Below are 144,179 nucleotides of genomic sequence, written 5' to 3' on the forward strand. Positions count from 1 at the left end.
AAGGGATGGCACTCCGTGCGTCATCGGGGCACCACGTCTGGGTCTTTGGCGGCAATTCGGCAGCGGGCCCTGCAGTCCCTCTCTTCCTCTTCGGCGGCAGCTCAGCCAGGCTTCTTTTTTATTTTTTTTTCCCTTTGCCGCTTGGGGCGGCAAAAAAGCTGGAGCCGGCCCTGCCAGGAACAAGCCTCTATAGTATCAAGTATGCACATCATTTATTTATATACATACACACACTCAAACATAAAAGCTTAGATTCTGTTCTTTCAGAAAAATGACTAACTTTAACAGGATCATACTTCACAGGAGATTTATTCAGAATGTCATTTGATGTTGATTGATAGATTTTTCTAGGGCAGAAGGGATCATTATCATCTAGTCTGATCACCTGCCATAGACCTTCCCCAACTAATTTCTGCATAAAGCCCGTAATGTTCTTTTCAACTTAAAAACTCTGAGTGATAAAGAATCCATCATTGCCAGAGGTAAGTTATTCCCGTGGTTAATTATGCTTACTGTTTTTAAAAAATTGTGACTTAGTTGTAGTCCAAATTTGTTCAGCTTCCAACCATTGCTATGCTGCCTTCTGCAAGATTAAAGATGTGTGTACTGAAAAAAATCCTTTTAGACCATGATCAAGTAATCTCTTAACCTTCTCTTGGATAAACTAAATAGATTGAGTTTCTTAAGTGTCTCACTGTAATGCAGATTTTCCAGACCTTAAATCATTTTTATAGCTCTTGTCTGAAGCCTTTCCAAATTTTCAAAATCCTTTTAAAAGTGTGTACCCCAGAACTGGACACAGTATTCCAATAATGGTCTCACCAATGCCATATGCAGAGGCAAAACCACCCCTCTCCTCCTACGTAATATTCCCCTGGGTATACATCTAAGGATCACATTCACCCTTTTAGCTACAGCATTACACTGGAGGTCATGCTCAGGGGTCTGTGATGGATAATCAGCAAAGTCTTTTTCAATGTCACTGCATTTCAGGATACAGTCCCCCCTCTTGTAAATGTGATTGTCACAGGGTGGGCTGGCTCTTTTAGTGAGTTGAGCTCAGCCTTGTCTGTGTCTAGTTATCTGTCCCCAGGTGATGGGCTTGAGCCAACATTCCACTTGAGCAAGAGGACCCATATCACCAGTTATTAACCTGGCGTGAGACTTATAAGAGGGAACCTTCTTCATCAGTGAAGGGAGACCAGCTTGAGCTATAGACTCGAAGACAACTGGGGTGGCAGTTCTCCACCCTATGCGGATGCAAAGGCCAGGCTGGAGCTAACTTCAGGGAAGGGCAGGAGCAGAATCCTTAAGAAAAATCGGCCAGAGGAAATACAGAGCAGCAGCAGCTGGTTTTTTTGGGACTGAACGTTTATAATTATATAAAGTGTATATATAATTCACTACATATATACATTCTCACACACACACACACACACACACACACACACACTCTTATTCTGATTTAAATTGACGTTTGAACTGAGACGCTGTTTTAATAAACCACATCCCAAGAAGGGATATTATGTGACAAATATGAGAACCTGGGTGCAGTGCCCAAGAAAGGGAATATGAGGTTCTCGTGCCAGATCCAGAAATACCCTGCTACAGTGACCTTTGTTCCTAGATATATGACCTTGCATTTGACTGTATTAAAATATAAATTATTCAAATGAGCCCACCTTACCAAGTGATCCAGATAGGTCTATATAACTGACCTGTCACCATTATTTACTTCTCCATCAATTTCTGTATCTGCAAGTTTTACAAGCAATTTTATATTTTCTCCTAGATAATCAATTAAAATATTTAATAGCATTGGGCCGAGAACAGATCCCTGAAAGAACCCACTAAAAGCACCCCTTAAGAGGATGAGGACTTCGAGATCAGTTCATTTTTTAATTAATTTAATATGGGCTACATTGATTTTTTGCATAGTGCTGATTATTTTATCAGAATCTCATGCAGGACTAAGTCATTTGACTTACAGAAGTCTATATTATGTCAACACAATTGTCTTCATCAATCAAACTTGCGATCTCCAAGGTCTTGTCAAACAAACTTGATATATATCTCTATCTTCCATGTCATTACGTTGAATGGCATTACTTTTGGAACCACCCTTTAATTCTTTACTGATTTCATCCTATGATTTTACCCTGGATCTCAATGTCAGACTAACCAACCTAGAGTCAACCAGGCCATCCTGTTTAACCCTTTTAAATATTGGGGGGGAAAGCTAAGGTTGTGCCAGTCTTCTGGAACTTCCAACTGCCAGAAGCTGGGACTGGATGATAGGGGATGGATCACTCGATAATGGTCCTGTTCTGTTCGTTCTCTCTGACGCATCTGGCAGCAACCACTGTCAGAAGACAGGGTCCTGGACTATATGGACCATTAGTCTAACCCAGCAGGCCATCCTTATGTTTCCCAGTATTCTGAGATTTGTTTAAAAACATGATTTTCCATGGCTGAACATTACATCTTAGTCCTCATCTGATGACTTCCTCTCTAGTAGTAAAGCATTGCAAGGATCACTTCTTTCCAATGCTACAATACTGAAAAATGTCTGATTTTGATAACTAATCATGGATTTGACAGCACTAAATTATACTGGTGCATGGCAGCTAGTTTAGTGTTATGCAGTTTCAGTTAGTTATGTCATGCAGTGTTGAAGTCTTACTGCTCCTATCAACAGAAAATTTAAAAATTCTTTTCTCCCCTTCTATCCAAACTACCAAGACTGTTGTTGAGACCCTTATCTCATGCCTTGACTATTGTAATCTCCTCTCTGGCCTCGATGCCAGCCAACCACATTGCCTCCATCAAGTTCATTCAAAATGCTGCTGCTGGAATCATTTTCCTGGTTTGTCACTCCAATCATATAATCCCTCTTTCTTTGAATCTCCCCTCCCCACCTGGCTTCCCCATTCAAATACAAACTCTTTTTGTCTTTACTTTTAAGGCCCTTTATCATTTATCCCTGCCCTACTTATCAGATCGATGAGCTTATCAAGCCATCAACCCTTGCCAACTCTATCAGGGATGCCAGCCTAAATTGCCTATCTGTCTTCTTCTCTCACAAGCACCTACATACTTATAAATAACCTTTTTTAGAAAAGATATTGTGTTTCAGATATTGCTGCTTTTCTAGTTCAATGTACTTTTGCTTTTAAATATTTTTAATTTCAACTTTGGTTTTAACAAATAAAAGTACATTCTCCTGTGAATGTGTTTATAATTAACATAGAGAGGAAGACTAGAACTCAGGATTAGCAAAATTCACAGGAGAAATCCTAGTCCAGGGATCGGCAACTTTTGGTACGCGGCCCGCCAGGGCAAGCCTGGGCCGAGGGGTGTGCTGGCTGCTGCTTCCCGCAGCCCCCATTGGCCTGGAATGGCGAACCACGGCCAGTGGGAGCTGCGATCAGCCAAACCTGCGGTCGCGGCAAATAAACAAACCAGCCTGGCCCACTAGTGGGCTTACCCTGGTGGGCCATGGGCCAAAGGTTGCCAATCCCTGTCCTAGTCCCACTGCAGTTAAAAAATCTCTCACTGTTTTCAGTAGGGCTAGGATTTCATCATATATGTCCTTGATCATCAGTTTATCAGCCAATTTACATTCTAGCTGAGCTAAAGTCTCTTTGGACAGGGATAGGTTTTCTTTACCCTTTCACGTCTGATCCATTTGAAACTTTTGGACCGCTTCAGAGGTGTGTGCCAATATAATTAACTAACTTTGACTTTATCATAGGCCATAATCTTTGTTCAATTAGATGGTATTGCTGGGTTGACAGTGGGAATGAATCATTATTTGAAATGATTGAGATAACCCAGGTCATGTACAAAAACAAGGCCATGAGAGAGAACTCCTTGGCTTGGTTGCCTCCTGCGACTAAGAAGCCTGCCAGAATGCCTTATTTTTGCCAAGACAATTTCATATTTTTAGGTTTTCCTCTTGTCCTTTCCATTTTCTCTCATGCAGGAAAGACTATTCTCCTCACCTTGAGAATTCAGTTGTAATAATTCTCTAAATAAAATGTGGCCAGAGTAATTATAAGCAGGATTTGGTTTCCAAAACTGCCATGTCTTTTTTGCTTATGAGCTTAGTTTCATCCAGAATTTGCTTTCCAATCAATGCTATTCTGTTTCATCTTAAATATTTTCACAACTGTCTTATTACTTTATATCTACTTGATTCTGATCTTCATTTTGACACATGCATCCTGTTTTTCTCCTGTCATTACATTCTAAATTCTGAAGTCTCCCTTAGTTTGTGTGTCAATACAACTGGGGTCAATCGCTTGACATATCACAGATTAACAGGACAAAATGTTATTCAAGATGTAGGATCAACTCAGTGGAACACCACTTATTTGGCTCAGTTGTGTATAGAATAAATTAGATTTCTAGAACTAGTAACCAGCAAGATGTATTTATCAATTCTAATAGTATTTCCTGTTTGTTTCCTTCCTTCTAGTGGTTTTATTGGATGAATGAAAACAAAAACTATAGAACTTCCTCTCTATTTCTGGAGATCAGAATGTGTCATTACTATTAGTTACTTTTCATTTGGCAAACCACATTGACTTCAGCAGAACTTTAGTGATGTATTAGTATCAGGGTGCTTCTGTGATGGATATTCTTATATTTATAGCTGGTGTCAGCAGCAACATGATCCAGCCAGTAAGCACTATCACCAAAGCAGCCTGCTTGTCCTCCTGAGAACACTTTGGGCCTGATACTGAGTTACACTTAGCCCCCCTGTGGTGGTCTCACCCATCCTTGGAACATGCTTTTGCCTCAGTGTGGGATGTTGCTGCTATCTTTGACTTCAGTGCCTCCTGTTAGCTACCTGCCTCTGGCTCCAGATCTTCTGTGGCTCAGCCCTTCGGCCAAGTCACAACGTTCAAACCACTTCCAGGGTATCCCGAACAAGTCCAAATGAATCTGGATAACTCCCTGCCCCTGGGGCTACTGAAATCCTCTCCTTGAACTGGCACAAACCCTATCTCAGCAATTCCCTCACAGGAGCGTATGCTGCCCCCATAACCCTGGACTTCTGTCAGCCAGAGCGGCCTCTACAGCGTCTCCCTCAACGAAGCTTCTTCAGTCTATTTAGTATGGCCTGGCCCTGCTTGTGTCCCCCCCCCCATCCCCCCCAGCTACTCACGTCTCCAGGTGCAGACATGACTAATTGGGTGTATTCACTAGCCTTGCAGGTGATGGGGTTAAGCCCCATCACACTCCCATATACTCCTCTGATAAGAGTAAAAGGGCCTTAAAATGGATCTTAAAAATCCGATTCAGATCGCTTATTCACAGCTGCTACCCAAATAGAACAGGGAAAAAATGATGCCTTCCACATTTGACCAGCCAGCAGATCATGTCACATCCTGTCAGTTGCAGTCTTGGCCACTGTAATCTAGGAATTTATAACCTTCAAACTAGATTAGATTACTGCAACACTCTGCATTCATTATAGAAACTCAACTAGTGGAGGATGCAGCATCCTGCCTCCTGACACATTCAGGTCAATAACAGTACTGGTGTACTCATTCCAATCACTTAACTGGCTATCCATTGAATGCTGGATCAAGATTAAAGTCCTGGCTTTGATCTTCAGTGCGCTCAATGGGCTGGTTCTGGGGCATCTCAAAGGTTACCTCTCCCTCTGTGATCACCAGACCATCCTGGACAGCAATGATCTTCAGGAACAATGGAACCCGCAATGGTATCTAGAAGGCACTTAGTGACAGATACGTCTTAGTAGCTAGCCAACTTCTGTTAAACTCCCTTCCACCAGTGCCTTCCACAAGAATGACCACAAACCTGACGGTTTTCAAGACAAAATGCAAGATGCTCCTCTTTACCATAGATTTTCCATCCTAATATTAAAAACATGATAATTATATTAATAAATATTAAAAATCTTTTGTTTTTCCTTTTCTTTGACAGAAGGAAAAGAAAGTGAATTCTAGGTCAGTTTGTATGCCACTTGTCTGGATTTATGTAATTTTGAAAAGTGCTTAGATGCAACAGTGAAGAGTGCAATATAATTATCTAGGTAGAAAGATGAAAGAAAATCATACTCTCTTTTCTGAGGGGGAAAAGTAAGTTAAATGTAAAATAGCATGGTGAAAAATATCCTGTAAACTCAAAGACAAGTGTGGGCAGTTCAGGAAGCGTGGTGTTGGTGGGTCTCCATAGACTTGTAAAAAAAAAACAACCAAAGATGTTTAAAAAACTGGAATTCTCTGCTGCAAAATGGACATGATCCTCATCTAATTTGGCAACCGGAAAAGAAAGTATTGTACAAATTGTAGTTTGAGGAAATATGGGTTCAGTCACTTATTCAAGCAGAATGGAGAACAGCTACAAGTGTAAAGGTTTTTGGTTTTTTAGGATGGGAAAGAAGTTGAAAGAGGCATGAGCCTAACATTGCATCTTCTACTTTTTGTATGTACTTAAACTGGGATTTCTCCCAGGAGTCTAAGGAAATTAGGCACTCTAAGCAAATTAATATTTAAGGGGATTTGGTTACCTAACTCCCCTAGGTGCCTTTGAAATCCCCAACCTTATTTGTTGGTCCATTTGTATTTTTGGCATATCCAAAAGTGACGACTGACCATGAGTCCCTCCCATTTTTGTGTGTGTGTCCAACTTCAGACATCTAAAAGGAACCTAATTGTCATAGTGCAAGTGAAGTGCTCAGCATTTTTGAAAAGCAGGCCCCATTAAGGCATCTTAAGTTCACCCACACATCTGTGTAACCCCACAGAATTAAAATTCAGACCATTACTCCCCAAATCATCCATGACCACAAAAACTAACAGAATAATTATACTCTACACTAAACTTCAGGTATTTTACAAGTTATCTAGAGCTGATGTTAAAAGGTGAAACACTAATATGAGAAAGGAAAAGCAGCGAAGACTCCTTTTTTGTTAAGGCACAGATGTTGGAGCCAGGAACCCTGAGTTCTATTTCTGGCCCTGCTACAGCCTTGGACAGGTCACTTAAACCTTTACTCATGTGGCAAATGAGGATAATACCAGCCCACCTTACATGAGGCTTAATTTAATGCTTGTAAAGCACTTGGAGAGCTGCAGACGGAAGGCATCAGAGAAGTGCCAAGTGTCATTTTATGCAGGTGTTCAAATTACCCACTGGCATTTTTTGCACACTCCTTTTCTTACCCTGTGGCATGTTGTACACATGATTTGCTTAATGTATTCTGGATGTGTAGGTATTTAAGGGAAGCCTTTATCGCTCATTAGCAAAGTAAGCTTTGCCATCTACTGCTCAGTATCGCAGGAGATGGGATTGCAGGAAGGCCACAGGCAGAATAATGTGCTCCGCATTGCATGACAAAATATCAGTATATTATGATTTCCAGTATTCTTTGTAAGCCAGATGTATTGTTTAGTTGATTGACTGTTGTTGGATGGTGATGATAAAAAGGTGTAAAACTGTAACCTATTATGAAGCAACACTTTCCACCAGCTCTCCCATGCTGGGGATAGGGAAATACCAAACTTGGCTCACAGTACATACTCTATTTGATTCATAGACACTAAGGTCAGAAGGGACCATTATGATCATCTAATCCGACCTCCTGCACAATGCAGGCCACAGAATTTTACCCACCACTCCTGTGAAAAACCTCTCGCCCATGTCTGAACTATTGAAGTCCTCAAATCATGGCTTAAAGACTTCAAGGAGCAGAGAATCCTCCAGCAAGTGACCCGTGCCCCATGCTACAGAGGAAGACGAAAAACCTCCAGGGCCTCTGCCAATCTGCCCTGGGGGAAAATTCCTTCCCGACCCCAAATATGGCGATCAGCTAAACCCTGAGCATATGGGCAAGATTCACCAGCCAGATACTACAGAAAATTCTTTCCTGGGTGACTCAGATCCCACCCCATCTAATATCCCATCACAGGCCATTGGGCCTATTTACCATGAATATTTAATTACCAAAACCATGTTATCCCATCATACCATCTCCTCCATAAACTTATCGAGTTTAATCTTAAAGCCAGATAGATCTTTTGCCCCCACTGCTTCCCTTGGAAGGCTATTCCAAAACTTCACTCCTCTGATGGTTAGAAACCTTCGTCTAATTTCAAGTCTAAACTTCCTGATGGCCAGTTTATATCCATTTGTTCTTGTGTCCACATTGGTACTGAGCTTAAATAATTCCTCTCCCTCTCCAGTATTTATCCCTCTGATATATTTATAGAGAGCAATCATATCTCCCCTCAACCTTCTTTTAGTTAGGCTAAACAAGCCAAGCTCCTTTCATAAGACAAGTTTTCCATTCCTCGGATCATCCTAGTAGCCCTTCTCTGTACCTGTTCCAGTTTGAATTCATCTTTCTTAAACATGGGAGACCAGAACTGCACACAGTATTCCAGGTGAGGTCTCACCAGTGCCTTGTATAACGGTACTAAAACCTCCTTATCCCTACTGGAAATACCTTTCCTGATGCATCCCAAGACCGCATTAGCTTTTTTCACGGCCATATCACATTGGCGGCTCATAGTCATCCTATGATCAACCAATACTCCAAGGTCCTTTTCCTCCTCCATTACTTCTAATTGATGCGTCCCCAGCTTATAACTAAAATTCTTGTTATTAATCCCTAAATGCATGACCTTACACTTCTCACTATTAAATTTCATCCTATTACTATTACTCCAGTTTACAAGGTCATCCAGATCCTCCTGTAGGATATCCCTGTCCTTCTCTAAATTGGCAATACCTCCCAGCTTTGTATCATCCGCAAACTTTATTAGCACACTCCCACTTTTTGTGCCGAGGTCAGTAATAAAAAGATTGGTCCCAAAACCGATCCTTGAGGAACACCACTGGTAACCTCCCTCCAGCCTGACAGTTCACCTTTCAGTAGGACCCGTTGTAGTCTCCCCTTTAACCAATTCCTTATCCACCTTTCAATTTTCCTATTGATCCCCATCTTATCCAATTTAACTAATAATTCCCCATGTTGCACGGTATCAAATGCCTTACTGAAATCTAGGTAAATTAGATCCACTGCGTTTCTTCTTCTTAGAAAAAATAATGTAGGTCGTGCTACTGGTATTTATTCCCAGGGATCATTGTTTTAATTTAACAAAGAGATGGAAATTCAGGGTGGATTTTTAAAGGCACTAATGGCTGTTAGGCAGGTGCCTGTCATTTCAGCCTCTTAAAATCTGTTAGACAAAATTAAAACAAAATCATTGGCTGAAGCAACACAATGATATTATAGATTTGCTACTGCTTGTGTTTTCAAAGGTAATTTGGTCCAAAAGCATTTAGCACCTATTTCCTCATTGTAGATCCCCATCCACCAGTTTGTTGAAGCATTCCTTGCTTCTTAGCCCTCAGATAACATTTCTTTTACAACATTTACAAATAGAATATATTTTTGATTAAATTTAAAGTCACAATATTTACAGTGAATTTCACAGAAAATTTTAATACTAGTACATATGACAAATTCATTTAAATAATGGATCTAATAATGTACAATTATTCTATTAAATCTGAAGTTAAGGTTTTGCTTATCTAAAAGGAAAGCATGACATTCCACTTTGTTCTGAATACAGGTGCTTCAGTGTCTGCGAAGTAGCTAAGCACGTCAGAGTCAAAAACTAGCTTTAGAATATTAAAAGATGTCCTTTTGCTTTCTGTTATGCATTTACTGAAGAAAAAATAATCTTCAGGCTTTTGCTTTCACTGTCACTCATATGAGTACCTTTTCTCCCTTAAATCTTCCATCCTTTTGTTTTATATGTTGCACCCTGTTCTGATCTGACTTTATTCAGAGTAATTCCACTGAAATCGTATACCATTGTAAATGATCAGAACTTGGTCCACTGAGTACTTACAATAAACTTTCTCACATTAAATATTTAAGGATTATCAAAACTTTTATCACTGACATGCTTGAATTTTGTACAGCTCTATTTGTTCTCACTATGTACCTCTTGGAAAATCCAAGTGAATTACCAAAGGCACTTATTTTATTTAAAATGTGGAGTTCACAGTGACTAATCCTATTGATGAGGTACTGAACGGGAGTCCTGGTGACTTTTAATACTGTGACAATGGCTACTCTTGTACTTGATTATCATGAGTACAATAGCATACACCCCCATGAAATTCAACTGAACAGATGAGATATGAATCTAAAAAGGGTGCTTTTATATATATTCTTCAGAAACAGCACACAAGAGACCATTGAAAACCTCCCACCTTTTATGCAGTTACTTGAACAAAGAGATCCTAGTTTCTCTATATATTCTGATACATCAAAAATCACCACTTAGAAAGGATATAAATTAACCTTTTGTTGTGTAAAATATATACATCTTGCTCTTGTCTCTTGGATTTTGTCATAATAAAATCCAAGAGACGCATTTTTACTGAAAGGTCAGAGACAACCGACAAATTATGTTCCATTTTTATCTTAAACACCAACCACCACCTGTGTCAAAGATGTACAGCTAGACAGGGCTTTCGCCATTGAATACCAAAGGGCCACTTTTAACAAAAATCAGCCTTTTATTGTTGTCTTTCTGGATTTTAGCTCGGACATACAGAACATTTTCAACACAAGGCTTGAAAGCATCTACATTGCCACCATTTGCTTGAAAAATATCTTTTTGTAGTAAAACAAAATACATTCTGTATCATGGGTGATCCCTGAATAATAATAGCATTGTTAAAAGAAAAGGAGTACTTGTGGCACCTTAGAGACTAACAAATCTATTAGAGCATAAGCTTTCGTGAGCTACAGCTCACTTCATCGGATGCATACAGTGGAAAATATAGTGGGGAGATGTTGTAACCCACAAGCATGAGAAACATATATGAATGGTCTCTTCTGTTTACATTGATTGATAAAGGTGCAGATCTGTACAATATCTTGTCTTTCTGGATTTCAGTTGATTTCTTTCCCCTCAAGTGTCAAACTGCTTATTGCTAAAATGATTTGGCTTTCTCAAACAGAAAATTCTTTTCATTTGTACACAATAGCAATTATCCCACAAAGAAATGAGAGGTGTCACCACTTCCATGAGAAATTCATTTAATACAATGCATCAAGCTCATGGATTTGATTTTATTTTTTAAACATTCCCATTCAAAGAAGATTAAGTGCATTTCATAACCCCCTTCATTTCTTCTCAGGCTAAATCTTCATTACTTTTCCTTCCCCAGTCGTGCCTTGGCATATCTGACTACTTCGCTGTGTATTTGATCATAAGTCATGACTCTTTTTTCTTGAGTAATCAGAGTTTCTCCTGTTGTAAGAAAAAATACACAACCCACAATGAATTAGATAGGAAAATGTAACAGCATCCCCTACAGGGCCTGATCCAACTCCCACTGAAATCAACGGAAAGCCTCCTGTTGACCTTGATGGGAACTGGATTAGGCTTATAAAGAATTAGAGCTCTTTCCCAGAAGTTCAGCACAAAACTTGAGGCCCAAGGAGTGGGTGGCTAAGGGTCACCTTTGTGCTTACCCAATTCTGGGCTTCTGTGAGGGCTAAAAAGGTCCTAAGCACAATTTGGACAACCCTAAAGTACAGAAGCCCAAAAACTGCTGAAGCAGCATCTGCTAAAGCCCTCCCCCTGGCCTGCCCCTCTACTCTCTGGTCTTACACTAAGCCCCACTGCCTAGCTTAGGACTTGTGCAGGGGGCCTCATAAGATAACCTGTGGTTGTCCTGTTCAGTTCTTATGAGAGGAGAATTTCCCAGGCACAAAAACTGAGTAAAGGGGCCATAGCAGGATGGAGAATCCATCCCTTGATTTTGCAAAGTGACCTTTATCCACATAACTTCTGCAAAAATAACTTCACACCCAATATTTGTTGACAAAATAATGTCACATTTTATCTTAGCTGCACCATTGTCCCATTAATAATCACTGGGGCCAAATCCTGCTCCCTCCTCTGATGTTGTGGAGAAACTCAATCCAGTGGAACTAGTGCTGTTCTGCTATGGAAAAGGAAGCAGGGGGTCATCAGTCCCTGCCCGTGTCAGAGTTCTGTTCCATGGGGGCTTCCTGCACCCCACCCAGCAGGGATTTTCGGGCTTGACCCTGCAAGTTGCTGAGCTCTCTGGCCCTGATCCAGCAAAGCACTTAATCAGGTGAGTAATTTCCCTGAATTCAGAATCAAGTTCTTTGTGGAGAATGGTAGTGGATCCGTGACTACATAGATCCGCCAGTCATTCTGCCGCACAGAAAGTGTTTCCTCAGCCACTTGGACATTGTGTTGAGATCCAGGATTTGGCACTAATGCGCAAAAAAAAAAAAAACAACAAAAAAAAACCCCACGAGGGCAATGGTAAGGCTGAAAATTAAAAACAGAAATAGCTCAAAATTTCTGAGTTTGGTTTGCATGACAGCCTAAACTCAACTCCCTCCACATGCCAGAGGCCTGAGCAGAGCTCTTTTTCATGTGACTACTCCTACTGACATCAATAGGATTATTCACATCAGCCCAGGCTCCAGGAACAGGCCTTTTAATGGTCAATCATTTCATGAACTCAGGCATTTCAGCACATGAACCCACCCTAGCAAACAGGAAATACATTGAACAAAAGGAGGCCCTTCCTAGAGACCAATAAAGGATAACACAAGAAAAGCAATTTTACAGTGGGGTACAATGCAGAAATAGATTTCAACCAAGTTTACTTCCATTGTTAATTAAAATGAGAAGACATACGCAATTAATTGTAAAAACTAACCAGATAATCATATCCAAGGTCAAAACTAGATATGGAGGAATGAAATAATCAAAAATAGGTTGTTTCATTTATTTATATATATAGTTAAATAAAAATAATAGTCAGGGTCTGCTTTAGCTGAATGCACATGCCTAAGGAAGTTTTCTATTTGATATCTGCTTATATATTGCATAAATCTGAAATGAATACAACTTATAGAACCAAATTTTTGCCCTCAGAGATACACACTCACTGAAGTCAATAGGAGTGACTTCAGACATTGCTGGTTCTGTTGATCTTTATTTGTGGATGTGGGTGAGAGAGAGAGAATTTGGAGTAAGTTATAGATACTCTGTGAAAGAGAGAAAATTTGGAATATCAAAGATACTGTAGATTGACTCTTTTAATTCTAAATTTGATTTATGTTTGAAAGTTAGAAACCCTTATTGGTACTTTCATAGTGTTTGCTGTATTAAATGCCTGTTTATAGCAGTTTTTAAAAAGAGAAATCTAAATCAATGGCTATGTATGAAACAGTCCCGCAATCCATGTGTTGCTGAAAAGGACTCCAATGGTTATTGAATAATGGGATCTGTCAATTCTATGTATACAATCAGTGATCCTTAAATTCTCTCTCATGCTATTTGATTTCCATGACATGTTTAAAGTCCTATCCTATCAGTGTATATATCGGGGCCTCCCAGGTGCATCCCTTAAGAGGGGCAGCAAAGAGCTTGTGTAGGCCCTAGAGAATCAATCCCAACCATACAAGACAAATCGCTCCTCGGGGTAAATTCATGCTAAGGTAAGGTTCTACAGAAAATTCCCAGATATCTTATTAGACTACTAAACCATAGTGACTCTGCCAGGCTTCCATTAAGCATGCTTTAACTAATCAGTCTTCACAAACAAAATCTTGTCTCTAGTGGAGGCAAATCAATCTATTTATCATAGGTAGGTGTGTAGTTATTATCACTGTATTATTTACATGCGTTCTAGGAGAGGATAACTGTTCCCTTGTATGTATCCAGCTCTAAATTTCTATACAGTGTCCAATCACTGTAATACTTAAGAGACTTGGTGGGATAATTCACATGATTGGAACATTGGTATAGAAGGGTACAGCCTGTTCAGGAACAACAGACAGGAAAAAAAGGGAGCAAGTGTTGGCTTCTATATCAAAGACATATAAACATGCACTGAGACAAAAGTGGGAGGCAGACCTGTTGAAAGTGTCTGGGAAAAGATAAAAGGCATAAAAACAAGATTGATGTCATGGTAGGGGTCTACTATAGATCACCTAGCCAGGAAGAAGAGGTGGATAAGGCTTTTTTTAAACTAAAACAAAATCATCCAAAGCACAGGACTTGGTGGTGATAGGACACTTCAAATACGCAGACATCTGTTGGGAATATAATACAGCAGAGAAAAGATTATCCAACAATTTCTTGGAATGCATTCAAGATAACTTTTTATTGCAGAAGGTGGAAAGAGAATCAAGAGAGGAGGCTGTTCAACATTTGAGTCTGACAGATAAGGAGGACCTGGTTGAGAATTTGAAAGTGGAAGGCAGCTTGCGTGAAAGTGATCATGAAATGATAAGCATTCATAATTCTAAGGAGTGGTAGGAGGGAAAGCAGCAGAAAAAAGACAATGGACTTCAAGAAGGTAAACTTTAGCAAACTCAGAGAACTGGTAGGGAAGATCCTTGGGAAGCAAGTCTAAGGGGAAAAAGAGTTCAGGAGAGTTGGCAGTTTTTTAAACAGACATTATTAAGGACGCAAGAGCACACTACCCCAGTGCATAGGAAAGAAAGCAAGTATGTTTAGTGACCACCATGGCTTACCCAGGAGATTGTCAATGATGTGAAACAAAAAAGTGTCCCACAAAAAGTGGAAACTAGGTCAAATTACGAAGGATGAATAGATTTAAAAAAAAAACATAAGCATATAGGGACAAAATTAGAAAGGCCAAGGCACAAAATGAGACTAATTAGAGGCATAAAGACAACAAGAAAACATTTTACAAATACATTAGATGCAAGAAGAAGACCAATGACAAGCTAGGCCCATTACTCAATGACGTGGGAAAAACAATAACAGAAAATGCAGCAATGTCTGAAGTTTTAAATGCCTTTTTTGTTTCAGTTTTCGCCAAAAAGATTAACAGTGATCAGATGACTAACAAAGGGAACATAAGTGTAAATGGGGTAGGATCTGAGGCTAAAATAGGAAAAGAACAAGTTAAGAATTACTTAGACAAGTTAGATGTCTTCAAGTTGGGAGGGCCTGACAAAATATATCCTAGAATACTTAAAGAACTGACTGAAGTACTCTCTGAGCTATTAGCGATTATCTTTGAGAAGTCGTGGAGGACATGGGAGATCCCAGAGGACTGGAAAAGGGCCTATCTATAAAAAGGTGAACAGGATAACCCAGGGAATTATAGACCAGTATAATTAACATTGGTACCCAGAAAGATAATGGAGCAAATATTCAATCAATCAGTTTTTAAGCACCTAGAAGATAATAAGGTTATAAGTAACAGTCAACATGGATTTGTCAAGAACAAATCATGTCAAACCAAACTAATATCCTTCTTTACGGGGTAACAAGCCTTGTGGATAAGGGGGAAGCAGGTATGATATATCAACTTTAGTAAGGCTTTTGATATTGTCTCATGTGACCTTCTCATAAACAAACTAGGGCAATATAGCCTAGACCAGTGTTTCTCAACCTTTTTGATACCAGGAACTAGCTTGTTGCCTTTCTAAACTGTCATGAAGATCTCAGGGAATGGTGCCGGTCCATAGACCAGTCATTGAGAACAACTGGCCTAGACATACCTACTCTAAGGTGGGTGCACAACTGGTTGGAAGTAGTTATCAATGGTTCACAGTCAAGTTGGAAGGGCATATTGACTGGGGTCCTGCAAAGATCTGTCCTGGGTCTATTTAATGTCTTTGTAAATGATTAGATAATGGCCTAGAGATTACACTAATAAAGTGTGCAGACAATACAAAGCTGGGAGCAATTGAAGGTCAGAATTAGAATTCAAAATGATTTTGACAAACTGGAGAAATAGTCTGGAGAAATTCTATGAAATAAATAGGATGAAATTCAATAAGGACAAATACAAATTACTGCACTTAGGAAGGAATCATCAATTGCACAAATGGGAAATGACTGCCTAGGAAGTATTGCTGCAGAAAAGGATCTGGGAGTGCTAGTGGATCACAAACTAAATATGAGTCAACAATGTAATACTGTTGCAAAAAAACCAAACCTCATTCTGGGGTGTATTAGAAGTATAGTAAGCAAGACACAATAAGTAATTCTTCCACTCTACTCAGCATTGAAAATGTCTCCAATGGAGTATTGTGTCCAGTTCTGGGCACTGCACTTCAGGAAAGATGTGGACAAATTGGAGAAAGTCCAGAGGACAGCAACAAAAATGATTAAAGGTCTAGAACACCTGACATAAGAGGAAAGACTGAAAAAATGGGTGTTTTTAGTTTGGAGAAGAGAAGACTGATTGGGGGACATAAAGAGGAGGGTGATAAATTGTTCTTAACCACCAAGGACAGGACAAGTTATAATGGGCTTAAATTGCAACAAAGGAGATGTAGATTAGACATTAGAAAAAAACTTCCTAACAACAAGGGAAGTTAAGCAGTGGAATAAATTAGTTAGGGAGGTTGTGGAATCTCCATCATTAGAGATTTTTAGGCAAACACTTGTCAGGAGTGGTCTAGACAATTCTTAGCCCTGGTCTACACTAGGACTTTAGGTCGAATTTAGCAGCCTTAAGTCAATGTAAACCTGCACCCGTCCACGTGATGAAGCCCTTTTTTGGCCTCCAGGAGCTATCCCAGAGTGCTCCATTGTGACCGCTCTGGACAGCACTCTCAACTCAGATGCACTGGCCAGGTAGACAGGAAAAGAATCGCGAACTTTTGAATCTCATTTCCTCAAGAAAAAAGGCACGAAACGATTGTCTGCTGCTGTTTTCACGGAGGGAGGGAGGGAACGGGGATATGTACCCAGAACCACCCACGACAATGTTTTGGCCCCATCAGGCATTGGGATCTCAACCCAGAATTCCAATGGGCAGCGGAGACTGCGGGAACTGTGGGATAGCTACCCACAGTGCAACACTCTGGAAGTTGACGCTAGCCTCGGTACTGTGGAAGCACTCCGCCGAGTTAATGCATTTAATGCACTTAGAGCATTTTCTGTGGGGACACACACACTCGAATATATAAAACCGATTTCTAAAAAACCGACTTCTATAAATTCGACCTAATTTCGTAGTGTAGACATACCCTTAGTCCTGCCTCAGTGCAGGACTAGATGATCTGTCAAGATCATCTGTCGAGGACTAGACGATCTGTCCCTTCCATTCCTACCTTTCTATGATCTCTATTTAGTCGCCATGTTCTATAAGGCTGAGATATCACAAAATAACTTTTTTCCACAGTATGTGTATCAAGCATCTGTTCTAATTTTGTATGTATTTTTCTTGTGACTGAATGATTCCTATTATTGTATGTGAGTCCTCTTTAAAAATGCTGCTTGGCTCCGTTATACTACTACTGATACCTAGCTCTTATAGAGCCACTTTTCATCTGCAGATCCCAAAGCTCTTTACAAAGGGGATGAGTACCATTATCCCCATTTACAGACAGGGCTAGATTTTTGTGCGTTTTAAGTTACTGAGTCTAGTCATTTGCATTCTGTTAATTCATGACAGACTTTAACACTTGTATGCTTAGAAATAAGAGAACAAGTTTGTTACAGTGGCTTTCTCTTTTATGTAGAAAGAAAAAGTTAAGCATACTGTAAACACAATTTTCTGGAACTAACAAGACCACACATAAGGAAAGCCCACACACCTGCTGTATTAAAAAGAGAGACTTGCTGATTTTTTATTGATTGAGTAGATCTAAAACTAAGAGCAAAATATTTATCCAGTCTGGTATGTCAATAGTTTATAACAGTACAATAGGTTTCCTCTCAGTGGACTCTCTCTCTTCTGGAAACTTAGGTATTTTAATATGTATTTTGGATTCTGGCATTATTTATTCAATTAGAACTATATATAAATCGATCATAAATGATAGACAATTATAATACTAATGAAAAAAGGCATAGGTTCACGAAGTCTTAAAATGTTTCCTACATTGCCTATATATATATATATATATATATATATATATATAAAATCAGCATCCACGAGAAAGCAAATAATCAGACTGCCTTTCATCTACAGTGAAGGCCATCAGTCTGGGGGTTGTGAACATATGCCCTGGGATTGCAAACACTCTGTACTTCCCATACTGCTCACAGTGCGAAAGGGTCCTGGTTATTTGGGAGAAGGGCTGAAGGAGGTCCTGGTTTGAAAAAGGTTGAGAGCTACTGGTCTACCATTATTAAGACCTATAGAAAATGAACATTTGAAAAAAATTATAAACCAATTTCAATACTCATGAGGGGCAATGGCTATTTAGAGAAAAAATAAAGATAACAGCCATAAAGATACTATTAGCATGTACTTATTGTACAAAGACCAAGAGACAAAGAGATTTTCTTTTTAAAGGACGAAAAGAACCTAAGATCTACGGTGAGCTATGATCAGGATCTGCTGATAATTTTTTCCTGTGCTTTCCCTGAGAGAAGTTTCTCTCTTGAGCAGTTTTTCCTGAAAGACAAGAAAAATCAAACAGAAAGTTAAGGTGGTAGCTATGCACAAAATAAATGGCATCATTTTCAAGGTTCCTTGGTATTCTGTGTCCTGCATTTTAGAGTCTTAGTTGAACTATCCCTAAATTTACCTCAACAGTGCTCTAGAGATGCTATGTTGAATAGTAAAAATAGTACAACATTCTTTTATATATACTGAATGCTTGTTATACCACAAAGCTAGAACATGAAAAGGGAGCAAAAGATAAAACTTTGCAGTTTTACAGATTTACTCATAAACACCCTTAACTCAGTAACTGTCTGAAGTACATTTATTTCAGATTATTTGGCACATCTATGGCTCTGTGTGGTATTGGATAATAAAATAATATCTGGATAGGAAGAGAAAATGAGAAATTACTTTTATTTTGATCAAATGAGTATAAAATGATAGACTGATACCTCGCTTTAAACTGTTAAAAATAATTTGAAAAAAAAATTATAATTCTTTTATTTCAAAGGCTCAACAACAGATCTCCACTTTCTGCTATTAATTGAATCCATCGGTTAATCAAAAGCATGGCTAAACAAATAGGTCGTATATTGTGCTCTGACACTCACCAAACCCAGGTTCTGGTGCACTGCTGGAGGTGGAAGGAAATCCAAAAGAGTGGGATCTTGGTGCTTCCCAGTTGACCCTGGCTGAGGTGGGCGTGGTCCTGACTACTTAATGATCCCTAGTTATTGCTAGAGCACTTTAGTAGTTGTCCCAAGTCTTTGGCCATGAGGGACTGTGCCCTAGGCTCAATGTCTGGTTGGGTCTCTGGGGTTAGAGCTACACTACAATGTAAGCCCAGGTTAGTAGAACTTGAGTTAGCAGAGTCTGGGTTTGTAAACCCAGGGCTTGAGTGTCTATGCACATTTGTAACTCTAGGTTAGGAATTGTTGAATCCTGGGTTCCACCCTGGGTCTCCAGTGTCTACACTGCATTATGTGGGCCCGACTCTAACCAGCCATATGCCAGACTTGACTTCCGAGCACCATCCCAAAATGTGGCTGCTGTAGCCTTGTTTGCGGTGCAGTGTGGGAAAACTTGCCTGTCCAGAAGACAAAGAAAGTCAGCCTGTGGGAGTGTGGGACACTTGTGGAGACTCCCAGAGCACAAGTCCAGTGGGGCTGTATCCACAGAGCAAAGCAATAGGGTTTGAACCCTGGGACCTGGCTTGACTGAGGCTTGGACCCTCCACCCCAGGAGATCCTGGGCCTGAGCCAGAGTTAGCACAATTTGTGTGTAGATGGAAGAAGGGTTAGGCTTGAGCCTGAGTTTTAACCCTGGGCTTATATTGCGGTGTAAACATACCCTGTGAGTCCTGAGAAAGTCTAACCATAGAGATCCTGCACAGAGCAGCCCTAATCATAGAGATACAACCTAGATTGACTCCCCTGCTTTCCAAATCAGGACATACAAGCCCCTGTCCATGAGGCAGGAGCCCTGGAGAATGAAGGAGACTGAACAGTTCTGGGAGCAAGGAATTCAGAATTTGTTGCTGGATACAGTAACACATTAATTGCCCATGTGCCTGGGCTCTGGTAATGGGACCTGGAAAACCTGAACCTCAAACAGAATTCTATATAAAGTATCTACATACTCCAACTTTTGAGCTTAAAATGTAGTTCCTGCACACATTCTTGCAAGCAAAACTCACTCGCTGGAATGTAATAGAAAGTAAACACAAAAGAGTGGTGTGAGCACAAACAAAGCACTTTCACTTTCAAATTTAAGTAAATATTTGTGGATAACGATTTCCATTATTTACACAACTCGAGTGTTAACTAAACCGAAACTACGCTAATATGTTGCCTCAAGTAGATATCTAAGTAGATAATTAAGGATATCCTTTCCTCTGGGATTAGACACCTTTTGGCTTTTTCACAAAGCTAGTTAGTTAAAAGCAGTAAAGATAGTGAGAGAGCATTCTCAGGAGAAGCATAACTTTGTTTCAGCCATGATCTTAGCCAAATTCCAAAGCCAAGGACCACATTCTGCTCTGTTACACCAGATACATCTGGTGTAACAGAGACCTTAACCCTTTTGAGATGGGATGCATGGGCCTGCTTGATAAAGTGGCCACACCTCTCTGTAGAGATACTGATTGAGTGCTTATGTGGGTGAAAGGGCTCCTTCTGTCCTTTTTACTTGGTATTTCAGAAGTCTTTCAGCCTTTGTGATTAACAAGGAGCTTTCTAAACACCTCCTGGATCCAGCATGGGTGTGTGGAGAGAATCCCCACACCTGAGGATCAGATTGCTGAAAAACTTAAGACATAATTCTCAGATGTGGGGACATAAAGCTGGATATTAAAGGCTCTTGCAGCTCCCATTGACTTCAGAATATTGATTTAGGTACTTACCTTTAGGCACTCCCCAGTTTAAAAAAAAAAAATTGGCCTTAAAATGTGTTAATCTTAAAACATATGTCTGGGCAGATGGGTGACCTCTGATGTCAAAATTATTCATTTCATGTTAGATATGAAAATTTATTTATGGCAACACCAGCCCCAGTACCATTTGTATATAACATGTCCACAATCTCGGCCAAATTCTGCTCTCAGCACCTGTGCAGCTCCATTCATTTCACCTGGGATGCAAATTAGATCAGTTCATGTGTCTGCCCTCAGATTCATGGGGGTGCCCATGTTGCCTCTAATTTTGTGTGTATGTGTGCAGAACAAAAACTACTAGATCTTAAATTTAAAATCCAGGAGTCCAATCTCTTCAGCTCCCATTTTCTCCCCCAGGCTCTCCCTTTCTATCCATCTTATTTGTCATTCACATATTTTTTCATTTTCCTTCCTGTCCATTTACTAGCTGTCTTTCCTCATATATTTCTCTTATAACTTACGTTCCTTGTAAGCTCCTTGCCCCCTTTCATTTCCCTTTTCCTCTATCCATCCTGTATAACCTCCCTTAACTTTCAGTGTGTGTGTGTGAGTGAGAGATATAATCTGTTTTAGGGTTTTGTACTAATGCTTATCACCACTGTAGAGACATCTCTCTCTCTCTCACACACACACACACGCGCCCTCCCTTCCCCCCGCTATCATACATTACTTTCACTCTTTCCATGGGAGAACGGGGAGCCTTGGGACCCCCTTACCTCAGACAGAAGACAGCAGGTGGAATGGGAGCCCTTAAGCCCCTTCTTCCAGCAGGAAGCAGATGCCTCCTGGCAAATAAAGGTCTCTTGAATGGCTCAAATGTAACTGTGCATGAAACTTGCCAGCAGGGTGCATAGCCATGCACATGAACAAGGTAGTGAGGGAATACAATATTCCCTCTATGTATCTGATAAACATCAGCTATTGCCTACAAGCTTGTGCACTTCCAGTGACTTTACAAACTCTATTCAAGAAGACTGAGACAAATTCTGCATTGGTGTATGTCTCAAGTAACACCACTGAATTCATTTAAAGTTAGTTTAATGTGGTGAATGTTAGAGCAGAATTTAGGCCAGAATTATCTTTAGCATTATAAGATAATTACCTTATTTCTAACTTGTAGTGATGGAGACTACTTTGTAATGAGTATGCTTTCTCCTCAGCAAATATCCAATTATCCTTTTCTAAAAAAAATTGGGAGTTATAAAACTGTGAAATAATAGAAAGGGTTTAATTGGCAATGATACAATATTAGCTATTCCTGAGATTTCTTTTACAAAAGCCCCAAGTTTTCCTTTCTTAAGCTTAAGATTTGCAAAATGTAGGAACACCAATTGGTAAAGTGGTTTTTAATGTTCATTCATATGTGAACACAAAGAGATCAGTGAGAAGAAGGGAATCCTCCAGTGTTAGGTGACTGGATCAGCGGATGGCAAAGGTGACCAGTGTAGACAACTTTAAAATAGTTAACCTGAAAGAAGAGATCAAGATAAGAAATAGGAGCCAAATGGAACAGTCATCCAACACAATGATAAGGAAAGGATCTGGGAGTTATGGGTAAAACTCAACATCTATAGCCTAAGTACACAGCTCTAATAAATAGAGCAAACTACATACTAATGTGTGTTAGCAAGGGACAGAAAGCAAAATGAAACATCTGACACCCTGAGACCATTACTGTACTGTAACTTGTTGAGTATTACGTGGAATATTGTGTGCAGTACTGGTCGTTATTCCACAGAAAGTATATTATTGATAAAAGGCTTGATCCTGCTCCGTGCAAGTCAATTGGAATTTTGCCATTGATTTTGATGAGAGCAGGATCAAGCCCTTAGAGGCTGCTGCGCAGGGCAACAAATGGAACAAATGTCTAAGTTTTTAGGCAAGGTTGAATGCATTACTGAAAAAGAGAGATTTTTTTACAAAACTTAATAATTTTGAAAAAATATTAGGTAATCATGTGAGTAGTGACCAAAATATGATTTCTTAGGTATCAAGTTTTATATTTGATACATAAGAGTGGTTCACAAACCAGCAGATGAGCTCTAGAAAGTAGAAAACTGCGATAAACTCAGACAATTTACTACTATTGTTGAGCAAAGAATATCAATAAGGCCAACAGAACCCTAGATTTGAGTCTGGGAAAGTTTAAGTCTAAATTAGACAAGATGGGCTCAGCTGATAAAATCAGGAGAGTTAGATTAAGCAGAGTCAGGTAAGGGCCAGATTGCCTTTTTCTGGTCTTAAAATAGATTATATACCAGTTTCGTATGTTAAATTAGAGATGTGGGGCGAGATCCACAGCTGGCATAAATCAACATAGCACCATTGAAGCTTCACCAAATTATACCAGCAGATGATCTGGCCCATATAATCAATGTGTATTTTTTCACAGCCATAAATGCTGTCTCATTGGAAGGTGTACAAAAGTGATAGTAAACTTCACTAATGTTCATTCACAGGTAATCAAGTGAATAAAATTATTACATATAAATAATAATAATCCCAAATGATACATTGTTTCCTTTTATAATAGTATAAAGTGGAAAGGGTTGGTTTATGCTAAAATCCCAAATACTCTAGGGCCCAGTCCTTACTACAGCAAAAAACTGTGGCACTTAGTTAATGATTTCATCGGGGCCGTTTCTCTGATTTTCTTTTAATTCTGAAGAGAAAGCAAATGTGTATAAAACTGAATTATTGTAAGAAGGGATAAGTGACCTTACAGCACAAATTCTGACTTTTCTGCAAGCTTCAGAGCCTCGTGCATCCCTGCAGCTGATAGTTTCCGGTTGATATTCCTATATCTGCACTGTAGTAGATTGCGATAGGTTGTCCTCAGGTCCCGATTGAAGAAGGCATATATAAAGGGGTTAATGAGAGAGTTTGCATAACCCAACCATAGAAATGTTCTTTCAACCCAAAACGGGATGCAACTGCATGCTGTACCACAGATAAAGGGTCTGGCAGTTGAAAGGATGAAAAATGGCAACCAGCACACAGTAAAGGCCCCAACAATAATTCCCAGGGTAGTGGCAGCTTTTTGTTCTCTCTTGAAGATGGAAATGTTTTTTCTATCATGTTTAAGGAGTCGTGAAAAATTTGTACATTCTTCTGATTCCTTGTGTAGCTTTATAACTCCATTCAGAGAAACCATGCCTTCATTTTCTTCTGGCCGTGGGAAACCAGCAAATTTGTGTTTAGCAGCACTCCTCTTAGCAGCCTTGTAAATCTGATAGTACATGAAAAGCATCACTGACATCGGGATATAAAACGCAACTGCAGTGGAGTAAATTGTGTAACCGAAGTCTTGACTGATTAAACAAACTTTTTCATCGTTCACATTTTGGGCCCAACCAAAAAGTGGTGGTATGGTGATAGAGGCAGAGAGGAGCCATACACACAGGATCATTTTAGCCATACATTTTCCATTCTGCCTCACAGGATATGTAAGTGGTCTTGTTATTCCAAGGTACCTAGAACAATAAGGAAGAGTTACTACATGGTTCATTGATTTATGGGTAAAACTATTTCATGTAGTCTGCCATAAAGAGATTGAATAATGTTTTATATTTTATTTTACATTCTCTATTCCTGTCTCCTGCACTTTTTCAAACTTGCAGTTAATTCATGTCAACTTAATCACCTTTCGGATAGGCAGAACCTGCTTTCCTGTAGAGATAGTTAGTTAGTTATTCTCCTAGGGTAAAATCCTGGTGCCACTGAAGTCAATGGCAAAACTCCCATTCATTTCAGTTGGGCCAGGATTTCACCCCAGATGTAGAATCTTTCTAATTATGTAAAGACAGAAATCATTTTTTGCTTATAAAAGTTTTTTATAAAAGATTCTGAAAGTTAGGTTTTTACTTAGCTAACTTCTGGAATTTAACCGTTGGTACATTCTATGATCTACAGTTCACGCAAAGAAGTGATTACTCTTTCACATTTTGACTTATAACTGTGCTTACAGCAATATAAGTGATCCTACAAGAGGTATTCTATAAATAAAGTGTATAGATCCATGCCACTAAACTGGATAGGATACATTGTGTTACTCTTACCTTTGTGCTTCCAAGAGAAACAACATAGACTTTGCAATTGTATTCCATGATTTGATCATTTCAGCAGTACATTATAATACATTTTATGATTATATAATTAGAAAGAAATGCCATTTCTTCAACACTCACATCAAGTGTTTATTAATTAAACAAAATAAAAATACATTACAACTTTCAGCTGAACAATGCTTGGGAACAAAGGCATCTAGCTATAACTGATAAAAATTATTACATTTAGGATTACAAAAGACTAAGAAAACAAATTATATAAGTGCTATAGCAACAATAGGGTTTGTCACAGAGTTTATGAATAAAATGAAGTCTATTGCCAGGTTTCCATGCTGTAAATCTTTCTTAAATGTTAGTTGTTGAACTTAGAATACAAATATTTTATTCTAAGAAATTTTTATGACTCGAGTTCTATTTAGATGGTGAGACTACTGTAAAGTGCCACACTGGTGCCCTTATTGCAAGGTAGCAAATTATGGCTAATGCTACTTCTTTAAGTAAGAATCCGGTGGCAACAATCACTCCGCAACATCACTGACGATAAGCATCACTGGCATGGCAGGAGTGTGAAAGGTAGATTTTGGTAACTGTGCCATATCCTTCACAGCCTGGACTGGCCAATTACAGTGAGCTTCTAATCAAATCATGCTGTACTTCTGAAGACTGGGCCAGGAATGGGCTGAGAATGGTTATTATGGTTGTCTGGAATTGTACCTCCATGATAAGTGATCGCATATTGTAACATAGATACTAGTAAAAGCTATAGTATTTTTGTTGTTTTTGTTCTCTCACACCTTTTGCATTAGAATATTATCTCCTGCTAAGTCTTGGAGTCCTGGAGACAAGCTGTAGATGTCCTGGAGAATTCTATTCTGTGAAATCACTGGCTGGAGATTGTGCCACTGTGATGAACAGAAAGTTCCCCAAGGCATTCCAAGATATAGAAAATCAGAGTTCATACTGGAAAGGGCTGGAGTTCAATTGTCATGGGACAGAAAGTGCTGACCAGTGCAAGGTTAACTTCAAAATGGCTATTTATTAGCTGACACATTTTGAGGTTTGTGTTGGCACTATAAATGGGTGAGGTACAACAGCTCACGCTCACAATGAAGCCAATGGGATTACTTAACCCCCAAAGAGTTAAATTACTAGCATGACTGAGCATTAATAAAAAGTCACTTGTAATGCACAGGTTTCAGAGTAACAGCCATGTTAGTCTGTATTCACAAAAAGAAAAGGAGTACTTGTAGCACCTTAGAGACTAACCAATTTATTTGAGCATAAGCTTTCGTGTAGCTCACAAAAGCTTATGCTCAAATAAATTGGTTAGTCTCTAAGGTGCCACAAGTACTCCTTTTCTTTCTGTAATGCAGTTTCACAGTTCAGGGCAACTGCACCTGTATTTCCCTTCAGTGGCCCAGCAGTGGCACCCACACTCAGGATTCCAGCTGTTGCCTTTCTTGTGTGGAGTTCTGACGAGGGTATTTCCAGGCTGGACAGTTCCCCGCCTTCACTGTCTTATTCCCAGCAGAGACAGGCTGCCCAAACATACCTGCTTGCTTTCTCTTCAGAGATGGTTAACAGAATGATTGTCTACAGTTTTAAGTTCCCTTCAGTTCTTTCTAGGCAGGCCTATTTTATTCTTAAACTAAAAACCATTACAGAGAAAGCATATTAAGAAGCTGTATGCATGTTAATAAGCTTGCCAGAGATTAGCCCAACTCTAGCATGGCCTCTGGAAGGAGCAGTCCTTCAATGCCCCACCCAAGGGGTTTCTTTTGTGATGACTAGCTCATAACAGTTTCAGTTCAGAACAAGCATGGTCAGAATATGTTTTGTCCACCCCTTATACAGTTCAGGGGTCTTTGATCTGGAGTTTCCAGGAGCAGGCCACTAGTAGACAATGGGTTTTTCTTCCCCAGGGCGGACCTTGCTTCAAAAGTGTGGATTTGAACAGGGTCATTTGCATTCCCCTTGCCCCACGCACTTTCCGAGGAAATCCACTTCATGGGTATTGTTTAAAAAAAAAAAAAAAAAAAAGCCCTTTGGAGTTCCTAATACCTTCCAGAGAATGTATTAATCTCTTAAAGAAGTTATAAACATGCAATTCCACAATAACACACACAACTGCATTTTAAATAAATGGATGCCAAAGGTATTAAAACTACTTCAACAAGGTTTAACTTAATTCAGTAAAGTTCATTCAGGACATTAGAGGATATTATCAGTCAGACATCGCTTTACAAAAATCAACACCGGGGATACGGAGCTTTGTAACTGAAGGGCATGAGCAATAGCAGCAGACACGTGTTCCTGGGATGCATAATACTATATATGTCCAACTATTTCATACTTTGTTTTCCATGATAATAAGGCTATGATGATGGGGGCCAAGGGTGTATAGCTTGAGGGATTAAACTAAGTTTCAGTGAAAGACAAATTTTGCTTAGACAGGTTGGTTTCAGGAATGCCTAGTGCTGCAATTTAATGCATCCAAATGTAACCACAAAAATTAATGTAAGCAAAAATATATCCATATGAATTAAAATGTATAAGTAAAATCTGGTGTCAGTGTAAAGTTGAGTTCCACAATGTATTCTATTAGAAATTAAAATGAACTAATTTACATAAAAATAAACTGGTTTCCTTTCTACCCTATCTACTTCTGTTAAATGTAATGGGCTGGAAAAACTAAACAGGCATAAATCAAGTAACCTTCACATCTTTTATCTGGGTGCATAAATTCCATTAACTTTGAAAATTTAGATACAACTTTAAAATAACGTGAATCATTGCCACTGTATAATATGCTGGAGATTACAGAATGGTTTAACAAAAACTCATGCCTTTCTGAACTGTTGTGTCTACTATTTCTGAACTACTGAGTAGCAGAAAGTCAGGTACTGACTTTAATACAGTCAGTACCTGAATAATTATTACCTTCCAAAAGTTACTGAGTAGGAAGCAGCGGCACCATTTAGAGAGGGCAGGGGCACCAGCCTCCTACCTCCCCCCGAGTTTTGTACCATGGGCTGAGAGCGACCCCTCCCCCTGTTGCTTGCTCCTCTCCCCTCACCAGCCAGGAGTTGTGCCTCCCCAATCTGAAATGGTGCTCCTGGTAGAAAGCAATTGTTTTCAGATACTGTTTGGACAAAAGCAGCATCCAAGAAGTCTGTAACCTCTTGAGGCCTTGCTGACAAGGAATGAAAGAGGTTGCATTGTCCAACTTCCTGTCTGGTTACTGGTTTCTCAGACTCCTTACTACAAGGAAGAGGAAGGATGATCTTTAAGGTACTGGGCTGGGACTCAGGAGATTGGGGTTCACTTTTTGGCTCTACCAAAGACATCTTATGTGATCTTGGGCAAATCTCTGAGCTTGAAGTTCCAGCTGGAAATATGAGGCTAATAATACTTGTCTACTTAGCTCTTCAGGGAAGGGGCTTACAATCTGTCTCTTGCTATGCATACATACAGTGACAAGCACAATGGAGTTTCAACCTAAACTGCGGCCTCTAACTAAGCAATGTTGTAATATATATATATATATGAACACAAAATCATAGGTATTGATCTCATACCATTATCTTAGTTACTGGTCCCAGTGGGCCAATTTACATTTGAAATTAACACCCTATGCAAGTCCACTAATCACAGGGTCCCAGCAGGCATAAACCCACATTGAATTTGGCCTATTTACATACTGTGAAATATATTCACACGACTAGCAATGGAACATATCAAATAAATGGTATTCTCTTTCTTTTCCAAAACAGATAAGGGCTGTAGAGGTACATAAGGAAGTGAGACAGGCTGAAATTGATAGCAGCCCTGCAGGGTGGCTATGAAAACAAATAATCACAGTAATTTATTATGATGTATACAGCCCCCAAAAGTGTGATGGGGACTAGAATCTGTAGTGAACTAGACCCTACAATGTGGCACCAGACTTTAAAAAAGGCAGATACTTTCTCCACAGGCCTGCTGACAGCAATTCCGGGCCCCGGGGCAGAATAGTTAATGAGCTCCCCATACACGCATAAACTCTCCGGGTTTCTACATACCCGCCCAGTAGGGTTGCCAACTGTCTAATCGCGCAAACCCAAAGACCCTTGCCCTGCCCCCTGCCATGCTCCTTTCCTGAGACCATGCCCATGTCCTGCCCCTTCACCGAGGCCCCGCCCCTTGCTCACTCCATCCCCCCTCCCTCCGTTGCTCGCTCTCCCTGACCCTCACTCACTTTCACCAGGCTGGGGCTGGGGGTTAGGGTGCAGAGTACAGGTTCTGGGAGGGAGTTTGGGGTCAGGTTCTAGGCAGAAGTTTGGGTGCTGGGTTCGGGCTCTGGGCTAGGGCAGGGGGTTGGGAGGGGGTGAGGGATTAGGCTCTGGGAGGGAGTTTGGGCCCGGGGTGAGGGCTCTAGGCTGGGCCACGGGTACAGGAGGAGGTCAGGGGGTCAGCATTTACCTCAGATTGCTCCCGAGAGTGACCGGCACACCCCTCTGGCACCGGCTCCTAGGCGGGGGTCCTGGGGGTCTCCGCGTGCTGCTGCCCTCAGCCACCACCTCTGCAGCTCCTATTGGCCGCAGTTCCCAGCCAATGGGAGCTGCGGAGTTGGCACTCAGGATGGGGGCAGCGCGCGGAGACCCCCTGCGTCCCTCCCAGGGGCCGCAGAAACATCGGCCACTTCTGGAATCTGGATTCAAGTGGAGTGAGGGTGGGCAGAAAGCCTGCCTTAGCCCCGTTGCATTGCCAACGCCATTGGCCGGGGGCTCCCAGACCCTTTTAAATCACCTGGGGCCCTGGGCAATTGTTCTCTTTGACCCCACCCTGTCGGCAGGCCTGCTCCTCCATGAGGAGAAGAGTGATAGTCAGAATTGTAGAAGCTGGCTGCTCTAGATAGTTATTTTCCCTAGACTCTTGGCCTAGAGATTTAAATACTGCATAGTGTCAAGCCACAATGCCCGCAGCAGCAGAAGAATGTATGTTCTGACTCTGATTCTAAACAATACTATAAACATTCACTGTTTCTTCCATTTATGGATGTTTTACTTCTACAAATAAATGACAGACTTGGGGCTGACAGTAAAACTGTTTCAAATGTTATTGCTTTCAGCAAATATAACTAGTGAACTTGAACATTCGGTCACTGCTTTTCACATTTACCCACTAATAAACATCAGGTCTCTACTGAATAACAATAATAGATAAGACACTTACAAAGAAAAGAGACCTTACTCAATACTATTAGTAAAACTCCAGCTCAGTGTGACCTAATATTCTTTCATAATATCTACCGTATTGTGAAGGATATTTATTTTCACTGTGGGTTACAGCTCCTGGGGGACATTCTTTTTTACATTTTGGCTTTTTTGATACACCATTGATGCGCTATAATGACTACAGAAAATGTTTGGTCTATATCCAACAACGCTAATATATTCACTGTACTTTCATATTAACTACAGATCACACAACCACCTCACTTACTACAGTGTGTTAAACTATACAGAAAGCTATAACAAGTGCTTTGGGCTATAACATGCACTGAGAAAGCAGCATGCTCTAGAGGATAGGGCACTGGACAGGCACTCCCAAAAGCAGAGTTCTGGACCTGACCTGGTATGTAAACTTGGGCAAATCAGGTTACTTCTCTGTGCCTCTTTTTCCCCTCCCACCCTTTGTTGGTTTTTGTCTATTTACATTGCAAGTTCTTTGGGCCAAGGACTGTCTCTCTCACTATGTGCTTGTTCAGCAACTAGTGCAACAGGGTCTGGATCTCAACTGGGGTCTCGAGGTGCTACTGTAATACAAATAATAAACTATATAGAGACTGTTGTATGGAGACCTTTGAATCCTTTAAACCATAAAATGGTGCAGAGGCTATTTCATCTACAGTAGTACAGGAGTGAATGCCTGTAGACACCCATCTGTCACAGATGTGGCAGAACTTTCTCATCACATCTCTCTGAATGTCCCTGCGTTTGTGCTTGAAGCATATGACAGTTCCATGTGTGTAACAGAAGCCACTGACTCATCCTCCAACCACAGTTGCCAAGGGTAGGCAAAGTCAGTCTTTGGAGCATTCATGGTAAGCCAACACTAATTTACCTCAGTGTCTATTAAACCCAAGTTTCAGAAACAGTACCTGCTTCCTCCTTTCCTGCGCTTGTTCCCATTTGATTTAGTACTTATCTTTGAGATGCTGGAGAAAAAGGGGAGGGGTCATTGCTATATTTGGAACCTCAAGGTCAGAGAATGAAGTTTTGTTAATAAAGATGACACCATGGCCTCTATGCCAGTGATAACCACAAAGGGAAAGATACAACTGAAGTAGAATAATCAGATATCTCCCACTACAAGAAACCTATTCCCACTGTCTCTTCTGGAACATACAGAAGATATGCTGAGGCAAATTCAGACTAGTTGTAAGCAGGCCCAACTCCATTAACAGCTCATATGACCATTTAGCTATGCATGAACATTTGCTACAGTACCTACTGCCAGCTTAAAAAAAAGACAGTATAGCCTGAAGAAAAGTAGGAGGTAGATTTGTTGCTCAATGTTTGTTGTTTAACTATTTTTTCTTTGCCACAGAATAACTGAATACATAACAGATTACTAATATCTGACAGTTCTCAAGACATTTTCAGGGATCCTGTCCATGGTGTTATTGTCAGCCAGCCACACATATCTCTTTCAAATATACAGGGAAGCATTCCCCCAACACACACGATGTGCCTTAGGATTGGTCTCAATGTATTTCATAAGCACGGGATTCCATTTAATTCATATTTATCTATCATCCTGTATGAAATATTGCACTGGCTTGTCACTCACTGCCACTAATCTGACCTGTTCTCCCAGCATTCTGTCAGAATCAACTTATGTTTTTTCATTGCCTAGCTTTGCTTTCATGAGGATGAATGGATGGGTATGGGAAAAAAATTGAAAAACTGCAGAAGACCAATACTACTTGGAATCCACTTATTTTGTTTAGGTTTCAGAGTAGCAGCCGTGTTAGTCTGTATTCGCAAAAGGAAAAGGAGTACTTGTGGCACCTTAGAGACTAACAAATTTATTTGAGCATAAGCTTTCGTGAGCTACAGCTCACTTCATCGGATGCATTCACTAGTTGTATCCGAATGAAGTGAGCTGTAGCTCACGAAAGCTTATGCTCAAATAAATTTGTTAGTCTCTAAGGTGCCACAAGTACTCCTTTTATTTTGTTTAGTTACTGCTTAAATCTTGAATAGGGTTTGGCTTGGCTTGGCTTGCCATTGTGTTTAATTCCAAGACCTAAGCTTTTGTTATATTTTAAAAGATTAATATAAATGTTTGCCTTTATTTATTTTTAATCTTTTCTAAGAATAACCAAACCTGATATGCTCCCTTTTGTAATGTGTCAGGAGTTAGATATCTCTCTCACCATATTTGGGCCTTTCAACCTGGAGCTGTGGAATCTGGTCTAACTGTTCACCAACCAGAATAAATTATTTTAGAAGAATGAGGCTAATTTAAGGGCTTGGCTGTCTTTAACCTTTTTGCTGCGGATCATCCACCCCATCTGTGGAGCTGCCATAATCTCTTAATAATTCATCATTAATTTTCTATTGAATTCAATGCAGTATTAAGACAAGAACAGGACTAGGACATAACAAAACATAACAGATTCTTAGAGTCTGTCGAGCATTTACAAACTTTCTCCCTACTACGTGAACGATATTTGATATCTAGAACAACTATTTTTGCCTCTTCATTAATGTATTTTATTTAATTGTAATGCTCCACTACTTAAACACCACATAACTAATCATGTAAAAATGACCACGAAATCTATTTAGTATTTCTATTACAGTAGCAACTAAGGGCCACAATTGAAACCTAGGCCTGTTATACTAGATGCTGGTCATGCACATAGTAACAGAGAACTCCATGCCCCAAAGAGCTTATGTTTAGGTAGATGTGAGAGATAAAGGAGGGGAGCAGGGAAGTATTACCCCCATTTTATAGGTGAAGAATTGAGGCAGAAAGAGAGCAAACATGACTTACTCATGTCACACAGGAAATCTGTAGCTGAACCAGGAACTGAACCCACATCTGCTGTATCCTACAAGACCACCCTTTATTTATGAAATGCTAATGCCTTCAAACTTCTTATTTAAAAAATTATAGTATTGTGTACTTACATTGTGCCTTTCATGCAAAGATCCCAAAAGCTTTACAAAAGGTGGGTGAGCATTATTTTACCCATTTTTTTTCAGAAAAGGAAACTGAGGCACAGATGTGTTACTTGCTGAAGCTAACACATGAAGTCAGTGGCAGAACTTGGTAATGAACCTAGATCTTTGGATCTCTGTACCCATGCACAAACCACGGGATCACACTGCATCTTTGATTTGCATTCAATTAGCCACATCGGCTCATTAACAATAATAGCAGTACCATATACTACACAGGCATTTTACCACATTCAGTGCTGACAAATGTACATAAATCAGAATGAATTTGAGGGAGAGGGATAAATAGGCTGATGGGGTATGAAAAGGAATTGGCTTGATTTCTAGTATTACAGTATTGGTTCATAAGTTTCTTTGCAACACTCACTGGCTGAATCTTGAGGCCAGTCTGGCTGTAGCCTAGCAAACCACATAACTACCCTGTCAGCTCATGGTGGAACAGGAAGAGAATAATGTGGATCCAAAGGAAGTAAAGAATGAAATTCTACTCTCCTTCCTAGAAGGGGGGCCATTTTGCTGGTTAAATTGCAGGTACTGCATGACTTTAAAAACTCAGACTAAATATTGGTACATTTTTGCAATGCCAGGCTAGTAAGGTTGGTTCTTTAGCCAAAATCAGAGTACTGTACTCATTGGTAAAGATAAAACTTTCTAATTTCATGTTCCCTGTAGTTAAACAATCTTTGTTATGTAGTGAATTAGGTGATAGTCTGTGAAAATCCCGAACTCTACAATGCTGGCCTACTTCCATACCCTAATTACATTACTTCACCTAATCCTTTAATTTTTCTTCCTGCTAAATGTCAGGTGTCATGAAAGTGCTTAGTTTTACTATAAAAAGTGTTATAGCACATTATTCACCATGTATAACAGTTTAGACGTTATATATTGTGCACTTTATGTATAAGTCTTTACTAGTCTCATACTAAAATATTAAGTGATAATTTTTCATTATGAAGCATGGGGAAAATTAAATATTTGTGAACTGTGATTCCCTGTACCAAGGTGAACATTTTCAGTTATTATTCTAGATTGCAAATGGAGCCTAAGCATCTTTCCTTTTGAAAACAAAGGGGAGTTTATGCCCAGAAAAGTAGCTCACTCCCAGTGCCAGAAGTGGGGATTGTTACTAATATGCAAGCACCAAAACTAAGAGAGACTAACAAAGTTCCGACTCTTTGTTCCCAGCATCCAATCTAGAGGTTCTGGTTAGTTCTGACTGAATCCAAAGAAATGTAAACCTTTACTGATAGAAACATTTTTTTAAAAAAATAAATCAATACATATAAATATTTTATGTTAATACTAAATAAAATTTCTTTTCACATATTTACAGCTTCCTTATGGTTCTTTCCCTCTTCCATTTCCCAGTTTTTCTGTGTTATTCTTTGTTTGTCTTCTTTTTTCTAGTCCTCCTTCTATTCTTTTCTGAAAGCGGTTACTGCTTTATATTTTTTGCTTTGTATGTTCTGTATATACTTCACTTTAACTCTTTTTCATTCTTCCTTTATCTCTTCCATTCCATTTTCATTTCAGTCTCCTGCTGTTGCTGTATTTCTATTTCTTCTTTTTTATCTCTGTATGTTTCCCTCTTCATTTCTGTCTGCAGACCTACCGTTCCACTTCCTTTAGAGACATGCATTCTGCTTTCATTCTAAGGCAATTTATAATCATCTGGGAATAAAGGTACTTGCAGTGTGTTTCCATTTGATTTTTATTATCTCACACATAATTTCTGAAATCTCATTCATTTTTACTCCAATCTTGGCAGATGTGCTTTCCCACTCCAGCTCACTTTTGCCTTGATTGTCCCTTTACCTGTCAGCCCAATTTGCCTGTCACCCCTCCCTGCTCAATTCTTAGCCTCCAGACACAACACTTCAGCATCCTGGGGGAGTTCATTGCACTGAACCCCCCCCCCCAAAAAATTCTGTCTCCTGCACAGATGACCTTTACCCTGATGATAGAGTTCCATCATGCCTGAGAAGAACAGTTGTCAGCCTTGGTCTTCATCCCATAGCTTTAGGTGACCTTTTAGATAGCGAGGCCAAGGCCACTGAGTAACTTAAAGATAAGGACAGAGACCTTGACTCGATATTCAATGGAAGCCTGTGTAGGGAGCAGAGGACAAGTCTGATGTGTTCCTGAGATGTGCTGCAGCTTTCTGTACTAGTTGGAATTTCCTAAAGGCTGATGCAGCTGGTTGGAACTGGTTCCTGCTTCTGCTGCTCTGTCCCTGCTGGGAGAAGGAGGGACAGGATGGCTTGGGGAGCAAAGACCTGGCCCCCTTCCAGGGTGCTCAGGGTCCCCTGTCAATTCTGGTGGGGCTGGTGGTATGAAGAGCTGACTGGAGCTGGTTCCTGCTGCTGCTGTGTCCCTGTTGCCTGGAGGAGGGGAAAAATGCCTCACTAACCTATTAAAAAGATTTGACCATGTCATCAAAACAGCAGATACAGGGAAACCAGCTGACATAACTTACTTGGGCTTGCAAAAAGCCTTTGACAAAGTCCCTCCCAAGAGACTATTCAGAAAACTACGTAGTCATGAAGAAAGAGGCAAAGTTTTGTTGTGGATCTGAAACAGAAACAAGGGGCTTGATTCTCCTTTTCACTGCAGCAACTTTATGCCACATGGCAGTCTAAAATGGTCATCTAGGGGACAAAACTGGATCTGGGATGAGCAGAGTATCCTGGGTGGACAAGGTGGGCCTAGCACAGGACTTCTGGTGTCATCAAGTAGGTTTCTGTGATACAAACTACATCAGATTCTTCATCACTGAGAGCATCATGTATTGTTTGATGGCAACAGGTCTTTCTTGATCAGCATCTGTTTTAGTTCAGGTAGCTTTGTGCCACCTTTTTTGGGCCCTTACCTTGGTAATGGTCCTGTGTAATGGACAGGTAGTAGATGTCTGGTAGTCAGTTTCTTATGTGTACTCTGCTGTCTCCTTGGACAGTTCCTCCCTATTTGAACTGTGATAGGTGAAGTAGTGGGTTGTGTCATGGGATGCTCTGAATAGAGGAAAGGGTGTCTGGTTCGCCAAATTCCATGAGCAAGACGTATCTGCTGGACCCCATTTGGCAAAATGACCTAGCTGAGTCCCAGGGATGGAAAGAGCTGGAATAGTCTGTTCCTGTAGTCGTGGATGTGCTAGCAGCATTGTGGCATAACAATGGAAATAATTATAATAGTAACAATAATACTAGGTAGGGTTGAGTACAAGAAAACAGGGGTATCAATGGCATCAGGCAGCTGTGTGTGTGTTCCCTTTCCTGCTTTGGGGGAGAGGCAGGCAATAGTATTTACTAATGAGTAGTGTGTGAGAGTTACAGCTGTAAAATGTCCACTTGAACAGAAGATGGCAGTGAAGGCTGGAAGAGCATGGTTGAGGCTCCTCCCCTATAAGAGAGGCAAAGTCTTTGAGAGCCTCATTTCCACTAGTGGTTCCTGTTCAAAGGTTGTCCACTCCGGTACATAGACTCCCCCCCGCCCCCGCACGATCCAGAGAGACACACAGCTCATGCGTACAATCAAACCATGGCCAACCTGAACTTACCAATTCATGAGGACTTCCAGAAGGTTCTAAAGACACATCTGAAATCTCGCAAGTCTCTTTGGGATCAGACTAAGGCTCTTAAATTGTCCTCATTCAATCCTGGGGCATGCTCGAAAGTACTCTGGGATAATGCAAATGTCCCAGACAAACACCTGATCAATGAACTTCCAGGCTTCAACCTACCCAGGAAACACTGGCATACACTGAATCGTTTTAGAACACTGCATGACAGATGCTGTCATCTCTTACACCTTTGGAAGATGAGACAATGGACCTTGTCAATGTGGACATTAGTTGCAAACTGTGGACCACATTATAAATCCATGTCCACTTCAGTCATTTGCCAGTGGCATCTCCAAATCACTCCTGAAGCTACCCACTGGCTCACTAATCTGGACTTGGTTCTTCAAATGTTGCTAATCATCTCCCTTGCCACACAAAGGAAGTAGTAGTTCCTGGGCTGCGGAGAGGGGAGCTGGGACATGAGTCACAGCCTCATTTTCAAAATTAGAAAATCTCTCTTCCTTCAAAAGTGAACGATGGCCCCTCCCTGGCTGTGGGAAGGAGGGGAAGATGGCGGCAGTGATAGGGTATAACTGTTTCCATACCTTTGTTTTAAAGGTGTTGTTATTAACTGAATTACAGGAGCAGGTAGAAGCACCGAGGCTGAAGCCCCGCTGTACAGTTGTGGTAGCAGAGGCAGCGGCAAGTGGCAATACAGGCTGGCCACCCCAAGAATGTATTCATAGGGTCCGGACAGGTATGCACTTGGGGCAGCTATCCTGTGCTCACTGTGTCCATGCTCCTGCAGCTACACTATTATTGTTCGTGTGCTAGCTCAAAGCAAGGTAGTGCGAGTATGTCTGTGCAAGCTGGGAATCACACCCCTAGCTCATAGACACAGCCGTGGTCCCCACCCAAGAAAGTGCACTAGCTCTATATGTCTCCTGGAGCTGGAAATCACACCTCCACCTTGAAGTGTGGATGTATACTTTGACCAAAGCCATATTCTGATTGGGTTTGTCAGAGTGCAGAGGACAGAAGCTCTGTTTCATGACGGATTTTCAAAATTTGGCTTTGTTCCAAATATGAGCAAAACCTGAAAATTTCCCATAGAAAATTCAAACAAATTTTGCTTCAGGTTGATTTAAAATGTTTCATTTCAATTTTGACTTGTTATATTAAAATTTAAAAATTACATTGTCTTTTCAAAACAAGAAGCTGAAATATTTCATTCTGAAAAAGTCGAAACATGTCCAAGTGAAATGTGGCTCAGCTGAAGTTTCTCTGATTACCTCAACGCCTTTTTGACTGTTACAACTGTGAGTCAGCTCCCAACCCAACCAAGACCAATCACTGAAATACAACAGCAATAACAAATCCTGACATGTTATAATAAACCAATGGAGAGGGGGAATATTAATCTGAGGAAGAAATAACAAAGAGCAATATGGGGGAGGAAAAGTGACAGTTTTAAGATGGCAGGCTGCCTGTGCAGCAGCAATTTAAGACCTTCCAACCAGTATTTACCTACAGAACTTTCTATTGTAAAATCCTTCACCAGGAACTGATGAGAAGATTATAAACCATCTCCTCCTCCTCTGTAGCTCAGTTAAGCAACTTTTTTTTCCATTTACAGGATCTTATTTTATTTATTCTCCCACTGATATTTTGATGATGGTAGGGGAGGAGGCAAGGAGATCCTCTTTCATGCTGCAGATGTGGTGCAGAATGCTGCAAAGGTAAGGTCAGACTCAATCAGATAATTTTCAGTACCAACATAAGCATGTACCTACCACCTCCATGGCATCTCTGAAGCAAATCTCACTTTGTTTCCCTAGCATTTGTTACTTTTTCACAGCTGTTTACTTGCAATATGCTTACACTTAGTTCTCCCTTCACATACACCTATATAACCTAAATGACTTCAGTGTGTAGCCCTTTTCCTGGGTACGGTTAATAGTAGGAAGGGCCACATTCAATGTAGTCTAGGGCTATATCTACACTACAGCCAGTCGGCAAAACTTATATGTGTGAATATTCTACCCCCATGAGCGACAAAAGTTACACTGGAATAAGCATTCGTGTGCACAATGCTATGGTGACAGGAGAGCTTCTCCCACTGATATAGTTTATGCTGCTCATGGAGGTGATTTTTTATGCCAACAGGAGAGCTCTCTCCCGTTGGCATAGAGCGGCTTCACCACATGAGCTCCAGCAGGTCAGCTGCGCCGCTGCAGCACTGTACATATTGACATACCCTAGGAGTTCTATTTAAAATAAATGAAATGAGCGGATCAAGTTGTCATATGAAACCTTTTCTGCTCCCAGCTTTTAGCAACTTCACATTTGATCCTGCCTGGTCACCTTTACAGGTGTTTCTTTCCTGCTTGCAAGCACACAGGAATCCTTAGGCAACTCCTTTTATTTGGAAAAAACAAGATAAACATCTAATGACATAAGCAAACCCCAAGCACTGTGTTTGGGGGTACAGCCAACCCCACAGTTCCAGTTATTAATTGCCCAGATTGTTAGAGCCCAGAATGCTTATTCACAAAACAATCCCCCCACCCATTTACATCTCACTCACAAATCCATTTAGATTCAGCATGGTCAAGTAAGCACCTTGAGACATCTCTTCTTAGCCCATCTGCTGCAGGCAAGGGAAGTACGCATCGCTAGGCCTGCCACTGCCAGGTCACGTTCTACCAAGTGAGCGCCACACAAGCTGCAAATCTGGGGAGGAAACCCAAAGGAAAAGCAAGACCCTGGTCAGGGTCTCTGCTCTCTCCAGCAGTCTCTGGTCTCTGACAAAGTCTCTGCTTCTCTTGTTGAACTTGGTCTCCTATACAGTTGGAGTCCACTACCTGACAGCTCAGGGTGAACTCCTTTCCCCAGGCCATTTCTCTCCCCTCTCATATGGGAGCAGAGAGCTGCTTTTGGCTTTAAATCTTCTAAGTCTGGGGCTTGCACTTGGGAGGATAGGTTTTGGCCCCATGTTGTGACTCCAGTTGTCCAAAATGATAATTTAGACTACTACTGAACTGTATTTAGGCCAGCTCCATGGAACAGAGGTAGCTGGGCTCTAGGCCATCCATGCTCTTGGCCACAAACACACTGAGTGTAAGCAGGGGTGCTATACAGCCACTGACTTCTTTCCTTAGGCTGCATCTGGGAATCTTCCCTACCCCAGCTGAGGGCCCTGAGGAATGACGTCCGTATGAGAAAAGGTAGGGACAGGTTTCCACTGACTGAGTGAGCACCCAGGAAGAGAAGGCGGGATGGGCTGCACAAGTGACACAGCAAGCTGACAGTTCTAAAATTGAGCTGTCATTTGCAAGAGGAAAGGCCTTTTAGGGCCATAATACTTCCAAGATAGTTGTGTGAACAACTGAAGATAGAGACTCTGCCCTAGAATGTCCTCAAAGATAACTGGGATTTTAAGGGCCCAGAATCCCAGTTCTCCCATCTCTTCTCTTACCTGCCTTGTGAGGGTTACTGCTGCAGCAACCTTCATGGGTGCAAGAGGGGTAGATAGAGGATCGGCAGAAGGCTGCCCATCTTCCCCCCACCACAGGCGGTACCGTATCACACTGATAAGCAGTGGGTATGGGTCCTCTCTCTTCCTATTCTGGGCTGGCAACCTTCAGGAGCTGTTGGCCCTTGATGGCACTGGCTATGCAGGAGTAAAAGGCAACTGTACATTCAGTTCTCAATAGTTCTCATAGTTCTAGGACAGAAGTTCAAAACTGGGTATCATACGTTATGCTCCTAAATTCATATTTAGGCCCTCATGTGGCCTGACATTCGTAACAGCTGAGCACCCACAAATCTAATTGCATTCAATGGGAGCTGCAGGTGCTCAACATCTTTTGACAACTAAGCCACTTTTATTTAGGTGTCTAACTATGAGCTTGGGAGCCTAGCATTAAGTACCCAGGCTTTGAAATGTTGGCCCTAGTTCTTATGTTTTCTTGTTTGTAGAAGAATATTCTGATGTCTTCTTAATTTGCTTCGAAAATTTCATAATCTCTGAAGAAATGAAGCTTGTTTTGTGCTAGTGACCAAACTAATGTAGCAAATAATAAAGGACAATGTCATTTTGAAATATTGCACTTTAGCACAAGTGGCTTTAGCAACAAGGCTAAAAATGGGTTTCTCCATTTCTCCAACTGCAAAGACAATTTTTAAAATGAAACCTAATGTACACAAAAAGTGCATCTTTACAACCGCAGGAGCCATATTGTTTGTAATATCAAAACAACACTTTAACAGGTCACTAAAAAAGTGCTGAGCATCAAAATAACACCACCAGCTGTTCCTGGTTCAGGCATACGTATTTTCATGTAATTCCCTGCACAGATGAACATCTGATCATGGATCATCTATTTTCTCTGCACTGTTCTCCATTTCTCAAAGCATTTAATTGTCTAGTTCTACTACAAACAAACAAGCCATTAAAAATTACTTAGAAACCCACACAAAGGAGGACTGTTGTTTTTGGGGAATCCTGCTGGCACATGTTGCTGCCAGATACACAGTATTTAGCAACAGTCACACCATGATTTGAAGGTTTACATTTTTAATATGGTGACAGCATGTTGCAAGTTTCATTATAAATTGAAATATAACAGCATGCACTTCTGTTCATTGTGCAAACTTCCTTTTCAAGCACATGGCATTAGACAATTAATTATATGAATTTCAGCTGTCTTAAAGGAATATACAGTATAGTGTACTTTCAATAGCTTTTAAAATCAGTTGAAAAATGAGGACAAAGATCATTTAGGGGGGAATTTCTTCCATTGATATGTGGATGATTTTCATGCATAACCCAATTGTTGTAATGAAGAAAGCTCGGCGACAGATTTCTTCCATGCCATAGCTCTAGCCACGGTCTTTTCAACACGGTGGACCAAATGGTGGCCTGGCTTACACAATGGAGTAAGTGGGGGAAAGCAGTGCTTAATTTGTAATAAAAGAGAGGCGGAAGCTCAAGCAATATTTTACTTTCATAACAGACACTGCAAGCCCAGAGATGCCGGGGCTGTGAATTGCCAAGCCCTGAGGCACTGGGGTTCAGCTCTGGCAAGTCCTGGCACAAATTAAGCACTGGGTGTAAGTCACCTCCTGACTCCCTTGTGATAACTCTTTGTTCCACAGGTACACAAAGAGGAGAGTAGGCTCTGCAGACCTGGTACATTCCCCTGCTCCCTGAAGATGGGTGGGAGTGGTTTGGGACAGAGCAGAGCCTTGGCTTTGCCTTGCACAATGTGCTAGCTTGCAGAATTACACTAAGGGAAGTAGGCTGCGCTAGGTTTAGGCCTAGGGCTGGGCACTTCCCCCTAGGAGCAGGGGAGACCAGTAGGAAGGCAGAATATGACTCAAGAACAATCTGCCTCCCAGTCTGCTCCAAGAGACAACAGAATGATGCATCACCCCTTGCTTGTGGCTTATAGTTCATTATTCAACCCAAAGGTAGTTATTTGCAATTTTTTCTAAGTCAAATGCTAGTAATTATTATTGTTTGAGTACTCATCTCTTCAGTTGTAAAACTGTTTTATTCAGTTAAATTGCAATATATCAGTGCATAACTGTAATAGTTTCATGAATCTTATCCCTCTGCTCCAGGGCAGTTTGATTGTCTACATGCAGCAGTTTCTTGTGATTACATCCACTGATTTATCTTTCCTTAAAATGCTCTTAAGATGCGGTAGTGCTAATATACAGAACTGACAGCTATTAGCACTTTCAGTCTTGCTTGTACACCAGCCAAGGAGCGTGGGTTATTGCTGATGTCATAAATATAAAGGGAAGGGTAACAACCTTCCTGTATACAGTACTATAAAATCCCTCCTGGCCAGAAGCACAATATCCTTTTACCTGTAAAGGGTTAAGAAGCTTAGGTAACCTGGCTGGCACCTGACCAAAAGGACCAATAAGGGGACAAGATACTTTCAAATCTAGGGTGGGAGGAAAGGCTTTTGTATGTCTGTTCTGTGTGCTTGCCGGAGAGAGAGAGATCAAGAAAGCAGGCAATCCAACTCCATTAGAAGTAGTAAGTACTAGCAAGGAAATGCGTTTGTTTACTTTTGTTTTGGCTTGTGATTTTCTCTGTGCTGAGAGGAAGGTGTACTCCTGGTTTTCTTTTTGTAACTTTAAAGTTTTTGCCCAGAGGGAATCCTCTAATTTTTAAATCTGATTGCCCTGTGAGATTAGCTTCCCTTCTAATTTTAGAGAGGTGCTTCTTTTACCTTTTTTCTTTCTAATAAAGTTCTGTTTCTTTTAAGAGCCTGACTGATTTCTCTATGGTCCTAAGATGCAGGGGTTTGGGTCTGTGATCACTTTGTACCAATTGGCTAGGATATTATTCACATGTCTCCCCAGGAAAGGGGGTGTAAAGGCTTGGGGGAATATTTTGGGGGCATAGGAACTCCAAGTGGTCCTTCCCCTGATTCTTTGTTAAATCACTCGGTAGTGGCAGCAGACCCTCCAAGGGCAAAAAGTTTGTGCCTTGGGGAAGTTTTACCCAAAGCTGGTAGAAATAAGCTTAGGGGCTCTTTCATGTGGGTCCCCACATCTATACCCTAGAGTTCAGAGTGGGGAGGGAACCTTGACAGCTGAGATATCACTCACATTCTGATTTCTCTTTCTATTTTAATATTTCTGCAACTGCTTGTAATTTTATCTCTATGGATTCCTCACAAAGGGAACTTTTTAGTGGTGGAAATGATTAATTATCTTTGCACGTACAGATACAAAGAGTATCAGACAATTGATGCACTGTATGAAATTTTCTGAAAAAACAACCAAAGCATATTTTAAAGTATATTAACTTTAAGAAACCAGACAGAGCCAAATTCTTCCCTCAGATATGTGCCTGCAGCTCCCACTGAAGTCAACAGGAGTTGTGTGTGTTAAGGTGAAATTTGACAATTTAATTGTTAGTGATAATCAGCTGCAAGTGATCTTGTAACTTTACTGCTCTAACTGTTTAATTTTTCACTCAGGGCTTTATGATGATACTAGTTTTATGTACAAAGGGAGACTTTTAATTTTGGCAAAATCGTTTCAAATGGTTGAATAGTTTTCATTTTCTACCATTTCAAAACTCAAAGGTTGACTTTTTAGCAGTATGTATCAGCCTACAGACTGCTTTCACAAGAGTCCTCAGAATTACAGAGACAAGTAAAACATAGGTGCCTAATCCCTTCTGCCCATCTCTGGTGACTGAAATTCTCTTTTTACTAAATCTAGCTTTCCCTGCAGCACGCAGAAGGGAAATTAGATGTTCTGCATTATCTCTGTTATTGTCCTGGAGAGCAAATATTCACGAGGTTTGTGATCTAGCTCCAAGTCTCAGGGATTGAATTAAGATGGTATAGCCAATATGCCCTATTGCCACTTCTTGCTGACCTGATGTTCGAGCTCCATTAGAACTATGTCAGACTCTCCCTTCCCCCTCTGTCTCTGGTCCAACTCTGGCTCCACCCCCTCTCTGCCTCCTTCCAATGAGCACAGTTTGTACTTGTGCTGGGCCTAAATGCACATCCAGAAGCCTCCTCTCTATTCAGATCTGCAACATTGCTATAAAGGATTAAGCATTACCATGGGATCACGCAGGCCTGGACTGGGACACTGAGAACTTGCCAAATAGGCAGCCATTCTCTTGGATGTGCCAACTGTGGACTGGCAAGTAGAATGATCAGAATTACTATTTATTCTGCTGACTGCTTAGCAGCGCGAGACGTTTATGGAAGAGGAGAGTGAATAAGAATCTTGGTGTAACTCTTTCTCCTCTGGGAAGAAAAGTCCCCATTTTCCCTTCCCTGAGGAGATGCAACGAAATGGACAGTTCCTATGGCCTTGACAACCAGCTCCAAAATCTTTGTGCAATTTTCTTTTTTTTTTTTATTTGGAAAAATATTCCTCTTTTTAACAGCAAAGTAATTTCTGGTCACTGAGCAACAGTTGGAATCTTCCCTTCTCTCAGACTGGTAAAAGAACTGGGGAATAAACCATGGGTTTTTTTGGTTGGTTGGTTGGTTTTTTTAAATGCATAAGCTTAAATTTAAAAAATGACAAGGTAATTTTGTGTGCTCAGCTTCAGCCACTTTAAAAGGAGCCTGATTGTCACAAATGCACAGTGTCCAGGTGCTGAACACCAGGCCCTTTTTGAAGTGGGCACCCAAAAATTGGGCACCTGATATCACTAATCACTTGTTAAAATTTAAGCCACAATATATATCCATGTAGGAGCAAGCATCAGCAGTTAATTTCCGTTGGAAAATGCAACAAGCTGATTTCAATGAAGAGCAGAGTTGTAAAATGTATGTAGTTGAAAATATCCATTAGCAATTGATCCAATAATCCCACCTACTTTGCAGCATTCAAGCCTTCCCAATAATCTTTTGACTCTAATGCAGGAAAATTTGCAGCTTTTCCTATTCTGAGTAGTCTGTTTTCATAATAGTAACTAATGTACTTAAACGTAGCTACCTAAGCATCCCTAATCCCTAACTTTTTTCTCATCTTCCCCCATGCAATCACAAGATACAGATTATGCTTTAGGGCCCAGTGCTGCTCCCAAAGGAGTCACTGACTAAACTTCTGGGGGCTTCAGTAGGAGTAGGATCTCAACCTCATTCCTGAAGTGTCATTGTAACATATATGACAAACACAGGCATATCTTTGAGAATAAGGTTATCTGCATATTTGTGAGGGACTGTATGATGGCTGTCTAGGGATTGTTACTAAGCCCCATTCAGGAACTCAAATCAGTGAGGCGGGAGAATTTATTGCAAACCTGGGAACCAGTAAACAAATCCAGAGAAGTACGACCTGCTGGGGTGAATTGCATATACTGGTGCCATTCTGTGAGGTGGTGCAGTTACCCCAGAAGTATGAAAGGCATCATTCACAAAACTGGAATCTTCATGGGGCTGGTGGTGGAAGAATGATGCTTGACTTCCCCAGTTCCACCCTACACCACCTCTGACTCAGACACCCCATCCTATAGGCAGATACCTATTCCCAAAGAAGGGCTCCCACAAGATATAGGGGGGATGCCACAGAGGTGGCACTGCCCACTTTTGCACTCCCTGATGAGGATCTGTGGGGTTTTCATCCTGTGAAGGTAGAAGAGATCATATGGGCTGCAAAAAGCCTAAAATTCCAATGTTTGATATTGTCACGGATATTACCTTAGATTCTCCATTAAGTTCAGTCCTGTATAGATACTCACCAGAATGTGCCTTTTCTAATTTGGCTGAGTCCCTGTGGAGCCTGTAAAGTGTCAGTGATCACTATACTAACATTTTAATAAGTGCTTTGCACAGTCTTAATGTAGCATTCATTAATACAACAAAGAGCACAAATATTTACCAGCTGTTTTATTCAGATACTTCAGACAACGTCTGGGTTTCACTTTAGATCCTCAGTAACTGCATGTATCTGAATTCTAAAAGCAGCACTTAGGGAAATAAATACCCATTTTATGTGCTCATGTGTCAATTTGAGTAACCAGGGCGAGCATGGACATCCTATTCAGAAACTTATATTTGAAAAGTGGGCCCAGAGAGTGAAAAAACAAATTGCATACTATATCTTACGTTGGATACAGTCCTTGCATATCTTTAGTAAGACAGGCAAATTGCCTATCACTGAAGTGCATATAGGTCTATTATTCCATCACCTTTTCAGTTTTAGCCTTCTATTTGGTATGCATCAAAATTCTCCTTCAACAAACTGTCTCTGAATATCAGTAAAGTATTATGCAAATACATTGAGCTGTTCCGCTCTCTCAGGTACATACAGTACTGCACATATTTTATGTATTATAAAATGCCATCACTTGAAACGCATTGTGGTCCTGTGGAATGAACACTTCAGGATTTTGCAGGGTGCTGCAGACCACCACACACAGAGGGTATATCTTGATAGGCAAAAAGGGTGTGTTTTTCAACTGAGTTAGCTTAACAGATTGAAAAGAGGCATTACGATGCAGACTAACCACTTTGAAGCCATGTTAGCTGGCCCTGGTGTAGGCTTTGCACTAGACTACAACAGGACTTTAAAAGTGTTAGACTGCATCTCGCAGGGCTTTTGCTTAACACGATTTAAAATGAGGCCTGAGCACACAAGGGCTTTCAGATTTAAGTGGTACAGAAGATTGTGCTGGCCCTCTGTGTGGGAGTGAATTTCACACACATACTGCAACCCCTGTCCCCTGGGTCTCACTGAATGCATCCGATGAAATGAGCTGTAGCTCACGAAAGCTTATGCTCAAATAAATTTGTTAGTCTCTAAGGTGCCACAAGTACTCCTTTTCTTTTTGCGAATACAGACTAACACGGCTGCTACTCTGAAAACTGAAAAGGATGGCTTGTTTGAAACTGTGGTTTTTAGTTTCATTACATACTTAAGTTTTTTCAAGATTTTCCTTGGACTGATAGTGATTCTCATCTCTGGGAAAGATGACTTGCTGCAGGAAGAGCTATTTCTGCTTAGAGTTCTAACAATGAAAAGCAAAAATGGTATGCCCAACAGGTTAGTTTTGTCTCCAAACCCTGCTTCTTGCTTTTCCCACAAGGGGGAGGCTAATTGGATTACTGTATATGCTCCCTACACTGTTCCACAGAGCAGGTTTTTGGGGTAGGATGGACTCTCTCCCCTCCCAGAGGCTTTTTTTCCTCTAAAGTAAGATCAAATATACAGGCACTTCCATCAAATCCATTGTTCTTTGTGAAATTTTTTGGACTCTCTTAAATAATGCATACCATGTGATTTGCAAGTTGCCACCTTACACATAGAGTTTTACTCAGTGATATGCACCTCTCACCCATAAATGAAATGCTTTCTACTTACACAAAAGGGTAATTCTACTGTAAATGAGATAGCATGAGATCAGTGCTATCTGGGTGATAGTTTGTTGCTCAGATTAAATTTTGGTCCTTTCTAGTTGCTGAAAATATTCTATGCATCTTCACATCTCCAAAAAGTCACTAATATATATCATGGTTACCTTGAAAAACCCTGCACCTGATTCACCATTGGTAATTCACTTCTATGCCAGTGTAACCCCATTAAAAATAATTACTCTTCTAGCTCATCTCTTTATTTCTCTTTTCTTAGTTGTTACTAAACATTTACTAAGATTTCACTAAGGATTTATCTGCAGCTATTCCTTACCTGACATCAGCCTTAATCTGCAGCATCACAACTCATGGTTGTATAATAGATTTGAAGTAAACAGAGGTTAAGGCATCAGGCTTCACAGAGAATTATTATTTTAAGTTGGAAATAAGCAGCAGGAGAGTATGAACTCTTTAAGAATCAAAAGAACCTGCTTTAATACAAGTATTTGTTCAGTAATATACAAAACAAGGAATAAGCAAAGTGAAAAATGAGAGAATATTTTCATTGTTTTTGTCCATTAAAAATCAATCATTTTGTAATTCCAGTTCCAGATTCTGTCTTAAAAGGATATATTATCTCCTTGTTACATGTGTATAACTTCTATCATTGGTTTAACTAGTTTAACACTTATCACTAGGGTAACTATAACAACTCAGGCAAAAGAACGGAGCATCTCAATGAAGACCTCTGCCCAATGCCCAGCGCTGGCCAGAAATAGCAAACAAAAATGTTAGGATGTGTAAGAAACAGAATAAATAATAATACTGAAAATATTACAGTGCAATTATGTAAATCAATGGTACAGCCTCACTTGGCATGTGAGGTTCAGAGATGGGCAACAAGAATTATTAGAGTCATGAAAAAACTTAAAAATTGGGACTTTTTGCCACAGAAATGGATAAAAGGGTATACAAACTAATGAATAGTTAAAAAAAAAAAAGGTGGGGGTGGGGGGGTGAGTCAGTCACTGCTGTTCACCTTTCTCATAACACAAGAATTTAATTTAAAGGTGGCAAATTTAAAAGTGATGAAAGGAAATACTTTTTTGTTCAACATTAAATTAGTATGTGGAACTCATTTCTACAAAATATAATTGAATTCAAGAGCTTATTAGAATTCTACTAAGGATTGGTTAATACAGAGTTAGCAAGAATATACACAATTGTAGCAGCAAATATTAATAAACAAGAGTTTTGAAGGGGATATAAACCTTCATGCTTCAGGTCATAAGATAACCTCTGATTGTTAGAGATCAGGAGGAAAACTTTCCTGAGGGAAGGTTATCCAAACATGTCTTTTGCAAGATTCTTGCACTTTCCTCTGAAACAGCTGGTACACTGTCAGACAGGAGTAGGCCTGCCGACAGGAATTCTGGGCCCCAGGGCCAGGACTGTCCTTAGGGGCGCCGGGCCCAGGGTGGAAGCGATGAATTTGTCACCTCTGAGGATCTATCACCAAAATGATGACTCTGTCACCAAAGCGCTGGGCCTGGCCCCAGAGCAGTTTGCACATGCCTAGGAGCCCTGCGGCCTGCTCAGGCAATTTTAAAAGGGCCCCCAGGCCCTTTTAAATCGCCCGGGCCCATGGGTAATTGTCCCCTTTGCCCACCCCCTGTCGGCAGGCCTGGACAGGACACAGTAATAAATGGTCCATTTCTCTGTTCCAAAAAGGCAGTTCCTATGGTCCTATCAATGCCAGCAATTATTACTGATATATATTGATTAATAAAATCCACTTGCTGTTTAATTCAAGGTTTCAAATTGCTATGTTTTTGTTGACCATAGAAGCAAAATTCCCAATAGTTTAAATAAAATTATGAAATATCTTTGGGCCAGATCCTCTCCTTTTCTCTAACCCCTTTGCACCACTCAGGTAGCACAAGGGCTGTAAATGGTCACTGGCAAAACCACTGGGTGGAGAGGAAATCCCAGCTGGTATAAAGCTGATGGAATCAGCTGCTGCCTCATACAGGCAGCATACTGAGGGAGGGAGTTTGGTGGGGGTGAGGCAGAGCACTGGCCCTATTGTGTCAATCCTCCATAGGCATAAATTACAACAGCCTATAGCCTGCTGTAACTTATATCCAGTGTGAAATCAGGGAGTCACAGCAGGCTCCCTGAAGCTTCCTCTCCCTCAGCTTTAGGGGTGACTCGAACCCATCAACTCGATTTAAACATTGGAAACAAATTACTAGTAAGCTGTCCTGCAGTCAGTACACACACTCCCCCCATTCCGTTTTAGTGTCCACATTTTTCACATGTATTTGCCTGTGTGTAGGTTAGCAACAATAGGCTGCGGGTGTAAAACAGGTTAGTCTACGATTGAATTGATTTTTTCTTTTTAAAAATGCCATCCATTTTTCCTCTGAGAATATCTGTTGTTATTTCCCAAGGAAAAATAAGCAAGCAAAAGAGACCCCTGGTGGAATTGCCATACACCGTATTTGCCAGCTGCAGTCAGCATTCAAGATTCTTCTCTGCTAACTTATCAACCTAAATAACTTTGAGCCATTTTGCAGTAGTAGGTTGTTTCTACTCTATTTTTTCTCCTAGCCATTGTACTGTTCAAAGGGGGGCAGTCACTCAGTTTGCTTGTCTCAGCTCCAGCCAAAGAGAGAGACACAGCTACACACGCAGCACAAGTACACAGGAGATGTTGGTATCTCGGCTTTTGCACTCACCTGTCAATACTTATCACACACAAAGTCATAATGGAAGCAGTGCAACACATCACATCCATAGCAATGAAGACATTACAGAAAACGTGGCCAAAGATCCACTCTCCTCCAATGAGGTCCGTTACGCTGACAAAGGGCATGACGGCCACCGCTACCGAGAGATCAGCCAAAGCCAGGGAGACAATGAGATAGTTGGAGGGCTGCCGGAGTTTCTTCACAAAGCACACGGAGATCACCACCAGGCAATTGCCCGCGATGGTCAGCAGAGTGATGAGCGAGAGGATGGCCCCGATCACAACTTTCTCCATGTTGCCGTAGCTGAGGATCTGCTCCCCGCAGCCGGTGTCATTTTCGGGCGCCAGGCTGGAAGCGGGGCTGGGGCTGGCGGTGACATCCTGGATGATCTTCAGCCAGCGGGGGTTCAGGGAGCCAGCCACCATCCCACTGCCGCTCAGCTCGCGGGGAGCCTCCAGGGCGAAGGCGCGGAGGTGGCCGGACACGTGACTGCTGTTGCTGTCCATAACCATCCTGACGGGTGCTGCCCATGAAGCCGCCGGCTCCCAACACGCTGGGTCCTGGGGAGGGTCCCCGAGCCCGCTCAGCCCCCAGCTGCCCGGGGCTCGCCCCCCCCCCGACCCGGGCCAGGGCTCGGCCGTCTGCGGGAGAAGCGCCTCAGCCCGGTTAGCTGATCATTGCCACCACAGGTGGAGCGGGTACCTCGACTTCCCCGTGCCCCGCTGGGCTCCCCGGCTCCGCGCCGCTGACCGGGCTCCGCGGGGGCGGGAATCGCGCCATGGCGTCCGCGTGCGCTGAGCGCTGCCCGTCGGGGAGGCCGCGCCCCCCAGCGGCCGCCGCTCTCTCCTGACCCGTGCGGCTGGCGGGAGGCTGGCTGACTGCGCTTCGCCCGCAGCTGCCGCCGCGGCAGCCGCCGCCCAGCCCAGCTACCTGCGGCGGCGAAGGAAGTTTGAGTCTCCCTGGCTGCTCCGCCCCTCGCCCGCCTGCAGCCGGGCTTCAGTAGCCTGCCCCTCTGGAGCGGGGCGTGCGGCGGTGAAGGGCAAGGGGAAAGTATTCAGTAGATTAATGCTTAATGGACTTCAATGTGCTTTGCTGCAGAACTAAAATAGAACTGCAAACACAGTGCTACTTCTGAGTTTAAGCAAACAGGATATCTCTAACCCACAAATAAAACTTTTCCTTTGAATAAACAGCTTACTGTGGTAGACTTGTAAATATTGGTAGTTATTGGTAGTAAATAGTTCAATTTAATAATTGGGCAACACCATTTGCAGCGCATATACGCAACTTCATCCTTTTCTCCCATTTTGGAGGTCTTTTTAGAGCTTTTTAATACTTCCTTGTGTTCTGAAATGTATTCTGGGAGAGATTTTTGTTTTCTTCCCATTTTAGTGTGTCAGATCTTTAAACCGTTATCTGCTAACCGCTTGAAATGTGTACATGATGTGTGTGAGATTCATCAGTATGTTCAGATGTGCATGTGATTCAGAGCTTGCCTGCCTGTTTGTGTGTATCTTCTAGACTAATAGGATAAGCCTTACATCAACAGGCAGCTTTGTATATACACGCAGACTAATGTATTAGCATGACACATTTCTCATGCAATGTATTGTATTTTCCTAATAAAATAAGTTATTTTTATATATTTGAATGATACAAAAGTAGGGTGAAAATCAGAAAAAAATGAATAATACTTTTTGTAAAAAACAGGATTTTTTCAGTTAAAAAATGGTTTAAACTGAAAACGAAGGGGCTTATATATAAAGGATGAAGCCTCTCCAATCTGCTGCTGTTCTGCTGCTTAACATTGGATAACTTTGTACACATTTTGGCCTTTTTAACAACAGCTGTGGGGACCCTTGTAGATCATGTGAGGGGGAGGGCGGGCAATGTCCCGTTTCCCCCTCAGTCGTGCCAGGCCTGACGCAACTATGAGATTATGAAACAGAGATCTGAAGGAATTAAATAAGTTAAAGACAATAAAATGTGGAGGAAAGAGGAACTCTCTGCCAGTGAAAAGTCACTAGAGGAGATTCCATTGCATCTGCACTAGCTGCCCTGACCCTCAGTGTAAGGAGAAGGAAGGGGTATGTCAGGTGCAGGAGATAGATGGAAAGGGGCGTGGTGGGACAGAGTTCTGCCACAGCTGATCCGCTGCTGGTGTAAGGTCCCTGAGGATCTTACACCAACAATGTATGTTGCTGCCCCGTCTTGTGCTAGGGTTGGGTGTCTATGAATCAGGCTCCCTGTGGCCCCCTACTCTCCACTCCATCCAATGAGAATCAAAGCTGTTGTCTTTTCTGCATTTACTTGACAACTAAAGAATACAGAGGAGCCAGCAGGATTCATATTGTTATGATGGAAGATGTTAATGGCTGCCATCAAGAGGCTCTTTAAGCAGTAAACAATCATATACCTAATTAAAGCTGATGGGTGGGCTAACCACCTTTTTTTTCAGGCTAAGTGGAAGAAGCAATTAAACCCCTTTATGGAGTGAGATAACTAGAAACAATAGGAAGCTACCACCCAAGGCACTGGGCCACATGGAAAAACCTGAGCATAGTGAAGCCACATTGGCCAAGAAGTTTCCTGGGAACGATTGCAATGCAGAGGCTGAGGGAATGACTGATTGCAGCTGCAAGTGACTATGTTTGAGAGGCAGAAAGCTAGAGACACAGGGTGTGAGTGGCCTTGAGAGCAAGCAGAGTTCCTTGGGGAACAAGACTGGCTGAAAAGGCAGGTTTGGAATTTGTGAGAAAGGAAACTGACAGCTGTTCTTTGTAAATAAACAGTTTTGCACCAAAGAAATACCTGATGCATATCGTAAATTTCTCCTTCTAATGGAAACAACCCAATAAGGCCTTGAATACTGGCTAACCACTTGAAGCAAAGGGGCAACCAAATTGACAAAAATGCACAAAATAACCACCATCCCTCCCTTTTCCCCCCGAAACTTAAATACGGGATGGTGTCAGGAATGTACAAAATAAATAAAGAAGTATGATTAACAGAAAATTCTTTTGCTTTTTCCCTTCTATTTCTTTATCCCTTTTTTCCTTTCCTTCCAAGTCTGATGCATATTGTCCGTCTTCATGTCATGTTGTTTACCTATTCTTTTCTCTTTTTATTCTTTCCTTTCAACTCTTTCTCCTTTGAAAATCAGCATCTCCTTTCCGTTGGTGCCCATAAAGGCAGTGATGAGCTGGAGCCGGTTTGCTCGAACCGGTTGTTAAATTTAGAAGCCCTTTTAGAACCGGTTGTTCCGCGAGGGACAACCGGTTCTAAAAGGGCTTCTAAATTTAACCGGCCAAAAGTGGCACCTTAGGTGCCAACTCCATGGGTGCTCCAGCCCTGGAGTACCCAAGGGGAAAATTTGGTGGGTGCAGAGCACCCACCGGCAGCTCCCAGCCCCACTCCCGGCCCCACCTCACCTCCGCTCCGCCTCCTCCTCTGAACGCGCTGCCCCGCTCTGCTTCTCCGCCCCCCCAGGCATCCCGCAAATCAGCTGTTCACACGGGAAGCTGGGGCAGGCTGAGAAGCAGGCCACGGCTTCCCGCTCAGGCCCAGGGATGCGGAGATGAGCTGGGGTCAGGGGGGCGCAAGGAGGGCCACCCACGCCGCAGCAGGTAACCTGGGCCGGGGGGGGCGGGGGCGCCACAGGGGAACCACTCCTCACCCCAGCTCACCTCCGCCACCCTTGGCCTGAGTGTGAAGCCGCCGCCTGCTTCTCAGCCCTCCCAGGCTTCCCGACAAACAGCTGATTCGTGGGAAGCCGGGGGAGGGGGCGGAGAAGCAGAGCTGGGCAGCGTGTTCAGCGGTGGAGGCAGAGCAGAGGTGAGGTGATCTGGGGCCGGGCACGGGGTGGGGAGCTGCCGGTGGGTGCTCTGCACCCACCAAATTTTCCCCGTGGGTGCTCCGGCCCCAGAGCACCCAGGGAATCGGTGCCTAAGGCGCCACTTTTGATGTGATCAGTGGGGGAGCAGCCGCTCCCCCTGCTCCCCCCCAGCTACGCTCCCCCGCCCCTAAGAGCCAGAGGGACCTGCCGGATGCTTCCTGGGAGTTGCCCCAGATAAGCACCTCCGGGACTCCCCACCTCGCCCCCCGGCAGGTGCCTCTGGCTCTTAGGGGTGGGGTGGGCACCCACTACGGTGGCCCACGAGACCCTCCTGCCCGGTTCTGGGGGCAGTTGGGGACAGGGGTGGATGGGGCAGGGGTCCTGGGTCGGGGTCAAGGAACACGGGGGGGTTGGATGGGACAGGAGTCCCGGGGGGCGGGGGTTGGCAACGACCCCCTCGTGGGGTGAGGAGGGAACCCATTGTTAAGATTTTAGCAGCTCATGACTGCATAAAGGTCTGGTAAGTTATTGCTGCTCTGAGCATTAACATGCTGGAAATAATAAATAAGATATAGGTAAATGTCCCTCCAGCCTGTGGAGGATATGTTGTCAACATGTTGAACATATTTTACCATCTCTGAATTACATTCTGAAACTATTATTTGAACCTTGATTTCTATTCCCAGCATGTAGTATTTAGCAAATCATGTTTCTGTTTGACTTGTAGCAGAGATGGTGCAGCTGCAGTTTTCTTTACTGCCTTTTCTTGGCTTTGTGAAAATAAATCATCATTTTGTGGTAGTAAAACAGAGTGGTAAACATTCATTTCTTTGGTGTTTCTTTTCTTCTTGTCAAAATAAACGTTAGTATCTGCACAACTTAAACAAATGTGAAATTAATTTTTCACTTTTTTGATGCCAACATATACTGACTGCAGCAGGCAGCACAGCTGTGACAGATACCGCATCCCCATGCAATATCTTTGGGGGTCATTGTATTTAATTTATGAATGGTTTATATATGAGTATGATTGTGTTTTTCTCCATGGAAGAGGGTAACCATAGGTCCTCCAGGAACTAAAAATAATGTTTGTGTCAGGGAGGGGGGTTATTAAAGCAAGTCACAAACTAAACAGCTGGTTCAAGCTGGGTTTTCTAGAGACTAAGAGACAAAGAAAGGTCTTTTGGTATAAAAGGATGAGCTTGAATTGTCACAAGATCTTTTCTACTCCAGCAAATAGACAGGACCTTCTGTCCTAGAGGGGCCCCACCCATTGTGGAAGGGTTGGAACATCTTTGGCCTACTACGGCCCCCTAAGAATGATGGGTGACTCCTGGTATCTTTAATGTATGTTTAAATCTGTTTATTGTTTTCAGATGTTTTCTCTGTTATACTTTTACCTTAAGACTAAATGGGCTTGCTTCAGGGTGGATTTGATTTAAATCAAATTGATTTAAATCACTAGACAGGAAGACTGGATTTAATCATGGATTTCTACATAAAAGTGCATTCTTGTTGGTTGTTATAACCTTAATACATATTCTTCACAACTCAGAGATAGATGTAGGTTTCATTTTTAGAAAGTACACACTATACATTTTTAAAGTGATTTATTTTGAAAACTTTTCAGATTAGTTTTACAGCTATATCAGAAAATGAATGATTTCTTATTTCATTTACCAAAGGTAATTGAAGCAGATAGTTCACCTCCCAATGACTTCATAAATATCTCCAATTCAACAGGTTAATCATTAATATTTGGAGGATTTTCTTGCCATGCTGTATTAGGAGGAGAACATCACCAGACAGACATTTAAATTGTTTTATTTAACTAAAACAACAACGTTATATATTCTGGATTTTTTCTTCAACAGCAAATGTAATATTTTAACAAAATAAGCATATAAACTTTTGAATGTAGCTAAACATTCAAGTTTTTTTAAATCAGATTTGTTTTTGTTAAAATTGTTTAACTAAAATAGTTAAATGAAATATTTTTAAAAAAATAAAAATTTAATCAACTATGTCAGCCTTAAAGACGAAACTTAAAATATTGGCTTCTGCAGCTAACTCTGTCATTTTCACCTTCATTTTCCTGTTTGTTCATAATCTGGAAAGAAAAACAAGGTTTCCTGCTTTTTCAGGTCCCAAACAATTTCTCAATTTGGAATGAATTAGTCCAAAGGAAGAAAATATTCTTTCTACACCGGCAGAAGAAGCTACTGCTGTTAAAAGTGAGATTATCACTTCAACAGTCTCTGAATCCAAGTGGTTAAGTGACATCCACCAGTTCACTGGTGTGACTTTCTTTAAAACATAATCAGCAAACATATATTTCTTGAATGGTTCACCCTTAGCTCTGAAGTTTATTATAGTAGGAATTATGGAGGGATGATTGCTGGATGTTCATGTCATAGCCAACTCCTCTTCTCCAGCAGTTAAGGTTTGATCCTGGTACCGAGTATTGAGAATATTTGCAAGAAAATGAGCTGGAGATTGTGCTTGTCCCGTTCGTTTTTTTTAATGCTTGTAATTTAACTCTGTCGTTGCATATTTCTCTTTTTAAGATCTCACTCAGTTCCTTCCAAATTCCAACAACTTCAGCAATAAAACAGCTATTTCCCTGCATTTTGTTCAAGGCTACAGAAATAGGTTTCAGGGTACTTGGCATGTGTTCAACATTTCTCTTAAGCCCAATGTTGAGAACTTTGGCTGTGACAGTGCCATCTATTTTTTCACGATTTTGTTCACAAACTGTCATCAGATTAGGCCAGTTCTTGCTATAGAGCTCAAAACAGTTCACTACTGAGTTCCATCGCGCATCTTGTGGGAGAGTTAGCTTAGTTCCTCCCACTTTTTTCAGAGCAGCTGCTGCAAAGTGGTTGTTACAGAAGTATTTTGCAATTTCAACAACATTAGCCTTTATTTCTGGAACACTAGAGTTGCATCAAATGAGCACTGCAACTGTATGTTATTAGCTTGGGACTCTCTTCACTCTCTTCTCATCCTGAATACATTTTTAGCATTGTCTGTGACCAAGCTGCATACTAGGCATTTGAATTTTTTTTCACAGTTTGTTACAGATCTTACTGATACTTCTTGTAAGTATTCTGCTGTGTGTGCATTTCCTGATGTATCAATTGTTTCTGTAAGGAAGACATTCCCTTCTTCTATTGTCACACAGGAACATATAACAGAATCATTCTGGACTTTGCTCCATCAAGACTCAGGTTAACAATTTCAACCTCTACACCTTTTGCACACTGCTCAATTTCTCTCTCATACACTTTATCCAGCAATTTGCCTGTGACATCTGCTCTGTTGGGTGGACTGTATCCTGGTCGTAATGACTGAACCATGTTAATGAAATGTGGGTTCTCAATCATACAGAAAAGAGAGTTTGTTGCATAAACAAACTGGGCAATTTTTTCATCAGTTACCTCTTTTTGTAATTTGCTGGTTCTTATCACAAATTTATCTATGGTTGTTTCTGGATGTTGGAGGGTTTTTTTCTTTCTTTCTTTTTTCCTACAGGTGATATACTGTGGCTATGTGACATACATGATGTGACTGAAACACTATCATTGGCAGATAACTCTGAAATTATAGAAAATGATGGTGATCCTGAAGGTGGATAGTCTTCAGAATCCTGTATGTGGAGGATGGATTCTGCTAAACAAAATAAGTCAATGCAGTTATTTAATTATTATTACCATACTGCTCATTTAGTATTACTAATTCATTCACTGACACTCAGTACTACTTTAAAGGTGAAATTGTAAAAGGAGGATCTACCTATTTCAGCTATTTATTTTTTATCACAACTGCATCTAAAATGATAGTACCATAGAGTAACAACTATAGTTTTTGCTCAAACATGAGAATTCAAAAATAGTCCAGAAGGAAGACAGGCAGTCCTTAAGAAAGAAGTATGAAATAAAAAAGTTTTCCAACCTTAAGATCCTGCATGTTCAGACATGTTCCTTTCATCATCTTCAATGCAGCTTCCTCCTGAGAAGGAAAACTTTTCATGATGTTGTTTCATTTGGGCAGCCAGGCCTTGCGTTTCTTTGCACTCTTTGCATTTTGCACGCCTGCCACAGGTAGAGGAACTTCATTAAAATATTCCCAAACTGGGTTTCTTTTACGGCCTGCTTCCATTATAGGTTTTCCCTTCTAGTGAGAGAATGGTATGGTAGATCTCAAATCAATGAAGGCTACACTCAGAAAGACCTCAAGACTTCTGGAATATGCTGCTCAAACAGTTTCACTTTTGTTTCTACTGCCTGTCTCTCCCTTCTCACATTTATCTGCAGACTTCTCCTTGTCCAGGAGAAGAAGTCTATTCTTCTATTCCGCCCCAACAATCTTCTATTCATTGAACTTTTTGAAACTTTGCACTTTTAGAGAGAGGTAAGGATTGACTATGTGTACACAAATTTGCAGGGGGACAATAGGGTTGAGGTCTGTTATTTCTCACCTCTATATATTATTTATTTATTTTAAAACATTTTTGCTGTTAACAAGCATGTTATCTCTGGTGACAGAAATCCACAGTTTGAGAACTGCAAAACTAATCATCTCTGATGGTATCTTCTAGACTGAGCACTGAGTCCCATTGGGTAGATAGAAGGATTAACCTAAATAATCTATACAGAACCCCCTGGAACCCCATAAAATTGGGTCCCTAATCCATGAACTATTGGAACTAATTTACATAATTTTTCTTAAATGTTACATGAATATATTGTCTCATACTATAGAATTAGAATTTATAATCCCTATTCCATGGTGAGATATCTTTAAGCTATAATGTATCTATTTTAAAAGGGGTTTTTTCCTCAAAAAGCATTTTATCAAAAAAATCCGATTTTAAATTAAAAAAATCAGATTTTTTTATTTATTGATTTTTATCCACCCTGGCTTGCTTAGAAAGAGCTGCATGGTAACTTGTGACTGCTGCAATACACCGGTCATCGCCCTTGGAGAGAAAGCAAAGCACAGGCGGTAGCCTTTAGGCAGACTGGTTTGCGAGGAATATCACAGTGTAAGGCACAGAGCAGTGCAGCCTTAAAACCATCTGGTCAGAAGGGAGTGGGACAAGGGTTCCTGCCCAGAGACAGATAAGAGTCGGAGACCTGAAACTTGACTGGGAACCCCTGAAGTAAACTACAGGGTGGGGATGGGAGAATACAGGTGCAGTTACCCGGAAACTGTTATGGAGGCATCTCACCTGAAAATAAGACATGGCAAAACTTATAGTGAAGATGCTATGTCCCTGGGAGACAAGTTCTACCACCATGAAAAATTCATCCTGCACCAACAAAAACAAGCAAGGGCACTGCTCTGGTGAACAGAAGCATGAAATTAATCTGATGAGGTTCAACAAAGACAAGTGCAGAGTCCTGCCCTTAGGATGGAAGAATCCCATGCACCGCTACAGACTAGGGACTGAATGGCTAGGGAGCAGTTCTGCAGAAAAGGACCTAGGGGTTACAGTGGACAAGTGGATATGAGTCAACAGTGTGCCATTGTTGCCAAGAAGGCCAATGGCATTTTGGGATGTATAAGTAGGGGCATTGACAGCAGATCGAGGGACGTGATCGTTCCCCTCTATTCAACATTGGTGAAGCCTCATCTGGAGTACTGTGTCCAGTTTTGGGCCCCACACTACAAGAAGGATGTGGAAAAATTGGAAAACGTCCAGCGGAGGGCAACAAAAATGATTAGGGGACTGGAACACATGACTTATGAGGAGAGGCTGAGGGAACTGGGATTGTTTAGTCTGCAGAAGAGAAGAATGAGGGGGGATTTGATAGCTGCTTTCAACTACCTGAAAGGGGGTTCCAAGGAGGATGGATCTAGACTGTTCTCAGTGGTAGCTGATGACAGAACAAGGAGTAATGGTCTCAAGTTGCAGTGGGGGAGGTTTAGGTTGGATATTAGGAAAAACTTTTTCACTAGGAGGGTGGTGAAACACTGGAATGTGTTTCCTAGGGAGGTGGTGGAATCTCCTTCCTCTGAGGTTTTTAAGGTCAGGCTTGACAAAGCCCTGGCTGGAATGATTTAGTTGGGGATTGGTCCTGCTTTGAGCAGGGGGTTGGACTAGATGACCTCCTGAGGTCCCTTCCAACCCTGATATTCTATGATTCTATGATTCGTGAATTACTGAGATAGGAGTACTTAATAAGAAATACTCTGCCAGACGGGTTAAACTCAAAGCTATGGCAAAAGAGTCTGACACTAGCTGCCATGAGCTGTGTGTTGAAAGTGCACGAAACTGACTATTCTTATTCCTTTTAGAGTCATGATGGGCAGCTGCTTCCCCTCTCCAACAGTTGTGATGCATGAATTCCTTCTGTTATTGCTGCTTCTATTTAACACCTGTGTATTACCATTACAGGACATTGTAAAACTGACACCGGCTGTAAAGCAAGAAATATTTCAAATGACATATAACACAGTTTATTTTTCATTCAGTGCAAATGGTGCTATTTATTCCAGTGTATCAAGGAGATTAGCACCTGGAAAAAGGATAGTTGGCTCAACCTGAACCACGGAAAGACCTAAGAGGTGCTAGTTGAGAGAATGAATTCTTCAAGGGCTGGAGATCACTATCACCTTCTCGTTGACTGAGACCATCATTTTCCCCTAGCAGTTAAGAAACTTCAGCTTTTGGGTTATGCTGGACTGATAACTGACTCTTGACAGCCAAATACCAAAAGGTCTTTCTTCCATCCATCTTAAGTCCAGATATAAGTCTGTGGTAGAAGGAAATAAAGCCACCCCTAGGCTCTGGCATTTTCTCATAAAGGAAGTAAAAAGAGTCCCAGTATTGATGTTTTCCATTCCTGCTGTAAAATGCATATTTTCACCATAGCTGTCCCTAAAGACTCTGAGAAGAAGAAATGCTGGCTCACTCTAAGGTAGCTACCTGTGATTAAACCAGGAGAAAGCATGGAATCTCTCCCATTGTTTGTATAATAGATTGTAGAGTGCATAGTTACAACAGCCGTAGCTTGTACTGAATGAATAATAATTGCAACAGATACATTTAGGATAACCCAGGAAGGAGCCAATAAGATTAAGTAATAAAAGAACTGAAGCACTGGTATTGGAAAGAGCAATGTATCTAGGCAGTTATAACTGGAGATGCATTAACTGGTACAAATAAAATAATTTCACCCAAAACTTAAACTAAGTGGAACCCTGACTCTTTTGTGTTGAAAATGTGTAGTTAACTAGTTGCCTATTAATCTAGGTACCTACATGACCATCTAGGTACCATTTATTTTCTTTAAATGTTCAACCATTAGAACTTTTCAGATATTTTCCCTCAGAGTTTGAATGCTAGTTTGGGGGGGGGGTGTGTCACTAACAGTGATTAAAATGCACTAATAGTGTATGTAAGCCAAATATATAGTTATTTATAAACAACATCGATTACATTTTAAATGTAATCGATCAGAAAATGAGGAGTCTTAAAAACCCATTTTCCCCTTTTCTTGTCATTGTCAATGCTCCATTGGAGCCTCAAATAATTTCACTGGTAATAATTGTTTAATATAACTGCTCCATCTAGTGGCTGCAATGCTGTTCTCTCCAGCAAACAAGGAGCCCACCACCACGTCTTCTGTTTCAACTTTGTTTCTGTAAAGGATTCCACCTCCACAAAATACGTATATACCGAGCTACAGTGTAGCTAAGAGCCAGGTTATCCCGCCCTGGGGAGACATCCATGGAGGGGGCTCGAGGAGTTCAGAAACTCTGAGATTCACCTGTCTGAGCTTCTTTGAAATGTGCCTCTGCAGATGAGGCACTGGGGGTTCAGCATCCCGAACCCAGGGATGGACAAGGGAAGGAATCCCCAGGTAGGGCAGGAAGCAGCATCAACGTAGGTGCTGTGTCCCTTGCCCACAGAAAGCTGCCCCTGGCCTCCGCAGGCTGGTGCCTGGTGCCTGCAGTACAGCGGCGGGCGCTGCCTCCACTTGAGACATTTTGCCGCAGGTTCTCGCTGTTGCTCTGCTGGCGGGGGCCGTGCCGGGAGGCCGAAGCCCCAGGGTGGTAAGCACTGTGCGCAAGAGATGCGCGCCGCGCAGGGCTCGCTGACAGTGCGGCGCTCTGCACTGAGGGGAACCTGCCCTGGATGGAGCCGGGAGAGGCTGGGGGCGGCCGCCGTGGACACTGCGCGCCATGTGCGCGGGCCCTTGCGCTCAGTGTCGGTGTCAATCGTCATGCGCTGCTGGGGCGGGAGGCAGGCTGGGCGGGGGACGGGGGACGGGGGCGGACGCACCCCCACAGTAGCACCACCGCGCGGGAAGCTAGCAGCGTGCCGCCACCAAACTACAACTCCCAGCACGCCTTGGGCGGAGCCGGGCCTGAGGCGCACGCGCAGTGCTGCAGCGCGGAGTGCTGCCGGCGCCACGTGGTTGCAGCATGGCTGCTGCGTTTGCGGATCTCAACGTCCCGGGCGCGCCGGAGAGAAAGTCGCTGCAGAGTTTGCTGGAGGCCGCCGCGCACCGTGAGTAGCGGCCGCCTTGCCTTTCCCAGGGCGCTGGGCGGGGCCCGCGCAGCTCTCCCAGCCTGCCAGGCCCTGGGCGGTGCGGGGTTCGGGGTGGGTAGCGCCGAGCACCTCTGAACCCACGGGGGCGGTTCCGACTCCCGCTGCGAGAGCCGAGCCGCTGGGCGCTCCCCGGCGGCAGCGTGCGTGCGAGGGATGCCCCCTTCCCTAGGCACGGAGCTGTTGGCCCCGCCCTGCGGGGTGGAGCCGGGGTGCGGAGAGCCCTGTTGTTCCCCTTCTTCCCCCTTGTTGGTGGTGAGCCGTGGCCTTTGTGCTGGTAGCGCCAGCCTCATTGCAGTGCGGTGCGCTTCAGCGCATGGACCAGTCGTTCTCAAACTTGTGTACTGGTGACCCTGTTCACATAGCAAGTCCCTGAGTGCGATCCCCCTGATAAATTAAAAAAACAGTTTTTATATATTTAACCCTATTATAAATGCTGTATGCAAAGCGGGGTTTAGGGTAGAGGCTGACAGCTAGTGACCCCCCCCCCCGTAATAACGTCACAACCCCCTGAGGGGTCCCGACCCCTAGTTTGAGAAGCCCTGGCATAGACTGTCTCGGGAAATGGGTGCGGAATCGTCCTGCCAACTCAGCTTGGTTCCCGAGCCTGGGGTGCTCGTTTGAAACTATGCAGTTCCTCTGCTCTCTGCACTGCAGGGACCTGCTGCAGACTCAGAGAACGTGATTTTCCAGTTTTCCTTTCGAATAGATCCCTAGGCCAAAATTAAATGTGATTTGATTGGGGGTTTAAATCTCCTAATTTGGAAGCCAATCTCATGCTACAGTTTCTGTGTGTCTCTTTGTGTTTGTCCTAGCACCGTTGGTAATGCTGTGTTTAGCAAACAAACTGTGCATCGTGGGGCATTCTTAACAAAATAAGTTTTAGTGGCCAGTTTTAAGTCCCTCTGTTTGCATCACCTCATGCAATACATTTTTAACTTCTCCTGTATGTTGAGGCTGGAAAGATAACATGGCTAACTATTATGATAGGTCCAATGAATAAGCCAACATACGTGTTCCCTTTCTATCCTGGCAGATGTGCACTATTGCCAGTAAAACTTCACTGTTATACTATCCACCCTGGGAGTTGGGACTTTTTGCTATGTAGCTTTCCCAGCTCAGGCTGGAGCCACAGCGAAGGGGAGGGTCTCACTGGGTTTCAGAGCCCGGCACCCAGAGCCTGAATGTTTACACTGCTATTTTTTAGCCCTGCAGCGGGAGCCTGAGTCAGTTGCCTTGGGCTCTGATTGTATGTCTACACCACACAATTAAAAATTTGTGGCTGGCCTGTGCCAGCTGACGCAGACTCACGCTAAGGGGCTCTTCAATTGTGGTGGTGTAGGCATTCAGGCTCAGACTGGATCCTAGGGCCCTGTGAGGTGGGAGGGTCCCAGAGCTCAGGAAGCCTGAGCCTAAATGTCTACACTGCAATTAAACAGCCTCTTAGCCTGAGCCCCACAAGTCCAAGGTCATGTCTACACTAGCACTTATGTCAGCAAAACTTTTGTCGCCTAGGAGTGTGAAAAAAAATACCCATCTGAGTGACATCAGTTTTGCCAGCATAAGCACTCATGTCCACAGCGCTATGTTGGCAGGAGACGCTCTCCAGCTGACATAGGTACGACCACTCATTGACTAGGTTTTATGATGTTGATGGGAGAGCTCTGTCCTGTCAGTATAACACGCCTACGTGGCAATTTTATAGCGGCACAGCTATGTAAGTGTACACATGGCCCAAGTCAGCTGGCACGGGCGAGCTGTAGGTGTCTAACTGTAGTGTAGACGTACCCTGAGACACTCTGCAGCAGGGTGTTTTAGTGGAGGGGGGACGGTTTTCTGTGTAGAGACATACCTTCAGGCACTGGTCCTATAAGCAATTGTGGCTTGCTCTAACATTAAGGAGCAAGTAGTCCAAACACTTTATGGGATTACTTGTGTTCTTACAATTCAGTATTTGCATAATTGTTTGCAGGACAGGGACCATAATTCTTCATGTATTTAAAGGGAAAAAAATTTTTTTTAATGTTAAGGCATCGTGTTTTCTACTGATTTTCTGTTTTCAGAAATCTCAAATTATTACACAAAGAAACCTTTCAGATTTGTAAATGATGTGTGGAGTTTAATTGCTAATCTTAAATCTCTCTATTCTGATTAATTTCTATTAAATAGTAAATAGGACAAAAAAAACTTACCATATGTTTACCTTTTCTAGTGGGATATTCAACTGTTGCAATTAACCATGTCATTGATTTCAAAGAAAAGAAACAGGTAGGGCTCTGTTTCAATATTTATTCTTGTTTTCTTTATTTGTACTTAGTAATGACTTCATAACTATGCATACATCTAGGTGAGTGATCTAAGAAGGAAGCAAGGTTAGGGAATTACAGGGTCCTTCAGTACATGACTAAACTACCATTTTATAACCCCCTCTATCTAGAAGCTGTACAGTTTGGGCCTAAATTTTTTGTCCCCCATGTTTAATACATTGTAAGCATGGTGTTTTTCTTTGTTTTTTGTTTCAGGAGATTGTCAAACCAATATCTCTTTCAGAACTGTTTCCATCTTTGCCTATTGTACAGGTATGTCAGAGTTTAAATTCCACCTGCACATGATAGTTAAGGATACGATTTAGTCACAGAGGTCAGGGAAGTCACAGATTCTGTGACTTTACCGGACCTCCATGACTTCAGGCAGTCAGGGCGGAGTCAGGGCTGTGCTCAACCCTCCTTTCCCCCTGCAGCTTCGGCCGGGGCTAGGGCTGTGCGCATCCCTCTCTTCCCCCTGCACCTTTGGGCCAGGACTGCTCCCCCCCATCCCTCATGGCTTCGTCTGGGGCCGACCCTGCTGCTGTGTGCGCCCGCCCCACAGCTTTGGCAGTGTCTGGAGCCAGGACTGTGCCCCTCTGGTGGGGCTGTGGCTGTCAGTCCCGCCTAGGGGGATCCAGGTGTCATTCCTTCCCTCAGCCCTCTCTCACCCTGTTATCTTTAGTAAAAGTCATGGACAGGTCAGGGCTCCCATGAATTTTTGTTTATTGCCCATGACCTGCCCGTGACTTCTACTAAAAATAACTGTGACAAAATCTTAACTAGGGCTGTCGATTAATTGCGATTAACTCAAAAAAATTAATCGTGATTAACTCGCACAGTTAAACAATAAAATACCAAATGAAATTTATTAAATATTTTTGGATGTTTTTCTACATTTTCAAATATATTGATTTAAATGACAACACAGAATACAAAGTGTACAGAGCTCAGTTTATATTATTTTTTTATTACAAATAATTGCACTGTAAAAATGATAAACAAAAGAAATATTATTTTTCAATTCACCTCATACAAGTACTGTAGTGTAATCTCTTTATCATGAAAGTGCAACTTGCAAATGTAGGGTTTTTTGTTACATAACTGCACTCAAAAACAAAACCAAATAAAATTTTAGTGCCTACAAGTCCACTCAGTCCTACTTTATGTTCAGCCAATTGCTAAGAGAAACAAGTGTGTTTACATTTATGGGAGATAATGCTGCCCACTTCATAATTACAGTGTCACCTGAAAGTGAGAACACGCGTTTGCATGGCACTGTTGTAGCTGGCGTGTCACGTGCTAGATACGCTAAAAATTCATACATCCCTTGATGTTTCAATCACCATTCCAGAGGACATGCATCCATGCTGATGACGGGTTCTGCTCGACAATGATCCAAAGCAGTGTGGACTGACGCATGTTCATTTTCATTATCTGAGCCAGATGCCACCAGCAGAAAATTGATTTTCTTTTTTGGTAGTTTGGGTTCTGTACTTTCCGCATCAGAGTGTTGCTCTTTTAAGACTTCTGAAAGCATGCTCCACACCTCGTCCCTCTCAGATTTTGGAAGGCACTTCAGATTCTTAAATCTTGGGTCGAGTGCTGTAGCTATCTTTAGAAATTTCACATTGGTACCTTCTTTGCATTTTGTCAAATTTGCAATAAAAGTGTTCTTAAAACAAATAACGTGTGCTGAGTCATCATCTGAGACTACTATAACATGAAATATATGGCAGAATGCGGGTAAAATAGAGCAGGAGACATACAATTCTCCCTCAAGGAGCTTAGTCACAAATTTAATTAACACATTATTTTTTTAACGAGCGTCATCAGCACAGAAACATGTCCTCTGGAATGATGGCCGAAGCGGCACATGAATCTTTAGCGCATCTGGCGCGTAAATATCTTGCCACGCCAGCTACAACAGTGCCATGCAAACGCCTGTTCTCACTTTCAGGTGACATTGTGAACAAGAAGTGGGCAGCATTATTTTCTGCAAATGTAAACAAATTTGTTTGTCTTAGCAATTGGCAGAACAAGAAGTAGGACTGATTGGATTTGTAGACTCTAAAGTATTACATTGATTTATTTTTGAATGCAGGTTTTTTTGTACATAATTCTGCATTTGTAAGGTCAACTTTCAAGATAAAGAGATGGCACTACAGTACTTAGGTGAATTGAAAAATACTATTTCTTTTGTTTTTGACAGTGCAAATATTTGTAATAAAAAATAAATATAAAGGGAGCACTGTACCCTTCGTATGCTGTGTTGTAATTGAAATCAATATATTTGAAAAAGTAGAAAAACATCCAAAATATTTAAATAAATGGTATTCTATTATTGTTTAACAGCACGATTAATAGCGATTAATTTTTTTAATCTCTTGACAGCCCTAATCTTAACCCTAATTATAGTCACTCTAAAAAATATATTTTCATGTTGGTGTTTTTATGCGTATAATTCTTGTTTATGTCATGAATTTAGAAAGGCATTGTCCGACTACTAAAATAAACCCACAGCAGCAGCAGGATTATTTATTCATGTTTAAAAAAGCTTTATTCTGTTCTTTGCTGTCCATTTTATACGATATGAGGCAAAAATTGCACTTAGCATGAACTTTGAAACTGCTTATAGTTGAGTGACTACAGTATTGTGAAATTTAAGGGCTTGATTTTTAAGGGCTTGGCAGTTTACCAGATTTACTGTCATAGGATTTGGGAATACAGTCAAACTGTTAAAATTATATATAAAAATGGACTTTAATTCTAAAACTGCATTTGTAGTGCCCTTATTGTTTGATTAGAGAACAGTAGCCGTAACCCAATAAAATGTGCTTGTTACTCTCCTGTGTTGATTTTTTTGTTCGTTTGTTGAAAGCAAAAACAGACTTCAAAGAAATACAAGAAAAGCCACTATTTCTGAAGAGCAGAAATGTACAAAAAAGCACAGAAGCAAAGCATTAAAATTAGAAAGGAAAAACTATGAAGAGTATAGTTAGAAGTAATCAGAAAATTGGTATAGTCAAAAATACAAACAAAGCATCATTCTCTATTTATAGCACTAGGCATGAAAATCTATCAGCTAGGTTTTTGCTTTGTACTTTCTTCTACAGTCTCTTTGATTTTTTATTTTGCTTACAGGGAAAATCCAAACCAATTAAAATTGTAACCAGACTAACACTTGTAGTTTCTGATCCTTCTCACTGCAATGTATTGGTAAGTATTTTAAAATTTATTTATTTTGTAAGTTGTATTTTCTCTTCATAGTAAAATGTTATTTTTGAAATTTTATGGATTTCACAAAAAATACTGCACTAATTTGCTGACCTATAATGTCTCCTTACAATCGCATCACTCTCTGAAGATTTCACTTTATAAAACTGGGATGTGCTCTGCACTGGTGGTTTACTAATGCTGCTAAGAGAAATTGGAGTTCTGTTCCCATGCCCAGTCCCTTGATTCCTGGGCCTGAAGGCTTCAAGTAAAGTGCTGTTACCAAGCCCTGTGATAAGGTGGGGAAAGAAGTGTTAAAACATGAAATCATCACCCCATCTCTAGAACTTGAGTTCAGATTTTAAAATATGACAATAGAGCCGATATTGCATTCGTTCAATTCTGTTTAAACTTGAACTCCAGCATAACTGCCCTCCCCCACCCCGCGCAAGGCCCCAGAGAGTTTTGCTGGGTGTTCTAATAACTTCGGCGAGGGGAGGACTTAGAAAATGTAAGTGATAAAGTAGGACATGTGTGGCTGACAAGGCAAACAGTTGCTAGTGCTTTACTTATTGTGTAGAACGAGCGCCAAAATAATGGCCATGGTGAAACACTGTCAGCAGATAGGGCTGCTAATAGAGCCTTAATAGGAGTGGTTTGGTTTTACAACTCACAACTGGAGAAGCGTTTCTTCTTCTTCTATTAGTAGTAGTTCTGGCAATTTTCATGGTACATACCTTTAGCATCTTCCATAAATTAGCATGATTTTTTTTTTCTTTTTGTGTCAGAGATCAACATCTACAAATATAAGATTGTATGACATCATAGCAGTGTTTCCAAAGACAGAGAAACTGTTTCACGTAAGTATTAAATATATATATATATCCTCTCTTGAAGCATCTGAGAATCCATTTGTAATCGTAACTGTCAATGCTGGAATAATGTTCAGTGCTTTGGGTTGGATTAGACGAGTGTTCTGCTTGGATTTCATCTCAAACTTGATAGAGTGCAAGGCAGAAAAAGCACACCAAGTGGCAGTGTGAGAAAAGCATCCATTACCCATGCTAAGCTGTTCGTGTTTAGAAAGTTTGTCTCAAACAATTTGCCTTCCCAAATTTGAACACCTTCCTCAGCTCATTAGCTCTTTGGCTTAGTAGGAGTTGTTTTGGAACTCTGTTGAAATGATGCTTTGTGACGACTGAAGGAATGTAGGATTTAAATGTTTGAGCAGTGGGGGTTTTGAGGGTGACTCACTGACCTATCCCCCGCAAAAAAAAGTCTGAGATCTGTTACTGAAAAGCCATATGGAAATAGCAGCCAATCATTTTGGTTTTTTTAAAAAAAAAATTACGGGTGGAGGAGGATAGGGCAGGACACAGCTTTTCTTCTATAGTCTCTGCACATGTAGAGTGTATTTTCCTAAATCAAATGTTTCCATTTAAAAAAAAAATCACCCTTGGCATTGAGACTGGCTTTTACCAAATGTAGGAGGAGAAAGCTTTGCTCTTGCAAAACCATGGATTTTCTTATAAAATATTTGTGTGCAGTTTTCCCTCTGGCTGCCAAGGGCAGCACTGAAGCTGCAGGACGTGAAGTAAACCCAGGCAAAAACATTTAAGAGGAGAAAAATATTTAAGGGAAACTTGTAGTTTTCTTGATCACAAAGGTTAGTGTGATAGTTGAAAATAAACTTTCAGGTTAACCCTGTTCCCAGGACAATGATGAAGATTCAGTCTCTGAATGCGTTGCTACACAGAAATCTTATTATATTTTAAGTAGATGTTTTGGACACTACAAACTATCACCGTGAAAGGGCTCCAAACCATACTGCTGAGAAAGATTCACCTTTAGTGGTTTAGTCTCTCTGTAGTGTATATTCAGGAACCTTTTAGTGGCAGTTAAATAAGGCTTGCTTCTCCTATTGGTTATCACTCAAAATACAGCTATTTTATACCCTTAAAAATTTGTATTGTTATTCCTGTCAACTTATGAAGGCAGTTTTGTGTGTTTGAATATGACCTAATGTGGTTCAGTTTTTGTACTTGACAGAGGAAATTTGTTCTGCTTTTATCTAGTTAGGTGACATTCACCCTACCTATCATCTCTCACTGAGTATCAAGAGGTTTTCTGCTGCCTCCGATTGGCTCATAATGCCAGCCTCCATCTGCCTTTTGTTTAACTTTCAGACAAGCACCTTCGTGGGGTTTTTTTCCCCTCATTCTCCTCAGGCTTGAGAAGAGCTCCCTGTGCACATCTGCAAAACCACCCGATTACCCTCCTCAGAATCCCCCCTTAAAACTCACCTGTGCTATGAAGCCTACAAAAAACTTGGCAATGTTTAGGCCACTGGTGACCTGAAACCACAGCCTGTCATGCTGACCAACAGTGCTCGTTGTTTCCTTGTTCTGCCCCATCTGTCTGCATGTATCCATCTGTTGTCTCTTGTCTTCTACTTAGATTGTAAGCTCCCTGAGGCAGGGATTGTCTTTGTTTGTACAGCACCTAACAGGGTCAGGTCTTGGTCCATGATGAGGGCTCCTAGGCACTACAGTAATACAAATAATTAGTAGTAGAAATTAATTTTTCCCCTCACAGTACCATATCTTTTCAGAGTCATTCTGTCAGACAGGAGAAGGTTCGGCTTCTTAATCAACTGCATTTTCTGGCCATCATGTTTTTAAGCATTTTACAGTTGCTGTGGCAATACACTTAATGTGCAATCAGACTCCGGTGGTTACTGAGCATTACACTGCACACTAAGTTGTACTGTTGTATTTGCTGTTTGTAAATATATCTTGAACAAACACCATGGCCAGAAAAATATCGGTTCTAAAGCACTATCAAATGGAGGGTGGCTTCCGGATTAACTAGTCAGGCAGTAGACATTCACTATCTCCCTGTGTCTCATACACAAGGTGTTAAAATGTGCGATATTTGCATAGCTGGTTTGAGTGCCCCAGTCTCGCTGATGGTCTGACACAACCTCGCATTTGTCAGTGTTTTGCGCACATAAAATTGTCAGGTGGATTCACTGATGAAAACTCATTAGGCTTCTCTGTTAACTGTGGAATTGCAAGCATGAGTAGCAAGTAACTGTCTGCTTTTGCTAGTCTGGCTGACAGTGAACTGATCTTTCGTGTGAGAGATGGTGTGCTACCAGCTAGCATACTGACTCTCTTGATGGCAATGCCAGTATTCACTTTCAAAGGAAGTCTGCCAACTTAGAATGGAGTCTATTTAAAAAATGACTGAAAACTATTTTCTGTTACTACAGCTGCCCCTGAATGCTCCTGCCTATTTTTGTAGTTTAACCATCAAACTTCCCTGCTTTAAAAAAAAAATTTTCCTCTGCCTTGTGAAAGACCCATATGTACAGGAAGCTGACAGAGGTAGAATTTGACTATACAAAGTAAACACAATGAAAGATTTTTTTTCTAATATCTTTCAGCCATGGTAATCTTAAATCTTACTTGTAACAACTGTAGTTTAAGAAAACTCCCATTTGACTGATTTTTCTTTTAAATTAATGTTCCTCTCTTTGAATAGTTTTCTAAGGTGCCTTGGAGTGTCTTCCTCTTTCTGTTTTTAGGTTTTGAAAGATGCAAATGACCTCCAGAAGAAATCTGCAACAAGGGAGATATAGGTTAGGAAAAACTTCCGAACTTTAAGGGTAGTTAAACACTGGAATCAATTACCTAGGGAGGTTGTAGAATCTCCATCCATCATTGGAGGTTTTTAAGAACAGGTTAGGCAAATACCTGTGTGGGCTGGTCCAGATCAGTGGTTTTCAAACTTTTTAGGCTGCATACCCCTTTCCAAATAATGTAGTCTATCACATGCTCCCATCTGAAATAGGCAGAAGTGATGTGTGTGTGTTGTGGGGAGAGGGGTTCTGCCTTCCATTTAGCAACAGCTTCTAGAGGTTTTCCAACTGTATTGCGCCCTCCCCCCCCCCCCCAGGGGGTGCAAAGGAATGCTTGCGGGGGAGGGATTAGCAGTTTTCAAAGTTTTTGAGCTGAAACCCCTCTTCCCCGCCCCCCCCCCCCGAGTTACAATTTTTACAATGGTTGCAAACCCCCACGCACCCCCAACCCAGACAGACTGGGTGGCCCCGTGAGGTGAGGTGGAGCTCCCTCCCCAAGCCCTGCCCCCATGAACATTCCTCCTTGTCCCTCTAGGGGGGCTCGCCCCACAGTCTGAAAACTTCTGATTCTGAGTCGCACAGCAGAAAGGAAATGTACACCAATGCAGCTTCAGTTTTAATTGAATGGCGATTAAACATTGATTAGATTGCCAAGTCTTACTAAATAAAATGCGTTGTCCATTGTTAGGGGATTTTTCTCGCTTACCCCCGATGAGAGTTCGCGTACCCCTACAGGTATGTGTACCCCAATTTGAAAACCACTGATCTAGATAATCCTTAGTCCTGCATCAATGCAGGAGATTGGACTGGATGACCTATCGAGGTCCCTTCCAGTCCTGTGATTCTATTTATTTGATCCTAAGGTGGCTCAAGATCTTTCCAGGAGGCACTGGTAACAATGTAAAACAACTGGAACTGGAATGTTCAATCTATACAAGAAATTAGAGCAATACATTATTCTTTAGAGACTGAATGTCCTGTTGATTGTTAAATAAGTTAATAGGTAGGTAGTACTTCACTAGCATCTACCTGATCTTCCTTTGAAGCATCTCCTTCAGGCTTCAACATTTAAATCTTATTGGTTTCAGCAGTAAAATATCACTTTGCCAAAGTAAACCCTTCTGTCTTTGGGAATTTCAAGGGATAGATTATTTATTTTACTGCCAACACCAATGTGTCCACCAGATGAGGCTGTTCCCTCCATTTGAGGGTGCATGATCGGAGCTGTAGTGGGTAGGACTCCATGTATTTTTTTTCTTTATAAAGTTTGGGCAGCCAGACTCTGTGTGAGTTGTCTGATTGAGCCAAAGACTGAGCAGTTACTGGAGTAGAGTGGATCTCAGCAAATGTTCCAACTTTCTTGGCAGTTTAGGAATTCTCCCTTTAAACATGCTTCTTTCTTCTCTCTAGTTCTGCTTTTCCTTTTTTGTTCCTTGTGACAGCACCTAAACACTGGAAGTCCAGGCTGGTATTCTTGAATTTAAACAGTTTCCCCTCCAGTTGTGGCAAATGCGCGACATGGAATAGATGTTTTCCTAATCCACTCAGGTGCAGAGAGTCTGGTTCTCTGTCATCCCACAACATGTCTGCTGGAACTTCTGTTTTGTATTTTTGGGTATGTCTACAGTAAAACACGCGTGGCTGACCTGTGTCAGCTGACTTGGGCTGCGGGGCTATAAAACTGCAGTATAGATATTCAGGCTGGGTCCCAAAGGCCAGGCACCAGCCAGAGCTTGAATGTCTGCATTGCAGTTTTATAGCCTCGTAGCCTGAGCCCTGCAATCCCATGTCAGCTGACACAGGCCAGCCACGAGTGTTTTATTGCAGTGTGGACTGATCCTTTGTTTTCATTCACTTGTTTGTGTCTTTCCATCCCCAGTTCTGTGCCCTTGCTGCTGTCCCACATAGGGGATGATTCAAAGCCCAATGGGGGCGTTGTTCATGCTCACTGTCAACATTTGCACACTAAATTCACTAATCCCTTGGCTTTTTGTCACTATCTTGATAACAGGAATGGCCAGGATGACATTTTAATATAAAAAAAAATTTAAGAGGATCCAAGATGATGATTGTAATTTCCTGTAGATGTCCCATGAGTTGCCTGTCTTTCCAGTTGATAGCATTACACTATAGATAAGGAAGGGGTATAAAAATAGGTTAAGGCTCTGTCCATACTCAGATCAAGGAATCATACTTAAACTCAGTTTAAACAGCATTCCAGCTAAATGGGTGTCTGATAGTATAGCCAGCTGGTTGGATATCTGTTAAGCTAGAACTGCAGCTGATTTTGAACACTATTTATCAAACTTGATTTGAAAGGGAGGGTAAATGGGGCCTAAATTTTGGAATGTCGGTATTCCTTGAAGCCCTCCTGAGTATATCTAGGAATCATTTGTACATGGTGTAAAACAGTCATGCTTTGGAGGCTTGCATTACAGCAGTGTGGGGGTGTGTGACAGGGTTGAGGTAACCCCGTCCAGTGTTCGCATGAATGTACCCCCCTCTCCCTTAGGGTGTAGGGGCAGGGTGTAAGTAGCCCATGTTTATGTCACTGTGGCCAAAGCCAATATACTCGCCCCTATTAGCAGGGCAATAAGGCCTAGTGGCAAAGTTCACAGATTCGCCCCTGTCAGCAGGGCAGTAAGGCCCAGTGGCTAAGGTCAATAGCTTTGTCTCTGTTAGCCGGGCAGTGGGGCCTAGTGATCACAGTCAACAGGTTTGCCCCAGTCAGCTGGGCAGTAAGGTTTGCTGGCCAAAACCAATGGCATCGCCCTTGTTAGCAGGGCAGTAAGGCCTACTTGGCAAAGTCAATGGATTCATCCCCAGTCCGCAGGGCAGTAAGGCTGAGCAGCCAAAGTCAATAGATTCGCCCCTGTTAGCAGGGCAGTAAGGCCAAGTGGCCTCAGTTGGGGAAGGGGGCCGCCACGCACAAAAAAGTGGGGTGGTAGCTGCCCGGGTCGGGGGCCCGGGGCCCTTCCTCTCCACCGGGCCCCATCTCAGGGCCCTGGTAGTGGCAAGAGTGCATGCCACTGAGTCAGCAGGGGGGTCCAACCAAAACATGCTGACTCAAGGTTCCGGTTCACTAACCAAGCCACTATATAATTCCCCTGGGCTGCCTCCTGCCATAGTTCCCGCTGCTGCGACCAGGGCCTCTCCGCTGTCTCCAGGTTCCCCGATCTGCGCTGTCCCCGGTGACTCCAGACTCTGTGAGGCCTCCCTGGGTACCCTGGCGTCTGCCTGGGTTGCAGCATCTCCAGCTCCCACAGCCTTGGGCTTTGGCTGGAGCCTACGGCGTACGTCCTTCTCCAGCGGTCCGCTCAACTGAGCTGAGCTTCTCCCTTTTATACTAGTGCATTTGGAGCATGCCCAGTAGAGTTGAGGCATGGCTTCCTCACCCCACAATGTAGGGTTAATGCTTCCCCATCCAGTGCAGGGCGAGTGTGCACCGAGACAAGCTGATTAACAGAGATCCCTTCTTCAAGGGACCAGGAAGCAAAACCAGAAGTGTTTACTCTTCTCCTTTATAATGTATAAAGATAGCCTGCTGAAGCATTTTAGAAATTAGTGTTTCTAACCTCTCTTCCCTGGAGGACCTTGATAAGCCCCTTGCAGAATTGGAATAATGATGATACACAACGCTAGTAGGTAGGGATGTGGGAGAGCTACACCTCTGCTATTGGTCTTATGAGACATGGCTCAGCACCTCCAAAGAATTTACCAGGATGTTCAGTGAAGAGCGCAAAGGGAGGACCCTACACTGCTAATTTTACAACAAAAAAACAAAAGTGACTTTTGAACTGTGAGACTATCTTTATACTTCATTGAGAAACGGAAAATGGGGAGGAAGTTGGGTTCTGCTTTGCAGCACACCTGGTGATAACATGTGGGCTAGATTCTCCATTTCAGCCAAGCTGTGCTCAGACAGAGTGGAGAAGTGATGCTGTAGGGAACCACATGCAGTTCCCTCATTAGGAACTGCTGAGCTCTGTGTTGTGCCCTGGAAAAGCCCAACACGCTTACTTGCCTTACAGTGGTGGGGAGAAGGGATGGGGGGGTGGGACTCTTTGGCTGGTTCAGGTTGTGCTAAAACTATTTCTGCCAGTGGGGAATCCCCCCCTCCCCCCCCCCCCCCCCAGAATTCTGCACTGACCATCTCCAGCTAATTTATGGCTTCCAGCCTTTAAATGGCCTTGATGGACCAGAAAATCTGGTCCCCTATAATCATCTTTACTGTGTATGCACATATAGTGTGAACAAGACAGTGTATGCAATTAATGTCTTGTGGGAGAAACTATATAAATCACGTGGTCCCCTCATGGGGAGTTAATTGTCTCTAGACAGTTCATTGGCCACATTTAGCTCTTTTCTTGCCTTTTTAAAGAGAATGTAAATTGTGGGGACGTGCCCTAGTAGCCTGTAGCCAAGATTTTAAAAGTGAGTCATGATTTTGGGCACCCCATTTGAGACCTTCAGAAGGTGGGTACTGAGCACTTTCTGAAAATCAGGCTCCTTTAATGGGTCCCAAGTTGGGCACCCAAAACCTCAGCCACTTAGCAATGTCTGAAGTGCTGCTGTCCTCGGCCAAATCCTTTTTCCTAAAAGCAAACAAGAATCGTCCCTCTGGATTTGAGAAGTAACTTTGGGGAGGGAGGGGGAATTACTCTGCAGTTTGTTTGATAAAAGGAGGCTCTGCTGTATTAGCAATGTGTCTGGTAGAGCTACTTTGCTAAACCCACTTTAAGGGGGTGCCTGACAGCCAACTGAGAGCAAAGCGATGATGCCCACTGCTAAGCTGTCTGTTTATTTCAATGGAAAAAGTGCTGTCCTAAACATGGCTAAGTGCTTTAAAAATAAATAAACCCAACACACCCACATGGCACTGTTGCAGTGTCTTGCTGGTATCCCCATGGAACAGCTCTTGGATTTAAAACATAGACTACACTGGAAATGCCTTTGACATATCTGTGATGTAGCAAATGTCTGCATGTCTAATGCTGGTAATCCACTTAAAGGTGCCTTATCGGTTTGTGTTTTTGTGATGTAGGTCGCTTGCACAAATCTAGATGTGGATCTGATATGCATAAATGTAACAGAAAAGCTGCCATTCTACTTCCGAAGACCCCCTGTTAACATGGTAAATTTGCAACTAAATTATTTGCTGCTACTAAACTCAGTATTTAATATTAACACAACTGAGGTTTTTCACTGGAGTGGTTCTTTTCCTGCTCTTGTACTACAGGGTGGTTTTTCTTTGAAAATGTGTTCCCTCCTTACCTTTCTACACTATGACTATACTGAGGTCTCATCTGTGTAACGCAGTGCTTCACTAAATGAAATCAGTGCCAGCTGATGGAATTGCTGAATAATTGATACTGGATAAAAGTTAGAGTAAAAACAAAGCATCAGCCATTTATAAACTATCTTTTATAAATAAAATCTTGCCCACACAACTTAGTCTGGATTCTTAGGTCAGATTCTTTCCTTGAATATGGACCAGTGTCAGCTCCTTGTCAGTGGCATGGATGGGCATCCATGGGTAGATTTTAGTCCTTGTTGCTGAAAAATTTACAGCTAGAGCTGGCTGGAAACTTGAATTCCTGTTCCATGGGAATAAAAAAAAAAAAATTGTTCTGATATGGAACAAAAAATGAAGTTTCTAAATTTCTCACCGAACAGAAATTTCAGCATCTTGTTTGGGGGAAAAAAATCTGAAACAACATTTTTGTTTTGACCTCTCAAAATGTTTCTGAGGCTCCCAGAGCCCCAGCAGTTCTCCATGTGGGGAGCTGGGCAGCTCAGGGACCCTGAGGGTATGTCTACACACCAATATAAACCTGGGCCCAAGCCTAACCTCCCCTTGCGTCCACACATCAATTGTGTTAACCTAGGGCTCAAACCTAGCGCCCCAGGACCCTGCAGGACTGGAGGGTCCAAGCAGGGCCGGCTCTAGGCACCAGCAAAACAAGCAGGTGCTTGGGGCGGCATTCCGGCGCTGCCCACGCCGCCCCTAGAAATGTGCCACAGCTCCCCTCCACTCTGCCTCCGCCTGCTCCCCTGAGCGCGCCGCCGCCGCTCCGCTTCTCCCTGTTCCCTCCCAGGCTTGCCACGCGCGAAACAGCTGTTTGGTGCAGCAAGCCTGGGAGGGAGGGAGGAGAAGCCAAGCAGCTGCGCACTTGCAGGAGGCAGCGGTGGTGGAGCAGAGGCGAGCTGGAGCAGGGAGCGGTTCCTCTACCCCCCTTCCCCCCCGTTACTTCCTGCGCTCCTCCCCCACCCCCCGCTCACCTCCACGCCGCCTGCTCCCGTGAAAGTGCTGCCTCTCCCACGCCTGAGAGGGAGGGGGGAGAAGCGGAGCGGCGGCGTGTTCAGGGGAGCAGGCAGAGCGGAGGGGAGCTGGGAGGGCGGGGAGAGAGCCGCAGAAAGCAATGTGGGGGGGGAAATGTGGCACGCCAGGGGGAGGAGGCAGGGCCAGGGATTTGGGGAAGGGGTTGGGAAGGGGTGGAGTTGAGCCGGGGGCGGGGGAGGCACGAAAAAAAAGCGGGGGCGGCCAAACATTTTTTTTGCTTGGGGTGGCAAAAATCCTAAGAGCCGGCCCTGGGTCCAAGCCCAGGTTAAGCTGGGACCTAGGGTCAGAGCCCTATTGCTTTCCTGTGTGCACGCAACTCCAGCTTGACTTAGATTTCAGAAGGCCTCTGAATGTATCCCAGAGTTCCCTGGGGCAGCTTCCTTAGTTCTCTCTATGCCAACAGTCTGTGTTGCACTCTGTTGCAAATGGAGCACACTGCACCAAGCCCTAGGGATGCACTTCACCACTCTGCAGACAGCAGCAGCCAGGCTGGTGGGGGTGTTTTTCCTCTGAAACCTACATTTTATGTCAAACTTCAAAACAGACAAAAATAAATTAAAAAACCAACCAAACAAAAATACCTTTGCTGTACATCCCATTTTAAAAATTCAGAATCACAACGTTTCCTTTCAATAGTTTGAAAGCCCTGAACGCTGATGTCCTAATTATCCTGAGAACAGGTGCCCATGGGCATTTTCCCACCAATGTGACTCAGCCTAGAGGTAGAGAGCCCAATTCTCAGATTAGAGGGTAGTCCAGTATAAAGCTTCCTCAAACTGCAGTCATTGTCCTGAGACAGCCACCAAAGGAGCTAGTTATGAAGTTTATGTACTTGTGGGCACCTGAGTTGCATCAATGGCACCACCCCAGTATGGAAACAGGGTGAGCAGTAGCGTTTTTCCACAGTGCATCACATTCCTAGGGCGAGAGCAGTGGTTCCCAAACTTTAACAACCTGTGAACCCCTTTCACTAAAATGTCAAGTCTCGCAAACCCCCTTCTAAAAATGAATATTTCCAGGGATTTTCTCCTTTACCTGAGTATAAATTATAAAAGCGGTGATCTTGGAACTATAAAATTTGTTTTTATGACATGCTCATTACACACTATTTATTATTAATTATTATTTATCATTATAGTATTTTTATTACATTATGAAGACGGCAACGCTCTTCCAAGATCTCACTTTCGTAGCTTGTATCACTTTGAATAAGCCTGTTATAAGACAAGGCTCCGATGTTTCATCAAGGAGTATCGGATGTGAAACAGCATGAAAGTATTTAAGAAGCCAACTCAAAGAGTTCCTCCTATACAAGCATTCAGGTCTTGAGGAGTCCAGGCAAACAGTGCACGTTACAACAAAGCTTAAACTTGTTCTTCATAATAATTTTAAAAACAATACTAGCTGCCTATTTAATTTTAAAAACAGCAAAAAATATCCACCTCCCTTTCCATTTCTTATAAGGAGTCTTGAAGTTTAAATCTCCTCAGTGTGATAGATATGCTTGCTTTGATCTGCTTAGTTCTTGGAAGTCCAGGGGCTCCAGGCTGCTGGCCCTGTGCTGCCCTGGGTCCCTTGGGACAGTTCTGTCCGCCATTAGGGATTTTTTTTCCCGAGAACCCCCTATAACATTTCGCGAACCCCCCGGGGTTCACAAACCCCAGTTTGGGAACCACTGGGCTAGAGTGTTGACATTGTGGCAGGGAGGAGTGGCACTAGGCACTCTAGGATAGGGTTACTTTGACTCAGGTCTGTGCACGGCAGTGTGGATGCCAGAGCCCTAGGTTCAAGCACAGGTCAGAAAATCCTTAACCTAGGGTTAAAATGCAGTGTAGACACTCAAGCGCAGGGTTCCCTGACATGGGTCATCTGACTCGAGTCCCAGTAACCCAAGGCTTATGTTGTTGTGTAGACATACCCTGAGAGCCCCAGCTCTGGCACAGTGCATCTGGTGGACTGCTGAGATGCTGGAAGTCTTGAAACCCAGGCTTCTGAGGACTGGGGCAAGCCAGCTGGCAGGAAGTCAGTCAGGTTTCTGACTGAAACCTGTTTGGCAGGCAGGTTTCCCTGGTTCTGACCAGCTCTAATGATGATGTTTGATAAATCTCATGCTTGGGTGCATGTGGAGGAGGGGCACAGAAGTTAATTGGACAAATGGAATAAGAAGGTTCTCTTTTGTGTAGTGCAACATCTTGCTATAAAGCTCCATAACGCTAGTGTGAGACCGTGTTGTGCAGTGAGCTGACCACAGAGCCAAGAGCTTATCTGCAAAAGTGAGAATATCTGCTTCACAGAGAGGCTGTGAGGGTGGGTTAATGTTCTTTTGTTCCGTGTCTGTACAGCACCTAGCATAATGAAGTCCTGGTCCATGGCTGGGGCTCCTAGGCACTACCACAACAGAAATAATAAATAACAAACTGTACTACAACCTACTGTCCTTCAAAAATTGTCAAATGGGGTGGGGAAGATTTAATTAACTTCGCTCTTCTCCCGGAATAACTTCTCTGTTAGTGAGTACTTGAGTACTGTGGTGATGGGTGCTAGGGAGAACCCTCAACTTTGGAAATTGATACTCTTCAAAGCCAGCTATGAAGCTGCAGAAGGAGTGTTCTGACAATTTTTACAGTGCCTGTCTGTCCATGAAATGCTCTAGTGGTTAGCCAGGTCTTCAGACTTTGGAGCCATGATTGGCCTTTTCAAGAGAAGAAACTTCCCACTGTTCTCTTTCGTTCACACTTTGAGACTTCCACACTTGCAGCTGATCAACTCTGATGTCTCTTATCTGAGCAGTCTTGGAAAGCCTATTATAGCCTGGCAAGTAGAGAGGAAGAGAGGCTTTTTTTTTTTTTTAAATAAGCCTCAGTTACCTGACAGTCTTAAGTTCAAATGCATTTACATGGCATACAGACACAATGTCTTTATTTTAACCCTTCAGACTACAGTGTGTTTCTATCAGAACAATTCCTGCCGCATGTTAGTTTTGTATATAAAGCGGTAGAACTGAGAGAAGAAGTCATCAATAATAGGCACTAGTTGTAAGATTGTTATGCGACTCTGCTTTTGGTTTTTGATTATTTTCTTTCTTTCATGTGAAGGCAATAGATCGCGGCATTTACTTTGAACTTCTTTACACCCCTGCCATCAAAGACTCCACAATGAGAAGATACACAATTTCAAATGCTCTTAGTCTGATGCAGATCTGCAAAGGAAAGGTGAGTTCTCAAACCGAAATAAAATTAACTCTGTCAGTTGTTCAAATTCTTCTTCATCAGCTGAGCAGTTTCAAGGAAGTTTGATGCTGGAATTTCTGAACACATGACTGAGCCTTTGCCTGCCAATACGTGCAAACCACAATTCCAGCTACCAATACCCTTAATTATGGAACATCTAATCTTTTCTAAAGCCGATGCTTTTAAAATGGTCGATTTTTTTCAGAGCAACCAGTCAGTTACTGCAGATGTAATACTGGGGCAATGCAGGGCATTCACAAAAAACGGTCCTGGTGACTTAAGGTTTGCACAAAAACAGATGTTTGTGCATATTGTTAAAGGTATGTAGTGAATTTCTAAATGACAAAAAGCACATCTTATAGATCTAGGCACCTGTACATATGTTAAACTATCGTATCATACCATATCATATCTTACAAAATATTTTAAATACAGAATCTTGCATGTATGTAAAAACAATTACGTGAAAACATCACTAAACTCCTATTACATAAAACGAGCCCATGCTGCTGGCTGCCACAGGGCAGATTTCTGGCTGAAATAGCTCTATCCTACATTCTTCATTCCTCAGTTTCAGAAGCAGGGCAGAAAGTCTTATATCTGAAGATCCTCATGTCCCTCCTATTGATATGTTGCATTCCACCAGGGTAGCCTGTCAATCCTGGTGGAGCCTCACATCTCATGCATAGCAGCGTATCAGACTCCTGCCCACCAGTCCTCAGTAGAGAGGAGGAGGAATCGCAGCTTGCTTTCTTCCCTTTCTCCGTGGAGATGTGATAGGTAGCACCACCTCCTGAATCGTTCTTCTCAGCCTCCCGTGCCCGCATGCCTCCTCTGGCCTCCCTCCAGCTAAGGGGAGTTATGATGTTGCCACCTCCTGGACTCTGCTGTCTGTTCTCCTGCATAGAGCCTGGAAGACAGGCATTGGCTGCTGCAGCTCAAAGCAGCAGGCTTAATTTTTCCAGCTGAAGCAGTCAGCATCACTGAAACTCAAAAGCACCCTTGAGATCCATAGTAAGCAGGTTTAAAGCTGACCTGCAAAGCAAAAAAAATCTCCTGGGATCTCTCCTGATGTGTGAGGGGAAGTTCCTCTGTGGGTTACTTCTGCTTCTGGCTTTCAGTGCTCTCTGAGCCATAAGGGTCTGCACGTCCTTTCCTGCTCAGCCCCTGAAGAAGTCTTGTGCATAGTGGAGACAGTGAGGTCGTTCCATGGAAATACAGATAGCTCTGAGGTAATCAGAGCTCCCACTTGTGCACGCAATTGCTCTCCTCAAGTCCATGCTCCACTCCTTGTGTTGGGAAAGCGGAGGGTCAAGTGAAGCCATGTAGAAGAGCAGCAAATGGGCCATATCCCCCAAACAGGAGTCGTGTGGTATTTAAGTGTCAATGATGTCAGAGTAGGAAGAGTGCTGAGGCCTCACAGCTCAGGCTTTGCCCTGAGAAGGAATCCCACAGCCCTATTTTCATCTTTAAAATGGTATGAGAGATCTTTAAGGCTAATGCTTTAGAGGTTTCATGAGCACCTTATCTAAAGTCATTACAGGCAGGAGTCCTTTGGGGTTCACCATTAAAGGAACTGTCGCAGCTATGCAAAGAACTGGGATGTGTGAGCCCCCGAAACACTCACCCTCTGCCATGGCCTAGGGGTCCCATAGAAGCCTAGTGAAGGAAAGAGGGGAGTTAGCCAGCCAGGGAGATGGGAGAGGAGTGTGGTATTCTTCCTCCGCCCACCACTTTCTTATGAATGCATAGATGCTGATATTGAGGGCAATCAGTATTATCAGTGATAAGTCAGTGGATGATATTAATGGGTTTTCACTGGCTGACATCAAGCTAGTGCTTTTAGCCAGTAAAATTGTTAATAGGGGTCAAAATGTACTGAAGATTTGATCTGCCCGTTGCTGAATTAGTACTATTAGTATTGGGGTGTGTTTTTCGACCCCCGTCAAAAAAATTTTAAAAATCCAGCCCTTAGAAGAGTTGGGGGTTTTGTTTTGTGTGTTCAACTCCAAAACACAGAGACAGACTATTTAGCTCATCCCATAGCTGATGTAACTCTGGCTTTTTTCACATCTGTGGGTGAGGGGTTGTAACTAAGGGTATGTCCACACAGCAATTACACACCTGCAACTGGCCTGGGTCAACTGACTTGGGATCGGGCTACGAGGCTGTGAAACTGCTGTGTAGACGTTCAGGCTCAGGCTGGAGCCTGAGGTCTGGGACCCCATGGATGGGGAGGGTCTGAGAGCCTGGGCTCTAGCCTGAGCCTGAACATCTACACAGCAATTTCACAGCCTTGCAGCCCAAGCACCATGAGCCTGAGTCAGCTGACCTGAGCCAGACACAGCTGTGCCATGGGTTTTTTTTATTCCAGTGTAGATGGAGTGAGTGTAATTATGATGCTCTTTTTTTTTTGGTATAGACTCTTGGCCCAGTAAGCTCTGCAACTTGCAGAGCTGGTAGATGGTTTTGGTTTATTGTTTCTAAGGAGCCATGATCTATAATCTTCATGGATTTGCCTGTTCCAGAAAGCAGCAGATACTTTAGCTAGATAACAGAATTAACTCTTAACTTTAAATGATACTCAGAGGAGTATTAGTGTTGGGTTTATGTTAATCTTCAATTTATTAATAACATTTATCTAAGATTAATGCTTGTTCTCCTTTATTCTCTAGAACATAATTATATCCAGTGCAGCTGAAAGGGTAAGTCAGTATTTTTTTAATGTAAATAAGTTTAATGTAAATAAATTTCTGCTAGAAATATAAGCATCAGTATAATTACCCTTTTGAATTTTTATTTTGGTTTCTTGTGTATCACTTTATTGCATTTTCTTAATTCTGCTAGTGGAAGTGGGCACTTCCTGTTTTCCCTTGGTGATAGCAATTGTCTTGCTGTTACGTTAGCATCTTCAACAACTCGGGAAATTATTAAATTAATTATATGAAATTTAAATTAACAGTTAATGGCTGATAGTTTCTGTAAGTAATCTTATCTTGCAAACTGTGACTCTCTAAAATAAATAGAGGGGGTGTGTAGATATTCTCACTTGTGTCTTCTGTTTTAGCCATTAGAACTTCGAGGTCCTTATGATGTGGCTAATCTGTATCCTTTCCCAAGTAAAATCTGATCTTTAAGAATAATGTAGGAAACTTGCAGTTGACTTTCAAATATTTGGTATTACAATAAAAATATTTCTATGCCTTTCTCTCCCCCACCCTCCAGACCTTTTTAAAATTTGTGACTTACATAATTATGACTTACATAGTGATTGTAACAGAACTCATGGCAGCAGGAAGGTTGTTTGAATTATTAATTTCAGAACAAAATTCATACACTAAAATCTCTTCTGTATGTCTAAAGTATGTCTCCAGCTGCAGTGTTGAATAAAACAAAGTTTAAAAATAAAATAAAAATACTTTTCTGTGAAAAGATAGGGTGCAATCTATCTGTACTAGAACTCTTTCAACATAACCATTGCAACTATAAAAAGACTGTTAAATAACTCTGATTTGCTTTGTCCTCAGTAGGAGCGTTTGGGGTCTTTTGTGATTAGGTAAACTATAATGCTTTTATAATACAGTGTCAGATCTGAGAAACAGATTTTGGCTTCACGCTTTAATACTAGAGAATGACAATACTGCAACTGGCAATAACAAAACAAAAACAAAAAAAAAAAGTAAAGTCTCCGCATTCTAGTTTGTCAGTCTTGGAGAATATGGGTATGTGTACACTGCTATATTTCACACCATGAGGCCAGTTGACGATTTCCTTCCTGAATCAAGATTCTGAATGGGCATGGGAGAGTGCCAAACTTGTTTTGTCTAATTAGAAAGTAGATCCAAGTTTCCTTTTCTTCCCAAATTAGGAGGATTCTCCCCCTCCTGCAAGACTTCGGAATCCTCCGTAGGATGGAAATTCCATTTTCTGGCCAACTCCTAGTCCCCTTCACAGTGCCCTACCAAACCATGTTTCAAACCAGGTTCGATGAAACAGAATATAAACATGGTTTCCTAACTTCATTGAAAGGCTAGTTTGGACAGGGACAAGTCTGGAGAAGAATACTCAACTGGACTGAAGATTCTGTCCTCAAAAGGGAATGGGTTCTTCAGCTTAGGGCCTGATTCAGCCTTGCTTAGGGCCTGATCCAACAGTAGAATCAATAGAATGTTGACAATGTAAGTACTTCCATTGGCTTCAATAGGCATTGAATCAGATCCTCTGTACTTTAAGTGCCACCCATATAATAGTACCACTCTTTGGGTAACTTTATGCAAGATGTCATTCTGACTTGCAGCTTTGATAGTTCCCAGTTACTTGTCAACTGACCAAATCTACCCCAGGGGAAAGAACCTCTTAATCTGTTCACTCCTTTTTGTACACTAAGCTCCTTAACAAAGGTGACAGAGGTTTGTTGTTTGGCCTGTCTGAAAGTGACGCCAAGGCAGCTATTTCTACCAACTGCAGAGCAGTCCTCCTTCATGGAGGTGAGTAAATAGCACAACTATCTTCTGTTTCACATTAATTTACATAATTTTTTTTAGTAATGCAGCTCTGACACCTTATTTTCCAAATGGTGCTGGGCCCTCTCTTAAAGGAAGAGTCTTCTTGGAATTCTACTTTCTCTAGGTGATGATCCACAGGTGCCTCTTCTCCATTCCATGTACTTTTCTCTCCCTCAGTGCAGTGGCCTCCCCCAAGGAGTAAGAGGAAATGAATGGGTCTTACCAGTGGTGGTGATTGCCTTGGAATACTAATAATAGTACTTATGGGGCTCCTCTGGGAAAGCACAGATCATAGAATCAAACCGCACATCAGTCTGTTACAGTATGTAGCAAAATAGCATTTTGATCCATAAGGGCCAAATCCTGGACTGGCTGAGATCAGTGGGAACTTTGCCAATGACTTCAATAGGATCAAGATTTGGCCTTAAATGACAGCAGATTCTGTTGCATTCACCCTCTTTATGCATGTCTGTAGATGCCCCCGTCTTCCCTTTGTGACTTTTCATTTTACATTGACTTTATTCATTGCTCCAGTATGCTGTGAGAGCACTTCATGAATAATGTGAAATCAAACTCAGTGTTCTCTCGTTGGTAAGAAATGTTACTAGCAGAGGTGCAATGTTCTGAGGTATTAGAAGATTAGAACTTGTACCTTGTGCTTTCAGCATAGAGATCTATACAACAACTGTAATTCTTGTATGCTCATATATGTCATCATTGAACAATAGGCAGAAGGCAATTTGGCTCTTACCTGCTGCAGTGGAAATCAACAATCTTCCAGTTGTATTATGTGCTGCATTCACTGGCATATAGAGATGAATAAGACAACATGGCATATATCAATTTAAACATCCTAGTTTCCCAGTTAGCCACTTTACAGTGTGCCACTAATTCCTCTCCCCACTCCCCCCCCCAATAAAAACTCTTATCACCTCTTAGCGACTCCTTATTTTAATTTGTTTACTCCGGCTTGAATCTCTTTCACTGTAAGAGAGGTCTGCCATGTGTACCATAATAAGTGGTGTGAATGACTGGTCAGTTTTGACCATAGAAATAATTTAATGCCAGAACTGAGTTGCTCTATGTAGAGAAGACACACTGGGTCTGGACCTGGAACTCTAACTACAAAACAGGTGGGACCTGAAACTGTTGTCAGTGGCATGTTTGACTTCATGTAAAAGTCTGAGCCTATTCACTGTGAGCCTCTATCCTCCTGCCAATCTGCAGTGACAGTAGTATATTGAAACTGCATTGCCCTGACACACAATGTACTTGCTCACCCTTTACCGTGATGTTGAAAAAAGCTGATATTTTCTTTACCTGTCCAAAAAAAAGTGCTTGCCCAGGATGAGTGAGCAGTTCTTTTGCAAGGTTATCTTAAGGTAGGTTTCCTGTCTGCTAGCAATACATGTATATAGAAGTTTTTTTTTCTTCCCAACAACTAGAGGAGTATCTTTCCAATTAGTGTTGGTGAAAATTGCATGTATGGCTTGGGGATACTAGAATACTTGACAAGTGGTGGTGTTAGGTGCCATTAATACTTCCCGTATCAGTTTTCATCCTTCTGTAAAGTAAAGTGTTTTTGAATAGATTGAAATGCTTTAGGTGCAGGTAGGTAGAATGAACATGCTGAAGAGGGTAACACTCAAGTCTGTGTTATGCCGTTGCTTTTTAATACTTCAAAAGTAAGATGCCCCCAAGTCAGATTTTAAAAAAAAATTTTACTTATTGTGAAGGCCTGAGCTGATCCTGATTTGAAGTTTGACAATGCATTACGATTTTTAAATGTCCACTTTTAAAATCTTGGGATGCAAAGGAATTTTAAAGAACAAGAAATTTTGTTCAGAAGTGCTGAGCTTTTTCAAATACTCTGGAGAAAAATGTTATATCTTCCAAAAGACAACATGTGTATCCATTCAGACACACTGCAGTTGGCCTTTCTGCAAGGCATTTTCACATGGAATACAAATAAGATTTCAGGAGAGGAAAATAAAGCCTAAACTTTTATCTAGTTGCTTTTTATAGCTTGGTGAGTTTAAAACACTGTGGCTGTGTTGTGACTATTATTCTGCCTTCGACCTTAAGGGCTTGTAAATGAAACCACATTTCAAAACCCTAACAGCTAAATAAATGCCTTGTGCAGCACTTGGGTGGTAGCCTTGTTCTAAACCAATTAAACTACCCTAGACTCATAGATTCCAAGGCCAGAACACGCCATTGTGATCATTTAGTCTGACCTCTTTTATAATACAAAATAACTCCTAGAGGATATCTTGTAGAAAAATATCCAATCTTGATTTGAAAATTGTCAGTGACAGAGAATCCACCATGACCTTTGGTAAATTGTTTCAATGGTTATTTATTCTGTGTTAAAATTTTATGCCATATTTCCAGTCTAAAATCGGTCTAGCTTTATCTTCAGGCTATTGGATCATGTTATAACTTTCTTTGCTAGACTGAAGATCCCATTTTTTGGTCTGCTTGTAGGTACTTGCAATCAAGTCACCTCTGAACCTTCACTTTGTGAAGCTAAATAGATTGAGCTCCTGGAGTCTATCACCATAAGGCATGTTTTCTAATCCTTTAGTCATTCTCGTGGCTCTCCTCTGAATGTCTCCAATTTTTCAACATCCTTCTTAAATTGTGGGCATCAGAATACTAGAGAGAGTATTCCAGTGCCAAATACAGAGGTAAAATAATCTCTTTACTCCTACCCGAGGTTCCCCTGTTCAGGATTGAATTAGCCCCTTTGGCAACAAGGTCACACAGGGAGCTCATGTTCAGTTCATTACCTACCATGACCCCCAGATCTTTTTCAGCATTATTGCTTCCCGCAACAGTGTTCCCCGTTCTGTAAGAATGGCCTACATTTTGTTCCTAGATGTATACAGTTATGTTTTAGCTGTATTAAAACACACACAGTTTGCTTGCACCCTGTTTAACAGGCGATCCGGATAGCTCTGTATTAGTGACCTGACCTCTTAATTATTTACCACTCCCCCAATTTGTGTGTCATCAGCAAACTTCATCAGTGGTGATTTAATGTTTTATTCCAGGTCATTGAATAAAATGTTGAATAGTATAGAGCCAAAAACATATCCCTGTGCGAACACACTAGGAACACACCCCTTTAGCTATGATTCCCCATTTACAGCTATATTTTGAAGCCTGTCAGTTAGCCGGTTTTTACTCCATTTAATGTGTGCCATGTTAATTTGATATTTTTCTAGCTTTTTAAATCAAAATGTTGTGCAGTACCAAATCAAATGACTTACAGAAGTCTAAGTATATTACATCAGCACTGTTACCTTTATCAGCCAAACTTGTAATCTTTTAAAATATCATCCTAAAAAAAGGTATCATGTTAGTTTGACAGGACCTATTTTGCATAAAACTATGATGATTTGCATTAATTACATTATCCTCTTTTAGTTGTTTATGAATTGAGTACTGTATCAGCCGCTCCATTATCAATTATCAATGTCAGTCTGACAGACCTATAATTACCCAGGTTACCCTGTTCACCCTTTTTACATGTTGGGGCAACATTAGCTTTCTTCCAGTCTTCTGGAACTTCTTCAGTGTTCCATGACTATTGAAAACCAACATTAAGAGGACAGTGAGCTCCTCAGCCAGCTTTTCTAAAATTTTGAATGCAAGTTATCTGGACCTGCTGATTTAAAAATGGTTAACTTTAGTAGACGCTGTTTAACATCCTCCTGAGATGCTAGAGGAATGGAAAGTATGTTATCATATGATGACATTATATCATCTGTTTATTTTGCCTTAGCTGAAGGGAAGCAGGATGTCAAATGTTTAACAGAGGCATCTTTTCTCTAAAATGTTCATTAGTCCATTGATTGTAGCCAAAGGAAAACAGAGTTTTAAACAGTCTGAACAAGTCCTTGTTCTCTTATAATTCAGCTTTGTCTCCTGACTCTTGTGAAGTCATAATATAATTAGTTCTCCCATTGCTGTAGTCTCCAGGCAAAACAAAGACCTGAATTTCTATCTTTTAATTTCTGCTTTAAAAAAGCACAAACCCTTTCCAGCCTTCTTCAGGGCACAAGCCCACTTTTCTCTCTCCCTTTTCAGGTCACCTTCAGGAGCTACTTTCTACCCTCAGTTACTATCTTGTAGCCTCCTAAATCATGGGCTTACAAGGATCTGAAAGCCATATTTGCCCCTTGTCTATCTTATGGCAAGTATTCCTGTGTTCTCTATGTTCAGAATCTCAGGAATTGAGACTATAGAAAATACAATGTATAGATATTATCCTGCCTAATATTGGTGACCCGTTTTGGGTCTTATCTACGCAGATAACTATGTACCTTATAACTGACCAGTGCAAGTCATTGCTTATTCCTACGCAGCACATCTGCACTTGGGGTTTGCACTGGAACAGCTGCACCAATAACCAACTTTAAACCATCCCCACCCTCCTGGTACACAAGACCTTCAGCTCTTTCCCTACTGATGGTGCCGGAAAGTTCAGTGTGCATGCTTTCTATGTCAAGTGAGTGAAGTGTGGAAACTGTGCTCTCCACAATAGTAGTTCCAGAACAAGTCCACTGAACTCCTCTGAGACGTCACAGGAGGATCCCCAAGAAATAGAGGAATGGTAGGTAGTAAATTCACTTGCATGTATCAGGATGAGCAGATGAGCAGGCGTGGGGATTGAATTAGTGATCCCACTTCCTTTTCCATTCCCTATTGCCTGTGGGGTCTTGTGATGCCAAAAGTCAAGATAATTATGCCTGAAGAAGAGGAGCTGGGTGTCTGGGGGACCCAGTGAATGTGAGTGGAATGCAATTTGTAATGACCCTTGTGTGAAACATACAGGAATCTGTTCTCCAAAATCTGAGAATTTGGGGTTTTCCTTTGGGAAGGAGGAATCCAGCAGTCTCTGCAAAGCTGGATGAAATGACCTTGTTAGCATCTTGTTAACCAGTTCTGTGGTATAATTTAGGAGACTGAAATAATTAATCTTTTGAATATGCACTAGTTGTTCTTGGGTTTGAGCATCTTTGTGTCTGCTGCCTTTTTTAATGTGTTTGAGTGCTCTCATTTTAATGCTTCATAGCTGTATGAAATGTACAGGCTGCTACTATGGAGAGCAAAGGGGACGCAATGCCACGTGAAAAGAGGGAATTTGGGATTGGCAGAATGAGGCAATCTGGAGTTATCTCCCATATGAAATAGGCAACAGAATGCAAATTTGAGAAGTACTGCATTAGTAACATATAATTCAGATCCATTGCATTGTGCCGGCATTATCTGTGGGGGGGAGATGGAGAAGTACTTGTTAGGCACAAGTATGGAAACAGACTGAAATGAGCAGTTAACATATTCATATCACTTTTACTTGATCTGTTTTAAACTTTGGTTTTTTTCATTTTTAAATTCCAGAAACCAGAAAGACTGCTTTTGGGGTGGTGTACACAAAGAAAACCCCCCGAGCATCAGAGGAGGAAGGTGTTCTCCCAGTCCGCAAGAAAGCCAAGACTGAAGTATGAGGATCAAACCCAACTTCTCAGCTTCCACAAAGTCCTTTCCTCCCATGCTACCCACCCACAATTCTTTGATGCATTATTTTAATTTGTTCTGCTAAGAATATTTTATAAAAAAAAAACATGTTTGTGCAAGAATAAGGTTATTGAAATCCATAACATTTCACCACAGCAGAATGATCTTACTGCTGATGGCAAAAGGATAATGTAGGACTGGTTTGCCGCTGCAGGCCAATGGGGGCTGCGGGAAGCAGCGTGGGCCAAGGGATGTGCTGGCTGTTACAGCGTGAACTTTACAGCTACATACATCTTTCTATACGTTGACATGATTTTACAATTAGCCCTTCTAAAACGTGATCACCACTTCTTCTCTTCATCAAAGTTTACAAAGTTTCCAGATATTTTACCTTACCATTGCAAGCCAGTACCCACAATCCCCCCACTGGCATAAGAAAAATAGTTGCATGGTGCAGAATAGCATTGTCTAATTTTGTTTCATTATGATAGTCTGCTGACAGGGAGATTCTGGCATCTTTGAATTGCAAAGAAATCCCTTGTCAGTTACTTGTATTACAATAGCTCCTACTGGCTTGAGCCCATTATATTAGACATGATACAAAGATATAACTAAAAGACAGTCCCTGCCCAGAAGATCTTAAAATCGAAATATAATACGAAATATAATACGGCTAGTTACAGCAGACAGACAAGAAGAGCCTAAGGTAACAGTGAGATGAGTGTGATCAATGCGATAAGCAGAGGTCACAACATGCCAGCTGCTTAACCTCGGTCGCAGTAACCTTAGAGAAATAAAACTTGCATTAGGGTCTATGTTCTCCAGCAAGAGCATCTATTCTGTTACCAGTTCCTACCTCAATGCGTGTAATCCAGCTGCCTGCAGATTATAATCAACTCCCTCCTGCAAAACATTTTTAGGGCTCTTCCAAGTCTTGATTAAGGCTTTTCTTTTGATGGTGAACTATATGAAAGAGGGGTAAGAGACTGCAATGGACCAGCTGTGTGTCAAACTATGACGATTTCAGCCCTTTGGCCACCGCTGGAAGCAAGCTGAGAAATGCTAATTATGGCTTGTAACATGCTGCAGGGGTCCTTTTGCAGTAGATTTACAGAAGGTAAAACTCAACAATTGGACTAAGCACCATGGATGGAGTTTTGCTTTAAAATACACGAACACTTTTAGAAATGGAGTGTGTTAGTCACAAGAAGCTTTTGAGTTTACAGTGCAATTTTTGCCCTTGATGGCGTTGACTTTCTTTGACTTTGTGCTTGACCTGTGTCCTGTTGTTGTCAGTCACTGGGTATCATTACATTAGTTTGTCCTTTAATGAATCATAAACAAGATCCTGACATACTGGCTGAAACAAAAGAGGAAACTAAATCCAGCTGACTACTAAATACGAGAGTGGCACTGCCTTCTCTTGCCATGGCCAGAGAGGTACTTGCTTTGAGCAAGAGAGAAATTGCTTGTTGAATGATGCATAGAGAGAGGTTTGTGAACATGGAACAAGCAGCATGGTAATCTGGTTTACTATTTGTTTAACATCAGTTCCATGCTGGAGATAACCTTGCGAACAGCCTATACTATTTGTTCTTTATCTCCTCCCTCCCAAGCACTGTTAGAATAGTAGGGGAGACAACATTTAATTCTTTAAATTTAATTTTGTTTTTCTGTCACACTAGCCTCTGAGGCCTGGACTGTATAAATATTTCTCAAGTATAAATGTGGACAAAATAAAAAGAGCCTATTTCATGTCCTATTTCCAGCAAGTTCCGTTCTTAGCTCTCGTGGACACTGAGCTGGTCTATTGCACAGAAAAGCAGTGTAGCTGCAGTATGTGGGTGGTGGGCAGTGACAGGGATCTACTATGACTCAACAAAGAGGAGCCTATTAGTGACACCCAGCATTTACAAAGATTTTTGTAAGTACTTGCATATAGTGGGCTGGATTAATTAGGGGGCACTTTGGAAAACACTTGTCCGAGAAGAGGATGATCTGTTTCATTCATCATCAAGATAGGTGGCTGCTAATAGAATTCTCTAGGTATTGATGCTTTGTGGGTAGATCACATCTGTGCTCTTTTATTGTCATGTTTGGTTATAATCGCACTCCTATGCAAAACCACACTTTTGTAATGCAATATTCACACATACTGCCAAAGTCTAAATATAATTAACTGTTTTTAAATGACTGTCCTACCCCATCATTTGCAGCAATGTATCACAAGGACTTGATTTAGGTTTCTTTCTAATGTTTGCAGACTCAAGTGTGACTGAACTGGGGGAGGGAGGAATACACAATGGGGCAGTAGTAGTTCTCTCATTTGGGTGGCTGCGGCACTGGTGTGTGGTTTTAATTAAATGCAGTGTAAAAGCCCACTATAACATTAAAAGATCTAGAACTCCCACCTGGTGCGTCCACAGGGATTAGATTAAGGGAGTGCAGGGGAGAATATAGTTTTGGTTTCTCTACTAAAAGCAAAGAGAGAGCTGCTCTTCCTCTCCCAACATGGGCAAGTACAGCTCCCCCGCTTCCTTGGCTGGTGCTGTTCAAGCTTCCCATCCTGTCTGGCTCTGCTTTAGCTACTGCTTAGCTGAGGAGCTGATGCCTATTCAAACTCAAATCAAAACTGAATTTAACTTTGGTATTGGCCGCTATCTCTCTGTCCTTAAAAAAAATAAATAAAAACACAAATGAAGCTAAAAAGGCATTTAATAATGAAAACACAGTACTTCAGAGCTGGTAGCTCCAGGTAGCTGAGTAATTTTTGAAAGAAACTACACCTAATCATTTAGCTAACAAAGGGAAAGCAGTGGACTGTCTGGCAGCATCATGGTGCTCCCTCCACACAATTTCACCTGGCAGAATACACTCGGAAATAAAAAGAGCCACCCAGTTTATTAAATTTTAAATAAGATCAATACAAAATGTACATAAAAAGCAGTACACATTTACAAATATACATCTGTCTTTCCTTAAATCAGCATGTACCAGCTTGTCAGAGGTGCATGCTCCTTCACTATCGTCCTCTTACCTTCAGAACATTGTTTGACCCAGCAACCAAACAATTACTTAATGTTTGACTTGGCCTTCTTTATTAATGGCTAAACAACACAAGTCCAATTACTGAACTGTTCCTTTAATTCCACTTGGTATCTTAGTAAACCTTCCATTGCTTTCTACTGTCTTCCACATATTGCCACTCATTTTTACCAGCTTACTGTAATACTGAGAGTTAACAGAGACAGGGCAACAATGACATGTTAGCTAATTAGGTCTATAGAAAGGCTTGACAGGAGTACACTTGGACTGCTGACTAAGATAAGGGCGGGGAGGGTGTTAATATTGCCGAATGATTCAGGTTACCACAGTAGTAACTCTAGCTTTCTGTATAAAAACAACGGTAACATGACTTGTTGACAAAGATCAACAATGATAATCATTTGAACTAACAAAATAAAATAAATAGAGCAACTTTTAATCAATGGAATTTTAACACAAATGGTTTTTAAATATTTCTGAATCTTTGTTCTAGAGTATTCCAACAAAGGCAGCTACAAATAATCCGCTAGGCTACACATTTTTTTCTTCAGTAAAAATAGCATGTTCAGTGCAATTTTTCTTGAGGTTGGTTGGTGCCTTTAAACTGCTGAAGAGAAGACTACTTTTCTCCAGGCAAGTAATTTTTCTCTCTTCAGAATGTGTTTATATGGGAGTTCTTTTTAAGGCTGTTGAATATCTCTTTGGTGCCATTCTGCCACTGAAGAACAAGATCCATAGGGGTTTTCTTTTCCTATTCAAAAAAGGAGTGAGGGGAACCAGGTTTAATTTCAGTTGGTAAACTTACGTAAATTAATGTCCCTGTTCTCTTCTAGTTCTGTGTGTCAGACACATATGTCTAATGTATGGTCTTTCTATATTTGATGACACCTAAGTTCTGACAAACTCATCACCATGGTATTCACTGCCCTGCTCTATAGAGGTATTCCTGCTCCTTTCAAAGTTAGCGGCTAACAAATATCCACTAATTTCAGTGGTTGCAGGAGCAGACGCTGTTAGTAAATGTCCTGATCAATAATAAAGCACACTTTAAATTTAATCTGTTAAAACATCTAACTGTTCAGTTACACAAAGTTTATTTTGTTTTAGCTTAAATTAATCAGGAATTTGGTTAGCTAAACCATAAATCACTCTTAAACTGAAATAAGTGTCCACGTAGGGGGTTGCAACAGTTTAACTAAAACAGCTTTAAAAAAAAAAAAAATCACACTTTAAGCTAAACAGGTACAACTTGTTGTAGACAAGGCCTAAGCGAGCAGATTTTTGGCTTTCAGCACTTACTGTCCATTCGTCATACATATGCTGATGAATATGGTCATTAGTGACTGTGTTACAGAGGGACTAAATAGAGTGGACTGAGGAAGTTGCCTGGCAGTCTTAGCAAAGTGCAGTCCCTGGGCAGCAAGGCAGATAACAATTTGGGAAAAATCCAAGTGCAAAAATTGGTGATTGACGGCAAGAGAGGTCACTTTCCAGCCTGCCATGGCTTTGGGAAAAACATTTCTTGATTTTGTGAGCAGGGATGAGTATTTTAACAACTGGTTACAGACATTTTCCTGTTACGCCATAGCTGCTACTGTCAGAATTACCAAATGCAAAAGGTCAGTTTTTGGGCTTCCGAAATTAATCTGTAAAAGTTCTGCTTAGCCAGAGTTCTCCCCGATTGATTTATAGGTCCAGCTGGTCAGGTTACTAATGAACTATTCATCCAGACACAGCCAAGACCAGCCATCAGCTGACTTTCTTTTTAAGGGGTTAAGAGTTAACTTCAGTTTGTGATGTTTAAAATATTACGAACATACAGTGAAAGTGCAACAGGTTGTAAGAAAGAATCGCTCCAAAATAATAATAATTGTGCATTTTTTTTTTAAGATAGGTCACTTGGTAGATTTAAGGTGGGGTATAATTTTAAATCAGAGTTGGATAAAAAATTTGATTTTTTTCAAAAATGTACTGAAAATTTTTCATAAAACAGACCATTTTTCAATACGTTCTACTTTAATCTTAAATAAGAGGTCAGACTAGATCATCCTAATGGTTCCTTCTAGCCTGCAGATCTATTAAACTATTCTGATGGGAAGATTCTGTACTAATCTTACTTACACAGTTCCTTATATGTAGATTTGCTCCATACATAATCAGGAGTCTAATCATTTTATAACGATTCAGCCTCACTGCATCATGAAGTGGTGTATCTCCTTCCTAAAACAAACAAAACAAGATTGATTACTGGCTTAGATTCTGCTGTGCTCACCCATCTTTCAAGACTGAACAAAGGACACAGTCATTTTACAATCAAGTGGAATTATAAAGGCATATTGTCAGCTCAGTGCTAGATTGTAATTGAGAGTTAGCCTCTAAAGTAAATTTATATATTTTACTTACTCTGTCTTTGGCATTGAGGTCTGCTTCACAGGCAATGAGGTGCTCAGCACATTCATACTGACCCGTCCTCACAGCTACGTGCAAAGGTGTACTGAGCAACTAGTCAACGGGAGGGAGAAAACAATCAGAGGGAGCAGGAAAATCATCAACAAAAAATAATCAAATCTGATTTAGAGCCAGTACATGATGAACAGCTGCCAAAATAATGAATTGAGGATCGATCCATTTTTCACATCCAGCTTAAAAAGCCATATAAGAACATACCTTGTCTCTGGCGTTTCTGTTTATTCCTTTGTTGAGCAGGAATTTCAGAACTTCCAGGCTTCCCCCACGACATGCCCAGTGAAGAGCAGTAGATTCAAGCTACAACCATAAAATAATTGAACCAAAACCCAACAAATTAAACAATTGTGATAAAACCAATATTTATTCATTTAAAAATTTTTAATTCAGTCTGACCTAAATCAAATTACTGTAAGTCAGCGACCACTGAGCTGTAGCTATTAGCAGCTTTTTCTTATTTGGCCCGACTGTCTCTAGCCCTGCTGATTTGTCATCCTTCACAATCATTGTATGTTGGACTTAAAGGCAGTAGGATCTGGCAACACTGCAATAGTGGAGGGTGTCTGGGCCCGGCTATGGGTTACCTGATGATTATAACATGCCTTAAATTAAACCTGTACTAAGTGCAGATTTATTTTTCTACACAGTAATTTAAAACAAGAGGTCCAAAATTTTCAAACCTGGCTGCCTATATGGAGGCCCTCCCTAATTTTGAATGATCTGTCCTTTCAAAAGTGTCCAGCACCCACAAATCTCAGTGAACTCAACGGGAGCAGTGAGTGATCAGCACTTTTAAAAATCAGGCTACTTATATTTGGGTGCCTGCTATGGGTTTAGAAACCTAACTCTGGGCAGCCAAGTCTGGTGTTCAGTTTTTGATGTCTAGCAATATTTTTTTTACTCTGTTTTGATGCCTTTTGGACTCCAAAACATAAGAAAAACAAAGCTCAGTGTAAAGAACCATTATCTTTTCCAAGCTCTTCTGCAGATGGGGAGGGGTCCCTCTCACCATCTACTCCCCAGGTTTCCTCCTGCCTCTTGGGAATCCTTCTTGTTCCTTCATCCCTTCTACAACTCCCACCTCCAGTCACTGGAGGGTTAAGTGAGGCTTCTCTGTTCCCTGCCCTGTAGTAATGATGCAAATAGTCAGGAGGGGAGAAGCAGCAGCAAATGCTGTTGCTACTCAACCCCACTTAGGGACAGCATTCCAGAAGAGCAGCGTCCTCTCTTCTGCTCCGGGCTGAAATCCCAGCCCAGGCATTGGGGTTGTATTGCAGTGCACCTGCGATCAGTTGATGAGGCTGTGGCATCTCTACCACTTTGTAGAGGCAACAGGCCTGGAGTAGTGTCCTGACCCCAGGTTTGCTACTCTTTTGGGCTTTTGTCAGGCTCTGTTGTGAATAAGCAACAGAAGATATGCTGGGCAGTCTGTTTCTCATCCTCACATCTTTCAGCAGCCGATTTGGGGAGGGTGCAGGAGAAGGGGCAGACACCCTTCCCTTATATTCCCTTCTCAATAGTCCTGTTTTTGGGGTACACTCTGAAAAGCTGCTCTAATTGCTTTGTGATGGACCCTGTAATTCTGACGTCTCTTGTATGGGTCGGTGGGTTTTGCAAAAAAACTTAAACAGATGTATATACCATGTCTTGGAACTCAAGTTGGGCTCCAGCTTCCACTAACTTTTCCACCAGCGTCAGATGTCCTTCTGAGCATGCCCTGTGCAATGCAGTGCGTTGGTACTGTCAATTAAAACAGGGATAAGTCAAATACTGTACGTGGCACAGAGATTTGTGAAATCCTTTTCCTTCTTGTACCCTGGGATGATAGCAAACACACATTTTATGCTGATTCATTTCTGAGTGCATATGCTTTTGAGACCTTAAATCTGCTAAATTTTAATAGCAACCTCCTAGATGACAGTTGCCTACCCAGCACATTTTAAAGGGCATGAGTAATGTCTGCAATGTGGCATTCAAATTAAAAACCTTCTGAACCTCTTGAATTCCCACGTCCATATTATACTATGTTACAAATGCAGTTTAAAGCAGGGTATAGTGTAAGGAATCAGACAGTTCCTTCCTAGCTTGGAATGTGGTAGAGTCAGATATCCAAACAAAGCTGTGCTTTTTAAGAATGAAAGAATCCTGTTTTGGTAACTGTGCAGAAAGCCTTCTGTATTATAGCTCATTGTCATGGAATCCTGCAGCATTGAAAGGCCTTTTGCCAAAGGAAATCAGGGTTTCCTGATTGCCAGCACGTTTCCAATAAATATCCAGACTTTCCTAGGTAAAAATACACTTTGTTGGTTCCCAGGGGTGCCTTTAAAGCAAGAAAACGTAGTAAGTTGTAGTTTCCTGTAGTTAACTCTCTTTCCTTTATGCTGCAAAAGGATAAGAGAGGCTACAAAATGTAATGGAAATTGGAATTTTGCCTAACTACACCCCGTGATCTCTTTTGCCGCTATCTTTCTGAAGTGATAAGAATAAAAGTTATACCTTATCACAAGCATCTGGATCCCCTTTGTCTGACAGGTATCTTTCAATTACTGGCAATTTATTCTCCAGTGCAGCTTTTAAAAATGTAGGTATGTCCACTGGTCCTGACTGATGGAGACAAATTTACAGAATATAAGCATGTGTTACAGCTGTACACTGCTCCAGAAATTCCATCAAGTCTTTCATAAAAGAATGCACTTTCTAACAATGGAACTTACAATAACTTCTGGTTCAGGTTCCTTTAAAACAGGCACCTTCATTTTTGTGCATTTTTTCCTTTTCTTCAGCTGAATAATTTTTTCAAGATCTTGCAAGTTTTCAAGTTTTGGTCTCTCCTCTAACTTTTTCTTCTTGAGCTGAATGAAACAAGCAAATGATAAGACTGAGTCCAGAGGGAATGCAAAACTCCTTTCCTTTCAGCATGGCAATGCAGTTTACACTGTCAATCAACTAAATTCAAATGGGAAATAAGATGCCACTGTTTAACTGCATGGGATAATTAACCACTGGAATAGTAACTAAAGGATGCGGTTAATACCCCATCACTTGTAGCCTTTAAGTTAATTTGCATCTCTTTCTAAAAGGTATGCCCTTTCAATAGAGCCCTGCGCAAATACAAAATTTCTATCCACATCCAATCCAGGAGTATGGTCCTCAAATATAAAGTGGATACCCTCTGATTTGCAGGGCTCTAGATATAAAATTTGGATCCATATCCATCCACGATTTGCGGATATACACAGATTTGCAGGGCTCTACCTTTCAACCACAACTTGTTGTGGTAGATGCAGTAATCACTGGGTGACATACTACCGCTTGTGAAATATAAGTCAGACAGATGATCATAATGGTCCCTTCTGACCGTAAATCTATGAAACCTGTGAATTGTGATGGTTGTACTGATACTATGGATAGCAAAAGGAAAATACACCTTTAAATAAATGCAGGGTTCGTACTGACTTGTAGTTTCATTCAGTATTGTTACACCGCAGTAATCTACTAAAAAGCTCACTGCTGTCCTTAAAAAGAGGCGCCAGTAAATGCTTAAGGCCTAATTCAGATCTGGTGTAAAAAGGTGCAGCAGCACTGAAGTCACTATAGTTACACCTGCTTATAAGTATGAAATTGGCCCCTAATGACTAAAAAACTAACTGATAAAGAGCCAGATTCTACCATTCTTACCCATATTGTGTAGTCCTCTTGACTTCAGTAGGATTACTCAACAGGGCTGCAAGCTAGCAGGTGAGCCAGCCCTCTGATCATTTAGGCATCAGCCAGCTGCCTTAAGAAGGCTGATTGGGGAGGTATAAGCTAATTATCTGATCAGGTTGGAGGCTGGATAATCCAATTATACCCCTCTGTTGATAGAGTAAGGTTGCAGGAAGGTAGTACAGGGGCTACAGAAGGAGTAAGCAGGACTATCTGAATGTAGTGATCTCTATACTTCCCAGGCCCTGCAGGAAAAGGTAAAGGAGGGATGCACTGTATGTAATTTTGTTGTATGGGAATGTAAATCAATGATGCGAAGTTGCTACTCAGCGGAGAGTCTGAGCGGTTCCTGGGGCATCTGAGGGTAGGACCAGAGCATGCCCTGTTACAGTGCAACGTGAGGAGAGTAAAGGGGCTAGAATCTGGCCCTAAATAACTAAAAATGTAAAATGACTTGGTGAGCAGACACTTCATGTCTATTTTAAGGGGAATTTTAATCAAGTAGCTTCACCTTCTCCTGTTTTGGATGTGCTCTGTAATGAGGGCCTCATCCAAAGCCACTGGCTTTCTGGCTAGTAAGCACATCGCAGGGTGTTCTGGAAAGGAAGGCCCTTAGTAACAGGAGACTAAGGTACAGAACTTTGCTATTAACACTTGGCAGGGGAATGGTGTAAGTGAGCCAATTTGGATAATAAGGGCTGTCTAGCTGATAGTGACAATGGTTATGTTTATGAATGGGAGAGCTTTTCCCATATATGCTACTCCTTAACATACTCTACAGCTGGCAGCAGATACCTTCTGGACAGAAAAGATTCCTAGTTCTTCAGTTAAAAATTACAAATGAAGAGAGCTTTAGAAACAGCTTGACAGCATTACTGGCCTGATGCAAAGTCCATTGAAGACCATGGGATCCTTTCCTTTCTCACTGGGAAGTGAGCTGCAAAGGTTTTGCTTCTTATGCTCATCATAAAATTATTTTAGTTAGAACAAAATCATGTGGCATTTTAGGGCTACACCAGTACAGCAGGCACATGATGATAAAAATGAACACAAAATCAAAGCGCTTACCTCTGCCTGTTGCTTTTTCTCCTTTTCATAGGTCAGGTTTCCTCGGGTCAGGGAGTGCTTAGAGAGTGTTTTAAGGTCCTCTTGTTTCTCTAATCTTACAGCAGTTTCGTACTCTCCATTTTTGAAGTCCTCTGGGAGGAAATCTACAGTCTCTTTACTGTCACTCTTCTTCCCTGTCACCTGAAAAGGGAACACAATGTTTTGTGATTGCAGCACCATGTCTTAAGCACCCACCTACTGGGAACACTTAGTGGTTAAAAAAAAGTTTAAAAAAAGGTTAAAAGTTAAAAAAGGTTAAAAAAAAAAAAAAAACCTATGTGTAAGTGTTCTATCTGTCCCTAGACTGTGTGTGTGTGACAGTCGGAGCCCAGTACTTACTCACACTCTGCAACAGGATTGGCTTTATGACAATGGTTGCTGCAATTTCATTAATGGCTTGATCCAACATCTATAGAAGTCAATGAAGAAACTCCCATTGATGTCAGTGGATGTTGTATCAGGCCCTGTAGCAGTTAGCATGGATTATGAAGTTCTGAATCCCCTTTCTGACTGGCTGGGTCTTGGTTGCTGCTCTGATAACAGTAGTACTACTGCAGCAAGTGTCTGACTACAAAGCCAACATCTCTTTCTGTTTTCCCATTAATTTCTATCCTGTGTAACATTGATCAGAGTCATAGAAGCTCAAGGTGGAAAGACACATTAAAGCAACCTGATCAACTTCCTGTCAGTGCAAAATCATTCCTTATTACTTACAAGCACAGTCTGCATGCTGCAGACATAGCTGAAGATATGCTAGTGTCCGGGAGTTTGCCATCTAATTCAGACACATACAATAGAGTTAAAACAGGTGTGATACATAGGCTAAGAGCCTGCTCCTCACCTAGTGAAGTCAATGGTAAAGTTCCCATTGACTTCAATGTTGCTGGATAATGGTAGCTTTAGGTAGTCTATACACACCAGGTGTTATTGTGACATAGCAACACAAATGAGAACAGTCCTTGAAATTGTTTCCTATGATTGATCAAGTACTTTCAAAGTGTGTGTGTTAACCTTTCTGTTTGGGATTTATTTTGCTAAAAGCATATGATCTGGAATGGTTTTGCAATCAAAAACTGTTACACAATTTGGTTTGTTGGAGAATTTAGCAGTGCAGAAATTGGAGGGACTTTGCCAAAGAATTTAACTCCAGTATTTACTAACTATGCTGTACAGCAATTCTATGTTAAAGTATTCTTCTGGGAGGAAAAGGAGTTTCCTAACAACATTCCAGTGTTCCTCTACATTTGTCCTGTTTGCTCAGTTTATTGGTCAAATCAAGTTTGTTAATTTGTAGTGTTCAGCCTATCTTTCAAAAAACTCCTTAAACCATGAAAAACAGTTTATAGGAATTTTTGTTAGTGATTCTCAACATTACATTAAAAGTACAAAGGAAACAGTCTTGCTTATATAATCTACACCAGTGACTCTCAACCTTTCCAGACTACTGTACCCCATTCGTGAGTCTGATTTGTCTTGCATGCAAGTTACACCTCACTTAAAAACTACTTGCTTACAAAATCAGACATAAAAATATAAGTGTCACAGCACACTTACTGAAAAATTGCTTACTTTCTCATTTTTACCAAATAATTATCAAATAAATCAATTGGAATATAAATACTGTCCTTACACTTCAGTGTATAGTATATTGAGTACTATAAACAGGTCATTGTCTGTATGAAATTTTAGTTTGTACTGATTTCGCTAGTGCTTTTTATGTAGCTTGTTGTAAAACTAGGCAAATATCTAGATGAGTTGATGTACCCCCTGGAAGACCTCAGCCTACCCCAAGCAGTACGTGTACCCCTGGTTGAGAACTAATTAACATCTAGACCTTTTTCTCCTTTTACTGAGTGCGCACCTTTTAAATGTTTGTGATTTGCATACAAATGCAGCAACTAAGCTTAAAAAACAAAGTAAAAAGTATACAACGAATGCCAGGCTACACCATTCCTTCTGGTGAGTCATCTTCCAATACAAAACCCAGTCAACTACTTTGTTACATTACATGGTGAACTCAACACTCAAGGAATAATTAAAACAAGCTCCTCCAAGCATAATGTGGTATAATAGGTATAATTATGTACCAGAATATCACAGTGATAGTTGTCCTTTAAGTACCTGTAATAATAAAGACTCCCACTGATTAGTTACAATAAAAATCCTGAAATAACAATAATTGTGAATGAAAAGTAGCTTATACCTACCAGCTCCTCTACTTTCAGCATCATCATGTTTGCCAATGGTTGTAAGTTGTATTCCTTTATGATTGAAATCCGCTAGTGCTCAGGTCAGCTCTGCTGAGACTCACCACGATAGCTTAGCTTATATATCTTTGGGAGAACTTAGACTGAGTGAGATAATCTTCCAACCTGGGAATCCAAGTATATCCCTAATGCTGCCAGCTCAGAGGTAGGTACATTCTCATTCCACATGTGTTAACTAGCCAGACCTAGTGTCGGGGTCAGGATAGGGTGGGGGTGTTCTGTGGCAGGGGGTTAGGCTTACAGTCTAACCACACTGAATATGTGACTCATTATGCAACATGAGCTCATCATTCCATTGGCAATGACTAAATAGCTCAGCAATGCTAATCATTCTGTCTATCCAGTGCCCACTAGGACAGCTGTCTGTTGATATTGCTTTTTTCCCCCACCCCTGCTGACTTTCAGACCACTAGGAGATACCGGAAAGGGTAAGTGACCCATGTGCAGCACTTGTAATAATATTTTTCTGATAAGTGGACTGACAGCCCCTTAGGTTTTTGGGAAGCCATTCTTTTCATTGTGGTCTATTCCTGGACCGTAAACAATTTTAGAGGAAAAGATTTTTCTTAACATGAGGCCACCCTTCTATATATGTTGGAAGGAATTCTCTGAAGGGATTACTAAGACAGAAAGATGTCTCTGGTGCTAAAAAGACCTATGACATGTTAAGTTATAGTCAGTGTAAGACGTCAAAAACAGCCAGCTTTGCGTTTTCCCTGGAAGCTGTCACCGATTATAAAGAGAATAATAACTTACAACCTGTTACTCTACAAAAAAGTAAAATAATTGCTGCTTTCTCAAGCAATATTCTCCTTTAGAATCTCAGGGAATATGGGTGCAAAAATGATCCACTTAGCAAGTGGACTTGGCTGATGCATATTAAATGGGGAGCAAGTTATGGGCAGAAGCAACTTTTCAGATTATTACAAAAAAGTGGACAAGCTCCTCGGCTGTTGAAAGCCAGCATAGATGCACTGACTACAGTGGGGCTATACTAATTAACATCAGCAGAGGATTTGGCCCTGCATCTTTACGAAAGGAAGATCTGTTAACCTTCAACTTTCAAATGCAAGGAGAAACATGGTTTGGCAGTTTCAGATGCCTAGGTCCTCAGTCCAGCAAAGCCCGTGCTTAACTTTAAGCATGTAAGTCACAAGTTGGACTACTCAGGTGCTTAAAGTTGAGCATGGGCTTAAGTGCTTTGCTGGATCAGGGCCTGAGTGGCTAGGCGGTTGAGTAAAATTGCATTCATAATACTGACCTTTCAAGGTCCCTGTCCTCCCCATATCTATCCATCAGTAACTTTGAGTTACATTTTTAAACATGTCTACTAGCCCCCATCATACCTGCCCTCCCTTTCCCTGAAATTAATCTGGACATCAGGTGGTTCCTTTACTACTCAAACAATGTGAGACATGGGAAGGTGAGCCCCAGAACTAAAATAGTGTTTGGCTTGCTAGAGAGCCTTTCTGCATCTCCCTTCCCAAACACTAATACCTCCTAGTACATCACTCCAAAATAGTTGTGTTCTATATTGCATTTTAACCAGAAAATACTTTTGTGTTGCTGCTGTACATTATCTAGAACAGCAACTAACTCTGGCTTGGCTTTGCCTTGTTTGTAAAGGGGCCATAACAGGGGCTCTCCAACTGTTTCATAGGTCTGGACTACACTTTAAAATTTAGATTGACATAGCTACATCACTCAGGGATACGAAAAACGAAACCTAAGCACTATAGCAGGGGTCGGCAACCTTTGAGAAGTGGCGTGCCCAAGTCTTCATTAATTTAAGGTTTCCCATGCCGGTAATAAATTTTACATTTACAGGGGCCCCACAATGGAACCCCAGACTGGCAGCGGGCTGAGTGGGGCCAGCGGCCAGGACCTGGGCTTGCAGGGGGCCTGGCGGTTGGAACCCCAGACCAGCAGCAAGGTGAGCGGGGCCGGCAGCTGGTATCCCAGGCTGGCAGCAGGCTGAGCAGGGCTGATGGCTGGGACCCCGGCTGGCAAGGGGCCGGCCGCCGGAACCCCGGGCCGGCGGCCGGAACTCCAGACCGGCAGCGGGCTGGGCTGGGTGGGTGGACAGAACCCCGGGCTGGCAGACAGAACCCCAGACCGACGGCGGGCTGAGTGTGCAGAGCCCCCTGGCTGCCCCTATGCATAGGAGCTGAATGGGGGATATGCCGGCGCTTCTGGGAGCGGCACGGAACCATGGCACACATGGAGAGGGGCAAGCCCCTGGCTGGAGCACTGGAGCAGGGCAAGCCCTGGACCCTGCTCCCTGGTGAGAGCTCAAGGGCCAAATTAAAATGTCTGAAGGGCTGGATGTGGCCCCTGGGCCGTAGTTTGCCCATCCCTGGTCTAGATAATACTTAGTCCAGCCTTGAGTGCAGGGGACTGGACTAGATGACCTCTGGAGGTCCCTTCCAGTCCTATGAGTCTATGATTCTAATGTTGAAGGTGCTCCGATAGCAGTAAAGGGTGACATGTAGAAATTTAGGTTAACTGAGAGTAAAATCTTAATTGAATTAAAGAAGTAAGGCTAGATCCTTACCTGATGTAAATTAGTGTAGGGCTGTTGATTTCAACAGCCCTACACTAATTTACACCAGCTGAGAATCTAGCCCAAATTCTCAGCACAATCACCTGATAGTGGAAGAAGAGGGAGTAGCATAACTACCCATTAGCTTGTTCTCTGCTGCTAGAATAGTAACTGAGTACTAACCTTTCAACAACTGTATTTGTCATATCTCTGTTAAGGTAATAATAGCAGATAGTCAGTCAGTGGTAGACATGTGTCATGGAATTCTAAAGCATACATGGCAACCTGCTAAAGGTTAAGGGCAAAGCAAAGGTCTGCAAAATGTAAGATTGTGATTAAAAAGGGTAAAGGGTAATAAGCTGTACATGATATAGAAGTGTCTGTATTACATACCTAAGTCCCTACTACCACTCAAGAAGTTGGTTGCCTATTGTAAAGGATTTATTTGGTTGGGGAGGTTGTTTTTGTTCAAAAGGACTAAACAGACTGTATGGAAAACTTTTGCATAGAATGTAGAAGGTATTTCCACATCCTATGAAGTTTACCATCATGTTTTTGATGCTGTCATCTCTCCACTTAACTATCTTACGTTCTAAATACCTTTGCTCTGCCCTTGACTCTAAGAGGTTGCCATGTGCACTTTAGAATGCCATTGTGCATGGCTGTCACTGTCAATCTGCTACTACTAAATAAGTATAGGTATGAAAAATCAGTTACTGAAAACTGATTACTTACTTAACAGGGCACTAATCCAGCATAAGTGAACAAATCATGATTTAATGTTCCTAATTGCGTGCATGATTACATACACACATACAACTAGGAACAGTAAACCATAAGTGGTTCATTCATGCTGGATTAGTGACCTATCAAGTAGATAGGTTTGTTTATTTCTTTGTGTGTGTGAATGTGTAATACATATACACATGAAAAAAATAAACCTTACCTACAATATACCATGCTTAACTTGTTTTTGGGACTACTTTTTCTCATCAACTACTTCTTTCCCCAAAAAGGAGAGGAATCAATTATTTCTTTGGCATTTCTTGCCCATGAAGGAGACATGCTGCTATGTATTTTCCCCTTGGTATGTGTATGTATCCCCATTAATATCCATGGGATTGCGTATATTTGTGTACGTACATTAGTGTACATATGAACAACCCCTTACAGTGTAGATCTGGTTTTATTTTACTGAACACATTCACAAATCAGTGTGCTCATTCTTTACTTAAAAAGAAAAGGAGTACTTGTGGCACCTTAGAGACTAACCAATTTATTTGAGCATAAGCTTTCGTGAGCTACAGCTCACTTCTGTAGCTCACGAAAGCTTATGCTCAAATAAATTGGTTAGTCTCTAAGGTGCCACAAGTACTCCTTTTCTTTTTGCTAATACAGACTAACACGGCTGTTACTCTGAAACCATTCTTTACTTAGGAACTTTTCAGTTTTGCATATTAATGGAGCCTTCAGAATGGGGGGAGACATGTTTCTCTGGATTGTCTATTAATAATGACAGGAGGACACGTGCTATGAATATATGCTAGCAGAATTCTTAGCCAACACCCTAAGACATGTTCTATATATTTTCTTAATAGCTGTTAAAACACATTTAGTGCTGCATGTATATAGTTGTGTAAAAGACTGCTATTGGGAATCGTATTGGCTCACTAAGAGTAAAAGCTTGTGCCATTCAAAATTACGAATGGAAAGATATTTTAAACTAAAAAATTTACAAATAGCAAATTATTAAACTAATGATGAAGATGTCTGTAAATCCCATTTGTTGTGACCAATTGTTATAAAAGAGATGCTGACGTCTCATAGTCTGACAGGTGTTTGCTCTGAAGAACACCATCCTTTGTTGTCAGAACCTAAAATAGAAATGAGTCAGTGGTTGCATCACTTACTATGGGATTTTAGAGAGCGCTCTCTAGGGACTTGAAGGTTGGCTTGGGGGTGGCTTTTTTTTAATCATGATGGTAAAAATATTGTGTATTATGTCTGAAACTCAGGTTTTAAATTCATTTCAGCTCTTGAGTTTTCTTATGTACCATTCTTGCAACACAATGAAACTGGCTAATTCACACGGAGCAATCAAAGTTACCAAACTGATATAGTGAAGCAAACAGCAAAAGTTATGCTGTCCGTGGAGAGTAGGAAGAAATTTTTGCCTACTGTTACACTTGTCAATCCTTAGCACAAGCCAACAATACTGTTTTCCTGTACTCTTGCTGTATGGTCTGCAGAGCACCTCTTCAGCTGAACTTTCTCATTAGCTGCCCTAAATGTGTAATAGAGCTATACCAATTTCCAGCAGCTGAGGTTCTGGCATCTGACATCTGCAGACCTATAATCAATATTTCTACCTCAATTAGATTCATATAAACGTTATACAGCCTATAGGTCAGGAAACTAAGGTAAGGGGGATTAGAGGGATATTGTGTTTGGAAAGAGCAATGAGTTTAACTCTTAGCAAAACGTCAGAGTGTACCAGCCTCTCTCTTAGTGAAACCAGGAATATTATATTTCTTTTATATTCTTAGATATACAAGTTGTTAGGGGTTGGTTGTTTTTTTTTTTAGACACAAATATCTAAACTCTTGTTTCTTTTAATTTATTGATGTCAACATTTAAATGCACAAATCTACTTCCTAGTAAACTTTCTGAATAGCTATTTTTTTCTCTGAGATGAGATTTCATTGGCAGTGAGATGGTATTGGGTTTTCATCCAAGCTATTTTTAAAAGGTATCTCTTGTGATTGTCATAGCAACACTGGGGGGAGGGGAAGAGGAAAGGAAGCCTTGATGTAACTTTGGAATTACCTCACATCCAATTATGTATGACATCCACTTTGGATAGGAGAAATATTTCTGTGACTACAAACACAGAGAAAAATAACTATCTTTTTATTCAACTTGTTAGAGGCAGAGAAGATATTTTAAAAATGCAATTTTAGTTTAATTTTAGAAAAGTTTCTAAAAGAGCCTTCATTTCTTGTTTGCAGTTTCATAATGGAGGCAAAACTGGTGCTGCGTTAACCTCAGGGGTGAAAGTAAGTCTAGGGACTTACCGGTACGGGGCTGGGCTGGGGCCGGCTCTGGCCCCCCAGAAGGGGCGGGCCTCAGGCGGAAGGGGCGGAGCTGGGGGAGGTCAGAGCCAGCACCGGCCCACCCTGTACCGGCAAGTGCCTCCTTCCCCATCCCCGGGGTAACAGCGGCAGCCGGGGGCTCTGGCAGCGGTTTAAAAGGCCCTGGGAGGTAGCGGCGGCCCGAGCTCTGGGCCCTTTAAATCGTCCCCAGAGCCCTGTCGCCGCCGCTTCCCCAGGGCTCTGGCAGCAGGGCTCCGGGGACGGGGCTCTGGCCGCCACTACCGCCCCGGGCCCTTTCAATCGTCCCCGGAGCCTGCTGGAGCCCTGGGGAAGCGGCTTCATTCTTTTGTAATGCATTAAAGCTTGAAAAGGATTGTCTTTTGGTATGTTGGCACGTGCATTCTGTATTTAATTTTATTTCGGCAAGGGTGTGGGGAATGTCTAAGCGATGGGTGGAGGGAGATGAATGGCAAGTGACCTGATTTCTCCAGGCCTGCAAGCTGCCTGACTTGATCTGGGAGCAACTCTGAGCTGCTACTTCAGGGGTAGCAAAGACACAAGATAGGTTCAGACACAATTATTTTGTCTCTGCAGACATACCTTCAGGCCAGAGGAAGCTGGATTGGGGGAGAGCAGTTCAGGCCCCTACTGAAGGCACCTGGTACACTACAAGGAGCTGGAAAAGTCACAAGGAGGTTCTATGCTGCCTCTCTTAGATTAGACCCTGCTACAGCACTGCCCATATCTAGCAAAGGTACATCTGGGCCCTGAATGGCTTCTTCTATAGCCTTCCACATCTTTTCAATCAAACTGGCTTGCTCCTGCCACCACTGCACAAAGCCACAGAAGAAGTATGTTCTCTCCATTCTATATGAGAGAAATCACATGGGAGGCCTCCCTGCAATATGGCAATGTAGGGGAGACTACAGGACAGCACTGGCCCCACCCAATACCACTCCCTTCCTTAACTAGAAGGAAGTGTGGAATTCCAGCACTGAGGAATGTGAAAACATTCCCTGTGTCTCAGTTCTGAGGGTAGGACAGATGCAGGATTTGAATTTAGAAAGGGAAAGTGCTGAAGCACAAGCCTCTACTTGGGCTGTGACCACCAGCATCCTCTCTGAGCACAGAATGGCCTGTATTTAGTGGAAGCAGCACAGTTCTGCTGAGCAGAGGGCCCTGGGGGACAGACCACTCAAGGCGGTTCATTGACACACTGGAACTTGGCTCCACAATGCATCTCTCTGTCAGTGCAGTTGGGAGTTTGAGACATGGCAGGACAGAAAGCAGATCCACCTCTAGGCAGAATCACAGACCCAAACTCCCTTCATAGGGAGGCTCACATGAGCTCCAGGTACTGTTACTCTCCCAGACCAGGGACAGTTTATTAAAATTGGAATTGTATTAAACTTAATATTTAAAAAAAAAAAACCCCACCAAATACAGCTTGCACAAGCCTCATTGTTACTCAGTCCTTTCAGAGTGTGCACAACTTTGCTGCTGAACCAGAGCTGACCCATTCGACCTGCTCAGCAGACCTTCAATCCATAAAGGGACAGAGAACAAGTAAATTTAACCCTGAGCTTCCCTTATGGGTGCTACACTACTACTGCTGGTCCTGATCTGTAGAAGTGTCTGCACAAACACTCATTGTTAAACTGCTGGATGGAGTGGGGAGAGTCCCCTGACACCTACGTTACAAATCCTACTTATTCTAGCTTTGCATGGTTGGAATAGATCAGGGGTGGGCAAACTATGGCCCGGGGGCCACATCTGGCCCTTCAGACATTTTAATCCAGTCTTGGAGCTCCCATTGGCTGGGGAGCGGGGTCTAGGGCTTGCCCCGCTCCGGTGCTGCAGCCAGGGGCTTGCCCGGCTCTGCACATGCTGTGGCTCCACATGGCTCCCAGAAGCAGTGATATGTCCCCCCTCTGGCGCATAGCATCATTCAGGGGTCTCCACACATTGCCCCATCCCAAGCACCGCCCCCGCAGCTCCCATTGGCTGAGAACCATGGCCAATGGGAGCTGCAGGGGCGGCACCTGCAGACGGGGCAGTGCACCAAGCCACCTGGCTGCGACTCCATGTAGGAGGTGGAGGGGAGACATGCCGCTGCTTCCGGGAGCTGCTTGAGGTAAGCACCACCTGGAGCCTGCAACCCTGACCCCCTCCCGCACCCCAACCCCCTGCCCCAGCCCTGATCCCCCTCCCACCGTCCGAACACCTTGGTCCCAGCCCAGAGCACCCTCCTACACCCCTAACCCCTAATCCCCAGCCCCACCCCAGAGCCCATACCCCTAGCCGGAACCCTCACCCCCTCTTGTACACCAACCCTCTACCCCAGCCCGGAGCCCCCTCCTGCACCCTGAACTCCTCATTTCTGGACCCATCCCAGAGTCTGCTCCCCCAGCCAGAACCCTCACCCCCTCTGGCACCCCAACCCCCAATTTTATGAGCATTCATGGCCCACCATACAATTTCCATACCCAGATGTGGCCCTAGGGCCAAAACGTTTGCCCACCCCTGGACTAGAGGGATAGTGTTTGGCCCACAACTCGGTGAGCCATAAGCCAATATAGTAAACTGAGGTCTTCCTGCTTTGTTGCTTGAACTAATAAGAACAACACAAGTGAACTAGAGAAGGAGGAGGAATTCTGGCTATCAGGGTATTTGGAGGATGGAGAAAACACCGGGTGGCCAATGAGCAGAAGAGGCTGTGCCACAAAGCCAGAGCAGAAAAATGAAAGCAACTGTGAATTTTACTTTATCTATATTTAGCAATTTTGTCCACAAAACATAAGGCTAAAGGGACAGGAATGTAGGATATGATGTGCTGACTCAGACCATTGGTGTTCTTTGTTTAAAGATTCTTAGTTTCTTTGTGTCCTCTCTTGCTTTCATATTGTGCAGCATGGTAAGAAGGAAGAAGTGTTTCGACTCTCTCAATACCATTAATAGTAAGGATAGGGGAACTGGCTTGAATAACCTAAGAAATTATCCAAACCATTGCCAAAAATTGATCCTGAAAGTCTAGAGAATGGAAAGTCTTTGGCTTCATTATTTTATTCTACATACAGCTCTGTATTTCCTGGATTTGGCAGGGACGGGAAGCAAAATGCAGCTGAAGCCAGAAAGTACTAGAAATCTTATGAGACTCCTGAACAGTGAAAATGTGGTATTGCTTCTAATATAAGCAGACCATCTGCGAGGAGAAATGTAGTCCAAGAACTTCTATCCATGCTTTACTCCTCTCCAGAGCTGCCCAGCTCAGATTTCACTGAAGGATTTATAGCGCAAACCAGCTCTGAAGTTGGAATTGATGCTGTCTTCATTCAAGAGTTTGAGGGAGGAAGAGTACGATTTTCTCTATTTGCCAAAAATTGTTTGGGAGAATGAAAGCAGCCTCTCATTCAAAATAAATGTTTGGAAACAAAATGAGCTCTACATCCTAAAGTAGTCTTTCTGAAATTTTCTAAAATTGAAAGATTAATATTCTATGAGAGAACTATTAATGCTTGCATAAAAATATCAATGTTTGTTTGTGTTCTATGATAGAATCAAGATGTTGACAATACTTTCATTATCCCCTCGTGCCAGCAGTCATTTATGGATCCTCCCCCTATCAACAATGAGACAGGATCAGAAATCCAACTTCTGATATTAAGGGGTTAAAGTATTTTTTAATTGTAGCTGTATGTATGCTAATCCCACATGTTAATCTCTTATCAACGTGTCTTATTTTTCTTTGATCTCACTAGTTTATTGAGAGCAGTTGTCACAGACATCCTTAATCCCTTTTATTAAATTACTGTAGGCATTCCACCCTGAACTATCCTGCTTTGCCACGTTCAGCAAAATGACTTGTAGAGGAGGTATTTTCCCCGTGGTATGTATATGTATCCCCAGTAGTATCCATGAGATTGCGTATATTTGTGTACGTACATTAGAGTACATATGAACAACCCCTTAAAGTGTAGGTCTGGTTTCATTTTACTGAACACGTTCACAAATCAGTGTGCTCATTCTTTACTTAGGAACTTTTCAGTTTCGCATATTAATGGAGCCTTCAGAACGGGGAGAGGCATGTTTCTCTGGATTGTCTATTAATAATAGCAGGAGGACATGTGCTGGCAACTTTGTCAGCAATAATGGCATTTCTTTGGTACCAGCAGGTTTTTGTATACAGTATTTATATGTATAATTGTATGCTGTATTACGTCTAAAAAAATGGTTAACTTTGCTACTTGAATGTTCTTAAGTGCTGAACAGTTAGGAAATGCCATACTTGAGATTGCACGTGCAAACTTAATTCAGTCCCGTTGTGTGCATACAACTGCTGTGAAATCAAAGAAAAATAGGACACTAATATATGCTGGCTAAAATGTATACATATCATTAACACTATGTATTATCCACACCCTAGATCTAGATATAATAGCATCAAGCACAAATATTATAGTAGTTATATAACTTAAATTGGCCTATGATTTTTATATAATCCTGCTCACTTATACTACATGCCCCCTTAATGCCCCTACTCTACTTGTGCTACATTGATGACATCTTCATCATCTGGACCCATGGAAAAGAAGCCTTTGAGGAATTCCACCATGATTTCAACAATTTCCATCCCACCATCAACCTCAGCCTGGACCAGTCCACACAAGAGATCCACTTCCTGGACACTACAGTGCTAATAAGCGATGGTCACATAAACACCACCCTATACCGGAAACCTACTGACCGCTATTCCTACCTACATGCCTCCAGCTTTCATCCAGACCACACCACACAATCCACTGTCTACAGCCAAGCTCTACAATACAACCGCATTTGCTCCTACCCCTCAGACAGAGACAAACACCTACCAGATCTCTATCAAGAGTTCTTACAACTACAATACCCACCTGCTGAAGTGAAGAAACAGATTGACAGAGCCAGAAGAGTACCCAGAAGTTACCTACTACAGGAAAGGCCCAACAAAGAAAATAACAGAACGCCACTAGCCATCACCTTCAGCCCCCAACTAAAACCTCTCCAGCACATCATCATGGATCTACAACCTATCCTGAAGGATGACCCATCACTCTCACAGATCTTGGGAGACAGGCCAGTCCTTGCTTGCAGACAGCCCCCCAACCTGAAGCAAATACTCACCAACAACCACACACCACACAACAAAAACACTAACCCAGGAACCTATCCTTGCAACAAAGCCCGTTGCCAACTGTGTCCACATATCTATTCAGGGGACACCATCACAGGGCCTAATCACATCAGCCACACTATCAGAGGCTCGTTCACCTGCACATCTACCAATGTGATATATGCCGTCATGCGCCAGCAATGCCCCTCTGCCATGTACATTGGCCAAACTGGACAGTCTCTACGTAAAAGAATAAATGGACACAAATCTGATGTCAGGAATTATAACATTCAAAAACCAGTCGGAGAACACTTCAATCTCTCTGGTCACTCGATCTCAGACCTAAAAGTTGCAATTCTTCAACAAAAAAACTTCAAAAACATACTCCAACGAGAGACTGCTGAATTGGAATTAATTTGCAAACTGGACACAATTACATTAGGCTTGAATAAAGACTGAGAGTGGATGTGTCATTACACAAAGTAAAACTATTTTCCCATGATTATTGCCCCCACCCCCCCACTGTTCTTCACACGTTCTTGTCAACTGCTGGAAATGGCCCACCTTGATTATCACTACAAAAGGGTTTTTTTTTTCTCTCCTGCTGGTAATAGCTCACCTTACCTGATCACTCTCGTTACAGTGTGTATGGTAACACCCATTATTTCATGTTGTCTGTGTATATAAAATCTCCCCACTGTATTTTCCACTGCATCCATCCGATGAAGTGAGCTGTAGCTCACGAAAGCTTATGCTCAAATAAATTGGTTAGTCTCTAAGGTGCCACAAATACTCCTTTTCTTTTTGCTGATACAGACTAACACGGCTGCTACTCTGAAACCTGCCACTTACACTAAGTATCCCATAACCACTTCCATTTACGGAAGTAAGTTTTGGCTTGAGCAAATAGGGAAGCTGGCAAGATCAGGACAGACGAGTGCTTTACCATAGCAACAGAGTTATTCTCACAGGTCTGTCCTGGAATGTCCCAAAGGAAGAGGACAAGACATATGATTGTTCTAGGGTAGAACTGACCTAGGATGTGCCTTCACACCCTGTTCTACCTGAAATGCATGTGCTCAGAACAGAGAGAGAAAGGGTACACACCATGGTACCAGAAAAACAAGGTAGAAAGCTGATTGGTTAAATCTCGTTTCAGATGATATGCACAGTACCTTTTAAACAGGTAGGGGTATAAAAAGATGGCCTTAGGGGTGTAACTTTGAGAGCATACCTTCTGCATAAGGTGAATGTACTATCACTGCACGAGATGGCTTACTGGAGACTGGTATCTTATAGAACCTTTTTCCTGTACTATATTATTATTATTATTGGATTATAGCAGTAAACCTTACTGGCCTGGGTTATTTGGTCACTTGAGTATATTTCATAATGAACCAACATGTGGTCAAGCAACTGAATTTACAGTTTATCATCAAGTATGATATAATCTCTATTTATATTCTCTTTTTTTCTATAGGCCCCCTGCCTCATTCCATCAAACTGTCCCCTTTTTCTCTTTTTCCATCTCCAGTCTTGACCAACTTCCTTTACCCCATTTACCTCTCCAACGTTCACCCACTTCTTCCTCCAGTTTTGCTTCATGCACCAAGCTCTCTATTCTGGCAGCCTCCACTTTCTCTCCTTTAATTTTCTCACGTATCCCCTACACTCTAACTTCCATTCCCTTCACTGAAATGGCTCTAAGATGACCAGTGACTTCCTGGCCATGTCTGAAGGCCTCCCATCTTTTCTCATCCTGCTGCTTTTGACATAATTAATCCCCCTCCCTTCTGGGCCTTCTTGACTCTGTTCTCTTGGTCTTCCTCCTCCCTGTCGAACTGCTCAGCATTTCCCCCCATTTCTCAAGCAGTAGTCTAAACTGTGCGGATCTTGCCTACGTAAATGCATGTTCTTATTGCTGTTTTGTTTGTCTTCTATCTCTTGTTGCTTCAAAATGTCTGCTGCACCCACTTGTTGTATATTGCGTTGATTATATTGTTAACCCTTTAGGGCAGAGACCATATTTTGGTCTATTTGTAGAGTGCTTAACCTGACCCTGGGATGAGGCCTTGAGGTGCTACCAAAGTGCAACTAGATGAGGATAGAGAAGGACTAGTTACAGTAATTTTCTAATGACTTTAGTTCTGATCTTGCTTGAAGCAAACACATCGTTGATACACCGCAGATAGATATCTATCAGTAGCATGCCCTGCATATCATTTTTTAAATTCCTGTCAAATTTTCTACAGGACTCCCACCAGCTGAGCTCTATTAAATTGCAATTTATTCATTTTAGCTGGAATGTAAATAAAATGCATTTTCTGAGCATCAGCAATGAGCTACTGTGCAGTGCTGCAGAGTGAAAATACCACAAAATAAATGGCGTGGCAATTGGGTAGTCATTTGACAGCTTTTAAGAATAAAGGCTGTCTTCTTTTTGGAACCTGCTCAGCTCATTCTTCTATCAGCTGATAGTTTCCAATACCAGTGGGGTTCTCTGTATACACTTGCTCTCTTCCCAAGGTGCACTCACCCTTAGCAATTACAGACAAAGCAGCTCTGAACAGGAAACACTGCTCTGTTCTTATTCTATGGAATATGGTATCTGTAGGAGGAGGTTTGCAGAGGTGTACTCCTCGTGAAAATTTACTTCCTAACCTGCTGAGGGATTAAGCGCTGTCTGTCATATGAACCAGCAGGGGATTTAAGGGAAGGGTGTGTCCTCCCTCCCTTGGCTGAGAGAAGTAAGGGAAAGGGGACTGAAGCCCATTTGGAGCAGGGGAATTGCTTCATTCTAGTGTTTCTAATGAGTTTAACCCATTGTACCCTTAGGCGAGGGCCTGAAACAGGCTCAGGCATAGTGTTGGTTCCTTCTTGGGCAGGTGAGTTAGGTTACCCGATAATGGGCACCCGTCTCCTAAGTTAAAATATACAGTGCAAAAATATAACATACAGGTATTGTGATCCCATCTTGGTACACATAAATAGCCACTAGCTAATACAAGGATATTAGAAATAATCCAATTCCCTCCAGCCCTCAGCCTCCTTGTCATCCCCAAAAGGTTAACAGAGGGATGCATGACGTACATCTCAAATTAAGTCACAACAATAGACCTTGAAATGATATGGAGTTAATTTTTGACTGAGGTTGATGATGATGAGTTGTTACTGATGTAAATTATTGACATCAGTAACTGGGGAGATGAGACATCTTCATTAAGTAATTTTAATTAATTACTTGTACAATGTTGGACATGAATTAATTGAATTTTAGATAATTTAGTTAAAGTACAGACTTGGGAATGCCTAAAAATTTAAAAGTTTTATTAATCTAAATGAAATTCAATCCCTGAGAAATCTCCATTTAACAACAGGGGTTAGTGGAAATGTATCATCCTAACTCACTCTTTTCTACACAGGCTCACTGAACATTGAGTCCAATTCAGAGCTGATTTCCAAGCCCACCATGGAATTTCTCCTGCTTAACTGTAAGTCCATCTCGCTCTCAGTCTCTAACCACAGGCACTCACAACAGGTACGTTCCACTGACCGTAAACTGTCAACTGAGGGCTCCTAGCCACAGCAAACAGAATTGTCACAGTAAATAGACCAAGAATAGAGAACTTTCTGCCAGATGCACGAAAAATAACCACTAAACTCACCACATACAGAACTAAATGCAAACTCTATCTCTTTGACCAGGCTCTCCTGCAACAGGATCCTCACTTTCATAATAATATATTTGTACCAAACCAACTAAGCAAAAAACTACACCTCCTTTCTGCCAGGGAAGGAAGAGAGAGTGCAACATTATTTTTAGCTGTGGGAAGCAAATATCTCTGTGATGGATAATGTATTATCTGAAAACTCTCAAAGGGCTTGTCTTTGCTACCGCGCTACATCGGCGCTGCTCCATTGATGCAGCTGCATTGATGTAGCGCATCTGGTGAAGACACACTATGTCAATGGCAGAGCACTCTCCCAAAGATGTAATGACTCCACCTCAATGAGAGGTGGAAGCTATATCGGCGGGAGAGCATCTCCCACCAACGTAGCACAGTGTAGACACTGCTTTAAGTCACTGTAAGTTACGTCACTCGGAGGGTTTGTTTTTTTTTCCACACCCCAAAGCAATGTAACTTGCATCGATTTAAACAGTAGTGTAGACAAGCCTTAAGTGTTGTTTGCTCTAAGCCTGGATGTTCTCAGCAATCTTGGCATGTAAACACCATTACCTGTTAAGTACTGAATTAGTGAAATGGAATTTCAGGCATTGGCACAATCCTTGTACCACTGAGATGGTACGAGCACCGGGAGGGAAGAGATGTCCAACACATATAGGGTTACCAGATGTCCTGATAATTGGGACTGTCCTGTTATTAGGACTTTGACTTATATAGGACCCTATTATTGCTCTTCCCCCCCCCCCTTTTCACACTTGCAATCTGGTCACCCTAAAGATATGAAAATGGAATGAGACATTTGTTATCCATAAAATTTCACTGGAGAAAAAAAGAGTCAAATAATGATAGGAACCTCCAATAAGAAGTAAGCATATGAATCTACTTACAGTAATAGCATTTACCTATCCACATCTAACTCCATCAGAGCAAGTACAACACAAACTATGCAGCCTCTACAGCTGTACGTTCATGGAGCCAGTAAGTCCAGGAAAGATATATGGGGTCTGAAGAATACAGAACCTTGGCTGATGACTAATAAACTTGACCTAAGCAGCTGCCGACTCTCCCTTGTAATCTGTATATGCAGAGAATGCAAGCACTGCACTTGAAACTATTCCCAGCTGCAGCTGTTGGGTATTCATAATAAGTGTCTAATTGCTAAAGCTGTGTGTTGGGTACAATGTCAGCTTTCACACAGGGGGACGATTGTGCATTCTCCACATTGGTTGAGATACTGGACTGTCAGAATAACACTCTAAAGCAGACCTCTGTATTCTAAGAACATCCATTACTGAGCAGCAGGTGCTGAACTATGTCCGTATGGCTATTTGTTACTCATAGGTATACAATACTAAGATACTACAAATAGCTGCCATTGGTTTCTGGCTGAAGTGCACTATACAAAATGCTACAAGATGATGGGATCTAAATTAGCTGTTACCACTCAAGAAAGAGATCTTGGAGTCATTGTGGATAGTTCTCTTAAAACATCCAATCAATGTACAGTGGCTGTCAAAAGAAGCTAACAAAAGGCTAGGAACCATTAGGAAAGGGATAGATAAGACAGAAATATCATAATGTTGTGATATAAATCTATGGAATGCCCACACCTTGAATGCAGCATGCAGTTCTCGTCACCCCAGCTCAATAAAGTTATATTAGAATTGGAAAAGGTACAGAGAAGGGCAACAAAAATGATTGAGAGTATGGAATAGCTTCCATAGGAGGAGAGATTAAAAGGACTGGGACTTTTAAGCTTGGAAAAGAGATTACTAAGAGGGTATATGATAGAGATTTATGAAATCGTAACTGGTATGGAGAAAGTGAAGTGTTGTTTACTCCTTCATATAACACAGGAACCAGGGGTCACCCACTGAAATTAATAGCCAGCAGGTTTAAAACAAACAAAAGGAAGTACTTATTCACACAACAGTCAACCTTGGAACTCATTGCTGTGAAAGCCAAAACTATAACAGCGTTCAAAAAAGAAAGATCCACCAATGGCTACTCGCTAAGATCATCAGGGATGTAACCTCTGGGTGTCCTTAGCCTCTGATTGCCAGAAGCTGGGAATGGGCGACAGGGGATGGATCACTTGATAATTGCCTGTTCTGTTCATTTCCTCCAAAGCACTGGGCATTGGCCTCTGTGGGAAGACAGGATACTAGGTTAGATTCACCATTGGTCTGACCCAGTATGGCTTTGCTTATGTTCTTACTGTCGTCATTTTTTGTTTTCATTTCTAACTCTGATTCTGACATATTGTAAAGAAACTTCATGGAAACCTAAAACTCCTGAAAACAGTCATGCGCTGCATACATACTTTAACCCTGCATAGTTGAAAGGCCATAGGGGCTGTGTATAGATGTGGAACTGACTTGTTAAGACATTTCAATATGAAAAAGTTTTTGGTATTGATGTTGAGTATAATTAGGAAAATCAAAGTTCTGTGAGGTATTTTGTTTAGCAAATATATGAATAAGAATAATGGGGTAGTTGTGACAAAGAGGAAATAACCGCTGGACTTTGCCAAAACACCATTCTCTGAATCAGTCTAGTTGGGGCAACCGTCATTTTCCATTTAGTATCATTCCACAACCTCATCTGAAAAAATGTTTTCATGTGTCACTCTCCATCTTCCAGCACAGGAAACGTCCTTCACAGAAGTATTGCTTTGGATTAAAACTAGATCTTATAGAAATTTAGCCCAAGTGTATCCCGTTCATCTTCAGAAATAAACCAGTATTTGTTTGGGCACATTTTGTTTGAAGTCATGTCTTAGCTGGAATTAAAAAAAAAAAAACCCTGTTAATTTAAATAGTGTAGAACATTTGTCTGAATTTTGCAATCAGCTGATTGCAGTTCATTTAAATATTTCTCATGTTTAAAGGCACAGAATATCTTTCCCATGGATAGACTTTGAAGGAATTTGGATAGAATTTGAAAATCTTACTTGAAACTGATCTTTGCCCATAAAACTACTATCTCCATTTCATAACAATGTGATGTACAGCATTCTAAAGACAGCATACAAAGTAACTACTGGACAATATTGGGAGAATGATAGGACACTTAAAAACAGCAAAATTGTCATTCTTCAGATCTGAGTTTGTTGGACCAATTTTATGACAGCGCTAAAAGTCTTATAGAGCAAGATGAAATCTCACTTGCTTCATTCACTTGGTAGTACAAAATAAACTAAGGGTCCAATTCTGCATGTGCTGGGGCAGGGGTCCTTGGCATCTTCCAGGATCAGCCCCTAAAGGTATTTCTTTGAAATGAAGAAAATGGCCATGTGATTTTATTTTTTTATTTACAAGACTCATGTTATTGCCACAAAAATAAACCCAACCACAAAGGAGATTAGCAGGGGAAGAGCTGAATAGTATTCATAAAATGGTTTAATGAACAATGCAGTAGGAGAAAAGCTTCCATTCCACATCAGAATTTGTGTATTTGTTCTGCTTGTGTGCTTGTTCTTGTGTGCTGCTACTCCAGTGCCGCCAGGTTGGCTCAATACCAGTGAAAGAGGTGACAATTTTTGTCAGATCTTTTGATGATTACATTTTCTGGCATGTATTTGTGCACGCAAATCTGTATATCAGTATGCATTTGAAGAATCACTTTGCAAGCACCTTTCAATAGCAGTTGATAACATCAGGAATTGGCCTAGTCCTGCAATGTACTTGAGCCACTCCTGGCAGATGCTGAGCAACCTCCCACTCTTATTTAAGTTAGTGAGAGGTGAGGGCAGTTAATGTTTTTATAGGATGATCCTCAATACTTATTTAATTGTGTAACTGGGTTGATTTACTGAGTCCTGTTTCTGAAATGTTGACAAGCATCATTCTCTTCCTTATTTGGCCTAAGGCAAACACATTTACCTTTCTCCTGACATTCAGCCACATAAACCCTTGGACAAATCATACAGAGGGATTGTAGTAGTTGTTAATCTTTCCTGTGGAAGTTAATATCTGAGCAAGCCTCTTATGATAAGAGCAGAATACCACCAGCTGTGTAAGTGAACATTTAAATTACTTACTGACTTGAGCCAGCCCTTTTCTCTGTTCTCTTCTTAAACATGTTCACTCCTTCATAGGATATCAGATTTGGAAAGGACCTCAGGAGGTCATCTAGTCCAACCCCCTGCTCAAAGCAGGACCAATCCCCAATTTTTGCCCCAGATCCCTCAATGGCCCCCTCAAGGATTGAACTTGCAACCCTGGGTTTAGCAGGCCAATGCACAAACCACTAAGCTATCCCTCCCTGCCTCCCTCCCTCCGTCCTCACACAGGTTCATGTGTTAACCTAATGTCTCATTTTCATAGTGAAACAGAATGTGAGGCCAAGTTGCATCTATAAGAACATTAACTAGGAGGTTTAACTTGTTTTATTGCAGAAAAGATTTTGAGAATTAATGAAACCAATTTATTACCTGACAACTATTTATACTTGTGGGGTATCAAATGTTTTAGAAATTACTCTTTCATACCAAACTGAACAACATTGGCCGTCTGAACTGGATACTAAAAACATTTAGGAGAGTATTTGCAGATATTTGAATGAGACAGTTTGGGAGATACAAACTGAATCTAAAAGGCTAATGAGTTCAACAGCATGTTGTTAAGCATCTAAACTTTTGTTTGATCTGCCTATTTAAAGATGCATGAGAGCAAGTGGAGCACAGATAATCTCTCCCAGGCCCTCTAATAAGGGTGTAGTATATGCATGATATGAATTTCATACATGGATTGGATGCATGCTAAATTAGAATGAAATCCCTTTTCAGTGACAGTTTTCAATTCTGCCACCCACAGTGTTCTTAGCCTTAATACTGCTACAATAAATGTAAAAGGAATTTTGATTTTCACATTGTTGGGACTTACTGTATAAAACATTCTTTATAAGCAACATCTTTTCCTCTAGCTATTCTCCCCCTGTATTTCACTTACTTCCACTCTAACCAGAGAGCCAAAGCGAACATAACCTCTAATCCATGATATTGTAGTCCAGTTTGCAAAGTACTGAGTCACCCCTGGAATAAAACCCTCCTTTAGCTTCTTATTACGCTTGTATTCTCCAACCCCCCACTCCCACGTTAGAAAGTACTTGATGCATTTATTTTTTCTAAATTGTACTCCTTCAAAGATATTTATCCACTGGGCTGCAGAATTATGTGGTATCATCTTGCAAATGGTATTTATGAACCACAAGATACTTTTATATGAAAGCTGTGTTTAATTTAATTCATATTTCATTCCATGTCTGCTCACAGTAGTTAAAAATGGAGTGATTTGCATAGTCTCTTACTCCCATTAAATGGTGAAATAATTCATTAGAATACTAGGATGCTATTTATCAAACTTGGATGCAGCTGTTTTTTAAATAACATAATATAAAAATGCCCATCTGAACTCATTGAGATTTAGAATGGCAGAAAGCTTCTCCATTAGCTCTGAAATACAACCTTTACAGAGTAGAGTTTAATGTATTCTTATTTTAAATCCAACAATAAAAAGCAAACCAGCATTTCTAAATAAAAGAACTAGTCTTTATTGCATCTGCTCACCTTATTCTTGGCTGATAAAACTGTCTTTTAAACAGAGCTCTCTGCAATCAGTTCCTTTTTAAGTACTCTTCCAGTGCACCGACTAAATGATGTTGAAGATGACTGAGCAATGACAGTCAGGCAATTTTTTAAATGAAAGAAAACTCTGGGCAGATCATGACCATTTCAATGATCATTCTGAAATGTCACATCCCTCCCAGTTACCCCAAGGTAAGAGAGATTATATCAGGAGATTTTTAAATTTCAAATAATTTTAACAAAAATACTTCATTTTTAAAAAACCTACACACACAACTTCATATGTGTGCATACAGAAATACATTGTATTCACACACAGAGATGTATTCACATACACATGCTGTGCATTTGTTTTGTTTCTATTCTTATAGCCTATAATACCACCCTCATCTCTGTAGTAGCTAAGTGTCCTCCAGTATTGCATTAAGCAACATGACTGACATCTCTCACATGTAGTTCATTCTCTCTCACTCATCCTCTCTCCCAGGGCAGAACCATAGAATCATTGAATCATAGAATATCAGGGTTGGAAGGGACCTCAGGAGGTCATCTAGTCCAACCCCCTGCTCAAAGCAGGGCCGATCCCCAATTAAATCATCCCAGCCAGGGCTTTGTCAAGCCTGACCTTAAAAACTTCTAAGGAAGGAGATTCCACCACCTCCCTAGGTCACGCATTCCAGTGTTTCACCACCCTCCTAGTGAAACAGTTTTTCCTAATATCCAACCTAAATCTCCCCCACCGCAACTTGAGACCATTACTCCTTGTTCTGTCATCTGCTACCACTGAGAACAGTCTAGATCCATCCTCTTTGGAACCCCCTTTCAGGTAGTTGAAAGCAGCTATCAAATCCCCCCCTCATTCTTCTCTTCCATAGACTAAACATCCCCAGTTCCCTCAGCCTCTCCTCATAAGTCATGTGTTCCAGTCCCCTAATCATTTTTGTTGCCCTCCGCTGGTCTCTTTCCAATTTTTCCACATCCTTCTTGTAGTGTGGGGCCCAAAACTGGACACTGTACTCCAGATGAGGCCTCACCAGTGTTGAATAGAGGGGAACGATCACGTCCCTCGATCTGCTGGCAATGCCCCTACTTATACATCCCAAAATGTCATTGGCCTTCTTGGCAACAAGGGCACACTGTTGACTCATATCCAGCTTCTCGTCCACTATAACCCCTAGGTTCTTTTCTGCAGAACTGCTGCCTAGCCATTCGGTCCCTAGTCTGTAGCGGTGCATTGGATTCTTCCGTCCTAAGTGCAGGACTCTGCACTTGTCCTTGTTGAACCTCACCAGATTTCTTTTGGCCCAATCCTCCAATTTGTCTAGGTCCCTCTGTATCCTATCCCTACCCTCCAGCGTATCTACCTCTCCTCCCAGTTTAGTGTCATCTGCAAACTTGCTGAGGGTGCAATCCACACCATCCTCCAGATCATTTATGAAGATATTGAACAAAACCGGCCCCAGGACTGACCCTTGGGGCACTCCACTTGATACCGGCTGCCAACTAGACATGGAGCCATTGATCACTACCCGTTGAGCCCGACAATCTAGCCAGCTTTCTATCCACCTTTATAGTCCATTCATCCAGCCCATACTACTTTAACTTGCTGGTAAGAATACTGTGGGAGACCGTGTCAAAAGCTTTGCTAAAGTCAAGGAACAACACGTCCACTGCTTTCCCTTCATCCACAGAACCAGTTATCTCGTCATAGAAGGCAATTAGATTAGTCAGGCATGACTTGCCCTTGGTGAATCCATGCTGACTGTTCCTCTAAGTGCTTCAGAATTGATTCCTTGAGGACCTGCTCCATGATTTTTCCAGGGACTGAGGTGAGGCTGACTGGCCTGTAGTTCCCAGGATCATCCTCCTTCCCTTTTTTAAAGATGGGCACTACATTAGCCTTTTTCCGGTCGTCCGGGACTTCCCCCAATCGCCATGAGTTTTCAAAGATAATGGCCAATGGCTCTGCAATCACATCCGCCAACTCCTTTAGCACTCTCGGATGCAATGCATCTGGCCCCATGGATTTGTGCACGTCCAGCTTTTCTAGATAGTCCCAAACCACTTCTTTCTCCGCAGAGGGCTGGTCACCTCCTCCCCATGCTGTGCTGCCCAGTGCAGTAGTCTGGGAGCTGACCTTGTTCATGAAGACAGAGGCAAAAAAAGCATTGAGTACATTAGCTTTGAATTGTGTATGCAATCTGTAATGTTTTTGCTTTGGTAGGGTTTTGGGTTTGGATTTTTTTTTTTTTTTAAAGTACACACTCCATTGGTTTGTTAGAGACTGAAAGATTGAAGACGTGCACCTTGCACTTAGAGTGGAAGGTGGTCAGGTTTATACACACATACACAAATCATATTTGAACAATCCAAAATATTTTATTAATGCATTTGAAGAAAAACATGGGATAATAAAATTATTAATCTAACTTTTTTATGATGATATGAGTTAGTCTCTTATAGCAATTCACCCTTTTTGCATTTTATTTATATGGATTAATCATTATCTACTACCAAAAATCGACAGTTAGTGAATGGTAATAGAAGAAATCCTTTAATTCATATGTTTTTGTACATCTGAAAGTGTAAATATCTGAAGTCATTTGATTTCTTATCAAACAGCTAGTTAACTAATGGCACATAAGCGAGAAATACAGCAAAGATATTTTGCAATACTATTATGAATTAATGTTTTCAAAAACATAAGGGGAAAACAAACAAATGTACCCATACGTTTAATCTGTCCCTAGTCTGATTATCACACACAAATGTCACAATGATGTTTAAAATGGGCAGACTGTTAGTTGCAATAATTTATTATAATGACACAATATTGCCTAGTTCTCTGAGCCCATGACTACAAATCAGGGTTAACTAAGATAATCTTGTCTTTCTAATTTCTTATTTCTTGTACGGCCTTGGAGAAGTCACTTAGGGTGAAATCCTGACTCCACTGAAGTCACTGCCAAAACTCTGTGTTTTCAGTGAGGTTTAAGGATTTCAATTGTGAGCTCCCTGTCCCTCTTTGTTCCCATCTAAAAAGTGTCACTAATTATAATTACTCACCTTTAGTTTTTTGAGATCAACAGATAAAAATTCTATATAAATATTAAGTATTGCCATTGTTCTAAAAGTACAGGGTCTTAGAATACGTAATGAAAACATCAACTGTAAAAATAAAAAGGCAATTTCTAGCATTTTTCATACAATTTTAATCAAATGTCATTTAACTCCCTTACTTGCTGTATTTTTTCATAGCTGTGCCTTTTTTAGAATTATTTCAATATCTAAAGAGGGATTTAAAATTGTCTTTAATTTGTATTTTTCTGAATACTTGCTTGCTATTATTGTGAAATTATTCATGTATAGGTAGACCTGAAAATATACTAAAAGTCTGATTCTGATTTGACACTTGGACCACACCACTGTATGTGAATAGGGCTGGTATGGGTGAAGAGTCTGCACACAGACTGTGGGAGGGATGGGGTTAGAACATCTCCCCAAATAGCCAGTCATCCCTGAACTCTGTTGTTAAGCATGGCTAGATTAACAGGTGTTCCTGTCAAGAGTGCTGATGAGCTTCTTTATCAGTAGGCAGCTGATGAGAGGGGTGTATAGATCCACTTGGGAAAAGCAGCAGGAGTGAGGGGGCTGAAGTTGAGGATGGCTGTGGTAGCAGTCTCTGTGGGACTTGGCTGAAGTAAGCTGTGTCTTTATTTTGAGCTGTGGCTGAGGGAAGCCCTGTTTTATTTAAGTTTATATTTAATATTTATGCTTAGGTGTTTAAGGGGTGGCAGTTCGGGACATTTATGTTTCACAATCAAATTGCTGTACAAGTATTCAGATATCACTCGGGTATGCAGAATTCTTCCTTTAACTAGCTTTCCCCCCAACCTGGGTTTCACAAGGGCCTTCTCTTTCAGTCACTTCTTCAGCAAAGTTATCTATTGACTTCCGTGAGTCTACAGTTTGCAGGTGGCTCCGCGTTTCTGGCTGCATTGTACTTAAAGAGTGTGTCCTGCTTTAAGTATAAGTTGGCCATTGTCTCTAATTGGCAAACATGAAACACCACGTTTCATTTTACTTTGTCACCTGATTAGCCAACTTGTTGTCTAATATAAAATCAAGGTTGTGAGAAGGCTGTGCTTAAAATATTTGCTAAACATGGCTGATGCTAGGAAGCTTGTCAGGATGTAAGTACTGTGTTCTCTTCTGTCCTCTGTTGAATGCACAGTGAAGTTGAGATGCCTGTCTAGACAGATGTGTAGTGTTTTAGGGCGTATCTACACAGAGTTATTCTGGAAAATAGGATCATCCACATAGGGAGTTAATCAGGAATAGCTATTCTGCTTTAAATTCATACCCTACCTTAATCCAAATTAACTTCAGTGTAGACAAGCCTTTACTCTCTTAGTAAGGCCCACTGCAGGTGCATGTGAGAGGCACAGTTCTCCTTAGCTAACCTGGCAGCCACAGGTCTCTCTCACCATCACTTTCAGCCACCTACAGTCAAGGCTGATTGTAGATCTGCTGCCAGAGTTTTAATGCTAAACCTGACCTTCCCCCAATACTATCGTATTCATGACTTTGTTTGTCAAATGTCACACACTTGAAATCACTCTGAGCAAAACTGCTGCTATGTACATTTTATTTCTCAGCCTGATGACTTTAACTAGTCATAGAACTAATCTCCTATGGATGAAGCAGAAAATGCATTCTGCTGCTTGTTCTTAGCCAGAGCTTTTCTGACTCACTGATATCCAGCTATCTCCCTCTAGTTCCTTATTACAAGCATTCTCATTATAGGCACTAATTCCCTCTCCCCCCCCCCACCCTCCACCCCCCATGGCACTGAGGTCGTGAGAGAATAATACACAACAAATAATTTGACTCATGCACACCTTTCACCTCTACACACAATAATAAGACCAGCATTTGCACACAGACTCAAAAAGGAGCGATTTCCATAGCAACAGCAAGAATACATTAAATAGTCTGAATGCTGCCTCAGAGACAGTGTACAGAGCACCTTCTTTAGAAATACATAACAACATGGGCTCTGAACTGCATTTGCTGTGTTTATATATGGAAAAGATTTGCATAACATTATTTTTAAGTCAAAAAACTGGTCTTTATTTCTAAATAAACTCAAAAAGAAACAAGAATTGTACATGAATGTAAAAATACCACTAAAGTAATCAAATCTATATAATTACTGATGATACTTGCTCAGAACCTGTTGCAGGATTCGCCTATCACTTTTTCAGCATGTTTCATACAGCAGCTCAGTGGACTAATGTTAATAAAGGATCTAGTGGTAAGGGAAAAAGCCACCTGAAGCAAGCAGCAAGAAAATGGTGGCACAATAGATGTAGAAAACCAGGATCAACTGGGGCTTCATTACAAAAACAGCAGGGCCTTCCTGCTGTTGGAAGATGGGGAGGCAATGTAGCTAGCATTTGACAATGCAAGGAGGATCAGTTTTGAAGAATTAACTCCACCCTTAACTCCACCCCCTAAGATGGGTGTGTGCCCTTCTGCTCCTTGTCACTTCCTGTTCCATTTCCTCTGTGCTCACCAATGTGTGCACACACGTAGCACCAGAGCTTTCAGGCTCCCTACTTGTGCCATCCCAGAAAGGCTAACACATTAGTGAGACTCCAGAGAAGGCTGTAATGTTTCTTAAATGGTTAGAGGGGCTGATCACTGAGGAAAGGCTAAAAATAAATAGGCCCTGACTTTATAGTGAGAGCTGTATGAGTGGCCTAGGTTTCTATGTGACAACGGAAGGCTAATGTCACCATCTGCATTTATTTGCAGGGCATCAAATTGGGAAGTATTGGTTTGATTAGATAAAGGAGGAACTAAGTTATTGAAAGTAATTTATGAAATTTAATGTGAAATGTAGGTTGAGTATCAGGAAAAAAGAAAAATTCTCAACAAGGACTGTTATGCTGCCAGGCAATAGGGAAAGTGGACTGTGGAATAGTCTTAGGGAAATGGTGGGATCAGTACTGTTGAAGTTACTCAGATTTAGGGTTTAGTTTTAAAAAAAAAAAATCAGGAATCTTGCTTCAGGGTGAGTGTGGTGAACTGGATGCTCTAATAGAAACCAAGCACGCTGGTCAATCCATGAAATACCATGTACCTCTCGCCTCCAAAAATATGACCAAGGCTGCTCAACATATCTGACAGTTTTATTTCTTTGTTACTTTTGAGATGAATCTTGTTTTTGTTCTAACCAAGTGGGCACTTAACACAGTTGTGCAGTGTTTTGGTTTGTTTCTTTTAAAGTATCAGGTCCTTTCATTTGGTGTGATAGACCCTGGTAGCTAGAGAACAGAGAAGTGATGTTTCTAATTAGCACAAAAGAAGCAACTAAGAGCATTTTCTTATGTGTGTGCAGCCAATAACACAGTGTTAGATTATGTTGTGCAGAGTATAAAATACGGTCAGATTTGGACACGTAGGTCTGAGCTCTCCAAGGTATAGAAGACTAATGGGCCAGCCTCTTTGCAGGGAAAAAGTCTTTGTGAAAGTACAGCCTAGCCTCCTTGTTAGTCCTGAGGCTAAATTCTGCACTTAGTGACTGCTGTAAATCCAAAGCAACTCCACTGACCCCTGGCCAGATTGGCCCAGTAAATACTAAGAATGGGAGTAAGGTGAAGAGGCATCACCTTTCTCCACAAGCCTATGCATATCCTTCCTTTTGAACATGGCATGGCTGCAGCGTTATGGTTTTCTGAGAAGGCTCACCAGAGGATGAAACTGAATGGCCTGTGATATACAGGAAGTCAGACTAGATGATCTAATGGTCCTTTCTGGCCTTAAACTGTATGAATCATTGTATCCTGATGCCAAAAGACTTGTGTATCCTATTATTTCAAGGATGGTGATTGAGGAAATGTTCAAAATACAAGTCCTGTGATGATTTTACTGTTGACAGTGATTTATTATTTCAGGTCTTTGGCTGAGGGTGGTTAGTTTAATGACAACAGAATGAATGTTGTTGCCTTCAAAAAAATGAACACAGGTTTTAACCCTAGCTGGTCCCGGATCTAATTAATTGTAATGGCTATGCAAAGGTAAGGATGCAAAATTTTAGTTGGGGTTGGACCTGCTTTGAGCAGGGGGTTGGACTAGATGATCTCCTGAGGTCTCTTCCAACCCTAATCTTCTATGACTCTATGAAAAGCCACAGAGCAACTGAAAAACAATATTTTCCAGCATATTGAGCTCTTCCAGATTTATGGGGCACTGATAACCCCCTTGCTTCTGTTTTTCTCATTTCATCTTTTCCATTATTAGCTTTACCTGTTCAGAAGTGATCTGGGTTAGGTCTGGCTTCATGGATGCCATGGTGAAAAGAGCGAGGCAGCTTGGCTAACAAATATATTAATACAACTTGTATCTTTTCTTTTGCTGTTGTTGGCTGTACTTACCCTTTAGAACTGGCCTTACTGTTCATTAGCTAAATCAATAAACATAATGTATCTTACACACTTATTCTTTTTCTTGGAAAAGATAGGGCCTGAGCTATGGGTCCTCTCTCTCCTTCTATTTTCCCCCATATTCTTCTCTGCTGCAGCTATTTGCACTCAGGTGAACAGTGCTGGCTGGGGACCGTCTTGTTGCGTATTTCTGCAGTGGTTAAATGAGCACACTAGTGCTCAGCTGAAAAATAGAAGACTACACAATAAAATTGTTACTGTGCCACCAAAGACACATTTATCAAAGAAAGAAGTAGCGCCGGTAGTACTATTCACACCATTAGAAAGTAGGAGCCTAGTAAGAGCGCAAACATCAATAGAAACCAGAGTAAGAACCTACAATTCAAACTCTTCCTGCCTTTAAAAGGGGGGCACAGTTTTTCAAACAATGCCCACTCAGATTAAGTTTTACTAAGTATATGATTCCTGGCAACTACAGTAGCTTTAAAAAATGGGTTATAGCCTTGGTGTCTTAGTCTCTCCTGCTTAACAAACACTTCAGAAATCTAGATTTGCTCAATAGGACTAATTTAGCTCTAATTTCTCTAAAGAGTCCTGCAGAAACTAATCCCAGTTAAAATTAATTACTCGGGAAGAACATTACTGGAAGCTGCTTTATTTCATCCCACCCACCCGTCCTTTCCCTTCTTAGAAATGCAATGTCCCTGTGTCAAAGCCATACAAAAATAGGTTTTGGTTTTGGTTTGTTTGGTGTTTTTGTTTTGCAGAAATGAATGATTCTTGCGACTCCATAATGCCAGGTGGCATTGCCAGAAAATATACTGAACAGAGACTAAAAAGGGAGCAGCAGCTTGTAATGAAATGTCTTGTCTTGTATTGAAGCAGTAGAGTCGCATGATTCTCCACGTATCCTTTAAGCTAGTAATAAAAAATTACTCAACTTGCCAGCCTTAGTAACAAGTGGCCGATAGTCTAAAAGGTCTGTTTTGTGACAGAAAAATGTAGCACTAAGTATACCAGTTGCTTGATCAGAGATTCGCTTCTGAAATTGCAACGTAAGGAGGAATGATCTGTCTTTATAATGCAACTCCAAGGTTCTTTTTTTTTTGTTTTTGTTTTGTTTTGTTTTTAAAGTGCTACAAAATGAAAACACTTTCTAGTGCCAATACCAGATCTTGCTAATACCGCCGTAGGAAAGTTTTTAAATGTTTAATAAAACACTTCTGGGCCCTGGAATGGAAAGTGCTACAGGAAGTATTATTTACATTTAGAGATATCTGTAAGGATCATGTGGAGGAAAAAAGTGTCACCTCTTATGTCTACACTGCCCCCCCCCCCCCCAAAAAAAAGACCCGGGGCAGCAAGTCAGGGAGCCCAGGTCAACTGACTTGGGCTTGTGGGGTCATGCTGTGGGGTTAAAACCAGCAGTGTAGACATATGGGATTGGGCTGGAGCCTGGCTCTGATACCCAGCTAGTTGGGAAGGGTCTCGGAGCCCAGGCTCCAGCTCAAACCTGAACATCTACACTGCTCTTTCTAGCCCCATAGTGTGATGCCTGCAAGGCCCAGGTCAGTTGACCCAGACTCTGAGACTTGCTGTCATGGCTTTGGGGTGGGTTTTTGTTTGTTTGCAGTGTGGGCGTACCCTTAAGAACAAGGAAAGAGGTTTTCAACCCAAAACTCCCTCCACAAAAAAACCAGATGCCCAGTTTAATTTGTTTGTTTGTTGAAGTTGGATGTGGGAACTCTATGTCTTGTCGTCTTTGAGCATAATCCATATAAAAGGATGTGCAGCCTTCTGGGTGATGCAAGTTCCCAAAGACCTCAAACACTGCATCCTTGGTAGAATGAAATATCTAGGGGACAGGATGGCCCATTTTATAAGCCCAACGAGGAGAAAAAGCACTCACCCCATTATAGGGAGTTGGGCAGCTGTTCAGGAGAGAAGAGCACATGCAGGTGAAGGTTCTGCTTCAGTCAGCTTTTGCTATTTACAAGAAAGACAAGCCAGTCATCTCTCCCACCAAAGAATTTCCTTCAGCTTTAGGGCCAGTTATAGGGTACTGTGGAGCATGGGGAGATCCTTCTGTTCTACCTCCTCACCCCATTGCTGGCTAATTCTGAAGGATTATAACAATTAACTCACCTGGATGCCCAGTAATAATGTCATATTGCATGATGGCAATGTTCAGGCTGCATGCCTTCTGCCTTCATTTCCTTTGAGCTTTAGCCTGTACAGGCCACCGTACCTTTAATAATCTTCCCAGGCTGACAGATTCATAGAATCATAGAATATCAGGGTTGGAAGGGACCTCAGGAGGTCATCTAGTCCAACCCCCTGCTCAAAGCAGGACCAATCCCCAATTAAATCATCCCAGCCAGGGCTTTGTCAAGCCTGACCTTAAAAACTTCTAAGGAAGGAGATTCTACCACCTCCCTAGGAAACACATTCCAGTGTTTCACCACCCTCCTGGTGAAAAAGTTTTTCCTAATATCCAAACTAAACCTCCCCCACTGCAACTTGAGACCATTACTCCTTGTCCTGTCCTCTTCTACCACTGAGAATAGTCTAGAACCATCCTTTCTGGAACCACCTCTCGGGTAGTTGAAAGTAGCTATCAAATCCCCCCTCATTCTTCTCTTCTGCAGACTAAACAATCCCAGTTCCCTCAGCCTCTCCTCATAAGTCATGTGTTCCAGACCCCTAATCATTTTTGTTGCCCTCCGCTGGTCTCTTTCCAATTTATCCACATCCTTCTTGTAGTGTGGGGCCCAAAACTGGACACAGTACTCCAGATGAGGCCTCACCAATGTCGAATAGAGGGGAACGATCACGTCCCTCGATCTGCTCGCTATGCCCCTACTTATACATCCCAAAATGCCATTGGCCTTCTTGGCAACAAGGGCACACTGCTGACTCATATCCAGCTTCTCGTCCGCTGTCACCCCTAGGTCCTTTTCCGCAGAACTGCTGCCTAGCCATTCGGTCCCTAGTCTGTAGCGGTGCATTGGGTTCTTCCGTCCTAAGTGCAGGACCCTGCACTTATCCTTATTGAACCTCACCAGATTTCTTTTGGCCCAATCCTCCAATTTGTCTAGGTCCCTCTGTATCCTATCCCTGCCCTCCAGCGTATCTACCACTCCTCCTAGTTTAGTATCATCCGCAAATTTGCTGAGGGTGCAATCCACACCATCCTCCAGATCATTTATGAAGATATTGAACAAAACCGGCCCCAGGACCGACCCCTGGGGCACTCCACTTGACACCGGCTGCCAAGTAGACATGGAGCCATTGATTCAGTGAACCAGAGAGAAGCTTGCCAAACTCACTAGAGCTGGCTGAATTATTTGTTGTGAATTTAATTCTTCTCTCTTAGGCACTAATTGTTTGCTAGCAGATCTGGATTTCAACAAATGTATCTGGAATTTGCCAAATAGGCTGATGTTTTCTGGAGAAAGTGCACCATTGTATCCTCTTAAATTGGGTAACATTTTAAAAAGTGCCTGAATGACTCATGCTTCTAATTCTGAAAGTAATGCTTTTAAGAGATTGAAGTGTTATGTGCACCATTTGTTTGCTTCCCCATCACACAGATGGCTGCATCTCACCCTGTTAGCTACTGTTCATCTAAAAGGTTTCAGTCCATTTTTGCAGTGGGGGTTCTGCAGACACAAGAGTTATTCACCTTCATTCAGTGTTTGCAGGATCAGGCCCTAGTTTGGTGCATGCTAACATTTATTTTAAATTGTATTTCTTTAACAGTTTAATTCTAGATTAGACAGTTGCATTGTAATATCCCAAGCAATCGCTTCGATAGACTGTCACCCATTGCTTGATGGTATGGTATAGGTATACTTAGAAAAATGTACTGTGGGCCTGATTCAGAGCCCATTGAGGTCAATTCCCTTTGACTACATTGGACTTTGGACGAGATCCTGTGGGCACATTTCAGGCGTTTTTCATACATTTTATTAAAATTCTATGCCGTACCACTACACCCTGACGTCAAAAGCAAAGTCATGATAAACGAACCTGATTTATAATCCTTGATATGTTTTGCACAACTCATATGTAATCAAGGACATCACTACACCAAGAGTAAAACAGTTGGTATTGGGAGTTTAAAATACCTATTTACTCCTTGTACGAAGCAGGCAAGAATTATCCAACCCACAGTATTCACCTTCATAGATATGGACCCTCAGAAGTTCCAGAGCTTGAATGGAAAATTGTGCTAGGTGAGAGAAATACCTGGCCTCCTAAAATGATGCTGATAAAGAACAGAGCTGTCCAATAAATACAGAAAGTGACTCATGACTATTTTCTTACATATCAGTGATAAGTTTGGCATGCTGCTATTTGTGGGGGCATAGTATTTGGACAGCTGTCAGATATTCATGAAAATGTTCAATCACTTCCTGACTCTTTCAAAGGGTGTCCCAGAATCTTTAATAGCCACCCAGAGTAGATGCAGCCTCCATTGTTTCTAAAATGCCCACAAACACATTGAGTTCTACTGCAGTTTACTATCTACCTGAGATGACTGAGAAACACAGTTGACCTTGTCGATGCATCAGCTAGTGAAATGCAATCAAAATTTCATCTGGTAAAAGAAACAAACCTGTTAAATGAATACTTTTCCTGTGAACCAAATCTAAACATATATCATACAGCAGAGAGGGACCCCTTAAACAAATAGCTGTAAAAGGATTAGACCCGCTAACCTTGTTGCAGCAGCATTTTATAATATAATCTGATTTAACAAGCTTCTGCTGCATACAATTTCAAATACAAAACTCTCATTAGCAGGTTCTTTGACAGTTTTTTCAGAAGTTATATGAGGTAAGAGGTCAGTTTCATAACTACTCTGTCCCTTGAAGCTGAATAATTAATGATTAAGAAGAATGTATTTAGTATTTTCAATCAGTGGATTTGTGCTTTGTCTTTGATAACCCCAGAAAATTAACACCACAAGTGACAATGGATTTCTAGCTCATATAGATGTATGCCTTGATATAGAAAGAGGCTTACATGGCCATTGCTGAGTGATTAAATGCTTCTTTAGCTGGCAGACCCACACTGTAATGGAAACAGATGCTGTTGTCCCGCGTGTTTTCTCGTAGCCTTCCCATTAATGAGAATAATAATGCTGGGTGTCTGATACTGAGATTTTGTTTAAAAGCTATTTTAATTATAGAGCCTTCCTTGAATCAATGCACTGGGGTTACAAGGACATTAATTAGTCTGCTTCAGTCCTTTTGGATTTTCAATAAAAAGGAATGAAATAGTTGATCCAGCTCTAAAATTGTTTGGGGAGGTTGAATGAGATTCTTTAGAGACGTCTTGAGCTTTCTGGGGATACAGTGAGAGTCCATGTAGAGTCAGCTGTATGAAGTACAGTTTCAGGTACCAGTTACAGCAACTCAGGTTACAGTTAAATCTCGTGGCTTTGGTAGCTGAGGTTGAACACATTTTTCTCTGTCATATTTTTTGTTTTCAGAACAGGAGCTATTTATCACTCATGCTTAAAGTTAATTTAAATTGGCATTAAGGTGGTTTATTCCAGATTGATCTGCTATGGTTAGGGTGACCAGACAGCAAGTATGAAAAATTGGGACTGGGGGTGGAGGGTAATAGGCTCCTATAGAAGAAAAAGCCCCAAATATTGGGACTGTCCCTATAAAATAGGGACATCTGGTCACCCTAACTATGGTGGACTGGAATAAAGTAGTAACAGCATACAATGGCACTTCATGAGATAGATATTTGGCGAGGGAGCATTGGATTTATCTGAAATTTGGCTCAACCAGAAAAATGAAAAAATGCCATTATAGGTGGGGCTGGTAGCACTTCCTATCATTAAGGGTGACTGACACTTCCCATTATAAGACCTTTGTTTAGTTGCTTATAAGTTGCCAAATTTAACTGTTTGGGCTGCAATTTTTATGCTTGGTGTCTGCCAGGTGAATGTTTTTTAAAAAGAATGCATTGTTTTGCAGAGTAAAAAAAAATCGGGACACCTTTTCTTTAAGAAGCTTTCTGAGAAGCTCTAGCTGCCCCTTGCTTTGGAGCAAGGACTTGAAATTTGTCAGAGGGTGGCCTTTGTGTCAGGGATGTGCCCTTTGCCATCTTCATAAAAAGCCACGCAAATCTAGCCAAGTCATAAGCCTTTGAAAATTGCAGTCCACACATACTCGGAGATTTTAGAGTTTAGTGGCAAAAAACTCTGAAGATTCCATCCTCGCTGAGCAGTCTCGAGAACCTTACAGTGCCTAGTGCTGACCAGACTCTGCATCCTCACAGAGCAACTGTCGAGTGCTGCGGGGATGGAGCATGCTCTGTGAGCATAGTGCATGTGCAGTCTGGTCATACATATGAACTCTCAGGGGATGGAGCATGCTATGTGTGACCAGACTCTGTATGCTCCAGCTCCACAGAATGAGAGAGCAAGGTCCAACCCAGGGTTACGGGGATTAAGCTGGACTTTCCCAGTAATGGCTGCTTTGGTCCGGAGCCAGGCACTGGAATGACAACAGGGAGCCTGTCTTTCTCGTGCTCTCATTTACCCCACCCCTACTACTGCCCAGACAGCATGGAGGAGGAAGCTGCCTCACTCAATGCAGAAGGGATATTAGCCAGTCTGGGGAGAGAGAAAGCAGGAGATGGGGACAAGGAGCCTGGTGAAACTGGGACTGGAAGGGCAGCTGGGAAGAGAGATACTGTGACTTGGACTTGTGGGGAGAAGACTGAGATGGGTTGGGCAAGGGGAGCGTGACTGGGAGCTGGAGGGGGTGCTGTGACCAGTTGGGCAAGGAGATTGGATCTGGGAGTTGGTGAGGGAAATAAGGGTGGGAGAGGACTGGTTGTGGAGAGGGAATACTGAGGTCAGATGATAAGCTGAGGATTGGCTGGGCAAAGACTGGAACAAAGAGCCAGGGAGAGGCAGACTGGGACGAGGAGGTGGGGATGGGATATGAGGGGAAATGTCTGGAAGCAGGTGGAGAGGGGAAGAGACAAATCAGACAAGATGCAAGGAGGGCAAAACTGGACCTGGCTGGGTAACTAGACTGCCACATTCAATGCACAGGATGTACTTGCTCTGGGATGAATCAGGACTGTGTAGTAACTCATTTGTTGCAAAAGTTGGAAGGTGTGGTACCTATTGTGGGTACTCGGACAAGTGAGTCTAGCCTGCCCAAAGCTAAAGTCCTGCCCCTTCAACCACGGAAGAGGAACCACTGAGCCCAGGCCACAAGTGATTACTTGGGACAATGAAAGAGAAAACCGGAACAGGAGTGAGATCAAGGTTAAAAATTAGGGAACCAGAAGGGGACACTGAGTGGAGAGCCCAAACAGCACCCACTGCTCATCAAAGGCATCTCAGGAGTCCGTGGACGCTGCCCAGAAGAACTGTGCCCAGAGGTGTGATTGGACAACACATTAGATCTAGGCCCCACAGTCACAGCCCCTCCCTTCACATTGTCTAACTTCCTCCTCCTGGGGTGATGGATGGCCCTCTTGGCCAATGACAGAGGAGGTTGACGAGGAGGTCTTGCAACTTTGTGAGGCCACAGACTGGGTGTGCTAGGATAAACAAGTTATAGGGAAAGCACAGCCAGAGTCTCAGTAAGAGGAGGAGCTGGAAGAGGGGCTGCAGCCTGACGCACTCTGTGCGCATCAGGGTCTCCCTCTTGCCACAGAAAGAACAGGTTTCAGGAGTTCACAGACCGTGCCAGACGCATACATGTGCTCACAGATCCATGGAGGAACTGCCAGCTAATATCCCCAGTGGGCCATGGAACCAACGTGGAGTGTACACTGGTCCAAATTGTGCCCTGCAGGTGGTGGCTGGTCCCACCACTTGGTATTGGAGATGGACACAGTGGCGAGAAAGTGGATGGTATGAAGCACAAGCGAGTACAGATGTTCTCTGGGCACAGTTCACAGACGGATTGTCTGGATGTCCTTCAGCCGATTCAAGTGTGTGTTGGGGATGGTCAAGAAGGCTTGCAGGGCAGCAGCCCAATTATGAGTTCCAGAGGGCCAGGCGTGGGCGGGGAGCATCTTCCTGCAGGACCTGCTCGAGAAAAGTGGTATTCCCATGGTGGTGAAGGTGCTCTATTACCTAAAGGAAGCTTGTTGTATTAAAACTGAGAGATTTTTAGAGTGACAGGAAAAACAACTTTAGCCCCTTGTCCTGAACTGTTTGTTACTGACTAGTAGAAAAAGCATTTTGCTGCCAACTGTTTGGAGCCGCTGCCAGAACAATCCCCCTCTTTCTTCATTGCACTAAAAGCTAGTAGTTAACAAGTTTAATGCCAGGTCAGAGTTTGGTTTCATAATTACAATATGCAGACCTCGAAGAGCCCAGTTTTAGGAGAGTGAGTAAAAAATGGGCTTCCTTAAGTAGGTAAAATTTTTGGACTAGAAAGGTGACTTTGTGTTCATCAATTTCTATTAATGAAAGTGTTGCTAATAGGATATTCAAATCACTTACACAGTGGCCATGCCTAAAAACTTGTTTGCCCTAAATACCTAATAACCATTACCTCAGTATTTTCTATGCTTAATATTTCCAATAGTGCCTATTTATAAAATAAAGCCATCAAAGCGAAAATTATAATATTTTAAACATGTCCATGGTAGGGTGCTAAAATACTATTTAATTAGAAATTTTATTCTTATTATCATGGCACTTATACATACCATTATTTATTATTCATTTATTTAGATTTAAATGACAGCAAGAAACTCGCACAAGAAAAGCTCTAGGGGCCAGATTTTTAAAGGTGCCCTAACAATTAGCTAGACATCCAATGGTAACCACCCATCAGCAGAAAAGGGATACAAATAATGAATTAACTTAGCCAGGATCATATCTTCAGCCTTCCCCAAACCCCAGTCAAACAGATTGCTTTTACAGAATTCCTGGAAGATCATCCAGTTTGGATTATTCTGAACCAGGGAGATGACATTCCAGAATCCCAAGGCCTTCACCAAAAACACCCAGCTGGTAACTTCATCTCTTGTAATGAAAGAGATTCTGGCCTCTGCTGACCACAGCTGTGGCAGTAGGCCATATGGGGAGAAGCAGTCTTTCAGGTAGGCAGATCCAGGCCACTTAGGGCTTTTATAGGTCATGAGCAACATCTTAAATCCAGTCATACTCGTGTTATAATATCAAATGTAAATATAATAAATATACCTGTATCTAACACTGTTTGCCATTTCATATCCTTGTGGTAGCTGGAAGGATACTTCAGGACATCCCAGTAGGTTGCCAGGGGGCAATTAAATGGGCAAGGTGTAACCCAGAGTATGTGAAACCTTGCAAGTAATGCATTTTCTTTGATCATATGGTTCATATGTTCCTAGGTCATGCATACATCTTCTATGAGACTAGAAATCGTACCATTTTGCCTATTCCACTTTTGCCATGTATGAGAAATTTAGCCAAAGTTTAAATTTGACAGAGTTTTGAGATACAAAAGTAGTTCTATCCAGCTCTGCTCTTCAGAATCCAGTCCTAGGATAATGTGCTCTGATTTTTTTTTAAATTGTGTTTAATCTGAAGGTTTTATATGCTATCCATTGTGACATTGGCACCTTCTCCTAAGAGGTATCCTATTTTATATTCCAGCTCATTGCTTTATAAAGTAAATAAAACCCAGACCCATAACAATCCATGTGTCATCTTCCTCCATCCCAAAAGATTTCCATAAATTCTATACTCCTAAAATGGTTCTCGCTTCAGTTCAGCCACTGCTTGATTGTGCTAACCTTTTAAATTGTGCCTTGTGTGTTAAAATGTGTTCTTGAACTCTAGGCAATGTATATCTATACCTTCCTATGCACTAATTCTTGTTAATCTTCCTTTTGAGAATTCATGATGAATATGTAACATTTCTCAGCCCATCATATTCTTTTCTAGGTTCCAGTAGCGCGCTGTTGGAAAGCCAAGATGCTGGGTACGCTGACAGATTAGGCTAGTTTGGAATAGTGCATTGTGAAGATGTAGATTTAAACATGTTGTTCCCACTTTATTTAGCATAGTGCTGCAGAGTGGCTGTAGCTTCAGATTAATACAAATTCACGTTGTCACCTCTCATGCCATCTCTTTAGGTCCAAATATAAGTCATGTCCAGAGTAGGCAAATACATCATGTTTGACTATATAAGTGTGTGGAACACCCACAACGTGTCAGCTAGCGGTGATCGACCCTAGGATCCCTCTACACTCAACCATGGCTTGTCTCCCAGCTTGAATGCACACAGCTGTCTGTTGCAATAGGTTTGGGGTTCCAAATGATGTAGAAATAATATAATTTAATTCAATATAGTTGTATCTATGAATGATTATCTTCCTGTTTATAAAGTGTCTTCACCACTACTGCAGCCACATTTCTAAGTCTGACTTCTTGGATTTTCCTCTGTTTTTTTTTCTTAAATAGCCTCCCTTCAGTCCAAAACAGCTGTTGTGCTCTTTTCCCCCAATAATGTCTCATTTTCTTCTCTGTCTCTTGTTTCAAACCCTGGGCTCACCCTCTCTAGCCCAGCAGGCTTTAGTTTTCCAATTTTCAATAACTCTAATTCCTAAGTTCATCCAAAGTGAACTCTTTCTTCTAGTGCATCTACTGCTCATGCTGTATGCACATTTATTTCACATACAGCAATTTTTCTTGGATTGCTTTCCATTTCGCCGATCACGCAATGGATTTCACCCAGCACCAACCACCTTTTCCTGGCATTTGCCCTGCTGAAATTCAAAGTGCTTACTCCATCTTCTTTCTCTCAAAACTGGGTCCTGATCACATTATCACAAATAACACAGAATTATTGATCACTTTCCCTCTCACTTTCAACATCCCCAATGGAGACTCCTTCTTTCTTTCTAGTACTCTCTTCTACACCCCTTAAGAACATAAGAATGGCCATACTGGGTCAGACCAAAGGTCCATCCAGCTCAGTATCCTGTCTACCGACAGTGGCCAATGCCAGATGCCCCAGAGGGAGTGACTCTAACAGGTAATGATCAAGTGATCTCTCTCCTGCCATCCATCTCCATCCTCTGACAAACAGAGGCTAGGGACACCATTCCTTACCCATCCTGGCTAAGAGCCATTAATGGACTTAACCTCCATGAATTTATCCAGTTCTCTTTTAAACCCTGTTATAGTCCTAACCTTCACAACCTCCTCAGGCAAGGAGTTCCACAGGTGGACTGTGTGCTGAGTGAAGAAGAACTTCCTTTTATTTGTTTTAAACCTGCTACCCATTAATTTCATTTGGTGGCTCCTAGTTCTTACATTATGGGAATAAGTAAATAACTTTTCCTTATTCACTTTCTCCACACCACTCATGATTTTATATACCTCTATCATATCCCCCCTTAGTCTCCTCTTTTCCAAGCTGAAAAGTCCTAGCCTCTTTAATCTCTCCTCATCTGGGACCCGTTCCAAACCCCTAATCATTTTAGTTGCCCTTTTCTGAAACTTTTCTAATGCCAGTATATCCTTTTTGAGATGAGAGGACCACATCTGTACGCAGTATTCAAGATGTGGGCATACCGTGGATTTATATAAGGGCAATAAGATATTCTCCATCTTATTCTCTCTCTATCCCTTTTTTAATGATTCCTAACATCCCATTTGCTTTTTTGACTGCCTCTGCACACTGCGTGGATGTCTTCAGAGAACTATCCACAATGACTCCAAGATCTTTCTCCTGATTAGTTGTAGCTAAATTAGCCCCCATCGTATTGTATGTATAGCTGGGGCTATTTTTCCAATGTGCATTACTTTACATTTATCCACATTAAATTTCATTTGCCATTTTGTTGCCCAATCACTTAGTTTTGTGAGATCTTTTTGAAGTTCTTCACAGTCTGCTTTGGTCTTAACTATCTTGAGCAGTTTAGTATCATCTGCAAACTTTGCCACCTCACTGTTTTCCCCTTTCTCCAGATCATTTATGAATAAGTTGAATAGGAGTGGTCCTAGGACTGACCCTTGGGGAACACCACTAGTTACCCCTCTCTATTCCGAAAATTTACCATTTATTCCTACCCTTTGTTCCCTGTCTTTTAACCAGTTCTCAATCCATGAAAGGATCTTCCTTCTTATCCCATGACAACTTAATTTACGTAAGAGCCTTTGGTGAGGGACCTTGTAATCTAAGTACACTGGTTCCCCCTTGTCCACATGTTTGTTGACCCCCCTCAAAGAACTCATACATTACACATTCTCAGAAATATGACTTTGACTTCCTCTCCAGGGGGTTTTGTTTTTCTTTCCCTATTGTCTTCCTTCTCCTGCTATTCTTTCTGATGAGACAGTGTCAGATTTTTCTTTATCAGCTTGCTGCTTCTGTTGTCTCTAGCTTTGAGCCACAAAGTCAAATCTTCCCGTTTGTGTCCTAAACTGATGTGGCACATGAGTGTGCTGCAGGAGACCGAATCCATCCCTTCCTCCCCTTCCCCAGGACCAGGGAAGACCAGTAAAGCTGGTTGCAGTGGCAGCCTCATGACTTCGATAATCTCTGAAGCAGCTGCTCCTCCCTCTCTGCAGAATAGTGGCTAACACACTAGCAATGTT

General features: G+C 41.8%; 3 protein-coding genes across 6 annotated transcripts; 1 reads left to right on the forward strand and 2 right to left on the reverse strand.

Annotated features, from left to right (window-relative positions):
• Positions 1-10,573: 10,573 nt before the first annotated feature.
• On the reverse strand, positions 10,574-51,116 carry HTR7 (5-hydroxytryptamine receptor 7). Of its 3 annotated transcripts, none has more exons than XM_074959048.1 (3): positions 50,321-51,116; positions 23,590-24,339; positions 10,574-11,312 (listed from the first exon to the last, which is right to left on the reverse strand). In XM_074959048.1, exons 1-3 carry the CDS (start codon positions 50,842-50,844, stop codon positions 11,270-11,272), a joined length of 1,317 nt encoding a protein of 438 aa, XP_074815149.1. In that variant the 5' UTR covers positions 50,845-51,116; the 3' UTR covers positions 10,574-11,269. The 3 variants fall into 3 exon arrangements, with proteins under 3 accessions (XP_074815149.1, XP_074815150.1, XP_074815151.1); XM_074959049.1 differs by having other exon boundaries at positions 23,585-24,339; XM_074959050.1 differs by lacking the exon at positions 10,574-11,312 and adding an exon at positions 18,378-18,444.
• Positions 51,117-62,558: 11,442 nt separating this feature from the next.
• Positions 62,559-93,894, forward strand: RPP30 (ribonuclease P/MRP subunit p30). Of its 2 annotated transcripts, XR_012640322.1 has the most exons (12): positions 62,559-62,688; positions 64,940-64,995; positions 65,250-65,306; positions 68,175-68,249; positions 69,035-69,106; positions 76,934-77,023; positions 81,328-81,444; positions 84,138-84,167; positions 84,530-84,567; positions 85,870-85,949; positions 90,341-90,588; positions 91,377-91,483. XR_012640322.1 is itself a non-coding variant. In XM_074959053.1 (11 exons), exons 1-11 carry the CDS (start codon positions 62,604-62,606, stop codon positions 91,481-91,483), a joined length of 807 nt encoding a protein of 268 aa, XP_074815154.1. In that variant the 5' UTR covers positions 62,559-62,603; the 3' UTR covers positions 91,484-93,894. The 2 variants fall into 2 exon arrangements, 1 of the variants encoding a protein (XP_074815154.1); XM_074959053.1 differs by lacking the exon at positions 90,341-90,588 and having other exon boundaries at positions 91,377-93,894.
• A 1,231-nt stretch (positions 93,895-95,125) lies between these two features.
• ANKRD1 (ankyrin repeat domain 1) lies at positions 95,126-104,254 on the reverse strand. Its single transcript, XM_074959990.1, has 9 exons — positions 104,024-104,254; positions 101,778-101,957; positions 99,719-99,856; positions 99,501-99,608; positions 98,646-98,744; positions 97,206-97,304; positions 96,942-97,040; positions 96,660-96,758; positions 95,126-95,289 (listed from the first exon to the last, which is right to left on the reverse strand). The coding sequence occupies exons 1-9, from the start codon at positions 104,048-104,050 to the stop codon at positions 95,191-95,193; spliced, it is 948 nt and encodes a 315-aa protein (XP_074816091.1). The 5' UTR covers positions 104,051-104,254; the 3' UTR covers positions 95,126-95,190.
• Positions 104,255-144,179: the final 39,925 nt, after the last annotated feature.

Source organism: Natator depressus, chromosome 7 (genome assembly GCF_965152275.1).
Source record: "Natator depressus isolate rNatDep1 chromosome 7, rNatDep2.hap1, whole genome shotgun sequence".
Taxonomy (NCBI): domain Eukaryota; kingdom Metazoa; phylum Chordata; order Testudines; family Cheloniidae; genus Natator; species Natator depressus.

Bases quoted from the DNA above. Each gene is read 5' to 3' on its own strand.
- HTR7 (XM_074959050.1), bottom strand. From the start codon at position 50,844: ATGGTTATGGACAGCAACAGCAGTCACGTGTCCGGCCACCTCCGCGCC. The intron at 24,340-50,320 runs GTGAGTGCAAAA...TTATTGTTCTAG, and splicing joins TGTGTGATAAGTATTGACAG to GTACCTTGGAATAACAAGAC. The intron at 18,445-23,589 runs GTAAGGTCACTT...CTTGTCTTTCAG, and splicing joins GAAAAGTCAGAATTTGTGCT to GAAAAACTGCTCAAGAGAGA.
- RPP30 (XM_074959053.1), top strand. From the start codon at position 62,604: ATGGCTGCTGCGTTTGCGGATCTCAACGTCCCGGGCGCGCCGGAGAGA. The intron at 69,107-76,933 runs GTAAGTATTAAA...TTTGTGATGTAG, and splicing joins AGACAGAGAAACTGTTTCAC to GTCGCTTGCACAAATCTAGA. The intron at 84,168-84,529 runs GTAAGTCAGTAT...CTTCTGTTTTAG, and splicing joins TATCCAGTGCAGCTGAAAGG to CCATTAGAACTTCGAGGTCC.
- ANKRD1 (XM_074959990.1), bottom strand. From the start codon at position 104,050: ATGATGATGCTGAAAGTAGAGGAGCTG. The intron at 99,609-99,718 runs GTAAGTTCCATT...TGTCTCCATCAG, and splicing joins AACCTGAACCAGAAGTTATT to TCAGGACCAGTGGACATACC. The intron at 96,759-96,941 runs GTAAGTAAAATA...TGTTTGTTTTAG, and splicing joins ACCTCAATGCCAAAGACAGA to GAAGGAGATACACCACTTCA.